Consider the following 144,179-nt stretch of genomic DNA (forward strand, 5'->3'; position numbering starts at 1 on the left):
AAAGGACGGAATCAAACTTTCATTAAAGATATATTCGTGACAACGACTTAAGCTAGCCAAGTAAGTGGCCTTACTATCGGCATGGTTATATTTGATGTTGACACGTGCCTATGGTTCTGCACGTGTCATATATACTGATATGTGTGAATTATCTGTGAATTGGTATGCTTATATTATGTTTATGTTATATTATAATATGTGGATTGTATGATAATAATTATGGTACGGTGTGTTCAAGGATATGTTTCAGATAGGATACGAGAAGGGTGCACAAAACAAAATGTAACGATAGGAGTAAGATACGTTCATGAAACGTTAAGGTTGGGTTACATACCGGAGTGGTATGGATAGGAGAGATTGATGAAAGAATACAGTTAAGTTATGAGTAAAAAGGGATAGGTTTGTGATAGATTGATAGAACGATAGCGTTAGGATACGTTCCTATAATGATATGACTAAGGTACGTTCACATAATGATATGACTGTGATAGGTATAAGAACGTTAAGGCTATGATATGTTAGAAAACGATATGACCACGAAGTGTTTACGATATTCAATATTTATGATATGATATATTGTGATGTGATGTGTCATGTTTAGATTGTTTTGTGTGACCATTGAAGTAATGACTGTATGAATTGCACGTTATGAAATGACATGTTAAAAGCATGGAGTGTTATGTTATGTTTTCTAAATTGTATGTATACAGCATGTTATGAATGTGATATCACGATAAATGAAATGAAATGTAACCCCGTTAGGATTCTGTATGATACGTAGACTTAAAAATGAGAAATGACATGTTAAGCATGAAAGATGATAGCAGGGTTATATTCATTAAGAATAAAATTAGAAATATTGGGGACCTCATGCATCATGTGTGTTCATGCATTTGGGGAATACCCCTATTCCATCATGAGCGTACGGACGCGTACATCCAATGGTAGGACAACGATCGTTATGTTTGCATAGCGCTGCAGTGACGGTGACTAGTTCTAACGGGTGTCTGGCCTAAGGAGCTCCCAGAGTATGCTCGCCCGACAAGGAATGTGGCCCAGCGGTGTGTGAACTGACTGGTGAGCCCATACTCTCATATATGGGCTGTGTGTAGAGTATATGGTACACGTCCAAATTACCCGTTAGGACAGTACCGTAGAAAAATAGACTGAAAGGATAGGTCCCGTCATTGAATTTGCATGTTCTTGCATTTAACCCCCAATAGTAGGGTCACTTACTGAGTATTTCTTTAAATACTCAAGCCATGTGCAACTACATTTTTCAGGGTAAGGTAAGACATTCCTGTACGACTGACGACAGCATCGCAACTCGAAACCATGGCACATGCATAGCATAGTGGTATTTATTTTCATAGATTTAGCCTAGAATAGGATGTTTTTAACTTAAACGCTTATTTATTTTATTTCGGGTCTTTTGTTGTGTCGTTTTAAAGATGTTTTTGAAACACGTAAGTCCATGGATGTGTTTTAAGATAAAGATTATGTTTTATGGAATTTTAATGAAGTCTTCCGCATTCAATGTTTATGGTACGTATACAGTAGCGACCTTAAATTAAGTAGGAAATTTCGGGTCGTTAGAATGGGAATCTCACGGTGCAACCTAGTGGTAGAGACCATAGGATGTGTTGATATACTTCCTTCTCTCACTTACTATAAATACTTTCTCTATTCACCTTATTATTGACTCATGCAAATACCTTCTGAATGGAGATCGCTCCCAGGGCGACACGAGGCCGAGCATGAATCTCACGGTGTGAATTTTTCAAAGAGTGTAAAAAGAAAACGATGTATCTCATATTTCTTTTTCCTCCCACTAAGTATTTTAGACGGTTGTGTATACTCATTACTTAGGTATATTCCGGCTAATTAATTATAACCTAAGTCTAGGTGATTTTTCCAAGTATAACATTTATATTGGATTTTTACCTATGATGTCTAGGTGATTTTTCCTTCTTTTTTTTTAAAAAAAAAAATCCGTACATCATTCACGCATGCTCATAAAACTGGGATAACGAAGCTCAAGTATTGGCCCAATCTCCAAGTAGTAGGTGTTCCGTAAACCGTCAACTTAAGTACCTCCAGCCTTAGACAAGATCATGCTAGGTGAGCTTTCTTGTAACCGCAGTTTTACAAGATATCAACCTATTTTAACTATTAAAATTGATCGCGCTTGGTTGTTAACCTGAAGTGAGCATGCATTATCTTGGTTATTGATTTTAACGTCTATCTCGTTTTATGACGTTGAAAATAACCTATAACATGCATCTAACATGCTTTATATAACTATTATATAATCATCCATTCCATGCAATAATATAACAATATATATCTATCACTCGTGGAACCCTATAACATGCATACTAATAACACTTATAACATACTTGTAATGCATGAAACATGCTTAGCCTATGGTGGGATTTTAAATCTATATGGCATACTTTATGCATATACATTTTCGATTTAATTAAAACATATATTCACAATTCATAATTAATTAAACAAACTAGAGTGGATTGGTTTTGGCATTTTAAAAGCAAACAATTAACTAAATTATTACATTAATAATTAAAAATAACTTGAACTGCTCCCGAGGATCACGAACCGGTCAAATCAACCCTTAAAAATGTTGAATCGAACCCCAACCAACAGAAAAACACCCAAACTGCCTCTTCCATCTTCTTCTTTGGTTCAGCTTGCTTTTGTTTCCATTATCGATCAATTACAACCTAAAATGGATTCTAATGATAACATAAAAATTACAGACCTTTCTTCGCTCATTAAAGCCCATATGCAGTAGACCACTTACAATAATTGTATCAAATGGAAGCATAAAAAAAATGTCAAAACAATAAACATCCACTTTAGTAACCACAATTTTTCATTCATGAAATGGTACCCACCATGCTCAAATTAATGTAAATAAAGTGCCTAAAACTTGCTCTGATACCAATTGATGGTGTTAATATAACACATGCGGAAGCAATTTGGATCTTAGGCACTCCAAGTACATCAATTATAATAAATTAGCTAGCATGTTCAAAAGCATAAAAACTCAATGAGTTTGAATACTAACCTTTTGTAGTTCAAATTTTTTTTCCTCAGGAACCGGTTTCGAACCACCACTAGTGTCTTCCCTACTATTCTCCGACCTTAGAACGGGATTGTGAAAACCGGTGACTGACTAAACTTGATAGGAATTTAGTATATGTATAGAGAGAGTTTTGAGAGATTTTCTCAAAGTTTTTCAAGAAGTCTTCTCATGTGCCTTGATCACTCTATTTATAGAGTGATATTTGCATGTTCATTCAAATTTGAGATTACCAGATCTTGACAATCAAAATTCCACTCAAATTTGTGGGGTTTATTTGGAAAACATGGAGCTTTATGTTATGTTTTCTAAATTGTATGTATACAGCATGTTATGAATGACATAATATCACAAAAAATGAATGAAATGTAACCCCGTTAGGATTATGTATGTTTTCTAAATTGTATGTATACAGCATGTTATGAATGACATAATATCACAAAAAATGAATGAAATGTAACCCCGTTAGGATTATGTATGATACGTAGACTGAAAATGAGAAATGACATGTTAAGCATGAAAGATGATAGCGGGGTTATATTCATTAATGATAAAAGTAGAAATATTGGGGACCTCATGCATTATGTGCGCTCATGCATTTTGGGGATACCCCTATTCCATCACGAGGGTACGGACGCGTACATCTAATGGCAGGACAACGATCGTTATGTTTGCATAATGCTGTCCTGACGGTGACTAGTTATAATGGGTGTCCGGCCTAAGGAGCTCCCAAAGTATGTTGGCCGACAAGGAAAGTGACCCAACGGTGTGTGAACTGACTGGTGAGCCCATACTCGCATGTATGGGCTGTGTGTAGAGTATATGGTACACGTCCAAATTACCCGTTAGAACAGCACCGTAGGAAGACAGATTGAAAGATAGGTCCCATCATCTCTTTTGCATGTGATTGTTGCATTTAACCGCAATAGTAGGATCACTTACTGAGTATTTCTTTAAATACTCAAGCCATGTGCTACTACATTTTTCAGGTTAAGGCAAGGCATTCCTGTACCTGACGACGGCATCGCAACTCGAGACCATGGCACATGCAAAGGATAGTGGTATTTATTTTCTTAAACTTACGCTAGAATAGGATGTTTTTAACTTAAACTCTTATTTATTTTATTCAGTCGTTTGTTGTGTCGTTTTAAAGATGTTATCGAAACACATAAGTCCATGGCTGTGTTTTAAGATAAAGGTTATGTTTTATGAAATTTAAATGAAGTCTTCCACATTCAATGTCTATGCTAGTTTGAATGAGTCAAGATATTCGGAATCAATTAATATTTGAAGAATATATTAGTTATAGAATATATCTTAGATTCAGTTAATATTTTTCTAATTTGATTTGTATTATATTTTATTTTACTCTCAAGATTTAGTTAGTTTATATTTTCCTTATTTGTACTTATTAGTTCGTATCTTGTATCCTATTTAAACATTGTGAATATCAATGAAGATTGAACCTTCGATCCCACTTCTATTTTCTCATTCTTAACTTTCTATTGTTTCGTTGAGTAATAATATTTTTAGATTTATTCACACATGAGTGGTAGATATTGTGTCAGTTGGTTTGAGAGCCAGTTTGGTAACCAAGGGTTTGATATTATTACTCAACGAGATGAATGGTGGAACTGGTTCTATGGGTATAGTCATGGAAAAAGCTTGTTGGCAATAATTATAATTATTGGAAGTTATGTATGGAAGCTTATCTATAGGGACAAGATTTGTGGATTTAATTGAAGGTGATGACACAGAAATTCCAGCAGATACTCCACAGAATCCAGAATTACGCTGACAATGGAAGATCAAATGTGGAAAAGTCTTATTTACCTTGCGAACTTTGATTAGCAAGGATTATATTGATCATGTTCGTGATTTAAAGTCACCAAAGAAAGTATGAAAACACTTAAAACATTGTTCACTAAGATAAATACTGCTCGATTGCAATTTCTAGATAATGAACTAGTTGTGGTAACTTAAGGTAATTTTTCTATTGAAGAATATTTCTTGAAAGTGAAAAATTTGTGTTCTGAAATTTTAGAATTAGATGCTGAGGAGCCAGTGAGTGATGCTCGATTACGGCGTTATCTTATTCGTGGATTACAAAAAGACTTTATGCCCTTTGTTTGCTTAATACAAGGGTGGGCAAATCAGCCTAGAGTTATTGAATTGGAGAATCTTCTTTTCAATCAGGAAGCATTGATTAAGCAAATGACTAGCATTAACTAGTTTTCCCCAAAGTCAGTAGATGTGTGGTATGTCAAAGATCAAAGGAGACAGAATTTTCATTCAAAGCCTACATCAAACAATGGGAATCAATTCAGAAGTGAGGAGTCGTCAAAAAAGTCATTTAAAGCTTGTTACAGGTGTGGAAAACCTGGTCATTTTAAACGAGATTTTCAGGTGAAAGTGGTGTGTCATCGTTGCAGAAAGTCAGGCCATATTAAGCCAAATTGCCGAGTTAAAATGAAGGAATCAGAAGCAAATGTTGTACATAAAAGTAAAAGATCTTCAGATCCAATTTGGGAACACTGCTCAACCACAGAGGTTCTTGACCAACCAACAAATGTGACTTTAGCTGTACACCAAGATGATGTCTCTGCAAATGCTCATGCCTTTATAGACTACAATGAAGAATGAATTGTCGATTCCGGTTGTTCTCATCATGCAACTGGAAACGAAACTCTTCTGTCAAATATTTTTCCACATTGTCAAAAGAAGGTCATTGTGATAGCTGACAATTCAATGCACCCTGTGACGAAAGAAGGAGATTTGAATGATAGGAGTGTTCTACTCAAGGACGTTTATCACGTTCCTGGTTTAGAGAAAAATCTTGCTACTGTATCACAAATAACAGATCAGGAAGGTATGTTCTTTTTGGTCCTAAAGATGTTTAAATACTTTCTAATGTGAAACATGTTGATGCTATATCCAATTCTGTGAGAAAATAAAAGAATCTTTGTATGTTTTATTAGCTAGCGATGAATATATTAAGAAAGTTGGTCATAATGCAAGCTCAACTCTTTGGCATGCTCGTTTGGGTCATGTGGGTTTTCAGTTTATGCAGAAAATATCCACAAAACAACTTCTTGATGGTGTCCCTGTCCTTAAAGATATTCAGCATGATGAGGTTTGTCTAGGCTGCCAATATGGCAAGTCTCATCATCTTCCTTTCACAAGCTCAAAGAGTAGAGCTTCAACAGTATTGGAATTGATTCATTCTTATCATTTGTGACCGACGCGAACAACAAGTTATACCGGCCTTCATTACGTGATGGTGTTTGTGAATGATTTCTCTCGCTTCAGTTGGGTATACTTCTTAGAATACAAAAGTAAAGCTTTTTCAAAGTTTATTTAGTTTAAGCATGTTGTGGAAAAAGAATTTGAATAGAAAATAAAGTGCTTGCGGACTAATAATGGAGGGAAGTTTCTTTCAAATGATTTTATGGAATAATGTAAGGAGCATGGGATTTAGTGTCAACTGACTTGAAAAATCCCGCAACAAAATGGGGTGGCTGAGCGCAAGTTAGCTCATCTTACATCAGTTTGCTTGTCTTGGCTGCATGCGAGGAGTCTTCCAAGAGAGTTATGGGCATCAGTTTTTCAAACAGCTTGCCATGTTGTAAATCGGCTTCCTCCATGGCCAGAGATAGAATCATCACCATTCGAGCTGATTTATGATCGTAAACCCAATGTGGGTTATATTCGTATTTTTGGGTCTATTTGTTATGTTCATGTACTGAAACATAATCGAACTAAACTTGACCCAATAGTCATACTAACTTTGAACGCTTTCTAAAAACTGAAACTAGGAGGAAAGAGTACGAGCGAATCAAACTAAAGCAGGATCAACTATAATTTTGGCCTTGAGCCGTCAGAAAGTGTACTCTCTGACTGGCTCGAACCGTTCATTTAGGATGATAAAATGAAGTGGGGGACCTCCCTTTTACAGTAAAGGCCAACCCACCACTTCTCAGCTTTACCAATGTGGCACAATGTTTCCCTTCTTTTATTTATTTTTTATTTTTTTATTTTTTTATTTTTTGTTCATACATCATACACTTCAAGAAGAAATTTTCGTTCTCCAAAGTGTCTTAATATTGGAATTACTCGCGTACTTCTCCTTGATCTCTTCCCTCTGTTTTCACATAGTTTCTTTAGTTTCATAGTCTTGTAAAGATCATTTTCCCTCTACATTTTTTTTTTCTCTAGGAGGGTAACAAATAATCTTTAATGATATTTTTTACTAAAAAAAAATGTTGTGCACTTGGTTGATTGGTTTCATATTAGAAAGTTGCAATTGACCATCTTCTTTTTTTTTTTTTTTTTTTAGGAAAATTGACATGAGTTCTTTGCATATATTGGTTTTATGATCTTAACCTTCCCATTTCCAATTATTATACATATTTCCTTTTCGTCCTAATTTGTTATTCTTTCAATGTTAAAACGTGAAATATTCCTTAATCCTGAAAGGGTTTTGTGTAGAATGATACCCGAGTAAAAGAGAGTACATGAATGAACCAAGATTATATCCGATAAAGTGATCCAGAGTATATGAATAAGAAATGCTTAAAAAGAACTGAAACTTACTACCTATATCAACGAGATGCATTTTCTTTTTTGTTGGCTTAATCATAAGAACTTAGAGATTAAATGTGCTTTTCTTGGAGCAATTTTATGATGGAAGACCTCTTGAGAATTTTCGTAGCAAACATGTGAGTGAGGAAAAGACATGCCGGAAGGACTCATGTTTGTCTGTGGAGATAGTTTTTACTCTTAGAAGCGAGAAGTAAATAACTTTATAATATTGTTAGGGATTGTTAGGGCCATTAACTGCCAAATCCAGAGTTATTCCTAACGGGTGTCTTACATCAACAACTCCCAGATTATTCTCGCCTGACAAGAAAGGGACCAAAGAGGTGTGCGAACTAATTGGTGAGTCCATACTCATACCTGTAGACAATATGTAGAATAGTAAATATACATCAAATTAACCCGCTTATGATAGCTGCCTAAGAAATATAGACTGATATGATAGGTCCCACTCATGATTGTGTGTGCTTGCATCTAATCTCAAGTCATATGCTACTCTTATTTTTCCACGTAAAGGCAAGGCTCCCCTGTACTACTGATGGTGGCATCGCAACCTAGGAGACCATGACACATGTATAGGAGAGCTTGCAAAATTTGAATTTCGTAGACTATACGTTAGTATAAGTTAGTATGCATTTAATTTTGTAGCATATAGGTTAGTATATGGCAGTTTTACTTTATGTTATTTCACTTTTTGGCATTTTATTTTAAGGACCTTCTAGAAAACATGCATGTCCACAATAACGTTTTATGATAAAGTTTTGAATGAAGTATTTTCAAATAAAATATTAATGATATGTATACAGTAACGACTTTAGGTTAAATAGGAATATAGGGTCGTTACATATTCTAAACACAAAAAAAAAATGAATGCTATGAATTGTCTTTATTTGATTTGTTGTTTACTTTTGCATCAACTTTTAAGGTTTTCACTTGTTTGTCTCTCCAATCTCTATGGTCACCTTGGAAAGTGACGATTCTTAATTAAAAGGAAGGAGAACCTCTAACAATCTATTGCAAGTCGAACGCCAATGATTTAGGTAATAAGGGTGTTGCATGATGCAAAATTATAAACGACCCCATCTTTATATATATATATATACATTCATATAATTGATAGTTTTTTTTTTAAAAAAAAAGTTTAACCATTGAAAGTATAATATACAATGGAAAAAAAGATATTCAACTTCTACACCGATTTATAAAAAAATAATTATAGTTGGAATGTTAAATTAGAAGTTTAATACTTTAAGTTCAAGAGCCAAGAGTTTTTTAATGCTTAATAGTTTATACAACTTCATATGGTATGGGATATTATTTTTAAATTTTTTTAGTTCAAAAAAATGAGTGGAAAGTTCAAATTTTTGACCTCTTATCACAAGACTTTGTAACTTAATTTGTACCCATGTGACATAAATTTCTAATACAAGGAGCATATCCTTCTGTTCAAACAAGAATACGGTAACTATCCTAGATTTCTACTTTCCTAAAGTCTCTACCGTAATCATAATTTAATCATTTTGTGAAGAAATAAGCGTTTAAACTTCATCATAAAATATAGACTTCATCTTAAAACATGGCAATAGAGCTATGTATTCGAAAACATCTTTAAAACGACACAACAAAATATTAAATGAAATAAATTAACATTATAATTAAAAACACTCTATTTTAATCTAACTCTAAGAAAATAAATACAACTAACCTTTGCATGTTTCATGGTCTCGAATGGCTATGTAGTGTTAGTCGTACAGGGGTGCCTTGCCTTTACCTGAAATAGCAGTAGCACGTGACTTGAGTATTATAAAAAATACTCACTAAGTGACCCCACTATTGGGGTTAGATGGAAACACATACAATCAGGTGTAGGACCCATCGTATAAGTCTATATTCCTTAGGTGTTTATGCTAAACGAGTTAATGGGATGTGTATTTACTATTGTACAAATGGTCCACACATGCGAGTATGAACCCACCAGTCGGTTCGCACACCTCATGGGCCCCTTTCATGGTCTGATGAGCATTCTCTAGAGTTGTTGATATCGGACAACTACAAGGCATAACGATCGTTGTAGCATTATGATAAACATAATGTTAATTATTTTGCCTCGTAGTGTACGTGTCCATTTCATAGTAAAAGAGGGGTATTCGTGGATGCATGAACGCACAATGATGCATGAGATTCCGACAGTTTTATTCATTATCATGTAAGACAACCCCTTCCATTTTTCCTTCATATCATATAATCTTTATCATCGTTTCCTTACATAAATTGTGGTTATGCATTATGTCCACACATTTTTGTCGTATATCATTCATATCATGCATCGTGTCATATCATGCATACATCATATCATCAGGATATCATGTACTAAATCGCCAAATGTGTTATACCATAACATTTATCATAACATCAGTACATCATCATATCACGTGTGATCATAACATTCACGCATCATCAAATAGTCACGTTGTATCACTAACATATCATGGACTTATCATCTCGTAAACATATCATAATCATATTGTTTTGTAAACACATCACTATCATATCGTTACATAAACATAACCTAGTCATATTCTTTCATAAACATATCATGGTCATATCATTTCATAAACGTATCATAGTCATGTCATTTCATAAACATATTCTTATCATATCGTTTCATAAATATATCATAGTCATCTCATTTCATAAACATATCTTAGTCACATCATTTCATACACATATCCTTCGTTTCATAAACATATCATAATCATGTCATTTTCTAATTGTATCCTAGTCTTATCATTTCATAAACATATTCTAGTCATATCGTTTCATAAACATATCCTAGTCGTATCGTTTCCTAAACGTATCCTAGTCTAGTCATATCGTTTTATACACACACAATAGTCACATCGTTCCGTAAAGATTTCACACATATCAAGCATATATCATGTATAGAACCACGAGGCACATGTCATCATACAAACATCAACTTTTAACCAAACCGATAGTAAGGTCAGTTACTTGATTTGCATTAGCAGGCGTTCTCCTTACACTCGAGTACAATTGACTACGTGAATTTTAGATCCCGACCTTAAGGCAAGTGCTACATATTAATTTATGTCATATTACTCGTTCAAAACTACAAAATAATCTTTTTTTTTTTTTTTTTTTTTTTTTTTTTTTTTTTTTTTTTTTTTACAATTATTATAGGTTACCACTAAAAGTGAAAAATGTTGTCATTTGTTAATAAAGAGTAAAAATAAAAACTCATACAATTATGCTATAATTTTACTTAGGGACATTCCTTGGAATATCATATTTACACTTAAGTCCTTACTTAATAGTCCGTCAGTAATAAATCCACAATAAAGTGAAACTGGGTTATTATTCTCTCCGAACAAAGAAATTTCATGCGCTATTCTTAAGAGCCTCAGCACTGTCTCCGTTTTCCTCTATTTCATCAAAGTAGTCCTCTCGAGCATTTTCAGCCAACATCAGGGCAACCAACCAGAAGAGGGATGAATCAAGGGATAGAAATGCACCACCACCCAGAAGACCAGTCTTAGCCGTCGGGCATGCTGTCTCAAGATTGTGATGAACATTGCGAGTCATGTGAATTTGCTCAGTGACTGTAGGCCATACGAGCAAAGTTATAGCCAATCCAGTTGTGAACCTGTAAACACAGAGGTAGCTTGATTGTTAACGTTTCTAAACACTTTTTAGATAACAATTAAGAGTAAAGGATGTGATTTGGAAAGAGAAGTTACAGGGCAATGTTGAAGAAAATAGAGAAACTGGTGCTCTTAAACAAGGCACATCGAGGAACAGATTTTCGTTGGTATGGATAGAATAAAGAGAAGTATCCTGCAATTGAAGAAGCAAGAAGAAATGCAACAGAAAGATATCCCAAGGCCACAGTTGGGTCCGCTGGATACTGACAGATAACAATGCCTTTGCCTAGGATGGGAGTTCCAGATGCAGGCTGCCCATAAGCAAACACAACAAGAAAGGATAGTGAACATCAATGAGGGAGCTTGTGATATTGCATGGGTTGGGAGGTTCTCATCTTGTTGTGATTGTTTCAAATTCACAAATATCTACACAATAAGAATCAAACAATTTATGAACAGAAGGTTACCTTCTTGTTCTCAGCTATGACTCCAAATATAAAGGATATCACACCTAAAGTTGCGACAGTAAGAGACATTATCTTGATAGACACGGCCATTGATCCCAAGATAAATAGAACAAAAGAGTTTTTCAAAAAAATGAGCAACAGAATGGAAAGACTATGGAATGAGATTAGTGAATGCTTGATATTTATAGTACTCACTATAGTCCAATGCATATGATGTAATCTACGGCATAATTAAAATATGGAATTAAACCGTTTTTCTTTTGTTGGGTTGTTTTTTTACTATAATTAGAATTATATAGTTTTTTGAAATCCACATGGAAATTGATTCATTCAGAAATAAAAATGGACATTTAAAAAGTCACTTGGGCCAGCTAGCATTGGTTTTATCTCGGGTTAATTTTAACCCTATTAATGATTGGCCGCCCCAAACAAACAAAAAGAAAAAACAAACAATGAACAATTTGACGCAGGTTTGTGTTCAAAATTACGTGTGAATAACTTAATCAATCTAACTTTTATGATTTTAGTTTTTTATTTTTGAGCATAGGTACGAGAAAAACATAAAGCAAACCACTAAATAGAGAGTCGACTTGTCGAGGGTGATTTCAATACCCAATCATCATAGGTCTATGTCTTCAGGCGTAAGTAACAAGCTCATGTTGACTAGATTAATGTGTCTGACCGTAATGATCCCACAAGAAAGGTTCGGGTCGATAAAAAACGAACAACAAAATACACTGATTGATGCATGTGGGAGTGTTCAAAATTACTTGTGAACCACCTGATGAATCCAACCCAATTATTATAATTTGAGTTCTTTTTAGTGTGCATAATAGAAAAAAACATTAAAAAAAACGAAGTAATGCATAGATGGAAGGTGATAAGATGGTCGAATTGTGGAGGGTGATCCTCGAGCCAAGACATCAACTGTGTATGTTTTTAAACGTGTGTAGCAAGCTCACGAGCTACCTAGTTGCACTTATGATTAACAAAAAGATGGTCTTGGTCTCTACTGCAACGATGCTAGTTGCAGATAGAATTAACAAACGTTTAAAGGTTGTTTACTTATCAAAGTATTTTGTGCAAAAGGTTCGAGAGGATAGCCCGATATTCTTTAAGCAGTAAGAAATGAATACACACCTTTAATACTTTAGAAATACCTTCATAAAGAAATACCCTTTTGACGGTTGGGTTTTATGTCCTAAAACTCATAGTTTGTAAACAAAAACATATTTTATTTTCAATAAAGTTATTATTGTTGTTTATTCCGTAAAGATTATTATGGAATAAAGTGAACTTTATGATTATTAATCTAAATCCAATAAACTAAGAATACTCTGACTATAGTATGATTACTTGAACTATATGTAGAGACATAAGAGTAGACCAAGTTCAAGTATATAGTCAAAATGATTTATAGTATGGGGATAAGGCTGAGTACCTTATTTTGGGGACACTAGATGTGGCTCACTTTTGTATATGACATAAACAATGTGATCACTAAATTGTACATGTGGAGACATGTGAGTGGGGGTGTCCTATGCAATGAGTATTGCATAAGATCGAACCATGAAGAAAATCACTCACTTTATAATGTCGTTTACTGTTGAGACTGATTTTCTTTTCATTCGATGACCTAGGTAACTCGATTTTAATCCTGAGCTAACCATGAACTCCTGTTTATTCGAAATTATCCTTAGATTTGCATGGGTGAGAGTGACTCGAGTTTGCCGACTCAATACGCCTCCCATTTCAGGGGTAAGACTGGGTGAATGGCTCAGGACGTGGGGTGTAAGATAGAATTCACTCCTACCAACTTTTAGTGATAGAAGAGAGGTAGTTCCCTTAAGCACTGACTCCAGGTCTTAAACAAGGGGCCTCACCCTCTCATTGGCCTGAGAGGGATTCGGTTTACTGGTTGGACCACAAACCAATTGTTCATTAGAGGATCAGTGAGACATAAGAAACAAGAAGTAACTTCAGGGGTAAAACGGTAAATTGACCCAGCTCTAGTTACGAACAACCTGTGAAGGATCGACTTACTAATCATGGTTATGTCAAATGGACAGGAATATATCTATAGTGAGGGGAGTGCAACTACTAGGCTATAGTGGAGTGTTCTAGTAGTTAACGAATGCTGGTTAACAAGGTTAATGAGTTTAACCAGTTAATCTTGGATCGTTGGAGCCCATGATCTATAGGTCCATTAGGTCCCTCTACTAGCTGGACTAAACCATAGAACAGTGTGACGAGTGAGTTCGAAGTGTTCGAATTCAAATTAGGGAATATGCACTACATATATATGATATATTTAACCGCATTTTTGTTTTATTTACGAATTAAACAAAAAGAGAGAATCTAAAATATTTAAATAAGATTAAAATATCTTAATCAAATATGTGGAATTTATTTGGGATTGACATTTGAATTAATATTAAATATTAATTAAATAGTTTAATTAATCATTAATATTACTCTAATTTAAAATTAATTATTCAAATTAATTGTTGAATGAAGAAAGCCAAGATGTTGACTTCATTTAATGGAAAAAATCCATGTTTGAGTTAGTGGAATTTTGAGGTGTCAAAATTTAGTTTAACCAAACTTGCATGCTTGCCAAATAAACCCCACAAATTTGAGTGGAATTTTGAGTGTCAAAATTTGGTGATCTCAAATTTGCATGAACATGCAAACATGACCATATAAATAGAGTGATCATGATACATTGAAGGTCTTTCTTGGAAAAAAAACGTTGAGAAAAACCTCTCACAAACTCTCTCTTCATATATACTAAATTCCTCCCAAGTTTAGTCACTCACTGGATTCCACAATCCCGTTTAAAGGCCAGAGAATAGTGTAGAAGACATTAGTGGTGGTTCGAAATCGGTTCGCGAGGAAAAAGAAACTTGAGCGACGAAAGGTTAGTATTCAAACTCATTGAGTTTTAATGCTTTTGAACATGCTAGCTAATTTACTATAATTGATGTACTTAGAGTGCCTAAGATTCAAATTGCTTCCGCATGTGTTATATTAACACTATCATTGACAAGCTCGATACAACTAACTAAATATTTAATTTGATCTAATTTCATCGTTCTTTTTTCACTAGGGTCACGAACTGCAACACCAATGACCGCTCCACTCTTTCTTATAACTATATTAAACTTCAATTTGATGGAGAAGGGTTATCGATCAACAACATGAACGACGGAATAGTAACGAACTCCCATTATCAACTTGTGAACTATCAAATGTTTGATGCTCAATCCCACTTTTTGATGTAAGATATAAAATTTTTAGATTTGGATAGTTCGATCATAAATACCCCTACATGTATAATTAAGAAGCAAAAAAAAAAAAACACAAAATATCTAATATTTAAAATATCTCGAAAAAAAATGAAGGGTGAATAACACAAATCCTATCTTCTTTTCTTTTATATATATATATATATATATATATATATATATATATATATATAATAGTTTTAGGTCAAGTAGGTTTAACTATAAACGCGAGGTTGTACATATGAATATAAAGGGGAAAAAACTCTTAAATATGGCATTTATGCGAATTTTACCCTTTCACGGTAAGTATTATAGCTAGCAACATTGTGCCAATTGGATGGAGATAGGCACAGGTTGAGTTGAAAAAATCTTTTAGGTCAATTTAAAATATTAGTCGGTGACTCGAGCAATCAAAACAAAGTTTAAAACTCATGGATTGAACTGGATTGGATTATCGGGTTGTTATTATTTTTGTATAGTTATTTAAAAAAATCATACTTATCCACCCTACTCATTTCATTAATAACTAAAATTTATAAAATTTAAATATCAACCGTTTTAATTATTACTCATTTTTTGTTCACCTTATGTTTGGGTCATTTGATTTTGTTTATATTTTAGCTAAAAATATGTTTTTTTTTTTTTGGTTTAAAATTTTAAAATATTACATTGTTTCCATATATTATAATTGAACTTTTAAAGTACATCTATTTATGCCATATTACTCCCTTCAAAACTACTAAATAATTTTTATTTTTTTACAATTTTAGACGAAAACATTATTATAGGTCACCGCTACTTTGAAAGAGTTGAGTCACGCCAAAGTTGAAAATGAAAAATGTTGGCCAAAAATGAAAACTCATACAATTATGCTGTCCTTAATCACAAGTAAATCAACAGTAAAGTGAAATTGTTAAGAATCAGAAACAGAAGTGGGATCGAAAGTAGGATATTCATTAATGTTCCCAACGTTTAAATAGGATACAAGTTACCAACTAATACCTAAAAATAAGGGGTAAATATACTACTCATCAAATCCTAAGATAAAATATTAACGGATTACGAATATCTAAGATATATTCTAGAACTAATTATTATAATATATACTCTAAATATTATATCTTAATACTCCTCTTCAAGTCGGAGGATGTATGTCAATCACACACAACTTGTCTTTCAAAAAATCAAATTGATGTCTTCCCAAAGCTTTAGTGAAAATATCTGCCAATTGCATTTTAGTCAGCTTGTAACTTTTCTCGAACTATATGACAATCTATTTCAATGTGTTTCGTATGTTCGTGAAAAACTGGATTGAATGCTATGTGTAATGCTGCTTGATTATCACAATACAATAATGTTGGTTCGGACAATGGAACTTTCAAGTCCTGAATCTTAACCAAGTTAAATCTAAACAAGTATTTTCCATAGCTCGATACTCGGCTCCTGCTGATGATCTGGACATATTGGTTTATTTTTTAGACTTCCAATATATAATTGAATTTTCGAGGAAAATGCAAAACCTAGAAATAAACCGTCTGGAAGTTTGATAACCACCCTAGTCTTAATCGCAATATGCTTGTAATCTTACGTTGTTTTCATATGGTAGTAGAAGTCCTTGACCAAGGGTACCTTTGATGTATCTCAAAACTCGAAGAGATGCCTCCCAATGTGGTTTTCTTGGTTCATGCATAAATTGACTAAGAATACGAACTGAATACACTATGTCAGGCCTAGTAACGATTAAATATATTAATCTGTCAATCAACCGTCTGTATTTACGTGGATCATTCAACTTCTCTCCTTCTATTAAAAAAAGTTTCAAATTTTGCTCCATAGGAAATTTTTCTAGACGTGCTCCTGTAAGACCTATGTCTTGAAGAATGTCTAGAGCATACTTCCTTTGAGACATAAAAATTACTTTTCTACATCGAGAAAATTCAATACCTATGAAATATTTCAAATTCTTTAAATCTTTGATAAGGAATTTCTCGAGTAAACTAGTCTTGAGATTGAATTTCTTCGAGATCATTGCCTGTCAATAGAATATCATCAACATAGATAAGAGCTACAATGAAAGAAATGTGGAGAACTAATTGCGAGAAAGCCTGTTTTAAACCATAAAAAAATTTATGGAGCCGACATACTGTATTCTCCCCTATTGGCGAATACCTAATGGTAAAGACATATAGACTTCCTCGTCTATATTACCATGGAGAAAGGCATTTTGAACATCGAACTGATGAGTGAACCATTTTCGACCAGCAGCAATAGTGAGTAAGCAACGAAGCGTAGTTAGTTTCGTTGTAGGAGAAAATGTCTCTTTGTAATCAACACATTCAACTTGAGTGTATCCCTTTGCTACCAGTCGAGCTTTATAACGTTCAATAGAACCATCAGAGTTGTGTTTAATTTTTTATACCCAATGACAACCAATAGATTTATGGCCAGGAGATAAAGCAACGAGAGACCAAGTATGATTACGTTTTAAAGTTGTAACTTCATCATTCATAGCCTGCTGTCATAATGGGACGCCAACTGCCTCATCATAGGTTTTAGGTTCTGTTTGGGCTAGAAAAGCACGTTGAGTAGGAGAAAAACGAGAGAATGAAAGGAAATGATGAAGGGGATACCTAAGTAGCTTTCTAGTCCAAGCAATGTTCGACGTATAGTACTCTCCTACACACGACCCAACCACAAGCACATGGACTCACCGGGGCTCATGTACCCTTTAGGCTTAAAGCGGACTATAGAAGGGTAAAAATTAGTAGGAAAGGATTCGAAACGGATTAAAAATATGTAAACCAAGCGGTTAGAGCCGCTTTTGTTATTTTGATTTGTTACTACCCATAAATTTCTATGGCATTAATCTTATTTTGATGTTTCATTTTTGTATGATATTTGTCCTAATGCTAAAATAGAAAGAATATTTAAAATACTGTGAAAACATGTGAAAAGTTTGATATTAAATTTCAAGAACATTTTCACCCTTTATTTTCTAATTTTAACATGATTAATTTTTACACTATCATTTTCTAATCTTAAAAATAAATTATTCCAAGTCTGATCTAAAAATTGTAAAAAAATTAAGCATATATTGTCCTATTGGCATTTCCCAAATAATTCTAAGTTAGATCAAAGATGGTAAAAAAATAGCGAAAAGTCCATTAGATATTGTCTTTTTTTTGTTTTTCCAAATTATTACATGTCGAAGCTAAAAGTCATTTTTGGTTTACACTTTTGCTCATCCTCTCAAGGTTTTAAAATAAGTATGCTAGGGAGAGGTTTCCACACACTTGTAAGGAATGTTTCATTCTCTTCTCCAATCGACGTGGAACTTCACCATCCACTCCCATTAAAGACTCAACATCCTCACTGGCACACCATTCGATAACTGAGCCTTGGGGGCTCAGGATCCTCGCTGGCACACCGCCCGATATCTTCCTCGGATATTATTTGTAACAACTCAATTCTACTTCTAGTAGATATTGTTCTCTTTGGCTTTCTTTTCTGGGCCTCCACCCAAGGATTTAAGACATGTGTGCTTAGGAGAGGTTTCCACAACTTTATACGAAATTTTGTTCTCTTCTTCAACCGATGTGAGATCTCACACAATTGTGTTTGATTGGGAAATCTCTAGGAAAAAGTGACTCTACAGTAAAGATTGAGAGAGAGAAAGAAGTTAGTTGGCAAGTGTTTTAGGGAATGTTTTAGGGAATGAGCCCATGAGTGGAGAGTAAACTTGGGAAACTGGGTTAAAGAAACCATGTTTTAGGGAATGAGCCTATAAGTGAAGATTTTAATTATGCTAAATAAAGTTTAAGGGTGGGTGGAATTTCAGAACTCCAAGGCCTAGGTTTGATACGATCGAACCCTTTCTTCTTAGTTTCATTTTTTTGAAACCGTTCAAGGTTAATATTACTATCTTTTACCTAGTTAAATTTTTTGAATGAAGTTTAAATTATTTATGCCTAATTAGGCTTAGTTTAAATTATTAAGGGTAAGTTTTTATGTGTAATTAGGCTTTGTATAAATTATGAGTAAGTTTTTATGCGTAAGGCTTAGTTTAAATTGTTTGTCGTAAGTTTTTATGCTAAGGCTTAGTTTATATTGTTTGTTGTAAGTTTTTATGCCTAATTAGACTTAGTTTAAATTATTAGAAGTTTTTCTGCATAATTAGGTTTAAGTTAAATTGTTGGAATCGAGTTTAAATTATTTATGCGTAATTAGGAATAATTAGATTAAATATTATCGGTTTATAGTTGAACATACAGATATTTTGCTCACTTATATGCCACGAACATAGAGTACTTTCACAATTATCTCGATCTCTCTTATCTATGCAGCCATCGAAGTAATGAAACGAGCCAGGCCATTGGAAAGAACAGTAAGACAATGTTGAGCCCCGTCAGTTTGAACGAAAACTGAAGTCGTAGCTGGTCCAAGGTGTCAGCTTGTGGACTCCCAAGTCGTCATCGTCATATTTGTAGTGAAAAGGGAGTTGATTATTAGATTATAGAACATTTGTTATCTTGTCCGTAATATATGCTTATTGGATGAATGATCCTTCCATGGTAGTTAATTGGTTAGCAAATAATAATGAAAGTAAGAGTTATCTTGACGATAATATCTCGTTTTGTTTTTGTAACATATGGTTGTGTGAGAAGGAGTTTGTTGAGTAAGGAAAGGAGTTGTGTGAGAGTTTGACTGAGCTAACCGATTAGTTATTATTTATTAATTTTTCTTTTACTATTTTTATTATTGTTACATTGTTTATAATAAAAATAGATTGATAACGTGTTATCTTTTAAATTAAAAAATATATGCTTGAACTTCATTATGGGTTATTTTATGCTATGGCCCACCGATCTTTCACCTAGTCGAATTTTCATAGTTTCTCATTACCTAGCCCAATGGGGCTTTTATTTGGTCATCATATATAAGGACCGAGTTGAATCAATGACTCCAAAAAGACGAGTTAACTTTCACACACACAAAAAAAAAAAAAAAAAAAAAAAAAAAAAAAAAAAAAAAAACAGTATTTAAAACATAACATTCATTAAAACAAAATAGTGTTCATACATGAGTAATTAAAACACAACACAATAATTAAAACACAAAATAAGGAGCCAAACACAAAGTCAGCTCTCTACCTCGACTAGCTCCTTATTACCTTCAAAAAATGAAAAATTAGGAATGAGTACAAAGCTTAGAGTACAAAGCTTAGCAAGTAGCCTACTTGTATGATCTTGATCCTTTGATTCTGAAACATTGGTCATCCTTTGAGGGCTTTAGTATTATGGTTCTTGGTTATTGGTTCTTGTCCTTAGAACTTGGTTCTTGATCCATGTTCTAGTCCTAGATCTATCTCTTGTTCTTGGTATTTTCAAAATTCTTGTTTGGTTCTTGTTTCTTTCTCCAAGATACTGCCCTAAGATTTACAGTATCAGACATGAACTTGACATTCTGTGTCCAAGGCTTCATGCGTTTCAAGCGACACAGTTTTAAACCGCACCTCAAGGCTTGCCCTTCGATATGCTTTGAAAACCTATGCCCAAGGTTTCATGCATTTCAAGTGGCATAGTCTGAAAACCCACAAACAAGGCTTCTTATGTTCCAAGTGATGTAGTCTAATTATGCAACAAAGGCTTGCCCTATGATACAGTCTGAATACCTATGCCCAAGGCTTCATGCATTCCAAGCAGCATAGTCTGAATACCTAAGCTCAGAGTTTCATGCATTCCAAGAAGAGTAATCTAAAATCCTGCACCCAGTGCTTGCTCTATGGTACAACCTGAATACCTATGCCCAAGGCTTCATGCGTTCCAAGCGGCACAATCTGAATACCTACGCTCAAGGCTTCATACGTTCCAAGCAGCGTAGCCTGAGTCAAAAACATATTCAACCGTGGGAGGTCTTAGGATTTTTTCTTGACTTTCAGTGTTTTAGGACCTTGGTCCCTTATCCTTGAGTGGTATCTAGCATTCTTCTTGCTTTGGTAGTTGTAGAGCTTGTATGGTATTGTTCTTAGCTCTCAATCTTGTAAGTTTCTAAGGTTCATAATTCCTTGAGGCATAAGTTGTAACATGTATTCGTAAACATATGAATCCATCGTAATAACAAGCATGAGATGTTCTAGAAGGTCATAGATTCATAATGAATTCCTTGGAGGGTTATAGAAGGGTCTTGAGTCTTGAGATGTTTCCTTTTGGCGTTTCTTAGGTCATAATCTGCTTTAGATTCCATACTTTCTCTAATCAACTTGAATGTACATTATTGTCCTTAGGAATAGGCCTTATAAAAAGTAGGAAGTCATTTGGAGAAAGTATAAACCTTGAATTTTCATAAGTAGTCTTAGGGGCATTTTGGTCATTTTACCCCTAATTCTTGATTTTGCTACTTAACATGTTCTAATGGCTTTCAAACTTCACCACATAATCAGATATCACAGAGTAAGGTCTACTACATAATTTAATAGCATTTGGAGGTCCTCTAGGTCAGGAACCGTAGGTAGATATCCTTAGGGGCATTATGGTCATTTTGCACCATTTATTGGTTTACGTACTTATCTTTATCCAATGATCACCAAATTTCATATATAACCTCACCATGCTATAATATATTTAGCATTAAAATTTCATAGGCAGCGATGTTCATCTAGTTTGTTATTTTAATGTTGCTTAAATCTAGAGAAATTTGATAGTATAGTATATGTTAAGTAGTATTTGCATTTGACAATAGTATAGATTAGTATATGTTGAGCTGTATTTGCATTTGATAATAGTATAGATCAGTATGAGTTGAGTTGTATTTGCATTTAATAAACTATAGGTTGAGTTGTATTTGTATTTAATAAAGTGTAGGTTGAGTTGTATTTGCATTTAATAAAGTATAGGTTCAGTTGTATTTATAAGGTCATTGGTTAGTATAGGGCATTTAATTCAATAATGTTTTTCATTCTTTCTTTCTTTGTATTTGTTTATTCCAGAAGTAACAAATGAGGCACGGAATTAATGTAGAATTTATAATAAGGGTTCATCAAAGTAATTCCACATTAAATGTCAGATTAAATCTCAAGTAACCGTCTTAGGTTATATAGGAAAATTTAGGGTGAAAATCTCTCCTTAAAGACGTGTGTTAAAACCGTGAAGCAAACGATATTACATAACGTGTCAAAGTGGACAAAATGGACAATATCTACTAGCGATAAATTTGGATGTTTGAACATTCGACCACACCTTTTAAATTTTTATTTTCTTGTGATTCTCTCATTCTTATTAATAACTACCGAGGATATCCAACCTCAAAACATTCCTAGGAATTAATTTTCGTTTTTTAAATTTTTTCACTTTGCTGTATAAGGAATCCAAATCAAAATGATTAAACATCAATAAAAACAAATTTGAGTATTTAAAAAAACATGAAGACTCTAACAAGCCTAAGTATTATCTTATTGTTTGCTTTGGAATCAAGCACATCATTAACACACGGTTTGCAGGGTCAACGGACAAGCTGTAATGGAAAATTGGCATTTACCAGAAGGCAAATGGCAAGTGACTATTTACAATTATCAAACAAACTCAGTTTTAAATGCTCATTGCAAGTCAAAAGACAATGATTTGAACGAACGCGTTTTGGACAAGCGAGCCCAATTCCACTGGAGATTCGAAATGAACTTTTGGCATACAACTTTGTATTGGTGCAATTTTAACCGTTTGAATGGACATGCTTTGTTTCAGGTATTTTAGCCAAAGAACTCGTTAAAAACTGCATTTATGTAGAATTTAATATGTTCGGTATGTGGCCCCCACTATTGCAAACACATACAATCATGTGTAGGACCTATCGTATAATTCTATATTCCTTAGGTGTTCATACTAAACGAGTTACTGGGATGTGTATTTACTGTTGTACAAACGGTCCACACGTGCGAGTATGAACCCACCAGTCGGTTCGCACACCTTCGGGCCCCTTTCATGGTCAGGCGAGCATTCTCTAGAGCGGTTGATGTCGAACACCAGCTAGGCATAGCGACCGTTGTAGCATTATGATAAACATGATGATCATTTTTCTGCCTCGTAGTGTACGTGTCTGTATCATGGTAAAATAGGGGTATTCCTGGATGCATGAATGCACAATGATGCATGAGAAACCAACATTTTTATTCATTATCATGTAAGACAACCTCTTCCATTTTTCCTTCATATCATAATCTTTATCATAGTTTCCTTACATAAATTGCGGTTGTGCATTATGTCCACACATTTTTGTCGTATATCATTCATATCATGCATCATGTCATATCATGTCATATCATACATACATCACATCGTCAGCATATCATGTACTATATCGCCAAATGTGTTATACAATAACATTTATCATATCATCAGTACGTCATGATATCACGTGTCATAACATTCACGTATCATCTCATAGTCACGTTGTATCACGAACATATCATGGACTTATCATCTAGTAAGCATATCATAGTCATATTGTTTTGTAAACACAGCACAGTCATATCGTTACATAAACATAACCTAGTCATATTCTTTCATAAACATATCATGGTCATATCATTTCATAAACGTATCATAGTCATGTCATTTCATAGACATAGTCTTATCATATCATTTCATAAATATATCATCGTCATCTCATTTCATAAACACATCTTAGTCATACCATTTCATACACATATCCTAGTCATATCGTTTCATAAACATATCATAGTCATGTCATTTTCTAAATGTATCCTAGTCTTATCGTTTCATAAACATATTCTAGCCATATTGTTTCATAAACATATCCTAGTCGTGTCGTTTCCTAAACGTATCCTAGTCATATCGTTTCATAAACATATCCCAGTCATATCATTTCATAAAGATATCTTAGTCATATCGTTTCATACAGACACCATAGTCACATTGTTCCGTAAACATTTCACACGTATCAAGCATATATCATGTATAGAACCACGAGGCACATGTCATGGTACGGACATCAACTTTTAACCAAACCGTTAGTAAGGTCACTTACTTGGTTTGCATTAGCAGGTGTTCTCCTTACACTCGAGTACAATTGACTATGTGAATTTTAGGTCCCGACCTTAAGGAAAGTGCTACATATTAATTTATGCCATATTACTCGGTTCAAAACTACCAAATAATCTCTTTTTTTACAACTATTGCAGGTTACAACTACTCTAAAAGAGTTGAGTTTGAGTTATGTCGAGGTTGAAAATGAAAAATGTTGTCATTTGTTAATCAAAAGTGAAAATAAAAACTCGTACAATTATGCTATAATTTTACTTATGAACATTCCTTGGATGTTGACTTAACACTTCATTATTATAATGATCACTCTGATCATCCATTATATTCTCTTGTTCCAATCAAATTAAATGGAACAAATTATCAATCCTGGTGTCAATTAGTTATGCATGATCTTATTGCCAAAAAGAAAATTGGCTTCATTGATGGCACTATTGAAGAACCGTCTCAAGATGCAAATTCAACCGAATTTGAACTCTGGAATCAGTTCAACAGTATGATAATATCTTTGTTATCTCATTCAGTTGAAGCAGATATCGCTGATGGAATTATTCACGCCAAGACAGCTCATCAAGTGTGGGTTGATCTTCATGATCAATTCTCACAAAAGAATGCTCCAGCAATTTTTCAGATACAAATGTCGATAACAATGATTTCATAGGGAACCATGGCACTGTCAGCATATTTCACCAAGCTCAAAGCACTCTGGGATGAATTGGAAGCGTACTGCATGTTGAACATAACACTCTGTGGGAAACACTTGCACTCTTTATTAAGACCAATTGAGAAGAGAATACAAGACACTTTGTAGAATGCTACTACTTTATAATGCTTGGAATTTCTTGGGATGAAAAACTAGGTAGGGTCGAGGGGTATTTATACTATACCCTAGGCAATCTAGACCTAACAAATGTAAATCTTTTTCCTAAAATATCGAGATCTCTCTCCTAAAACATCTAGTATATTTCCTAAAATCTCTACTAAAATAAATAGGCAATGGGCTAGTACAATTATTGGGCTTGACTCTATCGGGCCAGTGATAATATTTTAACACTCCCCCTCAGCACTAGTCCTCAATCGCTGCACCATGTTAAGCGGACAGAGAAAACTCTCGTGTTTGCCCGTATTCGACTCTTTTGTAAACAAGTCTGCCACTTGGTCATCTGTCTTGATCTGCTACATCTCGATTTCTTCCTTTAGAACCTTCTCTCGAATGAAATGGTACAGCACCTCCACATGCTTCGTTCTAGCAATTTTCTGCTAGGCGAATAATGAAGAACGTTGGAAATGACAGTAAGAAAATAAATGAAAGATTTAAAGAAACGGTAAACAATAGCAGAAATTAAAGATAAAATCAATTCTAGAGTCGGCCACAAAGATGCAACCTACACTCGGATACCAAACTGATAAGGCAACCTTAATCCCCAGCCCAACGATCCAAGCTTTTGTTGAAGCAAGAACCTTTGAATCAAAGTAATTAACACCTCCTTATACGAAATTTGGATCAACCAAGAGATAAGGCTAAAATTAGATTACCTCTTACGATCGAAGATCTAGAAGCAAGAGTTGAAAACCATGTTCTAAATTGAGTCACTCCACAATCTAACTTATCAAGACTTGATCGAATGGCTCAGGTGCAATTCTACCACAAGAATTGCTTGAAACTCAGAAATGGCAAATATGATGCTCGGATTTCTAAGGGAAACGTCTCAATTAAGATCTAAATTACATTCATCCACCAATCTGAATTTTACATAACATATTGTGGGTATTTATAGTCTCCCGACAAAAGACATTTGTGGACGGGATTTATTCGAGATGTTGTGGATGGGATTTATTCCCGATCCCCTTTAATCTCCACAAAAAATAAGTCAAATTAACCATTTGACTTTTACATAATTTATGAAATTAAACATAGTTTTTTTTTTAACAAATCTTGATGTGCTTGAGTGGCTAATGCGACAGGTTTGAAATCAATTGAGCTTTTTGCACGTAGGTTCGAATTCTGTTGTTGACATATTTTTTTGAATCTTCTTGGCAATAGGTCCATTTGGAACACCGTGATTCTTATCAACATGGATCATCGAATTTAATTTAATGGGCCATATATCAACATGGGTCATCGAATTTAATTTCATGGGCCATGTGCATGAGTGACACATGTCATGTTGGGTCATCAGATTTAATGGATCGAAGGGATATGGGTCGTGATATGAACCAAGAGACATCAATCATACAATATACTTGAATGAAGATGTGAAGAAAAGGTTGTCAAAATTATCAAAAGATGTTTTCAATTCATGCTACATTGAAGAAGAATGAAGTTTGATTGTTGTAAATTTTGGGTAACATGGGTCATCGAATTTAATTTAATGGGCCATGTGCATGAGTGACACATGTCACGTTGGGTCATCAGATTTAATGGACCGAAGGGATATGGGTCGTGATATGAACCAAGAGACATCAATCATACAATATACTTGAATGAAGATGTGAAGAAAAGGTTGTCAAAATTATCAAAAGATGTTTTCAATTCATGCTACATTGAAGAAGAATGAAGTTTGATTGTTGTAAATTTTGGGTGGGTTACAATTTAGAGTAATTTAGAGTTATTGTATTTTAAGACTTTTTATTTAATTTCGGTTACATTTACATAATGGCTAATTATGGCCATAAAGTATGAATGTTACAACTTTTGGTATGCCTTTAATAGTTTCATTTTGAGGCTATATAAAGCCATGTATGTTGTATTAGTAAGGTAGACTTGGAAAATATAGAAAGAAGCATTTGTGCTTTTCTTTTAGCCAATGGCTAAGTTTCTTTGCAATTCTATGTAGTTTAGGTTGCATGTAGAATCATTCAAGCTCGACATGATCAATCTTGCTTGTGGAGTGGTTCAAATCTCAAACAAGTGTTCTTGCGTTGAGATATTTGATCAACAAGAATCAATCAAGCTAGACATGATCGATCTTGCTTGTGAAGTGATTCAAATCTCAAACAATGTTCTTGTCTTGAGATATTCGATCAACTAGGTAATCGGAATCTTATTCCCCTTGTAGTGATTTCTTATCCTACCATTTGGTATCAGAGCTTCAGGCTCAAGATCGGATATATGCTTCCTTTGCGTTTCTTTTCAATTTGTTTTTATCTTTATAGTTTTTAATCGACCCAAAATAAAAAAAAAAAAATCCAATCTGGGCTCCACTAAAAAATTTGAGAGGTGAGAATGATGTTAAGTTATGGAGTCTGCTCCCTATATTTATAGCTTGGTCAATGGCTATATCCGGTAAAGCTATATTTGGTAAGCCATATATGGTAAAGCTATATCTGGTAAAGCTATATATGGTAAATAGCTATATATAGTAGATGGTTAAATCTGGTAAAGCTATATTTAGTAGACTGAACCATATATATATATATCCCGTCTGTAAAGCTTTGGAAATGTACTTTTCTATTCTCTGTACTCTCTCTTGTTGTACATACCTGAAGTCATCAGTAAAATAAAAAAAATATATATATATATTCTTTTAGCTAGAGTTCTCCTTGCAATTTTCTCTATCACATTCTTTGTGTTCATCTAGATCGAGCGTGTGCGTTGTTGTGTGATCCTAACAACTGGTATCAGAGCAAGGCAAAATTCACCACGATCTGTGAAGATGGAAAGTTCACAGATTGGAATTGAGAAGTTCGATAGATTCGATTTCGGTTTCTGGAAGATGCAGATTGAAGATTACCTGTACCAGAAAGATCTTCACGAACCTTTGTTGGGGGTGAAGCCGGATACCATGACCACGGAACAGTGGAAGCTCAAGAATCGACAAGCCTTAGGGATGATCCGGTTGACGCTATCCAGAAACGTGGCGTTTAACATCATTAAGGAGAAGACAATGTCAGATCTGATGAAGGCGCTGTCAAATATGAATGAAAAACCGTCGGCTATGAACAAGGTGTATTTGATGCGTAGATTGTTCAATCTACAGATGTCTGAAGGTGGACGTGTTGCTGATCATATAAATGAATTCAATATGATCATAAGTCTACTAGGTTCGGTAGAAATTAATTTCGAAGATGAAATTAAAGCGTTGATTTTGATGTCATCCTTACGCGAGTCATGGGATACTGTTGTTGCCGCAATCAGCAGTTTCTGAGGATCTGATAAACTGAAGTTTGATGAAATTCAAGATGTAGTTCTCAGCGAAAGTATTCACAAACGGGAAACTAGAGATTCATCAGACAATGCTCTAAGTGTTGATCAAAGGGGAAGAAGCAAATCAAAGAGCTCAAACAAACATGGGAGTTCAAAATCAAAGAACTGGGAAAAATCTCCAAACAAACCCAACGTAACGTGTTGGAGCTGTGGGGGAAAAGAACACTTTCGGACAGATTGTACAAAACTGAAGAAGAAGTAGAATCATAAATCTGAAGATGATGATGATTCTATATATACATCAGAAGATGCTGATGACGTTTTAATCCTTAGTGTGGATAGCCCAGCTGAAATCTGAATTTTGGATTCATGTGCATCATTCCATTCGTCTCTAAGTAAGGAATTGTTTCGAAATTTCAAATCAGGAAATTTCGGGAAGGTGTATCTTGCCGACAACAAAACCTTGGAGATTGAAGGAAAGGGAGATGTCTCCATACAAACTCCAGCAGGAAATCAATGGACATTACAAGATGTCAGATACATTCCTAGTCTCAAGAAGAACCTGATCTCTATTGGTCAGTTGGATAGCACAGGCTATGCAGCAGAGTTTAGAAAGATTTCCTGGAAGATTGTGAAGGGCGCCATGGTTGTTGCACGTGGCACAAAATCTGGAACCTTATACACTACTGCAGAGTGTTTATGACTGCTGCTGCTGAGAGTGCTTCCAATTCAAGTCTATGACACAATAGACATGGACATCTGAGCGTCAAAGGAATGAAGATGCTGATTGCGAAAGGAGCTTTAAAAGGATTAAAATCTGTTGATATGGGTCTTTGTGAGAGCTGCGTTATAGGCAAACAGAAACGAGTTAGTTTCACAAAGGCTGTCAGAGAACCGAAGAAAGTGCAGTTGAAAATGGTTCATACAGACGTTTGGGGACTATCTCCAGTTTCATCACTTGGTGGATCAAGGTACTACGTCACCTTCATCGATGACTTCAGGAGGAAGGTATGAGTTTACTTTCTGAAACACAAGTTAGATGTGTTTACCACCTTCAAGAAGTGAAAAACTGAAGATGAAAATCAGACCGACTTGAAGATCAAATGCCTGAGGTTTGACAATGGAGGAGAGTACAACAAATCAGAGTTTATAACATTTTGGGCAGCTGAGGGAATTAGATTAATAAGAACAATTCCTGGTAAGGCAAGACAAAATGGTATTGTAGAAAGGATGAACAGAACATTGAATGAGCGAGCAAGAAGCATGAGGATTCATTCTGGACTGCCAAAGACATTCTGGGCTGATGCTGTGAACACAACAGCATATTTGATTAATAGAGGGCCGTCAGTACCCTTGAAGTTCAAATTGCCCGAAGAAGTATGGACAGGAAAAGAACTCAAGTACTCTTACTTGAGAACCTTTGGTTGTACTGCGTATGTTCATGTTGATCAAGAGAAGAGAGATAAGCTTGATGCTAAGGCTGTGAAATGCTACTTCATAGGCTATGGCTCTGACATGTTCGGGTACAGGTTTTGGGATGAGAAAAATATGAAGATTCTAAGGCACTGGGATGTGACCTTTGATGAAAATGTCATGTACAAGGACAGAGAGAAGATAAACTCTAAGACTACGAAGCTAGTGGGAGTTGAACTTGAGTGGCAAGAAAATTCACGCAGTGATGGTACAACAGAAGCTCAAGAAACTTCTGATCCTATTGCTGAAGAACCAGACGTGGTGCAAGTTGCACCTGAGCAGGTGTTGAGAAGATCATCCAGAACTACCGGAGCACCAGATAGATATTCAACCTCATTACATTATCTGTTGCTGACTGACGAAGGAGAACCAGAGTCCTTTGATGAGGCCCTACAAGTGAAAGATTCAACCAAGTGGGAGCAAGCCATGGATGATGAGATGAGCTCACTTGAAAAGAATAATACGTGGGTGCTGACTGGGTTGCCTACAGGAAAGAGAGCTCTGTTGAACAAATGGGTGTTCAAAATCAAGGTTGAACCTGATGGCGGAAGGAGGTTTAAGGCTCGGTTAGTAGTTAAAGGATATTCATAAAGAAAAGGCATTGATTATGCCAAGATCTTCTCTCCAGTGGTGAAATTAACTACTATCTGAATTCTGCTGAGTATTGTTGCATCGGAGAATTTGCACCTTGAGAAAATGGATGTAAAAATGGCATTTTTACATGGAGATCTAGATGAGGAGATCTATATGCAACAACCAGAAGGGTTTGCAGCTCCAGGCAAGGAGCACATGGTGTGTAAGCTCAATAAGAGCTTTTATGAACTGAAACAAGCACCGAGACAATGGTACAAGAAGTTTGACTCTTTCATGAGCAAGAGTGGTTTCCATAGAAGTGAAAAGGATCAGTGTTGCTACCTCAAGAAATACCCTGATTCTTATGTGTTTCTACTTCTATATGTGGATGATATACTAATTGCTGGATCAAGTATGAGGGAGATAAACCATCTGAAGGCAAGCTTGTCTTCAATATTTGAGATGAAAGATTTAGGTGCAGCGAAGCAGATCCTTGGGATGAGGATTTCTTGAGATAGATCTGCTGGCACATTAAATCTATCCCAAGAGCAGTACATTGAGAAGGTGTTGTCCAAATTCAAGATGAATAACGCTAAACCCAGGACTACCCCCTTGAAAAATCATATTAAATTGTCAAAGGGGCAATCTCCCAAGACAGTTGAGGAACGTGAGCACATGGCATTAGTTCCGTATGCTTCTGTAGTTGGGAGTTTGATGTATGCTATGGTCTGCACTAAACCTGACATAACACATGCAGTGGGAGTTGTTAGCAAGTACATGGAAAATCCAAGGAAGGAACATTGGGAAGCTGTGAAGTGGCTTCTGAGATATCTGAGAGGTACATCCAATAATACACTTTGTTATGGCAATGGCAAAGTAGTTCTGCAAGATTTTGTGGATGCTGATTTGAGTGGAGATGTAGACTTCAGCAAGAGCACATCTGGGTATATCTACACTATAGATGGAACAGCAGTGAGTTGGATGTCCAAGCTTCAGAAATGCATTGCTCTTTCATCTACTGAAGCTGAGTACGTGGGCATAGCTGAAGCTGGAATGGAGATGATATGGATGACAGACTATCTAGAAGAATTATGCCGGAAGCAGTGCAAGAAGATCCTTTATACAGATAGTCAAAGTGTCATACAGTTGGTGAAAAACTCAGTTTATCATTCAAGGACAAAACACATTAGAAGACGGTACCATTTCACTCGCAGGTTAGTGGAAGAAGACGATATGTGTTTGGAGAAGATAAAGGGTGCAAAGAATCCAGCAGACATGTTGACAAAATGTGTTGATGTTAGAAAATTAAGGTTATGCAAAGCCCTAATTGGTATGGTGTAGGATTAGTCTCCAAGTGGGAGAATTGTTAAGTTATGGAGTCTGCTCCCTGTATTTATAGCTTGGTCAACGGCTATATCCGGTAAAGCTATATTTGGTAAAGCCATATATGGTAAAATTATATCCGGTAAAGCTATATATGGTAAATAGTTATATATGGTAGATGGTTAAATCTGGTAAAGCTATATTTAGTAGACTGAACCATATATATATATCCCGTCCAGTAAAGCTTTGGAAATGTATTTTTCTATACTCTATACTCTCTCTTGTTGTACATACCTGAAGTCATCAATAAAAAAAAAAAAAAAAAAAATTCTTTTAGCCAGAGTTCTCCTTTCAATTTTCTCTATCCCATTCTTTGTGTTCATCTAGATCGAGCGTGTGCGTTGTTGTGTGATCCTAACAAATGAGAGCTTCATTTGTGTAAATGAGTGCAAACAAAGTGGCCTAAAATTCCTTGAGTGTATACACGTGAGAGAGTGTTGCGAGGTCGTCTGTATTTCCATATCTTTTTTTTTTTTTTTTTTGCAGCAAAGCTTCGCAAATAGATTCGAGGACGAATCCTCTTGAAGAAGTGGAGAATGATATGAACCAAGAGACATCAATCATACAATATACTTCAATGAAGATGTGAAGAAAATGTTGTCAAAATTATCAAGCAATTCATGCCACATTGAAGAGGAATGAAGTTTGATTGTTATAAATCTTGGGTGGGTTACAATTTAGAGTTATTGTATTTCATTATTGTATTTTAAGACTTTTAATTTACTGAAATGAACCAAGAGACATCAAACATACAATATACTTCAATGAAGATGTAAAGAAAATGTTGTCAGAATTATCAAAAGATGTTGCAATTCATGCTAAGAGGAATGAAGTTTGATGGTCATAAATTTTGGGTGGGTTACAATTTAGAGTTATTGTATTTTAAGACTTTTAATTTACTTTAGGTTACAATTACATAATGGTTAATTATGGCCATTAAGTATGAATGTTACAACTCTTGGAATGTCTTTAGTAGTTTCATTTTGAGGCTATATAAAGCCATGTGTGTTGTATTTGTAAGCAGACTTGGAAAATATAGAAAGAAGCATTTGTGCTATTCTTTTAGCCAATGGCTATGTTTCTTTGCAATTCTATGTAGTTTAGGTTGCATGTAGAATCATTCAAGCTCGACATGATCAATTTTGCTTGTGGAGTGATTTGAATCTCAAACAAGTGTTCTTGCGTTGAGATATTTGATCAACAAGAATCATTCAAGCTAGACATGATCGATCTTGCTTGTGGAGTGATTCGAATCTCAAACAATGTTCTTGCCTTGAGATATTCGATCAACAAGGTAATCCGATTCTTATTCCCCTTGTAGTGATTCCTTATCTTACCAGGTCATCTGCATGAGTGACACATATCGTGTTGGGCCATCGGATTTAATGGTTTGCGGGTATCCGGGTTGGGTCCGACGGATCCTTTCTTCTTCGACCGATTTCATATGCGATTTTCAACGATTTTCTCTCTTCTTCCCACGACATTTCCGACATCGTCTCTTTTCCATTTTCTCTCGCTATCCCTCTGTCGACTTCTCCTCCTAAGCGGTGTGTGTTCGTTTGTGATGGACGTATTTAGGCTTGTGGTCACTTTTGCGGCATTGCTTGGTCGCTTTAGGCATCGAGGCTAACGGTTTTGGGGTGCCGAAGTTTGATTTTTCGCCTGCAAAAAAACTTTGGTGTTCCCTCTCTTTCTCTCTCGATTTTCTCCTTCGTTCATCATTTTCTTCTTTGCAGGTGATTTTGAGAGGCTTGAGGAGCGTGGCGGGAGGTTTTCGGTGAATTGTGGGGGTCGAAAAACGTGATTCTGCGACCCCCATGGAATTTTCGGCGACTGAGTTTTTTTTTTTTAAAAAAAAAACATTATGATTCGTCACAGTTATGATATCATATATTTATGTAATTTGAATGATAGATGTGATTGACATGCAAAACGACGAACTAGCATGAAATACGACCCCGACATATGCAAGAAAGATATGATATAAACGGTATGTGAAATGATATGAAAAACGATATGATATGTATGGAACACTAGCGGGGTTGTATTAAATGATAATTAAAATGGAAAAATATTGCGACCTCATGCATTATTGTGTGCTCATGCATTGGGGGATACCCTTTACCCTTCACGATAGTACGGACGCGTATGTTACGAGGCAGGAAAACAATCATTATGATTATCATAATGCTATGATGACCAAGCAGAAAAACGTTCATTATGTTTATCATAATGTTGCGACGGTCAGGCAGGAAAACGAACATTATGTTTGACCTAATGCTGCCGTGACGATTACTAATTCTTACGAGTGTCTGGCCTAAATAGCTCCCAGAGTATTCTCACACAACAAGGAAAGTAACCCAGTGGTGTGCGAACTGACTGGTTAGTCCATATTCGCACATATCAACTGTGTGTGGAGTATATGGTACATATCAAAGTTACCGACTAGGATATTACCGTAGGAAAATAGATTGAAAAGATAGGTCCTATCATTGTATTTGCATGTTCTTGCATTTAAACCACCCATAGTGGGGTCAGTTACTGACTATTTATTTAAATACTCAAGTCACGTGGAACTTCTGTTTCAGGTTAAGGAAAGGCATTATGGTACGGATGACAACGGCATCGCAACTCGAGACAATGACACATGCATTGAGTAGTCATATTTATTTTCTTAGACTTTGGCTAGCTAGAACATGATGTTTTTAAATTATATCAAAATCGAGTTTATACACAAATTTTAGATAAAAACCATTAATTTTTTTTATAAAATTAGAAATAAGAAAATAATTATATCGAAAATACTTTTGATATGTTTCTAAGAACTATATTACAAAAAAGGAAAATATGGTTAATGGAGTGAGAAATGGAATACTCACGTATAAAATCAAAAAACAAAAAGGTAACATGCCCTTTTAGAATTAAAATTAGATGGATGGAAATATTTTTAGTTAGATTCTAAATTATAATATTTTCCTTCCATAATTAAAATTAAAGTTGGATGAAGTTTTTCTAAAATAAGTTAGATTGAAATGGTTAGATATATTTCTTATAGGGCCTAATTAGTTTTCAAAAGTTATTTGTTACCAATAAATTAGGAAACCTCAACCAAAAAAAATATCATTTATTAATAAATTTCTAAATTAGTTGTTCACCAGAGTTTATATAAAGTTGTGATTTCATAGTGTGAAGACAAAATGAACTTGCTTAAAAATGTCAATATGGTTTATGTCTTCTTGTTGAACTCTTTTGTTGCTATTTTGTCCAATCTCAATGCTCTTGAGGCAAAATGGGATGAGAGTGGCCATCTCCTGAAATGCCTCCATTGGGTTTAGGGACCAAGAGGCGTGTCCCAATTGGCCCAAATCCACCAACATCTCCTGAAAGCCCTCCCGTAAATTTTGGCACCAAGAGGCGTGTGCCAATAGGACCAAATCCAGCAACATCTCCCGAAACGCCTCCATTTGGTTTACGGGCTAAGAGGCGTGTCCCAACTGGCCCAAATCCAGCAACATCTCCAGAAAGCCCTCCCTTAAATTTAGGCGCGAAGAGGCGTGTCCTAACTGGACCAAATCAAACAACATCTCCCGAAATGCCTCCATTGGGTCTGGGAACTAAGAGGCATGTCCCAACTGGCCCAAATCCAGCAACATCTCCTCAAAGCACTCCGTCAAGTTTAGGGACCAAGAGGCGTGTCCCAACAGGACCAAATCCAGCAACATCTCCCGGAACGCCTCCATTGGGTCTAGGGGCTAAGAGATGTGTCCCAACTGGCCCAAATCCAGCAACATCTCCTGAAAGCCCTCCCTTAAATTTAGTCACCAAGAGGCGTGTCCCAACTGGACCAAATCCAGCAACACCTCCCGAAACGCCTCCATTAGATTTAGGGACCAAGAGGCGTGTCCCAATTGGCCCAAATCCAGCAACATCTCCTAAAAGCCCTCTCTCAACTTTAGGCACCAAGAGGAGTGTCCCAACTGGACCAAATCCAGTAACATGTCCCGAAACGCCTCCATTGGGTCTAGGCATTAATAGGCGTGTACCAACTGGCCCTAATCCAGCAACATCTCCTGAAAGTCCTCCATTAAATTTATTATGAGGCCTCGTGATAGTAGCAAGCTTAATTAGGGTATCTAGAGATGTATTATAATGAGGTCATTAATTTTCTGTCTACTATCGAATGAGATTATCCACCTTTATGACAACGGACTCTAATAATCGGCGTGAAAGAGAATAATTTAATCTTAGAATCTTTTTAATCTAAAACTTTGATAATAAGATTTCTTTACCTTTTATTCAAAAGCTCTATTACCCATGAATACATAATTTTTATTTCTACATCATTGGTTAACATTATATAATTTAACAATCATGGACATAAATATGAAAGTTTCTATAAAATTTATGCGACTTTGAATATTTTCAAATGATGTAATACATGTTAATTAGTGAGACTTTAGTCATTCGGCAAAAATTTAATGGGTCGACTAATTTGCATAATTTTAAATATGACAGCCTATAAATTACAATTTCTGAGATATTGTGACCTAATTTTTATTTTACATTCATATATAACTAATATATAATTTTTATATTGTATCATTATAGACATTTTAAATTAAATACGAAAAGAATTATCAATGGAACAAAATTAAATATGATAGATTTACTATTTTAAGTCTATTGATAAGATAAAAAGATGATAAACATATCAATTACTTTTAAATTAGAGAAATAATTGTGTACAAATTCGAACTTGAAACTGATGTCATGGGCTCACATAGATTGACTTGGATTTCAATGGAAAGAATCAAATTTTCATTAAGGATAAATTCGTTACATCAGCCTAAGTTAATCAGTTAAGTGGCTTTACTATCAGCATGATTATATTTGATGTTGATACGTGTCATGTGGTTTTGCACGCGTCATATATTTTGATATGTGCAAATTGTTTATGGATCGATATGCTTATGATTTGATATGTATATGTTATAATACGTGAATTGTATGATAATACTTATGGTACGATGTATCCAATGATATGTTTGAGATAGGATACGAGAAGGATGTTTGTAATGATAGAAGTAACGTATGTTCATGAAACATTAAGGTTAGGTAACGTATCGAAGTGTTATGGATATAAGAGATTGATAAAATCGATATTTGATACATAGCCTTTCTCCATGAGCTCCTCCACTTGCCTTTGAACTTCTTTTGTCTCGGTTGGATTGACTCGATAAGCTGGCTTATAAGGAATGACAGTCCTTGGAATAAAGTATATTTTATGTTCGGTACCTTTAATGGGAGGTATTTCTTTATCTTGAAACATGTCTTCAAATTCCTGTAAAAGAGATTGAAAAACATTAGGCAAAGCCTGGTTGTTATAGTTAAAGACCAAAAATCCTCCATGGTACATAAGTACAAAGATTGATTTTTTGTGAAAACCTTCTCACCTCTCGAACTGTAACCAAATAACTATCTCTCTTTCTTTTTTCTTCAATTTCATCTCTTTTATCATTCTTCTTTTTTTTTCTCTTTGATTTTTCTCTACTTTTCCACTCAATTCTTGTTTTTCTTTTAACTCTTTTTCCTCAAACTCTTTCTTTCTTTCCTCCAACTTTAATTTATGAGCAAATACATTTGCAGAACTCAAAGGTACAAGAGTGGTTTTTCTACCATCTTTTACAAAAGAATACCTATTCAAATAGCCATCATACATAACCTTCCTGTCAAATTGCCATGGTCAGCCAAGCAATATGTCTCCAGCATGCATTGGCAACACATCACAAAGAACTTCATATTTATATTTTCCCAAAGTAAAAGATATTAAAGCTTGGGAAATTACCTTCATTGTTCCACTATCATTGAGCCATTGGAGCTTGTAAGGTTTCGGATGATCTTGAGTTGAAATTTGCAACCTTTTGATCAACATAGTACTTACTACATTTGTGCAACTTCCACTATCAATGATAAGACTACAAGTAGTCCCCTTGACTAAACACTGCGTGTGAAATAGGTTGTATCTTTGATCATCCACATCATTCTCCATAACTTGAGTTTTAAGAAGTCTTCTTGTAATAAGTGCCAAATGAATACCATCTTCCAGTTTCTCCTCATTCTTCTGGACTTCTTCAACTAGATCATTGATCTCCCCTCCATTTTCCTCGTCTTGGTTCATGATTGTACAAACAGTAGTGAAATATGTTTAGGACCTCAGACACTCAACTCACTGATTTTACACTCAGGGACACTCGTGTTTATACACACAAAGTGATATGAATCAAGAGACATCAATCATAACATATGCTTCAATGAAGATGTGAAGAAAATATTGTTGATATTATCAAAATATATTTCAATTCATGCCGCATTGAAGAAGAATGAAGTTTCATGTCATAAATTTTGGGTGGATTACAATGTAGAGTTATTGTATTTCATTAATGTATTTTAAGACTATTTATTTACTTTAGGTTACAATTACATAATTGTTAATTATGGCCATTAAGTATGAATGTTACAAGTCTTGGAATCCCTTTAATAGTTTCATTTTGAGGCTATATATAAAGTCATGTATGTTGTATTTTTAAGTAGACTTGGAAAATATAGAAAGAAGCATTTGTGCTTTTCTTTAGCCAATGGCTAAGTTTCTTTGCAATTCTATGTAGTTTAGGTTGCATGTAGAATCATTCAAGCTCGACATGATCAATCTTGCTTGTGGAGTGATTCGAATCTCAAGCAAGTGTTCTTGCGTTGAGGTATTCGATCAACAAGAATCATTCAAGCTAGACATGATCGATCTTGCTTGTGGAGTGATTCGAATCTCAAACAATGTTCTTGCCTTGAGATATTCGATCAACAAGGTAATCCGAATCTTATTCCCCTTGTATTGATTCCTTATTTTATCACAAAGGTAGGTTGTTTGGGAAAGTGACTAAATTATAATCAAGGTATTAATATATGGGTAAAGCAATTCTGATGGTAGCAAGCTATTCAAGGCAATCAAGATAAGTTAATTATGAAGTAACAACAAAATAAAACAAGGAATGAACAAATAAATAAGGGACAAAGAATGTTTGTGAAGATCGAACACAACAATTCCAGATTTATATGCGTTAGGGAAAAATGAGAATTGAAATTTATTTGATCTTCAAATAAACCTGCAAATGATCTAATGATAAGGATTTATTAAGAACAATATGATAAGGATTTTTTTTTCTTTCAAGATCTAAATATGATCTTTAACAGGACACTAAGAACAAAGTAGAAAGATAATGAAGAACGTTGGAAATGCCAGTAAGAAAATAAATGAAAGATTTAAAGAGACGATAAACAATAGCGGAAATTAAAGATAAAATCAATTCTAGAGTCGGCCACAAAGATGCAACCTACGCTCTGATACCAAATTGATAAGGCAACCCTAATTCTCAGCCCAATGATCCAAGCTTTTGTTGAAGCAAGAACCTTTGAATCAAAGTAATTAACACCTCCTTATACAAAATTTGGATAAACCAAGATATAAGGCTAGAATTAGATTACCTCTTACGATCGAAGATCTAGAAGCAAGATTTGGAAACCTTGTTCTAAATTGAGTCACTCCACAATCTAACTTGATCAAGGCTTGATTGAATGGCTTGGGTGCAATTCTACCACAAGAATTGCTTGAAACTTAGAAATGGAAAATATGATGCTCGGATTTCTAAGGGAAATGTCTCAATTTGAGATCTGAATTACATTCATTCACGAATCTGAATTTTACATAACATATTGTGGGTATTTATAGTCTCCCGACAAAAGACGTTTGTGGACGAGATTTAGTCGAGACATTTGTGGACGGGATTTATTCCCGATCCCCTTTAATCTCCACAAAGAATAAGTCAAATTGACCATTTGACTTTTACATAATTTATGAATTTAAACATAGTTTTTTCTAACAAATGTTGATGTGCTTGAGTGGCTAATGCGATAGGTTTAAAATTAATTGAGCTCTCTGCGCGTAGGTTCAAATTTTGTTGTACCCGAAGGACCGATTACAAGAAGCAAGGTTAAGAAGATTCAAGTGGCCTATACATTGCTTCTTCAAAACCTAGCTAGTGTACCGTTTGAAACAAAGACTTGAGCCCAAAAATCTTTATAGCATTAGCATATCAAATCAAGAAAATAATGAAGTGGCTGATATTGGAAAGTAATTAGAAGACTTGCGTGTCTTGCCTTTGGTAGTTGAATTACCAATGAAGTAAATTTATGGAAAGTATTTATGGAAAGTAATTAGAAGACTTGCCTTTGTAGTTGAATTAGCAATTAAGGAAATTTATTAATGTCTTATTTGCTTCAATTTATATTTAGTAACATTTATTAGTAATTTGTGGTTGGTGACTGAACTTTATTATGTTTGCCTTTGGTAGTTGAATTACCAATGGAGGAAATTTATGGAAAGTAATTAGAATACTTGACTTTGTAGTTGAATTACCAATTAAGGAAATTTATTAATGTCATTTATTAGTAATTTGTGGTTGGTGGTTGAACTTTATTATGTTTGCCTTTGGTAGTTGAATTACCAATGAAGGAAAAAATTTATGGAAAGTAATTAGAAGACTTGCCTTTGTAGTTGAATTACCAATTAAGAAAATTTATTAATGCCATTTATTAGTAATTTGTGGTTGGTGGCTGAACTTTATTATGTTTGCCTTTGGTAGTTGAATTACCAATGGAGGAAATTTATGGAAAGTAATTAGAATACTTGCCTTTGTAGTTGAATTACCAATTAAGGAAATTTATTAATGTCATTTATTAGTAATTTGTGGTTGGTGGCTGAACTTTATTATGTTAGGGTTACCTTTTAGACCTATTTAAAGGCATGTAATACTCATGTTTGGGGGATTTTGTTGAATACAGAAAAAAAACCTTTGTGTTTTCTTGATACCCTTTTGGTGTTATTCTTTTTCAAATCTTGCTTTAGGTTTGATGTTTAAACCGATTCATTGAATTAGTTTTGATCAAGCTAATTCTGGAGTGAATTGTCTTGGTATCTAAGAGTGACCATCATAGATTCCAAGTTCGATCTAAGAGTCATTCATCTTCTAACTAGCTCTTGGTTGGAATCAATTCGTTAAGTTAGCTTTCTCTGTGAGCGTTTTGCAAGGATTCTAGAAGGACCTCTAGCTTTGCAAATTCCAGCATTGTAGGCACTTATCACTTATCATAACACTTCATCTATTACGTCTTCCAAGGCTAGGTTGGTTGCTCCTTCAACCCTTTTTTCGGCTCGATAGGCTTTTGCAACGTGCCCCATTCTGCCACAATTGTAACATTTATCAGAGTTACAATCATTCGCATAATGACCATATTTTTTACATTTGTAACACTGGATGATTGATCGGCTGCCTCACCCTCGACTGCGTCCTCTTCCACGCCAATTTGCTTGGCTCGACTATCTCTTCTCCTTATAAATTTCTTCATTTTTGCTGTCCTGACTACCTTGACCATTCCCGCGACTTCCTCGACCTCGAACTTGAATATTTTGAGAGTAGAGTACCTTTTCATCCTTTGTTCATACCTTATTCTGAAGTGCTTGATTGTGTGTCTCCTCCTTCTTTCTTAAGTTACTCGTGTGCCTCGAGAGAACCGACGAGCTCATCGACTGTGAACTTCACTAAGTCCTTTGACTCTTCTATGGCACATACAACATTCTCGAAATTTTCGGTTAATGACCTCAAGATCTTCTCCACAACCCGCTCGGGTAACATTTCTCCATTTCGATTTAGTTGATTTGCAACGATCTGTACGCGCGTAATGTAGTCAGATACATTTTCTGACACCTTCATCTTCATTCTCTCAAACTCGCCACGCAGAGTTTGGAGACGCACTTGCTTGACTCGGTCGGTTCCTTTGAAAACTTTTTCTAAAGTATCTCATGCTTCTTTTGAAGTAGTTGCCCTGGCAATCTTCTCAAAGCCCGACTCGTCAACAGCCCGAAATAGCATATATAATGTTGCCTCATCCTTTGATCATAATTCTTTTAACGTTTTTTTTTTTTGCACTGCCGTATAACCCATGGTATTTTTTGGTTCTTCGAAACCTTCTTCGACCACCTCCCATGCGTCTTGAGAACCTAGAAGAGCTTTCATTTGGATGCTCCAATTCTTGTAGTTCGTCTTCGTTAATCGTGGTAGCGACATTTGTCCCATCATATTCGCCCTGATACCTATTTGTTGAAAAACAAGACTCGCTCTGATACCAAATTGTTGAAAATAACACTCACTAAACTGTGAGGGAGTTGTTGAGAGGGGAGAGACAAGGAGACAAGGAATTCTAGAAAAACTGTTTTTCTATTACACTGTATGTACTTAAATGAGACAACTTTGCTTGCTCTACTTGCTCCTCTTGCTCTGCATTTTACCATGGAAAACAACCTAATTTATAGCTTTTTTAAAAGCTAAAATTAGTCGTCCCATATGATATGATTTTCTAACTCCAAAGTTATTGGCCTCTCATTTTACTTTTGGCCTTTTCCTTCAATGACTCAATTTCAAAACTTACTAAAATTAACAAAAAAAAAAAAAATAATAATAATAAATAAATTAATTAAAACTACCTTTTTCATTTAAGTTTATTCAAAACATATTTATATTAATATCATTTTCATGCTCTTAGGGTTGTGTCCTATGTGGATCTAACAACATGATGCAATATGGCACTCCTCATCATATAGCATGCTCAATATGAAAAACATCATCATGTTAAGGTAAACGTCACACAATCGTCATACTCATCATATTGCCATAAAGTGCATCAAGCATATCAAGTACGTCATTCATCGAAATACACATCATCAAACATCATAACAAACACATCATCTAATATGAATCCAACAACTGATCACTTCCATGTACCCGAACGAGCAATTACAAGAAGCAATACAAAGAAGATTCAAGAATTAAATTAAGAAAATAATGGAGTGATATGGAAATCAACCCAAGGGAAAGTATGGAACGGATTACCTTGATGATCAAGATCAAGAGTAAAGAAAACTCGTTTCTAAACTCGTGATTTGAATCACTTCACAATAGGTTTGATCAATACCACTTGAATGACTCTACATGCAAGTTCTAAACACAAGAATTTGCAAAGAAAGTTTAGCTCTCACCAAAGCTAAAATAGAAATTCTATTCTTAATTTCAAAATCTGATGTCTAATCAAAGAAAAGAAGGCTTTATATAGCCATCGTTTACAAACCTTAACCTATGTGATACATAACTCCAAAATTAAATGGGCTAGTAAATGAGAAATACCCATAACCTCCATATTAAAATGGCTAGTTAATGGTGGAATATAGTAACCTATGTGGGTTACAATATAACCTTAACTCCTATATTTAAAACTAGCTTAAATATGACAACAAATAGTTAAACTATAATTAAATAATGCAAATAATAAAATGTGCTTATTAGTCATCCTTGGACTATTTGATAAATTCAGCGGAGTTCATTAAATGCAACTTAAAGTGCATTTAATTCATCTCTGTCTTGAAGCTCAACTTTGCATAACATATAAGGGAGGTCTCCAACGTCTTCTAGAATTTCCATTGATGAGCTCACCATAGCTTGAATATAACTGTATAAGGTTTGTTGTAGCTTCTTGGCTCTCGTCCTTCTAATTGGACCTTGAGGTATGGAAATTCCTTGGTCGTGGTTCATATCATTCTCCCCCTCTTGAGAAGGATTCGTCCTCGAATCCAAGCCATCACCTACATCAAAAGGACTCAAATCAACAACATTAAAAGTTGCACTAACACCGTACTTACCTTGTAAATCAATTTTATAAGCATTGTCGTTGATGCACTCAAGAACTTGAAAAGGTCCATCTCCTCGTGGTAAAAGTTTAGATTTTCTTTGATTTGGAAATCTTTCTTTTCGGAAATGCACCCAAACCCAATCTCCTGGCTTGAAGATGACAATCTTACGTCCTTTATTAATTCGGGTGGCAACCTTGGAATTTTGTTTCTCAATTTGTTCTTTTACTTGCTTGTGCAGTTTATGAACAAACTCAACCTTGGCATTTGCATCAAAATTCACAAATTCTTTTGACTGTATAGGTAACAAGTCAATGGGGGTTAAAGGATTAAAGCCATAAACAATTTCAAAAGGTGTGCATTTAGTAGTGCTATGAACAACCCTATTATATGCAAATTCTATAAATGGCAAACAATCCTCCCAAGTCTTAAGATTCTTATCAATAATAGCCCTAAGCATAGTAGTCATGGTTCTGTTAACAACTTCAGTTTGTCCATCCGTTTAAGGATGACAAGTAGTTGAATATACGAGCTTAGTTCCTAACTTACCCCATAAAACACGCCAAAAGTGGCTTAAAAATTTGACATCACGATCACTAACGATGCTTTTAGGAATGCCATGCAATCGTACAACTTCCCTAAAGAACAGGTCTGCAATATGTTTTGCATCATTAGTTTTGTGACAAAAAATAAAATGAGCCATTTTACTAAATCGATCAACCACAACAAAGATGCTATCATAACCTTTCCTAGTCCTAGGTAAACCTAAAACAAAATCCATTGATATATCAATCCAAGGACCATTAGGAACTGGTAATGGGGAGTATAAACCATGTGGTTGAAGCCTAGACTTAGCTTGTTTACATGCTATGCAACGAGCACAAACTTTATGAACATCATGTCTCATTTTAGGCCAAAAAAAATGTTCAGAGAGCATATCATAAGTTTTAGAAACTCCATGGTGTGCCATTAAACCACATCCATGAGCTTCCCTCACAAGTAGCTCACATATGGAACAAGATGGTATGCAAAGTTTGCCTTTTCGGAACAAAAATCCATCTAACAACAAGTAATTATCCACAATGAGTCCTTTTTCACAAGATTCAACAAAAGGAGCAAAGAACATGTCATGTTGATACAAATCCTTTATGTGTTCAAAACCCAACAACCTAGCATTCGAAGTATTGAGGAGGACATACCTTCGTGATAAAGCATCTGCAACAATGTTCTCCTTACCTTGTTTATATCTTGTGACATAAGGGAATGTTTCAATAAATTCTAACCACTTAGCATGTCGTCTGTTGAGTTTATTTTGTACTCTTAAATGCTTTAAACTTTCATGATCCGTATGAATAATGAACTCCTTAGGCCAAAGATAATGTTGCCAGGTTTGCAATGCACGAACCAAAGCATAAAGCTCTTTGTCATAAGTTGGATACCTCAAAGATGCACCAGTCAACTTCTCACTAAAGAACATTAAAGGTCTTTGATTTTGCATTAATACAGCACCTATCCCTACTCCACTAGCATCACATTCAATTTCAAAAGTAGACTCAAAATTAGGTAATGCAAGTAAAAGAGCAGAACTCAATTTTTCTTTCAAAGTATTAAAAGCAAGTTCTTGGTCTTTTTCCCATATAAAGGATGCAATTGTACTAAAATTCTTAATGAACCTACGGTAGAAACTTGCAAGACCATGAAAACTTCTTACCTCACTTACATTTTTAGGTGTAGGCCACTCTTTTATAGCCTTCACTTTCTACTCATCAACCTCAACACCATTAGATGAAACTACAAACCCATGAAAGTTAACTTTTTCCATGCAAAAGCTACATTTCTTTAAATTTACATACAAACATTCATTTCTTAAAGTAGTCAAAACATTGCGTACATGGGTAATATGATCATCTAAAGATTTAGAGTAAACAAGGATGTCATCGAAAAACCACAAACTTACCTAAGTATTCTCGTAAGACATGGTTCATTAGTCTCATGAATGTACTAGGTGCATTAGTTAATACAAAAGGAATAACCAACCATTCATAAAGACCATACTTGGTTTTAAAAGTTGTTTTCCACTCATCCCCAATATGCATGCGAATTTGATGATTACCCGATTTTAAATCAATCTTAGTAAAAAGACTACATCCATGCAATTCATCAAGCATATCATCTAATCTAGGAATTGGATGCCTATACTTTATAGTTATCTTGTTTATAGCCCTACAATCAACACACATACGCCAAGAACCATCTTTCTTAGGTACAAGAATAACTGGAACAGAACATGAACTCAAACTTTCACGTACATACCCTTTAGCAAGGAGTTCATTTACTTGCCTTTGTATCTCTTCAGCCTCCTTTGGATTAGTCCTATATGCTGGTCGGTTTGGAATGGGCGCGCCAGGAATGAAGTCAATCTTGTGTTCAATCCCTCTAAGTGGTGGCAAACTACTAGGCATCTCCTCAGAAAATAAATCTTCAAACTCTTGCAAAAGCACAACAAAATCACTAGGCAAAGAAGGGTTAAGCATGTTAGTAAAGTAACAAGACCCCTTGCACATAAGTACAAGAATAGTCTGGTTAGAGAGCAAAACATTCCTAGCCTCACTTGATCTAACATACAAAGCTTACTGATTTGGCTTTTCTCTCTTTTTTTTCTCTAGGCTAAGTGTTACTCTCTTTCTTTTCACTCAAGCTCATTTTTTCACTTGATTCTTTTTCAATCTCTGCTTTTGCATCAGCCTCTTGCCTTTTCTTTTCAACTTTGCAATGATCAATAAATACATCTTTTGGAGACAATGAAACAAGAATAGTTTTTCTACCATTGTGAGTAAAAGAGTATCGATTTGCATACCCATCATACATTACCCAACGATCAAATTGCCATGGCCTCCCCAGTAGTAAATCTCCAACATGCATGGATACAACATCACATAAAACATCATGAACATATTTTCCAATAGTAAATGAAACAATAGTTTGTTGAGTTACCCGTACTTCCCCACAATCATTCAACCATTGAAGCTTGTAGGGTCTTGGATGTGGTTGTGTCTTTAAATTAAGTCTTTTGACCAGAATGGAACTCACAACATTGGTGCAACTACTGCTATCAATGACAACACTACAAGGTACAGATTGAACAAGACAACGAGTTTGAAACAAGTTCTCTCTTTGGTCTAGGCCGTCCTCCTTAATGTGGGTGTTTAGAGCTCGTCGAGTAACCAAAGATATATGTGTAGGGTCCTCTTCGCTAAACTCCTCACTCTCATCAGTTTCCTAATTTATGTCGTCATGTGCCTCGTCATCCGTAACAATTTCTCCCTCCTTGATGGTCATAATTCTTGCATTTGGGCAATCTCTACTATAGTGTCCTACCCCTTGACATCTCCAACGCTTTAAATCCCTATTTCGAACATTAGACTTTTCTACTTTTTCTTTCCCTGTTCTAGAACTCTCCCCTATTCTCAAATTTAGCTTGATGCTTCTCATTAATCTCTGGATTTCTATGCTTATAATCAATGTTCTTACTATCTTTTTTCCATGTAGAAGTCGAATTGGGAAAAGTTTTAGAAGAATACCGTTGAGACCTTCTTTGGATTTGCCTCTCAATCTTAATTGCAATGTGCAACAACTCCTCAATATTAGAATAAGGCTGTAAATTAGTCTTGTCTGCAATCTATGTGTTTAACCCATTAAGAAACCGCGCCATGAGAGCCTCCATGTCCTCATCGAGATCAAGTCGATCCATCAATGTATCCATCTCCTTGTAATAATCTTCCACAGACTTGCGTCCTTGTTTCAATGCTTGAAGCTTTTGCGCCATGTCCCGTTGAAAATATTGTGGAATAAAACGCTTCCTCATGGACTCTTTGAACTCGTACCATGAATCAATTGGTGCTTCAAGGTTTCTTCTTCTACTTGACATCAATTTATCCCACCAAATTTGAGCATATTGTTTGAATTGAGCAATGCATAACAGTACCTTCTTTTTATCACTAAAATTATGACAGTTGAACACCGACTCCACCGTTTTCTCCCACTGAAGGTACTCCTCTGGATCGGTTTTGCCATAAAACTTGGGAAGTTTTAATTTGATGCTCCCCACGTTACGATCAATTCTATCATTATAAGGAACTCGTTGTTGTAAATTATGATACCTTCTTCCATGGTCTCTCCCTCGCATCAAGCCATGACCAACCGCATGTGGATTATCCTCGTGGTGATCAGAATTGTTGCCCTCATATGTATCGGTTGAGGGCATAAGTTGTGGAATCCTCTATCGTGCTTGATTTTGAATCTCCAATCTTTCTATTCGATCAGTCAACTCTTCTATTCCTCAAATTAGTCTTTCCATGGTTCGTTGTTGTGCTTCTCTCAATCGTGCATCAATAATGTTAGTATTTTCGTCTGGATTTTCCATGCTACAAAAGAAAGGTAAAAGAAAAAAAAAAAGGACCTCACAAGCGCTCCCTCACGTGTATTCACTCGTAAATGTAGTTCACTCGTGTTTAGCACTCAACACTCGAATCAATGTGTCACTCCCTTACAAACTCACCCTCACAATTGAGCACACACAAATCACACTAAAAAATAAACAAATTGGGATGTGAGACAAGCTATGTTATAGAGCTAAGTGTAATTCAAAGTGAATAGACAGCACACTCAACACATAAACAAGGGTATTGAAAGAGCAATCCGAATAACGACAAAGAAAAAAATTAAAGAAAGAAAATGATTAAGGACTAATTTAGACGTAGTAACATATGAGAGTTACATATAATAATCAAGAGAAAAAAAGAAAGACATTTAACATCAATATGCTTTCTTTCTTTCAATGGTTTTTTTTTTTTCTTATTGGCAAAATCTAATCAATTTACCAACAAGAAAATTGATTTAGAAGATCTTAAAGAAGAATAAAGTGTTGATAAGATCGAGATCTAACACTTTAAAGAACATAAAAAAATGTATATATATATATTTTGTTATATATTTTTGTGATAGAATATGAACATTCTACACAAACTGAGAAAAAAAAAATTAATAAGAGAATTAAAAGAGATAAGCGCAATGAAACATATATCCGATCTTGAGCCTAAAGCTCTTATACCAAAATGATATGGAAATCAACCCAAGGGAAAGTATAGAACGGATTACCTTGATGATCAAGATCAAGGGTAAAGAAAACTCGTTTCTAAACTCGTGATTCGAATCACTTCACAAGAGGTTTGATCAATAACACTTGAATGACTCTACATGCAAGTTCTAAACACAAGAATTTGCAAAGAAAGTTTAGCTCTCAACAAAGCTAAAATAGAAATTCTATTCTTAATTCCAAAATCTGATGTCTAATCAAAGAAAAGAAGGCTTTATATAGCCATCCTTTACAAACCTTAACCTATCTGATACATAACTCCAAAATTAAATGGGCTAGTAAATGAGAAATACCCATAACCTCCATATTAAAATGGCTGGTTAATGGTGGAATATAGTAACCTATGTGGGTTACAATATAACCTTAACTCCTATATTTAAAACTAGCTTAAATATGACAACAAATAGTTAAACTATAATTAAATAATACAAATAATAAAATGTGCTTATTAGTCATCCTTGGACTATTTGATAAATTCAGTGGAGTTCATTAAATGCAACTTAAAGTGCATTTAATTCATCTCTGTCTTGAAGCTCAACTTTGTATAACATATAAGGGAGGTCTCCAACGTCTTCTAGAATTTCCATTGATGAGCACACCATAGCTTGAATATAACTGTATAAGGTTTGTTGTAGCTTCTTGGCTCTCGTCCTTGTAATTGGACCTTGAGGTATGGAAATTCCTTGGTCGTGGTTCATATCAGTTTATGAAGCTGGTGAAAAAGGAAAATCATCGTCACAAAATTTAATATCACGACTGATAAATTTTTTTTTAGATTTCATGTCACACAACTTGTAACCTTTGTGACCACAAGGATATCCTACGAAAACACAAGGAATTGCCCGAGGTTCAAATTTTTGCTTAGGGTGTATAACAGTTGCATAACACTTACAACCAAAAACTTTAAGATGGTGAAATTTAGATGGTCGTTTGTAGAGTGCTTCAAAGGGTGTCTTGTTAGATAACAATGGTTATGGTGTTCTATTTATAAGATAAACAGTAGTTAAAATGGTGTACTATGTAGAGTGCTTAAAATGCGCTCTACCTAACTTTAACTCGGCCTTATATTTCTTATGCAGTTGGGGTTATGAGTCGGTACATGAAAAGTCCAAAGAAGCCTCATTTAGATGCAACTCGATGGATCTTGAGATATGTCAAAGGTACAATCGACTATAGTCTTTTTGATTGAATATCTCAAGGCAAGAACACTTGTTTGAGATTCGAATCACTCCACAAGCATAATCGATCATGTCTAGCTTGAATGATTCTTGTTGATCAAATATCTCAAACACTTGTTTGAGATTCGAATCACTCCACAAGCAAGATTGATCGTGTCGAGCTTGAATGATTCTACATGCAACCTAAACTACATAGAATTGCAAAGAAACTTAGTCATTGGCTAAAGAAAAGTACAAATGCTTCTTTTACTATATTTTCCAAGTCTACTTACAAATACAACAAACATGGCTTTATATAGCCTCAAAATGAAACTGGAACTATTAAAGGCATTCCAAGAGTTGTAACATTCATACTTAATGGCCATAATTAACCATTATGTAATTGTAACCTAATGAAAATAAAAACCTCTTAAATACATTAATGAAATACAATAACTCTAAATTGTAATCCACCCAAAATTTATAACATGAAACTTCATTCTTTTTCAATGTAGCATGACTTGAAATATCTTTTGATAATTTCAACAATATTTTCTTCACATCTTCATTGAAGCATATTGTATGATTGATGTCTCTTGGTTCATATCAGGTTGTCTCTTTGATCATCAACATCATTCTCCGTAACTTGAGTTTTAAGAAGTCTTCTTGTAATAAGTGCCAAATGAATACCATTGATATGATAAGGAATCAACTACAAGGGAAATAAGATTCAGATTACCTTGTTGATCGAATATCTCAAGGCAAGAACATTGTTTGAGATTCGAATCACTCCATAAGCAAGATCGATCATGTCTAGCTTGAATGATTCTTGTTGATCAAATATCTCAACGCAAGAACACTTGTTTGAGATTCGAATCACTCCACAAGCAAGATTGATCATGTCGAGCTTGAATGATTCTACATGCAACCTAAACTATATAGAATTGCAAAGAAACTTAGCCATTGGCTAAAGAAAAGCACAAATGCTTCTTTTACTATATTTTCCAAGTCTTCTTACCAATACAACATACATGGCTTTATATAGCCTCAAAATGAAACTATTAAAGACATTCCAAGAGTGGTTACATTCATACTTTATGGCTATAATTAGCCATTATGTAAATGTAACCTAAAATTGTCTTAAAATACAATAACTCTAAATTACTCCAAATTGTAACCCACCCAAAATTTACAACAATCAAACTTCATTCTTCTTCAATGTAGTATGAATTGAAACAACTTTTGATAACTTTGACAACCTTTTCTTCACATCTTCATTGAAGCATATTGTATGATTGATGTCTCTTGGTTCATATCAGCCTACCTTTGTGTGTATAAACACGAGTGTCCCTGAGTGTAAAATCAGTGAGTTGAGCGTGTGACGTCCTAAACATATTCCACTACTGTTTGTACAATCATGAACCCAGATGGAGGAAATGAAGGGGAGATCAATGAAGCTAGGTTGAGAGAAGCACAGGTCGGAACAGTTACTCGTTGGAATCAAGTTATTAGTACATTGACAGACCGGATGGAGCAAATTGAAATAGCCTTAGGTAATCTTCAAGGGAGGGAAGTACTCTTGAATGAAAGAGTTGAAAATGAAGAAGATGACAATGTCACCCTTTTAGCGGGACATAGTCCTAGGGGAGGGAGAGATGTCGGTCGAGGGAGAGGAAGAGTCAGAAGAAGGGGTAGAGAAATTTTAGCACAAAAAAGAATTGAGAGGGGTACCAGTATGAGAGAGAAAAAGAAAAAGGAGTCGGGGGAGTAAAGATAAAAATTCCAACTTTCTATGGGAGATTTGATCCAGAGGAGTATTTGCAATATGAGAGCAAAATTGAGCATGTCTTCGATTGCAACAATTTCAGTGAAGAAAGAAATTTGAAGCTTGCTGTGGCTGAATTTTGTGATTACGCCATTATATGGTGGACATCTTTGAAATCAGAGTGGCGGAGAAATTATGAAGAAGCAATTGAAACGTGGGAGGAATTGAATACATTAATGAGAAAAAGGTACATTCCTAAGCATTATTCTCGAGTACTCAAGCAAAAACTCTATACTTTACAACAGGGATCCAAAAGTGTTGAAGAATATTACAAAGAAATGGAGACCCTTATGAATAGAGCATGTATTGATGAAGATGAGGAAGATACAATGGCTAGATTTCTTGGTGGGTTAAACCGACAACTTGCTCATCAAGTGGATAGGCAAGCGTACTTTGATATGCAAGAATTGTTACACCTTGCTGTCAAAATCGAAGGGCAACTAGCTTGGGAGAAGGAGAACTCCAAGAGGTATGGTATTTCAAAGTCTACTACTTTCAACACTTGGAAAAAGAATGCAAATATTGAAAAGATTGATTTCAAAGTTGGTGGCAAGTATGATCTTGACAAAAAGAACAAAGCTGAGACCTCCAAAGGGTAAAGAGAAAGCGGAGGAATATAAAGAGATTCGAGAAAGAAATAGAGACATCAAATGTTGGAAATGTCAAGGAATTGGTCATCTTAGTCGTGATTGTCCTAACAAGAGAGTCATGATCATCAAGAATGGACAAGTTGTCACAGATAATGAGGAAAGTGACCATGATGAGCTAGTTGAAGAGGAAATCCAGGAGAATGAGGAGGAACTAGAAGATGGGAGTCATTTGGTACTTGTAACCAGAAGACTTCTTAAAACTCAAGTTACAGGGAATGATGTTGATGATCAAAGAGACAACCTATTTCACACAAGGTGTTTGGTCAAGGGGACTCCATGTAGTCTTGTAATTGATAGTGGAAGCTGCACCAATATCGTAAGTACAATGCTGATCAAAAGGTTGCTAATTCCAACCCAATACCATCCTAAACCTTACAAGCTTCAATGGCTCAATGACAGTGGAACAATGAAGGTAACTTCTCAAGCTTTAATATCTTTTACTTTAGGAAAATATAAAGATGAAGTTCTTTGTGATGTTTTACCAATGCATGCTGAAGACATATTGCTTGGCCGACCATGGCTATTTGAATCGGTATTCTTTTGTAAAAGATGGTAGAAAAAACACTCTTGTACCTTTGAGTTCTGCAAATGTATTTGCTGATCAATTAAAGTTGGAAGAAAAAATGAAAGAGTTTGAGGAAAAAGAGTTGAGTGAAAAAATAGAGAAAAGTCAACGAGAAAACCATAGTGAAAAAAAGAATGAAATTGGAAAAAAAGGAAAGAATGTGAGTTGTTTGGCTACAGTTGGAGAGGTTAGAAGGGCAATGATCTCACAAAAAACCATTTTGTACTTGTGTACAAGGAAGGATGTTTGGTCTCTAACGATAATAATTTGTCTTTGCCTAGTATGTTTCAATCTCTTTTACAGGAATTTGATGACGTATTCCAAGATGAAGTCCCTAAAGAACTACCTCCCATTAGAGGTATTGAACATAAAATAGACTTCATTCCAGGGGCAGTAATTCCTAATAGGCCAGCTTATAGAGCCAACCCAATTGAGACTAAAGAAATTCGAAGGCAAGTAGAGGAGATTATGGAGAAGGGCTATATAGGAGAGAGTTGGAGTCCATGTTCTGTACCAGTCTTATTGATGCCGAAGAAAGATGGAACGTGGCGCATGTGCGTGGATTGTAGAGCCATCAACAAAATCACGGTAAAGTATCGACATCCTATTCCTAGGCTATACGATATGCTTGATGAATTGCATGGTTCATGTTTATTTACAAAGATTGACTTGAAAACTGGATATCATCAAATTAGAATGCATGTAGGAGGCGAATGGAAAACCGCGTTCAAAACTAAGTTTGGATTGTATGAATGGCTTCTTATGCCTTTTGGGTTAACTAATGCTACTAGTACATTTATGCACTTAATGAATCAGGTTTTGAGAGAATATTTAGGAAAGCATGTTGTTGTGTATTTTGATGATATTTTAATTTATTCAAAGACCTTTCATGAGCATGTGGAGCATGTTAAGTTAGTTTTGATTACACTTAGAAAAGAGAAACTTTATGCTAATTTTAATAAGTGTAGTTTTTGCATGGAAAAAGTTAACTTTCTTGGCTTCATAGTTGGTAAAAATGGAGTAGAAGTAGATGAAGAGAAAGTTAAAGCAATCAGGGATTGGCCAACACCACAAAATGCAAGTGGCGTTCGTAGTTTTCATGGGTTAGCTAGCTTCTACAGGAGATTTATAAAAGATTTTAGCACCATAGCTGCACCATTGAATGACTTAGTGAAAAAGAATGTTGTTTTTAAATGGGAAGATAGGCAAGAGAATGTATTTAATGAGCTTAAGAATAAATTAACCAATGCACCATTACTTGTCTTGCCTAACTTCGATAAAACTTTTGAAATTGAGTGTGATGCAAGTGGTTTGGGCATAGGTGCTGTTTTGATGCAAGATGGCAAACCCGTAATGTATTTTAGTGAAAAACTAAATGGGGCAGCATTGAACTATCCTACCTATGATAAATAATTGTTTGCTTTAGTTCGCACATTGCAGGTGTGGCAACACTACTTATGCCCTAGAGAATTTGTGATCCACTCTGATCATGAAAGATTGAAGTATCTTAAGGGTCAACTCAAACTGAACCGTAGGCATGCAAAGTGGGTGGAGTTTATTGAAACATTTCCGTATGTCATCAAATATAAGCAAGGTAAGGATAATGTGGTAGCTGATGCATTATCTAGAAGGTACAATCTTTTTACTTCTCTCAGTGCAAAAATTCTTGGATTTGAGCATATTAAAGAATTATATCGAGATGACCACGACTTTGGAATTATTTATGCATCTTCTCTTACAAAAATAGCTGTAGATGATTATTATGTGTTTCATGAATTCTTATTTAAGAAAAGTAAGCTTTGTATTCCTAAATGCTCTATCAGATATTTGCTTGTAAAAGAAGCACATGGTGGTGGCTTAATGGGACATTTTGGGATTAATAAAACTTATAACATGTTGCATGAACACTTCTTTTGGCCGAAAATGAAGCATGATGTTCATAAATTTTGTAGTCAATGCTTTAAATGCAAAGAAGCTAAATCTAGATCACAACCAAATGGATTGTACACTCCTTTGAATGTACCTAATGAACTTTGGACTAATATATCTATGAATTTTGTTCTTGGTTTACGGCACACTAAAAAGGGTAAAGATAGTATTTTTGTTGTGGTAGACAGATTTAGTAAGATGGCTCATTTTATTGCATGTAACAAGACGGACGATGCAAAACATGTTGCTGACTTATTTTGTAGGGAAGTAGTTTATGGATTTAATACACTTAATGTGCTTCCTATTCCTACTAATTTCCTTCTAATATTTTTGTGAGTGAAGCATGCAGATTTGATCAAAACATTTCAAAAAGAGGTGACGGAAAGAAGGTGATGATTTTTTCTGATTCGAGGACGAATCCTTCTAAAGAGGGGGAAGATGATAAGAATCACGATATTCCAAATGGACCTATTGCCAAGAAGATTCAAAAAATGTCATGAAGATTCAAAAACATTTCAGAAGGAGGTGACGGAAAGAAGGTGATGATGATAAGAATCACGGTGTTCCAAATGGACCGGGAAGATGATAAGAATCACGATGTTCCAAATGGACCTATTGCCAAGAAGATTCAAAAAATGTCATGAAGATTCAAAAAAATATGTCAACAACAAAATTCAAACCTACGCAAGGAAAGCTAAATTGATTTTAAACCTATTGCATTAGCCACTCAAACACATCAACATTTGTTAGAAAAAATTATGTTTCATTTCATAAATAATGTAAAATTCAAATGGTCAATTTGACTTATTCTTTGTGGAGATTAAAGGGGATCAGGAATAAATCCCGTCCACAAACATCTTGAATAAATCCCGTCCACAAACGTCTTTTGTCAGGAGACTATAAATACCCACAATATGTTATGTAAAATTCAGATTGGTGGATGAATGTAATTCAGATCTCAAATTGATACGTTTTTCTTAGAAATCCGAGAATCATATTTGCCATTTCTAAGTTTCAAGCAATTCTTGTGGTCGAATTGCACCCGAGCCATTCAATCAAGCCTTGATCAAGTTAGATTGAGGAGTGAATCAATTTAGAACAAGGTTTCCAAATCTTGCTTCTAGATCTTCGATCGTAAGAGGTAATCTAATTCTAGCCTTATCTCTTGGTTGATCCAAATTTCGTATAAGGAGGTGTTAATTACTTTGATTCAAGGATTCTTGATTCAACATAAGCTTGGATCATTGGGCTGAGGATTAGGGTTGCCTTATCAATTTGATGCGAAGATTGTTCAATCTACAGATGTCTGAAGGTGGACCTGTTGCTGATCATATAAATGAATTCAATATGATCATAAGTCAACTGAGTTCGGTGAAAATTAATTTCGAAGATGATGTCTGAAGGTGGACCTGTTGCTGATCATATAAATGAATTCAATATGATCATAAGTCAACTGAGTTCGGTGAAAATTAATTTCGAAGATGAAATTAAAGCATTGATTTTGATGTCATTCTTACCCGAGTCATGGGATACTGTTGCTGTCGCAATCAGTAGTTCCTGAGAATCTGATAAACTGAAGTTTGGCGAAATTCGAGATGTAGTTCTAGGAAAAGTATTCGCAAATGGGAAACTAGAGATCCATCAGGCAATGTTCTCAGTGTTGATCGAAGGGGAAGAAGAAAATCAAAGAGCTCAAACAAACATGGGCGATCAAAATCAAAGAACCGAGAAAAATCTCCAAATAGACCAAACGTAACGTGTTGGAATTGTGGAGAAAAAGGTCACTTTCGGACAGGTTGTACAAGACCAAAGAGGAAGCAGAATCAAAAATCTGGAGATGATGATGATTCTATAAATTCAGCAGAAGACATTGGGGATGCTCTAATCCCCAACGTGGACAGTTCGATTGAATCCTGGATTTTGGATTCAGGTGCGTCTTTTCATACGTCTCCAAATAAAGAGTTGTTCCGAAATTTCAAGTCTGAAAATTTCGAGAAGGTGTATCTTGCCGACAACAAAGATTTGGAGATTAAAGGAAAAGGAGATGTCTGCATAAAAACTCCGGCAGGAAATCAGTGGACATTAAGGGATGTCAGATATATTCCTGGTCTTAAAAAGAACCTGATCTCTATTGGTCAGTTGGACAGCACAGGTTATGCAAAAAAGTTAGGGAAGAGTTCGTGGAAGATTATGAAGGGTGCTACGGTGGTAGCACGTGGCTCAAAATCTGAAACCTTATACACCACTGCAGGGTGTATGAACATAGTTGCTGTTACTGAGAGTGCTTCCAATTCAAGTCTACGGCACAACAGACTTGAACATGTGAGCGCGAAAGGAATGAAGAGGCTGGCTGCGAAAGAAGTTTTAGAAGGTCTGAAATCTGTTGATGTGGGTCGTTGTGAGAACTACGTTATGAGCAAACAAAAACAAGTTAGCTTCACAAGAACCGCCAGAGAATTGAAGAAAGTGTGGTTGAAAATGGGAACCATATGTGGAGCAAGGTTCGACGAAGCAAGTGGGAGTTGAGCTTGAGTTGCAGGAAAACTCACTTAGTGATCTGTAACAAATACTCATGAAACTCCTAAGACTACTGCTGAGGAACCAGATGTGAAGCAAGGTTCCAAGACAACAAAGCAAGTGGGAGTTGAGGTTGAGTTGCGGAGAAAATCACCTAGTGATCTTGTAGCAGATACTCAACAAACTCCTGAGGTTGTTGCAGAGGAACCAGTAGTAAAGCAAGTGACACCTGAATCGGTGTTGAAAAGATCATCCTGTACTATCAGAGTACCAGATATGTATGTATCTTCATTACACTATCTGTTGTTGATGAAAGGGAACCAGAGCCCTTTGATGAGGCCCTACAGTTTGAGGATACAACCAAGTAGGAGCAAGCCATGGATGATGGGACGTCTAGACTTCAAAAATGCGTTGTACTGAGGCTGAGTACGTGGCAATAGCTGAAGATGGAAAGAAGACGATATGGATGGACTGACTATCTGGAAGAATGGGCAAGAAGTAGCACGAAGATATTCTTTATAGAGATAGTCAGAGTGTCATACAGTTGGCGAAAGAACCAAGTCTATCATTTAAAGAGAAAACACAAAAGACGATACCATTTCACTTGCAGGTTAGTGAAAGATGGTGATGTGTTTGGAGAAGATAGAGGGTGCAAAGAATCTAGCAAACATGTTGACAAAATGTGTTGATGTTGGAATATTGAGGTTGTGCAAAGCCTCAATTGATATGGTGCCATGAAGATGCTCATGGTCGTTTGAGAATGAAATTCCTGGTTGACTAGATTAATCTCCAAGTGGGAGAATTGTTAGGTTATGGAGCCTGCTGCTTATTTATAGCTTGGTCAACGGTTATATCCGGTAAAGCTATATCCGGTAAAGCTATATATGGTAAATAGCTATATATAGTAGATGGTTACATCTGAGAATGGTCGTGAAGATCAAACACAACAATTCAAGATTTATATGCTTTAGGAAAAAATGAGAATTGAAATTTATTTGATCTTCAAATAAACGTGAGAATGGTCTAATGATAAGGATTTATTAAGAACAATATGATAAGGATGTTTTTTTTCCTTTCAAGATCTATATATGATCTTTCACAGAACACTAGGAACAAAGTAGAAAGATAATGAAGAACGTTGGAAATGACAGTAAGAAAATAAATGACAGATTTAAAGAAACGGTAAACAATAGCAGAAATTAAAGATAAAATCAATTCTAGAGTCGGCCACAAAGATGCAACCTACGCTCTGATACCAGACTGATAAGGCAACTCTAATCCTCAGCCCAACGATCGAAGCTTTTGTTGAAGCAAGAACCTTTGAATCAAAGTAATTAACACCTCCTTATAGGAAATTTGGATCAACCAAGAGAAAAGGCTAGAATTAGATTACCTCTTAGGATCGAAGATCTATAAGCAAGATTTTGAAACCTTGTTCTAAATTGAGTCACTCCACAATCTAACTTGATCAAGACTTGATTGAATGGCTCGGGTGCAATTCTACCACAATAATTGCTTGAAACTCAGAAATGGAAAATATGATGCTCGGATTTCTAAGGGAAACGTCTCAATTTGAGATCTGAATTACATTCAACCACCAATCTGAATTTTACATAACATATTGTGGGTATTTATAGTCTCCTGACAAAAGACGTTTATTGATGGGATTTATTCGAGATGTTTGTGGACGGGATTTATTCCCGATCCCCTTTAATCTCCACGAAGAATAAGTCAAATTAATCATTTGACTTTTACATAATTTATGAAATTAAACATAGTTTTTTTTTAACAAATGTTCATGTGTTTGAGTGGCTAATGCGACAGGTTTGAAATCAATTGAGCTTTTTGCGCGGAGGTTCGATTTTTTGAATCTTCTTGGCAATAGTAGGTCCATTTGGAACACCGTGATTCTTATCAACATGGGTCATCAAATTTAATTTAATGGGCCATGTGCATGAGTGACACATGTCATGTTGGGTCGTTAGATTTAATGGACCAAAGGGCCGACGGATCCTTTCTTCTTCGACCGATTTCATATGCGATTTTCAACAATTTTCTCTCTTCTTCCCACGACATTTCTGACATCTGGTTCCATTGATGTTGATACCGGGTTGCAATTTTCCATCTTGTACTTCTTCAAAATCTCCTTTGCATATTTCTCCTGTGATATAAAACTACATGTTTCTCCTTGTTTAACCTCCAAACCGAGGAAAAACTTCAACAAGCCCAAGTCTGTCATCTCAAATTCTCGTGTCAGCTTTTGAACTCTTCTATCATTTCATCATTGTTGCCTGAGAAGATGAGGTCATCGACATAAAGATCGACAAGTATCACATCACCTCCACTCTTCTTTGTATAAAGTGAATGTTCGTGGGGGCATTGCTTGTACCCATTCTCCTTGGAGTATGTATCGATACCGATATTCCATGCTCACGGTGCTTGTTTCAACCCGTAAAGCGCCTTCTTCAATTTTAGTACCTTCTTCTCTTCTCCAATTTTCATGTTTCGGGGAGGTTGTTCGAGGTATACTTCTTCTTCAAGCACACCATTCAAGAATGGTGACTTGACATCAATTTGAACAATCAACCATTTGAATTGAGCTGCTTGGAAAATTAGCAATCGGATTGTCTCCATTCTAGCGACGGGAGCAAACACTTCGGCATAGTCGATTCCCGCCTTTTGCTTGTATCTCTTCGCAACAAGTCGCGCCTTGTACCGCTCAATCTCCCCCTGAGCATTCATTTTTTTTCTCGAATACCCACTTCACACCTATGGGCTAACTTCCTTCCGGTAATTCTGTCATTTCTCATGTGTTGTTGCGATGAGTCACTTTAATCTCCTCATCCATAGCAGTTTGCCACTTCGTGTCTCGCACCGCCTCTTCGAAGTTGATATTTTTAGCACTTGCCAGAAGACATACAAGGTGTACCTCATTTGTTGAGTCATACAAATCTCGCAAACTTCGCATTTTGGGTTGTCGTAGTTCATCTTCATCATTGGAAATTCTGAGTCTGTTGGTGCACTTGTTGGTGCAGCGACTGATGATTCTCCAACTTCGATATTGACTTCCGTCGAATTGTTCCAGTCCCATTCGCTTGCTTCATTTACTCGCACATCTCGAATCACTATCACCATCCTGCTAATCGAGTCAAGTAGTTTGTATCCTTTTGTCTTCTCATCATATCCAATAAAGATATACCTTTTGCTTTTGTCTTCGAGCTTCATTCTTTGTTGATCCGTACGTTGGCATAAGCCACACTACCGAATACTTTGAGATGAGAGATTGTAGGCTTTTGTCCGCTCCAAGCCTCTTATGGTGTTTGATCATCTAACTTTGCACGTGGACATCGATTCTGTACGTACATGGTGCATTGACTGAGAGAATCGACGAGCTCATCGACTGAGAACTTCGCTAAGTCCTTTGACTCTTCTATGGCACATACAACATTCTCGAAGTTGTTGGTTAACGACCTCAAGATCTTCTCCACAACTCGCATCTCGGGTAACATTTCTCCATTTCGATTTAGTTGATTTTCCACGGTCTTTACGCGCGTAATGTAGTCAGATACATTTTCTAACTCCTTCATCTTCATTCTCTCCAACATGCCATGCAGAGTTTGGAGACGCACTTGCTTAACTCAGTCGGTTCCTTTGAACACTTTTTCTAAAGTGTCCCACGCTTCTTTTGAAGTAGTTGCCTTGACAATCTTCTCAAAGCCTGACTCGTCAACAGCCCGGAACAGTATGTATAATGCTGCCTTATCCTTTGATCGTAATTCTTTTAACGCCTTGTTTTGCTTTGCCGTATAACCCGTGGTATCCTTTGGTTCTTCGAAACCTTCGTCGATCACCTCCCATGCGTCTTGAGAACCGAGAATAGGTTTCATTTGGATGCTCCAATTCTCGTAGTTCATCTTCGTTAATCGTGGTAGCGACATTTGTCCCATCATATTCACCATTGGCTCTGATACCAATATAAAGAAAATAAACACTCTCTCTGATACCAATTTTTTGAAAGTAAGACTCGCTCTGATACCAATTTGTTGAAAATAACACTCACGAAACTGTGAGGGAGATGTCGAGAGGGGAGAGACAAGGAGACAAGGAATTCTGAAAAAACTGTTTTTCTATTACACTGTACTTAAATGAGACAACTCTGTTTTCTCTACTTGCTCTTCTTGCTCTGCATTTTACAATGGGAAAACAACCTAATTTATAGGTTTTCTAAAGGCTAAAATTGGTCATCCCATATGCTATCATTATCTAACCCACTATCTATGAAAGTGATTGGCCTTTCATTTTCCTTTTGGCCTTTTCCTTAAACGACTCAATTGCAGAACTTACTAAATTAACAACAAATAAAAAAAAAAAAAAAAAATTAGAACTACCTTTTTCATTTAAGTTTATTCAAAACATATTTATATTAATATCATTTTCATGCTGTTAGGGTTGTGTCTTATGTAGATCTAACCACATGATGCAATATGAAACTTATCATCATATAGCATGCTCAATATGGAAAACATCATCATGTTAAGGTAAACGTAACACAATCGTCAGATTCATCATATTGCCATAAAGTTCATCAAGCATATAAAGTATGTCATTCATCGAAATATATATATACTGCGCATATCATCAAACATCATAACTCACACATCCTCATAACTCTTACATTATCATAACTCATACATCATCATACACTCATACATCATTATGTACTAGTATTCGACATCATACGATACAACTCATACATCATCTTAACTCATACATCATCATATACTAACATACGGCATCGTACGACACAACTCCTACATCATCATAACTCAAACAAGTTTTAGCCTATCTTATAGTAAGACCACTTACTTGGTTGGCCTTAGCCGAAGTACTCCCTAATTTAATTAACGTAAGCTCCCGTTCCTCGAGAGCTGCTCCAAAGGTTGTTGAGAGTTGACTCCTATTAGAACGTTCATCTTCTTTACGTTAATAAAAAACATATCTATCATAAATTAATATAAATTTAGAGATAGGGTGATATACTTACCTTATTTACCTTCCAAAAGGTCAAAAATTGGTTCAAAATGGTCGAAAACCTAGGAAACGATATATTACATGTCTATACCAAGCTGAAGGACGCATTTGCATGCGCAACGCGTGTCGTTGTAGGGGAGGATGCCGGTGTCAGTTGGCGTTCCGGGTCGAGGCACGGACTCCAGGTCGTGTCCTCGGTGCGGGTCGTGAGGCTGGGCCGCGAGGGAACGCGTGTTGGGCTGTCTGTTTACTAGGCCGAAGGGCCGTTAATTTATTGCGCGACACGTTTCGCCTTCGAGAGGCGATGCGTCGTGGACTACGAAATGGACACGCGTGTTGGGTCGTCGAATTTAATGGGCCGAAGGGGTATATCTATATGTGTGTGGTGTATGCATGAATGACACATGGGTCATCGAATTTAATTTAATGGGCCATGTGCATGAGTGACACATGTCATGTTGGGCCGTCGAATTTAATGTTTTGCGAGTATCCAGTTTTGGTCCGACAGATCCTTTCTTCTTCAACCGATTTCAGATGCGATTTTCAATGATTTTCTCTCTTCTTCCCGCGATGTTTCCGACATCGTTTCTCTTTCTTTTGAAAAAAAAAAACATTATGATATGATATATTTATGTAATTTGAATGATAGATGTGATTGACATGCAAAACGACGAACTAGCATGAAATACAACCTCGACGTATGCAGAAAGATATGATAAATGATATGATAAACGGTATGTGTAATGATATGAAAAACGATATGATTTGTACAGAACACTAGCGGGGTTGTATTAAATGATAATGAAAATGGAAAAATATTGGGACCTCATGCATTATTGTGTGCTCATGCATTGGGGGATACCCTTTACCCTTCACGATAATATGGACGTGTACGTTACGAGGCAGGAAAACAATCATTATGGTTATCATAATGCTATGATGACCAAGCAGAAAAACGTTCATTATGTTTATCATAATGTTGTGACGGTCAGGCAGGAAAACGAATATTATGTTTAACCTAATGCTATCGTGACAGTTACTAATTCTTACGAGTGTCTGGCCTAAATAGCTCTAGAGTATGCTCACACAACAAGGAAAGTGGCCCAGTGGTGTGCGAACTGACTGGTTAGTCCATACTCGCACGTATCAACTGTGTGTAGAGTATATGGTACATATCTAAGTTACCAATTAGGATAGTACCGTACGAAAATAGACTGAATGGATAGGTCCTGTCATTACATTTGCATGTTCTTGCATTTAAACCCCCATAGTGGGGTCAATAACTGAGTATTTATTTAAATACTAAGTCACGTGGAACTTCTGTTTCAGGTTAAGGAAAGGCATTATGGTAGGGCTGACAACGGCGTCGCAACTCGAGACCATGACACATGCATTGGGTAGTCGTATTTATTTTCTTAGACTTTGGCTAGCTAGAACATGATATTTTTAATTTAAACGTTTATTTAGTCTTTTGTTGTGTCGTCTTTTAAAGGTGATTTCAAAACACGTAAGTCCATGGCTGCATTCAATATTCATGATATGTATATAGTTGCGACCTTAAATTAACTAGAAAAATTTCGGTTGGTACAGTTTTAATAGACAACATCTATTTATCATGCATTTTCTAAGAATTCTGTAACGACCCGAAATTTTCTACTTAATTTAACGTTGCTACTGTATACATATCATAAACATTGAATGTGGAAATACTTCATTTAAACTTTCATAAAACATAACCTTCAACTTAAAACACAGCCATGGATGTACGTGTTTTGAAAACACTTTTAAAAACGACACAACAAAAGACAAAATAAAATAAATAAACGTTTAAATTAAAAGCATCCTAATCTAGCTAAGTCTAAGAAAATAATACGACCACCCTATGCATGTGTCATGGTCTCGAGTTGCGATGTTGTCGTCAGCCGTACAGGAATGTCTTGCCTTAACCTGAAATAGAGGTAACACGTTACTTGAGTATTTTTAGAAATACTCAGTAAGTGACCCCACTATCGGGGTTAAATGCATGACTATCTGAATGCAATGGTGAGACTTATCATATCAGTCTCTTTTCCTACGACACTATCCTAATAGGCAACTTGGATGTGTACCATATACTCTACCTACAACCCATACTTGTGAGTATGGGCACACCGACATTTCACACACCGCTGGACCCCTTTTCTTGTCGGCCTGCTTGCTCTAGTAGCTCCCCATGCCGGACATCCATTAGAATTAGTAACCGTCACGGCAGCATTATGTAAAACATAATGTTACTTCACCTGCATAGTGGTGTATGCGTTCGTACCCTGGTGGTGGAATAGGTGTATCCCCCAAGGCACGAGCACACATAATGCATGAGGTACCAATATTTTTCCATTGTCATTATTATTTAATATAACGTCGCTAGCGTTTCTTAAATATCATATCACTTTTCAATTCTCGTATCATACATAACTCTAACAGGGTTATATTTCATGCCATTTATCGTGATTTCATGTCATTCATATCATGTTGTATACATCTCATACCATAACATATCGCATCACAGTATATCATATCATAAACATGTTAATTTATCACACATCTCCTACCATAACATATTTCATATCACTTTCATATCCAATCACAACATATATATATATATATATATATATATATGTATGTATATATCCCTCGTTCACATGTCATATCATAATCATATCATATCGCAAACACTTCATGGTCATATCGTTCCCTAACTTATCATAGCCTTAGCATTCCTTTACATCTTATAGTCATATCGTTACATGAACGTACCTTAGTCATATTGTCATATGAACGTATTCTAACGCTATTGTTTTAACAATCTATCATAATCCTATCACATTCTACCCATAACCTAACTGTATTCTTTTATCAATCGATCGTGACCATATCGTTTTTATCAATCTCTCATATACATAGCACTTCGATACGTAACCTAACCTTAACGTTTCATGAACTTGTCTTACTCCTATCATTACTTTACATTCAGTGCATCCTTCTCGTATCCTATCTCAACAATATCATTGAAAACATCGTACCATAAGTATTATCATACAATTCACATATTATAACATATACATAACATATCATAAGCATATTGATCCACAAACAATTTACACGTATCAATATATATGATACGTGCAGAACCAAAATAATGTGTCAACATCAAATATAACCATGTCGATAGTAAGGCCAGTTACGTGATTAGCTTAAGTAGTGTCACCAATTTATCCTTAGCGAGAGTTCGATTTTTGTTCTTTGTATCCAAGTCAACCTATGTGGACCCGTGACATCAATTTCAAGTTCAATTCTCTATATAAGAGACTTTGTGATAAGATAAGGAATCAACTACAAGGGGAATAAGATTCGGATTACCTTGTTGATCGAATATCTCAAGGCAAGAGTATTGTTTGAGATTCGAATCACTCCACAAGCAAGATCGATCATGTTTAGCTTGAATGATTCTTGTTGATCAAACATCTCAACGCAAGAATATTGTTTGAGATTCGAATTACTCCACAAGCAAGATTGATCATGTCAAGCTTGAATGATTCTACATGCAACCTAAACTACATAGAATTGCAAAGAAACTTAGCCATTGGCTAAAGAAAAGCACAAATGCTTCTTTTACTACATTTTCCAAGTCTTCTTACAAATACAACATACATGGCTTTATATAGCCTCAAAATGAAACTACTAAAGGCATTACAAGAGTTGTAACATTCATACTTAATGACCATAATTAACCATTATGTAAGTGTAACCTAAAGTAAATTAAAAGTCTTAAAATACATTAATGAAATACAATAACTCTAAGTTACTCTAAATTGTAACCCACCCAAAATTTACAACAATCAAACTTCATTCTTCTTTATTTAATGCAGCATAAATTGAAACATCTTTTGATAATTTTGACAACCTTTTCTTCACATCTTCATTGAAGTATATTGTATGATTGATGTCTCTTGGTTCATATCACTTTGTTTTTATAATTTTTTTTTCTTGGTTTATTTGTTTATTTTTTTTGGACTATTACACCTTCAATGTGATATACAAGAATTTTAACCACCATATTCAACATCAAAGCTTATTAAATATTAGTCACCTTTAAATCAATTTCAAAAGTATGGAAAGTGTGTTAATTAACGGGCTCCTACATAATTGGGTATCTAAATGGGAGGATTTTTAAATAAATTTGTCCTGATATGAGAGGATTCTTAAAGCACAAACGGTGACCCAAACAACAAGTTAAAAATTTTGGCAAAGTAAAAAAACATATTTAAAGCATAGGTACCTACATACATTTATTTATATGTATATATGTATGTATATTTAAATTATACCAAAATCGAGTTTATACACAAATTTTAGATAAAAACCGAGGATAATTCCCAATTTTTATTTAAAATTTTAAAGGATTATATTTTTGAAATGTTGTCTTACAAATCAAAGAGTACTATTAATTTTTAAAAACTATACTCATGGGATACCAAGAATATGTTTTATGCTATAATTATTTTTTAATATATTTTAGATCTATTTTATACTTTTTCAATATATTTTTAAGGGAAGAAACTATCAATTTTTTATAATATTAGAAATAAGAAAATAACTATATCGAAAATATTTTTAGCATATGCTTTTGGGGAGATTTAATTTTTAGATATGTTTCTAAGAACTATATTACAAAAAAGAAAAATATGGTTAATGGAGTGAGAAATGTAATACTTACGGATAGAACCAAAAACAAAAAGGTAACATGCACGTTTAGAATTAAAATTAGATGGAAATATTTTTAATTAAATTCTAAATTAGAATATTTTCCTTCGAGAATTAAAATTAAAGTTGGATGAAGTTTTTCTAAAATAAATTAGATTGAAATGGTTAGATATATTTCTCATAGGGCATAATTGGTTTTCAAAAGTCATTTGTTACAAATAAATTAGGAAAACTCAACAAAAAAAATATTATTTATTAATACATTTCTAAATTAGTTGTTCACGAGAGTTTATATAAAGTTGTGATTTCATAGTTAGAATACTTGTGTGAAGACAAAATGAGATTGCTTAAAAATGTCAATATGGTTTATGTCTTCTTGTTGATCTCTTTTGTTGCTATTTTGTCCAATCTCAATGGTCTCGAGGCAAAATGGGATGAGAGTGGCAATGTGCTTTCTTTGGGTCTCAAAAGGCGTGTCCCAACTGGACAAAATCCAGCAACATCTCCCGAAACGCCTCCATTGAGTTTAGGGACCAAGAGGCGTGTCCCAATTGGCCCAAATCTACCCACATCTCCTGAAAGCCCTCCCGTAAATTTTGGCACCAAGAGGCATGTCCCAATAGGACCAAATCCAGCAACATCTCCAAAAATCCCTACCTTAAATTTAGGCGCGAAGAGGCGTGTCCCAACTGGACCAAATCAAGCAACATCTTCCGAAACGCCTCCATTGGGTCTGGGAACTAAGAGGCGTGTCCCAACTAGCCCAAATCTAGCAACATCTCCTCAAAGCCCTCCGTCAAGTTTAGGGACCAAGAGACGTGTCCCAACAGGACCAAATCCAGCGACATCTCCCGAAACGCCTCCATTGGGTCTAGGGGCTAAGAGACGTGTCCCAACTGGCCCAAATCCAGCAACATCTCCTGAAAGCCCTCCCTTAAATTTAGTCACCAAGAGGCGTGTCCCAACTGAACCAAATCCAGCAACACCTCCCGAAACACCTCCATTGGATTGGCAACACATCACAAATAACTTAAATTTAGTCGGCCAAGCAATATGTCTCCAGCATGGATTGGCAACACATCAGAAATAACTTCATATTTATATTTTCCCAAAGTAAAAGATATTAAAGCTTGGGAAATTACCTTCATTGTTGCACTATCATTGAGTCATTGGAGCTTGTAAGGTTTCGGATGATCTTGAGTTGAAATTTGCAACCTTTTGATCAACATAGTACTTACTACATTGGTGCAACTTCCACTATCAATGATAAGACTACAAGCAGTCCCCTTGACTAAACACTGCGTGTGAAATAGGTTGTGTCTTTGATCATCAACATCATTCTCCATAACTTGAGTTTTAAGAAGTCTTCTTGTAATAAGTGCCAAATGAATACCATCTTCCAGTTTCTCCTCATTCTTCTGGACTTCTTCAACTAGATCATTGATCTCCCCTTCATTTTCCTCGTCTTGGTTCATGATTGTACAAACAGTAGTGAAATATGTTTAGGACCTCAGACACTCAACTCACTGATTTTACACTCAGGGACACTCGTGTTTATACACACAAAGTTAGGTTGTTTGGGAAAGTGACTAAATTATGATCAAGGTCTTAATATATGGGTAAAGCAATTCTGATGGTAGCAAGCTATTCAAGGCAATCAAGATAAGTTAATTATGAAATAACAACAAAATAAAACAAGGAATGAACAAATAAATAAGGGACAAAGAATGGTTTTTAAAATCGAACACAACAATTCTAGATTTATATGCTTCAGGGAAAAATGAGAATTGAAATTTATTTGATCTTCAAAGAAACGTGCAAATGATCTAATGATAAGAATTTATTAAGAACAATATGATAAGGATTTTTTTTTTCTTTCAAGATCTAAATATGATCTTTAAGAACGTATCAAAAACATTTACTTATTTCAATATTACAATCAAACTTTGAAATTTCTGGATAGATGAATTTTTTACCTGGCCAGTTGTAGCAAATATCATAATTATCGGTTTTATAGTTGAACATACAGACATTTTTCTCACTCATATGCCACGAACATAGACTACTTTCACAATTATCTCTATCTCTCTTATCTATGTAGACAATGAAGTAATGAAACGAGCCAGGCCATTGGAAGGAACAGTAAAACAATGTCGTGCCCCATAAGTTTGGACGAAAACTGTAGTCGTAGCTAGCCCAAGGGGTCAGCTTGTGGACTCCCAAGTCATCATTGCCAGATTTGCAGCGAACAGTGAGCTGATTTTTAGATTTTAGACCATTTGTTATCTTGACCAAAATTTTTGGGTTTTGGATAAATGATCCTTAGATGGTAGTCAATTGGTTAGCAAAGAACAAAGAAATTAAGAGAGAAAGTGCAAGTGTTGAAAATAAACTCATATTCTTGAAATGGGAGAGAAAAAGAGATGGGTATGAACACGTTTGTGCTTGATTTGTTTCACTTTTTATAGTTGAAAAAGAGTGTAATGGAAGAAAAGAGTTGATTGGTAATAACCCAAAAATATATAAATAAACGAACCTATTTGTTTCTATTTCTAATTCTTTCTTTTCTTTTTGTATATGGTTTTGTGATAAGTAGTTTGTTGAGTATTCTAGGGCTGGAGTTGTGTGAGAATTGGTAAGGGAAGGAATTAGTTATTATTAATTAATTCTTTTTATTTTTTTTTATTAGTGTTACATTGTTTATAATAAAAATAGAAGGGTGGCATTTTTTAAATTAAAAAATATATGATTGGAACTCATTAATTTTGAATTAAAAATGTAAAAGTATAATATGGAAATTAATTTGATAGGAAATAGACATAATTCCTAATTAAAGTAAAAAAAAAAAAAAAACCAACAAAAAAAACTATTTAATTCCAAATTCATGACTCTAAGATATGCATAGGACCATTCTGAGCACAAGTGTCAAAAGTAAACAAGAGAGGGGCTTGTCTTCCATTCCTTCCCATGGCCTTAGGCGCTTGCTTTGCCCGGGCAGGGTGGATGCATGGTACTTTCCCACGCATGGCCAACGTGCGTGACTGTGGGCCCACCAGGCGAGCTCGCATGCGAACTCCCTGGGCCTAGCTTGGTCGGATACGTATGACATACAATATCGGACACCACAGAAACAAGGAGGGCCTGCATGATATCATAGCGAACATAATATAGAATGTACACGTCCGTACCATTATTAGTGTAACGGGAAGAGTCTGAAGATGAACGACTATAATAGTATGAAGATGAACGACAAGAAGAGTCTGAAGATGAACGACAAGATGCTTTGGTTGATGATGCACCTATCAGAGGAGGAGCTTTCGATGATCGAGAAAAACAGAACCAGGGAGTTGGTTGATCGACCTCTAAACAGAAAGATCATCGGAGTAAGATAGGTGGTGTTCAGGAAAAAGCTTGGAGTTCACAACATCTAAACAAGGAGGGTTAAAGATCACGTGATTTGTTTAGATTGCTGTCAATTAGTGTTTTATTAAATCTCCTTATAGCTAGGATTTGATTTAGTTTTTGATTTGTTTACATGTTTGTTACCCGATTTTTAGCCGATTTTTAAGTAGATTTTCTAAATATCTTTTTGTATTCTCTCTGTATATTGAGCATTCTTGCTCTTCATAATAAAATCTTCTTATCAACTCTTCAATTACTCACTTTTTTCACTAACACAAATTGTTTGATTCTTATTGGGTAGATATTTGTGCATTTGAAACAATTACAACAAGATGAGAACCTCCCCGCCAATGCAATATCATATAATTTTCCAAGCTCCCTCATTGATGGTCACTATCCTTTCTTGTTGTGATTGCTTATGGGCAGACTACATTTGGAACTCCCATCCTAGGCAAAGGCACTGTTATCTGTCAGTATCCAGAGGACCCAACTATGGCCTTCGGATATCTTTCCCTTGCGTTTTTTCTTGCTTCTTCAATTGCAGGATACTTCTCTTTGTTCTATCCTTACGAACGAAAATCCATTCCTCGAGGTGCCTTTTTTAAGAGCACAATTTTCTCTAGTTTCTTCAACATTGCCGTGTAACTTCTCTTTCCAAATCAAATCCTTTACTCTTAACTGTTACCTAAAAAGTGATTTGGAAACCTTATCAATCAAATCCTTTACTCTTTCCAAATCAAATCCTTTACTCTTAACTGTGTTTGCAGGATCACTATTGGATTGGCTATAACTTTGCTCGTACGGCCTACGGTCACCGAGCAAATTCACTTGACCGCAACGTCCATCCCAATCTTGAGACAGCATGCCCGACCGCTATGACTGGTCTTCGGGGTGGGGGTGCATTTCTCTCCCTTGATTCATCCTTCTTCTGGTTGGTTGCCCTAATGTTGGCTGGAAATACTCGAGAGGACTACTTTGATGAAATAGAGGAAAACGGAGACAGTGCTGAGGCTCTTAAGAATAGCGCATGAATTTCTTTCTTCGGGGAGAATAATAATAATTGACTATTAAGTAAGGACTCAATTGTGAATATGGTATTCCAAGGAATGTTCATAAGTAAAATTATAGCATAATTGTACGAGTTTTTATTTTCACTTTTGATTAACAAATGACAACATTTTTAATTTTCAACCTCGACATAACTCAAACTCAACTCTTTTAGAGTAGTGGTAACCTACAATAGTTGTAAAAAAAGAGATTATTTGGTAGTTTTGAACCGAGTAATATGGCATAAATTAATATGTAGCACTTTCCTTAAGGTCTGGATCTAAAATTCACATAGTCTATTGTACTCGAGTGTAAGGAGAACACCTGCTAATGCAAACCAAGTAAGTGACCTTACTAACGGTTTGGTTAAAAGTTGATGTCCGTACCATGACATGTGCCTCGTGGTTCTAACGTGATATATGCTTGATACGTGTGAAATGTTTACGGAACAATGTGACTATGGTGTCTGTATGAAACGATATGACTAAGATATCTTTATGAAATGATATGACTGGGATATGTTTATGAAACGATATGACTAGGATACGTTTAGGAAACGACACGACTAGGATATGTTTATGAAACAATATGGCTAGAATATGTTTATGAAACGATAAGACTAGGATACATTTAGAAAATGACATGACTATGATATGTTTATGAAACGATATGACTAGGATCTGTGTATGAAATGGTATGACTAAGATGTGTTTATGAAATGAGATGACGATGATATATTTATGAAATGATATGATAAGACTATGTCTATGAAATGACATGACTATGATACGTTTATGAAATGATATGACCATGATATGTTTATGAAAGAATATGACTAGGTTATGTTTATGTAATGATATGATTGTGCTGTGTTTACAAAACAATATGACTATGATATGCTTACTAGATGATAAGTCCATGATATGTTCGTGATACAACGTGACTATGAGATGATACGTGAATGTTATGACACGTGATATCATGACGTACTGATGATATGATAAATGTTATTGTATAACACGTTTGGCGATATAGTACATGATATGCTGACGATGTGATGTATGTATGATATGACATGATATGAACGCTTTTAACTAGCCAGAAGGTAGTCATACATACTAAATTTGAACGCTTTCTAAAAATTGAAACCAGGAGGAAAGAGTCCGAGCAAATCAACCAAAATTTTGGCCTTGATACGTCAGAAAGTGTACTCTCTGACTGGCTCGAACCGTTAATTTTAGGATGATAAAATGAAGTGGGGGACCTCCCTTTTTTATAGTGGAGGCCAACCTGCCACTTCTCAGCTTTAGCAACGTGGCACAAAGTTTCCCTTCTTTTTTTTATTTTTTTTATTTTTCGTTCATATATCATACACGTCAAGATGAAACTTTCGTCCTCGAAAGTGTCTTAATATTGAAATTACTCGGGTACTTCTCCTTGATCTCTTCCCTCTGTTTCCACATAGTTTCTTTCATTTCATAGTCTTGTAAAGATCATTTTCGTTTTACATGTTTTTTTTTTCTTTCTTTATGAGCATCACAAATAATCTTTAATGATATTTTTTTTACTAAAACCTGTCGTGCGAGCTGGTTGGTTTCATATTAGAAAGTTGCAATTGACATTTTTTTTTTTTTTTTTTTTTTTTTTTAAAAGATAATTGACATGAGTTCTTTCCATATATCCGTTTTATTTTATGATATTAACCTTGGCATGTACAATTATTATACATATTTTCTTTTCGTCCTAATTTGTTACCATTAAAATGTTAAAACCTAAAATATTACTTAATTCTGAAAGGGTTTTGAGTAGAGTGATACCCGAGTAAAAGAGAGTACATGAATGGACCAAGATTATAACCGATAAAGTGACCCAGAGTACAGATGACTAATAAATGCTTAAAAAGAATTGAAACTTACTACCTATATCAACGAGATGCACTTTCCTTTTTGTTGGCTTAATATAAGAACTTCGAGATTAAATGTGCTTTGCTGGAGCAATTTTATGTTGGAAGACCTCTTGAGAATTTTGGTAGCAAACATGTGAGTGAGGAAAAGACATGCGGGAAGGACTCATGTTTGTCTGTGGAGATAGTTTTCACTCTTAGAAGCGAGAAGTAAATAACCTTACAATATTGTTAGGGGAATATTAGGGCCATTGACGGCCAAATCCTGAGTTTGAAAGCTTGCACATGGGTAGATACAAGTAGAAACTTGAAACCCAACCAAATTATCAACATCCAAAGAACTATAAATTCCCAAAAGATTCCTCCCATTTTATTAGACTTAAATATGCAACATATTTAAGCCTATAAAGAAACCCCACGACTCTCTCTGGAATTATTACATGTGAAAGCAAGCAAACATAAAAGGAAAAAAAAAAAAAAAAAGTAGGTTTTGTTGGACCAAAACGAGTGAGGGAGATTTTACTTCATTTTTCCCAAGGGTGTATCAATTCAAACTTCCCCAAATGAAGATTTTTTAAGTAAAATCCATCATCAAATGCTGCCCAAATGCAGTTTTTAACGTTGCATCGTTCAGAAAGCCAATGCGAGTTCTCTGGCCAAAACACCTGAAACGAAGCATGTCCATTCGAACTGTTAAAATTGCACCAATACAAAGTCGTATGCCAAAAGTTCATTTCAAATCTCCAGTGGAATGGGCTCGCTTGTCCAAAACCTGTTCGTTCAAATCGTCGTCTTTTGACTTGCAATGAGCATTTAAAACTGAGATTGTTTGTTAATTGTAAATAGTCACTTGCCATTTGCCTTCTGGTAAATGCCAATCTTCCACAGCTTGTCCATTGGAACCTGCAAAACATGTGTTGATAATAATGCTTGATTCCAAAGCAAACAATAAGGTAATGCGGAAGCTTGTTAGAGTCTTCATTTTATTAAAATGCTCAAATTTGTTTTGTTGATGTTTAATTATTTGGATTTTGGTTCATTATATAGCAAAAGAAAAAGAAAAATAAAAATAAATACCTGTTTTGAACATCCTGTTAAAGCTGTTTGAGAAGCTAATTTAAGGTTGATGTCCACTCTAAAAATGAATTCCTATGAATGTTTTGAGGTTGGATATCCATATTTGTTGCATAGTTATAAATATGGATTCTTTTTCATTTTCTACTTTTGGTGGACATCAAAAAACAAAGTTGCTTAAACACAAACTAGACGGTTGCATTTTCTATATTTTCTCCTTAATTACCCTTGTAAAGGAAAGATTTAAGACAGAGTTATGAATGGGTTTTTTTAAGGATGTTTATCAATTTTTATTCCCTTTGGACCATAAGAAAAATAGATATGATTAATAAGAAGGAGAGAATCACAACAAAATCAAAATTTAAAAGGTGTGGTCCAATGTTCAAACATCCAAATTCATAGCTAGTCAATATTGTCCGTTTTGTCCACTTTGGCACGTTATGTAATATCGTTTGCTTCACGGGTTTAAAACGCATCTTTAAGGAGAGATTTCCACCCTAAATTTTCCTATTTAACCCAAGACCGTTACTTCAGATTTAACCCGATAGTTAATGCGGAATTACTTTAATGAACCCTTATTATAAATTCAACATTAACTTCGTGCCTCATTTATTACCTCGGGAATAAACAAATACAAAGAAAAAATGAAAAACATTATTGAATTAAACGCCCTATACTAACAAATGATCTAATAATTATAAATACAACTGAACCTATACTAACCTATGCTTTATTAAATGCAAATACAACTCAACCTAAACTTTATTAAATACAAATACAAATCAACCTACAGTTTATTAGCTACAAATACAACTCAGACAAGACTGATCTATACTATTGTCAAATGCAAATACAATTGAACCTATACTAATCTATACTATTGTCAAATGAAAATACTACTCAACATATACTAACCTATACTATTAAATTATTATGCGAAACTATCCTATGCACGTGTCACGAACTCGTGGTTGTGAAGCCTCCGTCAGTCTTAGAGGGGCGCCTTGCCTTTATGTGAAAAATATAGTAGCACGAGGCTTGAGTGTTTTAAGAATACTCAGTAAACGACCTCCTATCGAGGTTATGCATAAATTGACTAAGCATACTCAGTAAATAGTCACTTGCCATTTTCCTTTAGCCTCCCAATGTAATTTTCTTGGTTCATGCATAAATTGACTAAGCATAGGAACTGAATACACTATGTCAGGCCTAGTAACAGATAAATATATTAATCTGCCAATCAACCGTGCGTATTTACTTGGATCATTCAATTTCTCTCCTTATCTTAGAGAACGTTTCAGATTTTTTTCCATAGGAAATCTTTTTAGACGTACTCTTGTAAGACATGTGTCTTGAAAAATGTCTACAGCATACTTCCTTTGGGAGATAAAAATTTCTTTTCTAGACCTAGAAAATTCAATGCCTTGAAAATATTTCAAATTCCCTAAATCTTTAATAAGGAATTTCTCAAGTAAACTAGTCTTGAGATGTTGAATTTCTTTGAGATCATTGTCTGTGAACAGAATATCATCAACATAGATAAAAGTTGCAATGAAAAAAGTACCTTTACTCTTAATAAATAAAGAGTAATCTGCTTTGGACTGAGTGTAGCCTACATTTTGTGTATTGGTTAGAGAATATGGAGCACCAATTGCGAGAAGCCATTTTTAAACCATAAAGAGATTTATGGAGCCGACATACTATATTTTCCCCCTGTCGGCGAATACCTGATGGTAAAGACATATAGACTTCCTCGTCTAGATTATAATGGAGAAAGGCATTTTGAACATCCAACTGATGAGTGAAGCATTTTCGAGCAGCAGCAATAGTGAGTAAGCAACGAGGTGTAGTAAGTTTCGTTGTAGGAGAAAACGTCTCTTTGTAATCAACACCTTCAACCTGAGTGTATCCCTTTGCTACCAGTCGAGCTTTATAACGTTCAGTAGAACTATCAAAGTTGTGTTTAATCTTGTACACCCAATGACAGCCAATAGCTTCATGGCCAGGTGGTAGAGGAACGAGAGACCAAGAACGATTACGTTCCAAAGCTGCAATTTCATCATTCATAGCCTGCTGCCGTAATGGGTCGCCAACTGCCTCATCATAGGTTTTAGGTTCTGTCTGGGCTGTAATAAGAGCTAGAAAAGCAGGTTGAGTAGGTGAAAAACGAGAGAATGAAAGGTAATCATGAAGGGGGTACCTGGTGCCAATGTAGGGACTTGAGCTAGAGGTTAAATGATTGGCTCCAGAAGACATCTCATTATCGTTATAACAAGCTAGAGGTTGTTTGGTACGAGTAGAACGTCGGAGAGGAATTGATGTATCAGGTGGGATAAGATTAGAATTATGGGCGAATCTGGAGAAGGAATAGAAGGCGAAGGTTCGACGAAGTAGTAGGTGAAGGAATAGAAAGTGGGGGAGGGCTAGAATGGATGTTTGAGTAGTATGAATCTTGAAGTGGTAAAATGGGAGTAGAAGGAGCTAATGTCAAAGTTTGTGAAGCTGGTGAAAAAGGAAAATCATCGTCACAAAATTTAACATCACGACTGATAATTTTTTTTTTTAGATTGCATGTCACACAACTTGTAACCTTTGTGACCACAAGGATATCCTACGAAAACACAAGGAATCGCCCGAGGTTCAAATTTTTGCTTAGGGTGTATAACAGTTGCATAACACTTACAACCAAAAACTTTAAGATGGTGAAATGTAGGTGGTCGTTTGTAGAGTGCTTCAAAGGGTGTCAATTTAGATAACAATGGTGATGGTGTTCTATTTATAAGATAAACAGCAGTTAAAATGGTGTACTATGTAGAGTGCATAGCACTCTACCTAACTTTAACTCGGCCTGATATTTCTTATGCAGTTGGGGTTATGAGTCGGTACATGCAAAGTCCAAAGAAGCCTCATTTAGATGCAACTTGATGGATCTTGAGATATGTCAAAGGTACAATCGACTATGGTCTTTTGTACAAAAGAAGCAAAGACTGCAAGCTAGTTGGATACTGTGATGCTGACTATGCAGGAGACCACGATACTCGGAGGTCAACCACTAGGTATGTGTTCAAGTTTGGTTTGGGAAAAATTTCTTGGTGTAGCAAGAGACAACCAACAGTATCATTTATCAACTATAGAAGCAAAGTATAGAGCAGCGGTTGGAGCAGCTCAGGAAAGTATATGGTTGAAACTCTTAATGGAAGATTTGCACCAGAAAATTGAGTATCCAATATCTCTTCATTGCGACAACCAATCTGCGATTCGCCTAGCAGAAAATTGCTAGAACAAAGCATGTGGAGGTGCAGTACCATTTAATTCGAGAGAAGGTTCTAAAGGAAGAAATCGAGATGTAGTAGATCAAGACAGATGACCAAGTGGCAGACTTGTTTACAAAAGAGTCGAATACGGGCAAACACGAGAATTTTCTCTGTCAGCTTAACATGGTACGACAATTGAGGACTAGTGCTGAGGGGGAGTGTTAAAATATTATCACTGGCCCGATAGAGTCAAGCCCAATAATTGTACTAGCCCATTGCCTGTTTATTTTAGTAGAGATTTTAGGAAATATACTAGATGTTTTAGGAGAGAGATCTCGATATTTTAGGAAACAGATTTACATTTGTTAGGTCTAGATTGCCTAGGGTATAGTATAAATACCCCTCGACCCTACCTAGTTTTTCATCCCAAGAAATTCCAAGCATTATAAAGTAGTAGCATTCTACCAAGTGTCTTATATTCTCTTCTCGATTGGTCTTAATAAAGAGTGCAAGTGTTTCCCACATAGAGTTATGTTCAACATGCGGTACGCTTCCAATTCATCCTAGAGTGCTTTGACCTTGGTGAAATATGCTGACAGTGCCATGGTTCCCTTTGACATCATTGTTATCGACATTTGTATCTGAATAATTGCTGGAGCATTCTTTTGTGAGAATTGATCATGAAGATCAACCCACACTTGATGAGCTGTCTTGGAGTGAATAATTCCATCAGTGATATCTGCTTCAACTAAATGAGTTAACAAAGATATTATCATACTGTTGAACTGATTCCAGAGTTCAAATTCGGTTGAATTTGCATCTTGAGACGGTTCTTCAATAGTGTCATCAATGAAGCCAATTTTCTTTTTGGCAATAAGATCATGCAGAACTAATTGACACCAGGATTGATAATTTGTTCCATTTAATTTGATTGGAACAAGAGAATATAATGGATGATCAGAGTGAACATTATAATAATGATGTGTTAAGTCAACATCCGAAATTTTGAAGCTCGATTTGGCTGATTCCACCATAAAGAAAGTTTTGATATTTAAGAACACCAAGATCGGTTCTTTGATACAATTTTAAGAATGAGAAATAGAATTGGGATCGAAAGAGCAATCTTCATTAATATTCACAACGTTTAAATAGGATACAAGCTACCAACTAATACCTAGAAAGAAGGAAAAATATAAACTAAATCTTGAGAATAAAATAAAATATACTACTAAGCAAATCATAAACAAAAAAATATTAACGAATTACGAATATCTAAGATATATTCCATAACTAATTGTTATAATATATTCTCCTAATATTATATCTTAATAAGTTCTTATCATGATATTTCCTAACTATCTCGGTCCTTGGATTCTAAAACCGTTGTTATCTTTTAAGGGCTTTAGTACTATGGTTCTTGGTTCTTGGTTCTTGATCCATGTTCTAGTCCATGATCTTTCTCTCGTCCTTGGTACTTTCTAAGTTCTTGTTCGGTTCTTGGTTCTTTCTCTTACACTCTGCCCTGAAGATTTACGGTATTAGACATGAACCTGATATCCTGTCCAAGGCTTCATGCGTTCCAAGCGACACAGTCTTAACCCACGCCTAAGGGCTTGCCCTTCGACAAGCTCTGAAAACCTATCTCCAAAGCTTCATGCATTTCAAGTAACATAGTCTGAAAACCTACATCCAAGGAAGGCTTCTTACGTAACAAACGATGTATTCTAATTCTGCATCAAGGGCTTGCCCTATGATACAGTTTGAATACCTATGTCCAAGGCTTCATGCGTTCCAAGCAGCATAGTTTGAATACCTACGCTCAAGGCTACATGCGTTCCAAGAAGCATAGTCTGAAATCCTGCACCCAGCTATTCTAAGCGGCTTCAGGCATTCCAAGAAGCATAGTCTGAATACCTACGCTCAAGGCTTCATGCGTTCCAAGAAGCATAGTCTGAAATCCTGCACCCAGTGCTTGCCCTATGTTACAACATCAATACCTATGCCAAAGACTTCATGCATTCCAAGCAGCATAATCTGAATACTTACAGCGTATTTTTGAGTCAAGAACATGTTGTACAGTGGGAGGACTTAGGATTTTTTCTTGAGTTTTTTAGTTTTAGGACCTTGGTCCCTTATCCTTCAGTGGTACCTACCATTCTTCTTGCTTTGGTAGTTGTAGAGCTTGTATGGTATTGTTCTTGGTTCTCAATCTTGTAAGTTTCTAATGTTCATAATTTCTTGAGGCATAAGTTGTAGCATGCATTCGTAAACATATGAATCTATCGTAATAACAAGCATGAGTTGTTCTAGAATGTCATAAATTCATAATGAATTTCTTAGAGGGTTGTAGAAGGGTCTTGAGTCTTGAGGTGTTTCCCTTAGGTGTTTCTTTCGTCCTAACTTGCTTTAGGTTCCAAGCTTTACCCTACGTCAAAATCCTTCTAATGCAATATCGCATTATCATATAGTTGTTTTGATTATCAATCATGACCTAAATAAGTTAACAAATTTTCATATTATAATTTATGCCGATAGGTAATTAACATCGTCTATATTTCACTCGTACTAATCATATCAAGCGTTTTTTTTTTTAAATCCCACGGAAACAATATATCAAAAACATTTATTTATTGCAATATTAAAATCAAACTTTGAAATTTATGGATAGATGGATGTTTTACCTGGCCAATTGTAGCAAATATCATAATTATCGGTTTTATAGTTGAACATACAGACATTTTTCTCACTCATATGCCACGTACATATATCTATCTCTCTTATCTATGTAGACATTGAAGTAATGAAACGAGCCAGGCCATTGGAAGGAACAGTAAAACAATGTCGTGCCCTATAAGTTTGGACGAAAACTGAAGACGTAGCTAGCCCAAGGTGTCAGCTTGTGGACTCCCAAGTCATCATTGCCAGATCTACAGTGAACAGTGAGCTGATTTTTAGATTTTAGAGCATTTGTTATCTTGACCATAATTTTTGGGGTTTGGATGAATGATCCTTGATGGTAGTGAATTGGTTAGAAAAGAACAAAGAAATTAAGAGAGAAAGTGCAAGTGTTGAAAATAAACTCATATTCTTGAAATGGGAGAGGAAAAGAGATGGGTATGAACACGTCTCCGTTTGATTTGTTTCACTTTTTATAGTTGAAAAAGAGTGTAACAGAAGAAAAGAGTTGATTGGTAATAACCCAAAAATATATAAATAAACTAACCTATTTGTTTCTATTTCTGATTCTTTCTTTTCTTTTTGTATATGGTTCTGTGATAAGTAGTTTGTTGAATATTCTAGGGCAGGAGTTGTGTGAGAGTTGGTAAGGGAAGGACTTAGTTATTATTAATTAATTTTTTTTATTATTTTTTTTACTAGTGTTACATTGTTTATAATAAAAATAGAAGGGTGTTCTTTTTTAAATTAAAAAATATATGATTGAAACTCATTCATTTTGAATTAAAAATGTAAAAGTATAATATGAAAATTAATTTTAGAGGAAATAGACATAATTCGTAATGAAAGTAAAAAAAAAAAAAAAAAAAACCCAACAAAAGAAAAACTATTTAATTCCATATTTTAATTCCTAATTCATGATTCTAAGATATGCATAGGACCATAGTGAGCATTATACATATCAAGCATTCACTAATCTCATTCCATAGCCTTCCGGTTCTCTTACCCATTTTTCTGAAAAACTCTTTTGTAACATTTATCTTGGGATCAATGGTCGTGTCTGTCAAGATCCTGTCTCTTACTGTCGCAACTTTAGATGTGATATCCTTTATATTAGGAGTCGTAGCTGAGAAAAAGAAGGCAAGCTTATGTTCATAAATTGTTAAAGATCACGTGTTTGTTTATATTGATGTCAGTTAGTGTAACGCCCCTAATTTTCTCTAACCGAATTAGCAACGTTACCTTGTACTTGTATAACGAAAGAACGAGAGTTTATGTAAGATAGTCTCAATAATGACAATACGTTCATTATTATAAGTAGTTCATACTTGGGGGAAAACAACAACGACAACCTAACCTAGAAATAATCAACAGATAACTAGAAGAAATAATTGCAATAACTATCATCCGAGAGAGTCCAAACAAGATGCCTAGACACTACAAACCCTCCTTAAGACTTCCATGGCCTTCGCAGCGTTCACCGTCAGCGGTACATGGGGGCCTTGCCCTTACCTGAAAATATGGGTAGCACGTGGCTTGAGTATTATATAAAATGCCCAATAAGTCGCCCCACTGTTGGGGTTAAGCATATAATCACACATTAGGATACATGGGATCGCATACAATACACATACATAAGCACAAGTGTCAAAAGAAAGAAAACGAGAGAGGGGCCTGTCTTCCATTCCTTCCCATGGCCTTTGGCCGTTGCTTTGCCCGGGCAGGGTGGATGCATGGTACTTTCCCACGCATGGCCAACGTGCGTGACTGTGGGCCCACTAGGCGAGCTCGCAAGCGAACTCCCTTGGCCTAGCTTGGTCGGATACGTATGACATACAATATCGGACACCACGAAAATAAGGAGGGCCTGCATGATATCATAGCGAACATAATATCGAATGTACGCGTCCGTACCATCATTAGTGTAACGGGAAGAGTCTAAAGATGAACGACTATAATAGTATGAAGATGAACGACAAGAAGAGTCTGAAGATGAACGACAAGATGCTTTGGTTGATGATGCACCTATCAGAGGAGGAGCTTTCGATGATCGAGAAAAATAGAACCAGGGAGTTGGTTGATCGACCTCTAAATAGAAAGATCATCGGAGTAAGATAGGTGGTGTTCAGGAAAAAGCTTGGATTCACAACATCTAAACAAGGAGGGTTAAAGATCACGTGGTTTGTTTAGATTGCTGTCAAGTAGTGTTTTATTAAATCTCCTTATAGCTAGGAGTTGATTTAGTTTTTGATTTGTTTACATGTTTGTTACCCGATTTTCAGCAGATTTTTAAGTAGATTTTCTAAATATCTTTTTGTATTCTCTCTGTATATTGAGCATTTTTGCTCTTCATAATACAATCTTCTTATCAACCCTTCAATTACTCACTTTTTTCACTAACACAAATTGTTTGATTCTTGTTGTGTAGATATTTGTGCATTTGAAACAATTACAACAAGATGAGAACCTCCCAGCCAATGCAATATCATATAATTTTCCAAGCTCCCTCATTGATGGTCACTATCCTTTCTTGTTGTGATTGCTTATGGGCAGACTACATTTGGAACTCCCATCCTAGGCAAAGGCACTTTTATCTGTCAGTATCCAGAGGACCCAACTGTGGCGTTCGGATATCTTTCCCTTGCGTTTTTTCTTGCTTCTTCAATTGCAGGATACTTCTCTTTGTTCTATCTTTGCCAACGAAAAAAATCCGTTTCTCAAGGTGCCTTTTTTAAGAGCACAATTTTTTATAGTTTCTTCAACATTGCCCTGTAACTTCTCTTTCCAAATCACATCCTTTACTCTTAACTGTTACCTAAAAAGTGGTTTGGAAACGTTATCAATCAAGCTACCTCTGTGTTTGCAGGTTCACTATTGGATTGACTATAACTTTGCTCGTACGGCCTACGGTCACCGAGCAAATTCACTTGACTCGCAACGTCCATCCCAATCTTGAGACAGCATGCCCGACCGCTATGACTGGTCTTCGGGGTGGGGGTGCATTTCTATCCCTTGATTTATCCCTCTTCTAGTTGGTTGCCCTAATGTTGGCTGGAATGCTCGAGAGGACTACTTTGATGAAATAGAGGAAAACGGAGACAGTGTTGAGGCTCTTAAGAACACCGTATGAATTTCTTTCTTCGGGGAGAATAATAATAATTGACTATTAAGTAAGGACTCAATTGTGAATATGGTATTCCAAGGAATGTTCATAAGTAAAATTATAGCATAATTGTACGAGTTTTTATTTTCACTTTTGATTAACAAATGACAACATTTTTCATTTTCAACCTCGACATAACTCAAACTCAACTCTTTTAGAGTAGTGGTAACCTACAATAGTTGTAAAAAAAGAGATTATTTGGTAGTTTTGAACCGAGTAATATGGCATAAATTAATATGTAGCACTTTCCTTATGATCTGGATCTAAAATTCACATAGTCAATTGTACTCGAGTGTAAGGAGAACACCTGCTAATGCAAACCAAGTAAGTGACCTTACTAACGGTTTGGTTAAAAGTTGATGGCCGTAACATGACATGTGCCTCGTGGTTCTATACGTGATATATGCTTGATACTTGTGAAATGTTTACGGAACAATGTGACTATGGTGTCTGTATGAAACGATATGACTAAGATATCTTTATGAAATGATATGACTAGGATATGTTTATGAAACGATATGACTAGGATACGTTTAGGAAACGACACGACTAGGATATGTTTATGAAACAATATGGCTAGAATATGTTTATGAAACGATAAGACTAGGATACATTTAGAAAATGACATGACTATGATACGTTTATGAAACGATATGACTAGGATATGTGTATGAAATGGTATGACTAAGATGTGTTTATGAAATGAGATGACGATGATATATTTATGAAATGATATGATAAGTCTATTTCTATGAAATGACATGACTATGATACGTTTATGAAATGATATGACCATGATATGTTTATGAAAGAATATGACTAGGATACGTGTAGGAAACGACACGACTAGGATATGTTTATGAAACAATATGGCTAGAATATGTTTATGAAACGATAAGACTAGGATACATTTAGAAAATTACATGACTATGATACGTTTATGAAACGATATGACTAGGATATGTGTATGAAATGGTATGACTAAGATGTGTTTATGAAATGAGATGACGATGATATATTTATGAAATGATATGATAAGACTATGTCTATGAAATGACATGACTATGATACGTTTATGAAATGATATGACCATGATATGTTTATGAAAGAATATGACTAGGTTATGTTTATGTAACGATATGACTGTGCTGTGTTTACAAAACAATATGACTATGATATGCTTACGAGATGATAAGTCCATGATATGTTCATGATACAACGTGACTATGAGATGATACGTGAATGTTATGACACGTGATATGATGACGTACTGATGATATGATAAATGTTATTGTATAACACGTTTGGCGATATAGTACATGATATGCTGACGATATGATGTATGTATGATATGACACGATGCATGATATGAATGATATACGACAAAAATGTGTGGACATAATGCACAACCGCAATTTATGTAAGGAAACTATGATAAAGATTATGATATGAAGGAAAAATGGAAGGGGTTGTCTGACATGATAATGAATAAAAATGTTGGGATCTCATGCAGCATTGTGCACTCATGCATCCAGGAATACCCCTATTTTACGATGATACAGACACGTACACTATGAGGCATTAAAATGATCATCATGTTTATCATAATGCTACGACAGTCGCTATGCCTAGCTGGTGTTCGCCATCAACCGCTCTAGAGAATGCTCGCCTGACCATGAAAGGGGCCCGGAGGTGTGCGAACCGACTGGTGGGTTCATACTCGCACGTGTGGACCGTTTGTACAACAGTAAATACACATCCCAGTAACTCGTTTAGTATGAACACCTAAGGAATATAGAATTATACGATAGGTTCTACACATGATTGTATGTGTTTGCATCTAACCGCAATAGTGGGGGCCACATACCGAGTATTTCTTTTAGTACTCAAGTCATGTGCTACTGCTATTTCAGGTAAAGGCAACACACCTCTATACGACTAACGACTACATAGCCATTCGAGACCATAAAACATGCAAAGGGTAGTTGTATTTACTTTCTTAGAGTTAGATTATAATAGAGTGTTTTTCATTATAGTGTTAAGTTATTTCATTTAATATTTTGTTGTGTCCTTTTAAAGATGTTTTGGAACACGTAACTCTATTGCAGTGTTTTAAGATGAAATCTATATTTTATGACAGTGACTCTAGGTAAGCAGAAATCTAGGGTCGTTACAGTATTCTTGTTTGAACGGAAGGATATGCTCCTTGTATTAGAAATTTATGTCAGATGAGTACAAATTAAGTTACAAAGTCATGGAATAAGAGGTAAAAAAAATTTTTTAACTTTCCACTCAATTTTTTAACTAAAAGAAATTAAAAAATAATAACCCAGACTATATGAGGTTGTATAAACCATTAAGCATTAAATAATTATGGGCTTTTGAACGTATTAAACTTCTAATTTAACATTCAAACTATAATTATATTGTTATAAATCGCCATAGAAGTTGAATATCGATAATGACTTTTTTCGGTTGTATATTATATTTTAAAAGCTATCAATTATATAAATATGTATATATATATATATAAATAAAGGTGGTGCGTTGAAAATTTTGCATCATGCAACAACCTTATTACCTAAATCATTGGCCTTCGACTTGCAATAGATTGTTAGAAGTTCTCCATCCCTTTAATTAAGAATGGTCACTTTCTAAGGCGACTTTGGAAATTCGAGAGATAAACAAATGATGACATTAAAAGTTGATGCAAACAAACAAATAAAGACAATTCATAGCATTCATTTTTTGATGTGTTTACAATGAGTAACGACCCTAGATTCCTATTTAACTCCCATTTTCAATGGATTCTGATTTTAGGCAAGATATCTAATATCTAAATAATTGCAAAAGATAAAAGAAAAAGAGTTATGTTTTACGTGCGAGTATGGACCCACGAGTCGGTTTGCACACCCCTGGCCCCTTACCTTGTCGGGCGAGCATGCTCTGGTAGCTCTCTATGCCGGATACCCGTTAGAAACGGTAGCCGTCACGGCAGCATTACGTAAAACATAGTGAAAGTTATCCTGCCTTGTGGTGTACGCGCCCATACCATCGTGGAGGAATACAGGTATCCCCGAATGCATGAGCGCACATTAATGCATGAGGTCCCAATATTTTTTCATTTTCAACATTATTAAATATAACCCCCGCTATCATTTCATTGATATCATACCATTTCTCATATCAGTTATCACATCGTTCATGCTTATATCGGGATTATATTTCATGTTATTTATCGTTATACATGTGATAACTGTCTAAATGTAGAGTCACAAGTCTTTTTGTAGTTAATATTGCACTCTTATTCACCATTTTCTCATTTATTCCCCATTTATTCTACTTAGTGAGCATGAAATCGTTTATTGCGGTCCAACATGAAAAAAATATGATTTTGCATAAATCGATCTTAATTGTATATTTAATTGAGTTATGTGGTAAAATTTCAGACATTAATGCTAAACCACGTGGGAGTACCAAATTTGGAAACAAATGGGGAAGGACATGGAAATTTTAAATCCACGTCAGCAGTCCAAGTGGGCCTTTGACTACCAATGAGGAACATCTTATGTGGACAACTTATTCCTTTTCAGCCCCAAAGAGGAACTCATGCTCAATATAAAAGGAAAAGAAAGACCAAGAGGAGGAGCCACATTTTTTGGGGAGAAAATCGAATTACACAGCAGCAGTTTCTGCTGCAGTGAACTGTTGTGAAACCAGAGAAAAAGAAGAAAACCCTAATCCAGCAGCTGTTGACAGCAGAAGGAAAAGGAGACCGACAAGGATTGATTAGGGCAAAGAGGTGGATGTGAGAGCTCAAGAGAAGGGAACATCTATTGACGAACGGCAACAAACCGGGATAACTCTCTATTTCCTTATTCTCTTTCCTTATTCCATCAATTTTATATGATGAAGATGCATATTCCTCTGTTTAATTCAGTTTGTATGGAGAGCTAAACTTAATAGGGGAGGCAAGAGAGTTTTATATAGTTTAAGTATGTTGACGGTATGATTTTAGTTTATTAAAGAGTTGTTGTTAATGATTTACACGTATGTTTAATTAGCTACTTTACATACATAGTTGTTCTCTTATTTGGGAGAAGAGAGGGAGCAATGAAATCCTCTTTAATACTCTAGTTCCATAGCAAGGAGACTTGAAGGGTAATAGAAGGGTTATGAATAATTCTTCTCCTAGAGCCTTGTTAATAGAAATTACAACGATTATGGAAATAATCACCATTCATGACCCTCGGAAGTGGGCTTGAGAATCTATTAAAAGAAACTAAAATCTACCACAAACTCAACAACTTATCTATTTAATCTCTCTTAGCCAAACCTTCCTCATTATAGTTGATTTTCTCATCATTTTTTGTTTTCGACAACAGTGGCACTCTGTTTTAGTTTTGTTTAAATAGTTAAAATCTCCAACGCCCATTTGAATGTTACCCAAAAACTCACTTAAATTTCCAGCGATAAAATTAACCAAAAAGATAGGTTCCCTGTGGAATCGATAATGTACTTATTACTTGCTACTTGTGATAGTGTATACTTGCACTTATTCTTGTGAATTTTACGTCATTTTATTATATACATCCACAAGCGATCAAGTTTTTTGCGCCGTTGCCGGGGGACCTAATTTGGTTATTTTACTTGTTGTAGATTTTCGTGAGTTGGAGCCAAAAAGAAGTCATAGGAAGCTGAATTTTCTACTGCTGTATTTACTGCTGAAGAACCGAGTTTACTGCTGCAGAATTCTGTGTATGAACCCACCTACGGGTTTGGAATTTATTTTGGATCCTGAAATAGAGAGAACATTTAGACGAAGGTTGAAGGAGAAAAAGAAAATGACAGAACAGAATATACAGCAAATAGAACTTGGAGCCCAGTTGAATCGGGAGTTTGAAAATCCAACGATGATGGCTAATCAAGAGAGAATTACTGCCAATGCCATTCATTTAGCAGATGACAGAGAAAGAGCGATCCGAGCATATGCACACCCAGCTATGGAAGAGCTAAATCCGTGCATTATTAGACCCGAAATGCAAGCAACCACGTTTGAGCTAAAGCCCGTGATGTTTCAAATGTTGCAAACCATTGGGCAATTTCATGGACTACCGTCGGAAGATCCCCACCTACATCTAAAGTCATTTTTGGGAGTTAGTGACTCATTTCAATTTCAGGGAGTTGATAAAGACGTGATTAGACTGAGCTTATTCCCATATTCATTGAGGGATGGTGCTAAATCATGGTTGAATACCTTAGCACCGGGAACAATTGATTCGTGGAATAGTCTAGCAGAGAAATTTTTGATCAAATATTTCCCACCCACTAGAAATGAACGGTTCAGAAATGAGATTGTTGCTTTTCAACAGTTTGAAGATGAGACACTAAGTGAAGCTTGGGAGAGATTTAAGGAGATGCTTAGAAAGTGTCCTCACCATGGACTACCTCATTGTATACAAATGGAGACTTTCTACAATGGATTAAATATTGTTACTAAACAAGTAGTTGATGCTTCTGTCAATGGAGCCATTTTGTCAAAGACATACAATGAAGCATATGAAATTTTAGAGAGAATAGCATCTAACAATTGTCAATGGGCCGATGTGAGAAGCAACCTAGGGAGGAAGACTCGAGGAGTACTTGAAGTTGATGCTTTGTCTTCTATCAATGCTCAACTAGCTTCGGTGACTAATATTTTACAAAATCTAGCATTGGGGCAAGACTCCATGATCAAAGCACCAGTCCATACAGCTGCTGTAATTAACCAGACAGCACCCGAATCTTGTGTATATTGGGGAGAGGAACACACCTTTGATCAATGTCCAAGCAATCTGGACTCAGTTTTTTATGTCGGGAATCAAGCTAGTCAAGGCAACCCGAAAAATAACCCCTTCTCAAATACTTATAATCCGGGGTGGAGAAATCATCCAAATTTCTCATGGAAGGGACAAGGCTCATACAACCAACAAATGCCACCCAAAGCAAATTACCCTTCGGGTTTTGGATTACAAAATCAATTGGCTTATAGTTCTCAACAAGTCAACACCCAAGGGAAAGGAATTACCCAAGCTCAATACACATCGGGAACATCTATTGAGAGCCTAATAAAGGAATATATGGCTAAAAATGATGCGTGATACAAAGTCAACAAGCCTCATTGTGAAATTTGGAAGTTCAAGTAGGGCAATTAGCAACTGAGTTACGAAATAGGCCTCTTGGAAAGCTGCCAGTAGACACCGAAACACCAAAAAGAGAAGGCAAAGAACAATGTCAAGCAATAGAGTTGAGAAGTGGAAAAAAAATACCAAGCGGGGGAGAAAAAAATGCAGAACAAGGTGACAGCCATTCCCAAGAAACTGCTGATACACAACAGCGAAATGAGGAAGCTGCTGTACAGAAAGAACACAGCAAGGATTATGCAGAAATTAAGGAGCAGCCTAAATTGCAAACAACAGCCAGCAGTGGACAAGAGAGCAGAACATACACACCATCACCTCTTTTTCCACAAAGAATAAAGAGAAAGAAAGAGGAAGCCCATTTTGAGAAGTTTATGGATATTCTGAAGGAAATTCATATAAACATACCACTGGTGGATGCTTTGAAGCAAATGCCAAATTATGTGAAGTTCTTGAAGGATGTACTTACTAATAGAAGGAAGTTTGAAGAATTTAAGGTGGTGTCATTAAATGAAGAGTGCAGTGCAATATTGAAGAACAAGATCCCACTAAAGGAGAAAGATCCTGGATCGTTCACTATTCCTGTATCAATTGGAGGAAAGGAACTAGGACGAGCATTATGCGACTTGGGAGCAAGCATCAACTTAATGCCTCTATCTATTTACAAGAAGTTGGGAATTGGAGAGGCTAGACCGACTACAGTCACCTTACAACTAGCCGATAGGTCCATCACTTATCCCGAAGGAAAGATTGAGGACATCTTAATTCAAGTTGACAAATTCATATTTCCTGCAGATTTTATCATTTTAGATTATGAAGCCGATCATGATGTTCCAATTATTTTGGGGAGACAATTTTTAAAGACTGGAAGAACATTAGTAGATGTCTACAAAGGAACCATCACGCTAAGAATGGGTGACCAAAAAGTTGAATTTAACATCAATGACAGCATGAAATATCCAGCAGTGACAGAAGAATGCTCAGCAGTGTATGAATTAACAGAACAACCAGCGACCGAGGAATGGGATGATGGGGAAAGCGAGCAGGAAGAAGACAGCAGCTTGAATGACAGAATAGAACAGTTAGCAGTTTTAGGTGAATTCAGCAGAACTTTTGAGTCACTAGAATGTGAGGGAAGAAAGAGTTCACCGATGAGACCATCTATTGAGGAAGCGCTACAGCTGGACTTAAAACCACTACCACCTAACCTTAAGTATGCTTATTTAGGTGATAAGAAGACACTACCCATCATCATCTCAGCGACACTATCCTCGATTCAAGAGGATATGCTCCTAGAAACATTGAAGAAGCACAAGAGGGCGATAGGTTGGACATTGGCAGATATAAAAGGAATTAGTTCTTCACTATGCATGCACAAAATACAATTGGAGGAAGGAAAAGTTAAGTCCATTGAGCAACAAAGACGATTAAATCCCATGATGAAGGAGGTTGTTAGAAAGGAGATTCTCAAATGGCTAGATGCTCGAATAATTTATCCAATTGCAAACAGCAGCTGGGTCAGTCCTATTCAATGTGTTCCGAAGAAAGGAGGGATAACAGTAATGGCAAATGAGAACAATGAGTTGATCCCCACTAGAATAGTGAATGGATGGAGAATTTGCATGGATTATAGAAGGCTAAACAAAGCGACACGTAAGGATCATTTTCCCTTACCATTCATTGATCAAATGCTTGATAGGCTTGCTGGAAAGTCACATTATTGCTTCTTGGATGGTTATTCGGGATACAATCAAATTACAATCAGTCCAGAAGATCAAGAGAAAACTACATTCACATGCCCATATGGAATTTTTGCCTTTAGACGAATGTCCTTTGGACTATGTAATGCTCCAGCGACATTTCAACGTTGCATGATGGCCATTTTTACAGATATGGTAGAAACAATTATGGAGATATTCATGGATGATTTTTCGGTTTATGGAGAATCTTTTGAGACTTGTTTGTGCAATTTAGGGAAGGTTCTACAAAGATGTGAAGAGAAGAATCTTGTACTGAATTGGGAAAAATGTCATTTTATGGTCAATGAGGGAATAGTGTTAGGCCACAAGATCTCAAGAAGAGAAATAGAAGTTGATAGACCAAGATAGAAGCTATTGAAAGATTGAATCCACCTACGTCAGTTAAAGGTATAAGAAGCTTTTTGGGCCATGCAGGGTTTTATAGGAGGTTTATTAAAGATTTCTCCAAGATTGCAAAACCATTGTGTAGTTTGTTGGAGTCAAATAGAAAATTCGTTTTTGACAAACAATGCATGACTGCCTTCCAAGCATTAAAGACAGCGCTGACCACAGCTCCTATAATGTCAACACCCGATTGGAATTCACCATTTGAGTTGATGTGTGATGCTAGTGGCCATGCTGTGGGGGCAATGTTAGGACAGAAAAAGGGGAAGGTACTTCATCCTATCTATTATGCCAGCAAAACGTTGAATGAGGCTCCTATACAACCACTGAAAAAGAATTGTTGGCCGTAGTATTCGCTGTTGAAAAGTTCAAAGCTTATTTATTTGGAGCGAAGGTGAAAGTGTACACTGACCATGCAGCAATCAAGCACCTAATGATGAAACCGAATGCCAAGCCAAGATTAATTAGATGGATTCTACTATTACAAGAGTTCAAGATAGAAATCGTGGACACGAAAGGAGCTAATAACCATGTAGCGGATCACTTATCTAGAATGGAGAACATGGAAGAAAAGGTAAATAGCAAAGAAATTGATGATGCATTTCCGGATGAACAGCTGCTTGAGATAAACAGCAGTAGCATCAGCTACAGCAGTAGCAGAATGACAGCAACTCCACGGTATGCAGACATAGCAAATTTTTTGGCTTGTGTCATCATACTCGAAGAGAAAAATTATCAACAAAGGAAGAGGTTTTTCCATGAATCCAAAAGTTACATTTGGGATGAACCTTTTCTCTTTAAACAATGTGGAGACGGCATAATGAGAAGATGCATTCCAGACAGTGAAATACCAACAATTCTTGAATAATGTCATGCATCTCCATATGGAGGTCATTTTGGAGGGCAAAGGATAGCAACCAAGGTATTTCAATCGGGTTTCTATTGGCCAACAATTTTCAAAGATGCAAAAGAATTTTGCAAGGGTTGTGATGAATGTCAAAGAACGGGAAATATCAGTAAAAAGAAACGAGCTACCCCTGAATTCAATTTTAGAAGTGGAACTTTTTGATGTATGGGGCATTGACTTTATGGGACCATTTCCGCCATCTTATGGGAACTTGTATATTCTAGTGGCTGTCGACTATGTGTCCAAGTGGGTGGAAGCAATAGCTTGTCCATCCAACGATGGGAAGACGGTACTCAAGTTTTTAAAAAGAAACATATTCACTAGGTTTGGTGTACCAAGAGCATTAATCAACGATGAGGGAACGCACTTTGTGAACAGATTGATGAATAGTCTTTTAGAGAGATACAATGTAAAACATAGAGTGGCAACACCTTATCACCCACAATCAAATGGGCAAGCAGAGGTCTCCAATAGAGAAATTAAAAGTATTTTGGAAAAGGTGGTACAACCCAACAGGAAAGATTGGTCGGTGAAACTTGATGATGCATTATGGGCATACAGGACAGCCTTCAAAACCCCTTTAGGAATGTCTCCATACAAGCTAGTTTTTGGGAAGGCATGTCATCTACCCCTGGAATTGGAATATAAAGCATTTTGGGCATTAAAGAAGTTAAATTTTGACTATACAACAAATGGAGACTTGAGGCGAATGCAACTAAATGAGCTTGAAAAATTCAGGTACCTAGCCTATGAAAATGCTAAGATGTACAAAGAAAAAACAAAAATGTGGCATGACAACAAAATTAGGCCCAGAGAATTCTACATAGGACAAAGAGTGTTGCTATTCAACTCAAGGCTGAATTTATTCCCTGGAAAATTAAAATCAAGATGGTCTCGTCCGTTTATAGTTGAAGAAGTCACTCCCTATGGGGCAATAACGATAAAACATGGAGACGAAAGGAGACCTTTCACACTGAATGGACAGAGACTGAAGTCATATTTGGGCGGAGAAGTAAAAAGAGGCATTGCCTCTTTAAGCTTAAAAAGCTTAAAAATAAAACATTTTGGAGCAAACGGAAGCTGACAAGAAACGGTAACAGGTAACAAACTCCCGGGAAGCCAAGTTAGTTTTTCTTCTCCTTTTATTTATCCACTTTTAATTATTTTTAAATAGTTATCTTCACTTATCTCAGAATGATAGTTTTTTTTAGATGTTATTTTACATTTTTATCATGAATGACTCGCATGCCCCCAAGAAAGTAGCTAATTAGGTGGATTCTGATGTGGTTAACAAAGCTAATTTCAAAGTAGTAAGGAGGTTAATTATATTTGGTATATACTAAGTCAAAGTTATTCTTTTTCAGTGTATGCTGCCATGAAGTACCGCGTTCTTCCTCATTTGCATGAATTTGATCTAATTTTTGTGCGCTTTCTCACAAAACCTCAAGTCAAAGCACCAACCAAAAAAGATGACATCAAGAGATACCAAACAAGAAAAAGGAAAACTTTGGAACAAAAAAATAATAATAATAATAATAATAAATAATAATAATAATAATAATAAAAAAAATTAGCAGCTTGCTGTCAACTTGACAGCAAACTGCTGTTCTACCTAAACTAGAGCGCCTGCTGTGGAAATGACAGCAGACTGTGTTGTAGCTGCATACAGCAGCCTATCTTCTTTTGTGTATAAAAAAAAAAAAAAAAACACAGCAATCTGCTGTATTCAATGTATACAGCAATCTGCTGTATGCAATGAATACAGCAATCTGCCATGATTATTAAAAAAAAAAAAAATTATTTAAAATTTTTGACAGCAATCTGCTGTATTCAATAAATACAACAGTCTGCATGGTATTAAAAAAAAATAAAAATAAAAATAAAATATTTCCCCAAGAAGTCATCCCTTGTGTTATATACAAACTACTTCCACAAGAAATAACCTTCACCTTCACACTTACAAGCAACCAAGAACAAAAAAAAAAAAAAAAAAATGTTTAGCTTGCAACCGACAATCATGGCACCGAGAACAAGAGGAAAAAAATGGTGCGAGGGAAGAAAGAAGTGCAGCAAGATGAAGTGCAAGAAATAAATCAAGATCTCTTCCTAACGGGCACCGGTTCGAAATGAAAAGAAAAGGGCAAGAACAAAATGGAGAACCTCCCAACACAAAAAGGAATATTCGCAAACGAGGAGGCGGACAACAGGTATGAACTCTTCAAGTCAAGAGTAGTGTTGGTGGAAAGAAGGTTCCCAGCATTTTACCCTACATTCCCGGAGTCCTTTCTTAACGCCATCAACGATCTAGGGTGGGAGATGTTCTGTCACAAAAGGGAACAAGCTATAGTGCCGATAGTGAAGGAGTTTTACGCAAATATTGATCAAGTGGAAGGGTACACAACATTAGTAAGAGGTAAAATAGTTGAGTGGAGCCCTAAAGCCATCAACCAACTGTTTCACCTACAATCTTTTGAGTATGCCACCTTCATCGAAATGGTGCTAGCCCCATCGGATGATCAACTTGAGATGGCCTTGAAGATGGTAGCTATAGAAGGAACACGGTGGCAACTCTCGAAAGGAGGAGCAAGGACGATAATAGCAGCAGACCTTAACCCCGAAGCGAAAGTGTGGGCTGCCTTCATAAAAACCAACTTACTACCCACTACACATGATACTACATTGTTAGCTAACAGAGTTTTACTTGTGTATGCAATCATAATGAATTTGAGCATCGATGTGGGAAAGATTGTAGCGGATGAGATTGTCAAATGTGCAAGTAAGAAAGTGGGGAGGCTGTTTTTTCCACAACTGATAACCATGCTGTGCCTGGAGGCTGCAGTCCCTTTTCATGAGGAAGAAGAAAGACTTGAGGCAAGGAATTTGATGGACTACATAGAAACCCATAGGGATGGCGCCAACAGTGGCAAAAGAAGGGACAGTAGAGCAACAGACGATATGGATCAACTGCTGAAACAACAAGAGGCTTTACTTAGCTGGTGTGAAAACAGTGAAGGGAGTTGTAAGGCGTTTTGGTCTTATGTCAAAAAGAGGGATGAGGAAATACATAAAGCCTTAAGAACTAAGTCAAAAAATGTAGCATTCCCAAGTTTTCCAGACGAAATTTTTAAAGAGTGGAGCCACAAAGAATCATCGCATGCAGTAGAGGAGGAAGAGAACACTTCTTCTAATGATGCCTAAAATCAAGGGAATTCTCTTACCACACCTTTTATAACCTTGCTGATTTCGAAGCATGCATCCTTATGTTGTGTTTGTTTTTGTTGTGTTTGCTTTGTTGTGTTGACTGCATATAATTTTGAATCATGCTCATGCATGCAACCTAGAAGCATGAAGCTTTAGAAAGGGTAATAGATCATGCATATTTTGTTTCATATGTAGTCATGATATTTTGTGCAAGAACTAGGGATGTATTGTCAAATGCCTTATGGATAAATAAAACAGTAAAGGTGAGTGGTGTTAAGGAAATTGAAGCTCACATTGAAGAGTATTCATCAAAGTTAAGGTGAGGATCCAATCTATCATAATCCACCTTAATTAGGAAGAATTCCCATAATTCACCCAACCTTTAAACCATTTTCCCAACACCAACAATAACTAAGAGCTTCTACACCTAAAATTGCTTTCAAGAATGATTCCACACTCACACTAATGCTCATTGAGGACAATGGCTAGTTTAAGTTTTGGGGGTATTAAAGTAAATTCCATCGCCTCCATATATATATTTACATTTAAAAAAAAAAAAAAAAAAAAAAAAAAAAAAAAAAAAAAACCAAGACCACTCCTCTTCAACCTAAAGCTTCAACTCTCAATAAGTCTTAATTGCTCGTTGTCAGGCAATCTGCATCGCCAATGGAGGTGTCTGAATCGAAGGTAATTGGTATGTAAATAATAATAATAAAAAAAAGATATCCTTATTGTTCGGGTGAGTTGCATCACAAATGTGGCCACACAGAAAACTACAGGATGCTAGCAAAAGAGTCAAGCTAAGGGAGAACGAGTGGTAGCCTATATAGTCATCCCTTGAAGACTTAGGTGATTTGCACCACAAGTGGAGGCACCCAGAGAATAGGAGGATGACTTGAAGGATTCTTGAAGAAAAAAAAAAAGAATTTTGTCATGATAAGAAAAAGTTAATATTTCGGTTTCTTCGGATGATATGATGGGTCAATCATTTGCTTCATTGGTTCCAACGGTGGCAGCTGCGGAATCTGCTATTGGGTTAGCCATTTTCGTGATGACTTTCCGAGTCCGAGGGACTATTGCTGTAGAATTTATTAATAGGAAATAAATTATGAAGCCAAGTCACAAAAGCAAAGGTAGAAGGAATGGTAATCATTTTAGTAGTGTTTTGGGGAATACGGTGGAAGAGAGGAATGTGTTATTTTTCTGGTTAGTTTTGGTGATAAGTGTAGGGTGAAAGGTGGGAAATAACTAATTTGAGGAAGGAATATAAAGAATGTGATCTAAATCATGTCTTTGATGAATACTCTACGAACATTTTGTTAATGAGGAAAAAAGAGGAGAGTGGAGAGAATGATTGCTCAAGGATGAGCAATCTTTTAAGTTTGGGGGTGTGATAACTGTCTAAATGTAGAGTCATATCAAGTCTTTTTGTAGTTAATATTGCACTCTTATTCACCATTTTCTCATTTATTCCCCATTTATTCTACTTAGTGAGCATGAAATCGTTTATTGCGGTCCAACATGAAAAAAATATGATTTTGCATAAATCAATCTTAATTGTATATTTAATTGAGCTATGTGGTAAACTTTCAGACATTTATGCTAAACCATGTGGGAGTACCAAATTTGGAAACAAATGGGGAGAGGACATGGAAATTTTAAATCCACGTCAGCAGTCCAAGTGGGCCATTGACTACAAATGAGGAACATCTTATGTGGACAACTTATTTCTTTTCAGCCCTAAAGAGGAACTCATGCTCAATATAAAAGGAAAATGAAGACCAAGAGGAGGAGCCACATTTTTTGGGGAGAAAATTGAATTAAACAGCAGCAGTTTCTGCTGCAGTGAACTGTTGTGAAACCAGAGAAAAAGAAGAAAACCCTAATCCAGCAGCTGTTGACAGCAGAAGGAAAAGGAGATCGACAAGGATTGATTAGGGCAAAGAGGTGGACGTGAGAGCTCAAGAGAAGGGAACTTCCATTGACGAACGGCAACAAACCGGGATAACTCTCTATTTTCTTATTCTCTTTCCTTACTCCATCAATTTTATATGATGAAGATGCATATTCCTCTGTTTAATTCAGTTTGTATGGAGAGCTAAACTTAATAGGGGAGGCAAGAGAGTTTTATATAGTTTAAATATGTTGACGGTATGATTTTAGTTTATTAAAGAGTGGTTGTTAATGATTTACATGTATGTTTAATTAGCTACTTTACATACATAGTTGTTCTCTTATTCGGGAGAAGAGAGGGAGCAATGAAATCCTCTTTAATACTCTAGTTTCATAGCAAGGAGACTTGAAGGGTAATAGAAGGGTTAATAGAAATTACAACGATTATGGAAATAATCACCATTCATGACCCTCGGAAGTGGGCTTGAGAATCTATTAAAAGGAACTAAAATCTACCACATACTCAACAACTTATCTATTTAATCTCTCTTAGCCGAACCTTCCTCATTATAGTTGATTTTCTCATCATTTTCTGTTTTCGACAGCAGTGACACTCTGTTTTAGTTTTGTTTAAATAGTTAAAATCTCCAACGCCCATTTGAATGTTACCCAAAAACTCACTTAAATTTCCAGCGATAAAATTAACCTAAAAGATAGGTTCCCTGTGGAATCGATAATGTACTTATTACTTGCTACTTGTGATAGTGTATACTTGCACTTATTCTTGTGAATTTTACGTCATTTTATTATATACATCCACAAGCGATCAACATGTAATTCAAATAATTCTATACATGCAATTCACAAGACATAACGTAACATTTTCATGCTTTCAACATAACGTTTCATAACGAACAAACTAGCTAAATCTAATTATGCATAAAAATTTACTCCTAATGATTTAAACTATCTATGCCTAACTAGGCATAAATAATTTAAATTAGATTCCAATAATTTAACTTAAGTCTAATTAGGCATAAAAACTTACTCCTCATACTTTAAACTAAGTCTAATTATGCATAAAAGCATACTCCCACACTTTAAACTAAGTCTAATTATGCATAAAAGCATACTCCCACTAATTTAAACTAAGCCCAATACGGCATAGAAACTTAGTCCCAGTAATTTAAACTAAGCCAAATACGGCACAGAAACTGACTCCTAATAATTTAAACTAGGCCTCATCATGCATAAATAATTTAAACTCGATTCAAAAAATTTAACTAGCCAGAAGGTAGTCATACATACTATCTTTGAACGCTTTCTAAAAATTGAAACCAGGAGGAAAGAGTCTGAGCAAATCAACCAAAATTTTGGCCTTGAGCCGTCAGAAAGTGTACTCTCTGACTGGCTCGAACCGTTCATTTTAGGATGATAAAATGAAGTGGGGGACCTCCCTTTTTTATAGTGGAGGCCAACCCGCCACTTCTTAGCTTTAGCAATGTGGCACAAAGTTTCGCTTATTTTTTTTATTTTTTTTATTTTTCATTCATACATCATACACGTCAAGATGAAACTTTCGTCCTCGAAAGTGTCTTAATATTGAAATTACTCGGGTACTTCTCCTTGATCTCTTCCCTCTGTTTCCACATAGTTTCTTTCATTTCATAGTCTTGTAAAGATCATTTTCGTTTTACATGTGTTTTTTTTTTTTTTTCTTTATGAGCATCACAAATAATCTTTAATGATATTTTTTTTTACTAAAACATGTTGTGCCAGCTGGTTGGTTTCATATTAGAAAGTTGCAATTGACATCCTTCTTTTTTTTTTTTTTTAGGATAATTGACATGAGTTCTTTCCATATATCCGTTTTAATGTATGATATTAACCTTGGCATTTCCAATTATTATACATATTTTCTTTTCGTCCTAATTTGTTACCCTTAAAATGTTAAAACCTAAAATATTACTTAATTCTGAAAGGGTTTTGAGTAGAGTGATACCCGAGTAAAAGAGAGTACATGAATGGACCAAGATTATAACCGATAAAGTGACCCAGAGTACAGATGACTAATAAATGCTTAAAAAGAATTGAAACTTACTACCTATATAAACGAGATGCACTTTCCTTTTTGTTGGCTTAATCATAAGAACTTCGAGATTAAATGTGCTTTGTTGGAGCAATTTTATGTTGGAAGACCTCTTGAGAATTTTCGTAGCAAACATGTGAGTGAGGAAAAGACATGCGGGAAGGACTCATGTTTGTCTGTGGAGATAGTTTTCACTCTTAGAAGCGAGAAGTAAATAACCTTACAATATTGTTAGGGGAATATTAGGGCCATTGACAGCCAAATCCTGAGTTTGAAAGCTTGCACATGGGTAGATACAAGTAGAAACTTGAAACCCAACCAAATTATCAACCTCCAAAGAACTATAAATTCCCAAAAGATTTCTCCCATTTTATTAGACTTAAATATGCAACATATTTAAGCCAATAAAGAAACCCCACGACTCTCTCTAGAATTATTACATGTGAGAGCAAGCAAACATAAAAGGAAAAAAAAAGTAGGTTTTGTTGGACCAAAACTAGTGAGGGAGATTTTACTTCATTTTTCCCAAGGGTGTATCAATTCAAACTTCCCCAAATGAAGATTTTTTAAGTAAAATCCATCATCAAATGCTGCCCAAATGCAGTTTTTAACGTTGCATCGTTCAGAAAGCCAATGCGAGTTCTCTGGCCAAAACACCTGAAATGAAGCATGTCCATTCGAACTGTTAAAATTGCACTAATACAAAGTCGTATGCCAAAAGTTCATTTCAAATCTCCAGTGGAATTGGGCTCGCTTGTCCAAAACCTGTTCGTTCAAATCGTCGTCTTTTGACTTGCAATGAGCATTTAAAACTGAGTTTGTTTGATAATTGTAAATAGTCACTTGCCATTTGCCTTCTGGTAAATGCCAATCTTCCACTACAGCTTGTCCGTTGGAACCTGCAAAACATGTGTTGATAATAATGCTTGATTCCAAAGCAAACAATAAGGTAATACCGAAGCTTGTTAGAGTCTTCATTTTATTAAAATGCTCAAATTTATTTTGTTGATGTTTAATCATTTGGATTTTGGTTCATTATATAGCAAAATAAAAATAAAAATAAATACCTGTTTTGAACATCCTGTTAAAGCTGTTTGAGAAGCTGATTTAAGGTTGATATCCACTCTAAAAATTAATTCCTATGAATGTTTTGAGGTTGGATATCCATATTTGTTGCATAGTTATAAATATCGATTCTTTTTCATTTGCTATTTTTGGTGGACATCAAAAAAACAAAGTTGCTTAAACACAAACTAGACGGTTGCATTTTCTATATTTTCTCCTTAATTACCCTTGTAAAGGAGAGATTTAAGCCAGAGTTATGAATGGGTTTTTTTAAGGATGTTTATCAATTTTTTATTCCCTTTGGACCATAAGAAAAATAGATATGATTAATAAGAAGGAGAGAATCACAACAAAATAAAAATTTAAAAGGTGTGGTCGAATGTTCAAACATCCAAATTCATAGCTAGTCAATATTGTCCGTTTTGTCCACTTTGGCACGCTATGTAATATCGTTTGCTTCACGGGTTTAAAACGCATCTTTAAGGAGAGATTTCCACCCTAAATTTTCCTATTTAACCCAAGACCGTTACTTCAAATTTAACCCGATAGTTAATGCGGAATTACTTTAATGAACCCTTATTATAAATTCAACATTAACTTCGTGCCTCATTTATTACCTCGGGAATAAACAAATACAAAGAAAAAATGAAAAACATTATTGAATTAAACGCCCTATACTAACCAATGATCTAATAATTATAAATACAACTGAACCTATACTAACCTATGCTTTATTAAATGCAAATACAACTCAACCTAAACTTTATTAAATACAAATACAAATCAACCTACAGTTTATTAGCTGCAAATACAACTCAGACAAGACTGATCTATACTATTGTCAAATGCAAATACAATTGAACCTATACTAATCTATACTATTGTCAAATGAAAATACTACTCAACGTATACTAACCTATACTATTAAATTATTATGCGAAACTATCCTATGCACGTGTCACGAACTCGTGGTTGTGAAGCCTCCGTCAGTCTTACAGGGGCGCCTTGCCTTTATGTGAAAAATATAGTAGCACGAGGCTTGAGTGTTTTAAGAATACTCAGTAAACGACCTCCTATCGAGGTTATGCATAAATTGACTAAGCATACTCAGTAAATAGTCACTTGCCATTTTCCTTTAGCCTCCCAATGTGATTTTCTTGGTTCATGCATAAATTGACTAAGCATACGAACTGAATACACTATGTCAGGCCTAGTAACGGATAAATATATTAATCTGCCAATCAACCGTGTGTATTTACTTGGATCATTAAATTTCTCTCCTTATCTTAGAGAACGTTTCAGATTTTTCTCCATAGGAAATCTTTTTGGACGTGCTCTTGTAAGACATGTGTCTTGAAAAGTGTCTACAGCATACTTCCTTTGGGAGATAAAAATTTCTTTTCTAGACCTAGAAAATTCAATGCCTTGAAAATATTTCAAATTCCCTAAATATTTGATAAGGAATTTCTCAAGTAAACTAGTCTTGAGATGTTTAATTTCTTTGAGATCATTGCCTGTCAATAGAATATCATCAACATAGATAAGAGTTGCAGTGAAAGAAGTACCTTTACTCTTAATAAATAAAGAGTAATCTGCTTTGGACTGAGTGTAGCCTACATTTTGGGTATTGGTTAGAGAATATGGAGCACCAATTGGAGAAGCCATTTTTAAACCATAAATAGATTTATGGAGCCGACATACTGTATTCTCCCCCTGTCGGCAAATACCTGATGGTAAAGACATATAGACTTCCTCGTCTAGATTATAATGGAGAAAGGCATTTTGAACATCCAACTGATGAGTGAACCATTTTCGAGCAGCAGCAATAGTGAGTAAGCAACGAGGTGTAGTAAGTTTCGTTGTAGGAGAAAGCTTCTCTTTGTAATCAACACCTTCAACCTAAGTGTATCCCTTTGCTACCAGTCGAGCTTTATAACGTTCAGTAGAACTATCAAAGTTGTGTTTAATCTTTTACACCCAATGACAGCCAATAGCTTCATGGCCAAGTGGTAGAGGAACGAGAGAACAAGTACGATTACGTTCCAAAGCTGCAATTTCATCATTCATAGCCTGCTGCCGTAATGGGTCGCCAACTGCCTCATCATAGGTTTTAGGTTATGTCTGGGCTGTAATAAGAGCTAGAAAAGCACGTTGAGTAGGTGAAAAACGAGAGAATGAAAGGTAATCATGAAGGGGGTACCTGGTGCCAGTGTAGGGACTTGAGCTAGAGATTAAATGATTGGCTCCAGAAGACATCTCATTATCATTATAACAAGCTGGAGGCTGTTTGGTACGAGTAGAATGTCGGAGTGGAATTGATGTATCAGATGGGATAAGATTAGAATTAGTAGGCGAATCTAGAGAAGGAATAGAAGGCGAAGGGTCGACGAAGTAGTAGGTGAAGGAATAGAAAGTGGGGGAGGGCTAGAATGGATGTTTGAGTAGTATGAATCTTGAAATGGTAAAATGGGAGTTGAAGGAACTAGTGTCAAAGTTTATGAAGCTGATGAAAAATGAAAATCATCGTCACAAAATTTAACATCAAGACTGATAATTTTCTTTTATTTTTTTTTAGATTGCATGTCACACAACTTGTAACCTTTGTGACCACAAGGATATCCTACGAAAACACAAGGAATCGCCCGAGGTTCAAATTTTTGCTTAGGGTGTATAACAGTTGCATAACACTTACAACCAAAAACTTTAAGATGGTGAAATGTAGGTGGTCGTTTGTAGAGTGCTTCAATTGGTGTCTATTTCGATAACAATGGTGATGGTGTTCTATTTATAAGATAAACAGCAGTTAAAATGGTGTACTATGTAGAGTGCATAGCACTGTACCTAACTTTAACTCGGCCTGATATTTCTTATGCAGTTGGGGTTATGAGTCGGTACATGCAAAGTCCAAAGAAACCTCATTTAGATGCAACTCGATGGATCTTGAGATATGTCAAAGGTACAATCGACTATGGTCTTTTGTACAAAAGAAGCAAAGACTGCAAGCTAGTTGGATACTGTGATGCTGACTATGAGGGAGACCACGATACTCGGAGGTCAACCACTAGGTATGTGTTCAAGTTTGGTTTGGGAACAATTTCTTAGTGTAGCAAGAGACAACCAACAATATCATTTATCAACTATAGAAGCAAAGTATAGAGCATCGGCTGGAGCAGCTCAGGAAAGTACATGGTTGAAACTCTTGATGGAAGATTTGCACCAGAAAATTGAGTATCCAATATCACTTCATTGCGACAACCAATCTGCGATTCGCCCAGCAGAAAATTGCTAGAACAAAGCATGTGGAGGTGCAGTACCATTTCATTCGAGAGAAGGTTCTAGGAAGAAATCGAGATGTAGCAGATCAAGACAGATGACCAAGTGGCAGACTTGTTTACAAAAGAGTCGAATACGGTCAAACACGAGAGTTTTCTCTGTCAGCTTGACATGGTGCGGCGATTGAGAACTAGTGCTGAGGGGGAGTGTTAAAATATTATCACTAGCCCGATAGAGTCAAGCCCAATAATTGTACTAGCCCATTGCCTATTTATTTTTGTAGAGATTTTAGGAAATATACTAGATGTTTTAGGAGAGAGATCTCGATATTTTAGGAAAAAGATATACATTTGTTAGGTCTAGATTGCCTAGGGTATAATATAAATACCCCTCGACCCTACCTAGTTTTTCATCCCAAGAAATTCCAAGCATTATAAAGTAGTAGCATTCTACAACGTGTCTTGTATTCTCTTCTCGATTGGTCTTAATAAAGAGTGCAAGTGTTTCCCACAGAGAGTTATGTTCAACATGCGATACGCTCCCAATTCATCCCAGAGTGCTTTGAGCTTGGTGAAATATGCTGACAGTGCCATGGTTCCCTATGACATCATTGTTATCGACATTTGTATCTGAAAAATTGCTGGAGCTGTCTTGGCGTGAATAATTCCATCAGCGATATCTGCTTCAACTGAATGAGTTAACAAAGATATTATCATACTGTTGAACTGATTCCAGAGTTCAAATTCGGTTGAATTTGCATCTTGAGACGGTTCTTCAATAGTGCCATCAATGAAGCCAATTTTCTTTTTGGCAATAAGATCATGCAGAACTAATTCACACCAGGATTGATAATTTGTTCCATTTAATTTGATTGGAACAAGAGAATATAATGGATGATCTGAGTGATCATTATAATAATGATGTGTTAAGTCAACATCCGAAATTTTGAAGCTCGATTTGGGTGATTCCACCATAAAGAAAGTTATGATATTTTAGAACACCAAGATCGGTTCTTTGATACAATGTTAAGAATGAGAAATAGAATTGGGATCGGAAGAGCAATCTTCATTAATATTCACAACGTTTAAATAAGATACAAGCTACCAACTAATACCTAAAAAGAAGGAAAAATATAAACTAACTAAATCTTGAGAATAAAATAAAATATACTACTAAGCAAATCATAAAGGAAAAAATATTAACGAATTATGAATATCTAAGATATATTCCATAACTAATTGTTATAATATATTCTCCAAATATTATATCTTAATAAGTTCTTATCATGATATTTCCTAACGATCTTGGTCCTTGGATTCTAAAACCGTTGTAATCTTTTAAGGGATTTAGTACTATGGTTCTTGGTTCTTGATCCATGTTCTAGTCCATGATCTTTCTCTCGTCCTTGGTACTTTCTAAGTTCTTGTTCGGTTCTTGGTTCTTTCTCCTACACTCTGCCCTGAAGATTTACGGTATTAGGCATGAACCTGATATCCTGTGTCTAAGGCTTCATGCGTTCCAAGCGACACAGTCTTAACCCACGCCTCAGGGCTTGCCCTTCGACAAGCTCTGAAAACCTATCTCCAAAGCTTCATGCATTTCAAGTAACATAGTCTGAAAACTTACATCCAAGGAAGGCTTCTTACGTAACAAACGATGTACTCTAATTTTTCATCATGGGCTTGCCCTATGATACAGTTTGAATACCTATGCCCAAGGCTTCATGCGTTCCAAGCAGCATAGTCTGAATACCTACGCTCAAGGCTACATGCGTTCCAAGAAGCGTAGTCTGAAATCCTGCACCCAGCGTATTCTAAGCGGCTTCAGGCGTTCCAAGAAGCATAGTCTGAATACCTACGCTCAAGGCTTCATGCGTTCCAAGAAACGTAGTCTGAAATCCTGCACCCAGTGCTTGCCCTATGTTACAACATCAATACCTATGCCAAAGACTTCATGCATTCCAAGCAGCATAATCTGAATACTTACAGCGTATTTTGAGTCAAGAACATAATGTACCGTGGGAGGACTTGGGATTTTTTCTTGAGTTTTTGAGTTTTAGGACCTTGGTCCCTTATCCTTCAGTGGTACCTACCATTCTTCTTGCTTTGGTAGTTGTAGAGCTTGTATGGTATTGTTCTTGGTTCTCAATCTTGTAAGTTTCTAATGTTCATAATTCCTTGAGGCATAAGTTGAAGCATGCATTCGTAAACATATGAATCTATCGTAATAACAAGCATGAGTTGTTCTAGAAGGTCATAAATTCATAATGAATTTCTTAGAGGGTTGTAGAAGGGTCTTGAGTCTTGAGGTGTTTTCCTTAGGTGTTTCTTTCGTCCTAACTTGCTTTAGGTTCCAAGCTTTACCCTACGTCAAAATCCTTCTAATGCAATATCGCATTATCATATAGTTGTTTTGATTATCAATCATGACCTAAATAAGTTAACAAATTTTCATATTATAATTTATGTCGATAGGTAATTAACATCGTCTATATTTCACTCGTACTAATCATATCAAGCTTTTTTTTAAAAAAAAAATCCCACGGAAATAACATATCAAAAACATTTATTTATTTTAATATTAAAATCAAACTTTGAAATTTATGGATAGATGGATGTTTTACCTGGCCAATTATAGCAAATATCATAATTATCGGTTTTAAAGTTGAACATACAGACATTTTTCTCACTCATATGTCACGTACATAGACTACTTTCACAATTATATCTATCTCTCTTATCTATGTAGACATTGAAGTAATGAAACGAGCCAGGCCATTGGAAGGAACAGTAAAACAATGTCGTAACCCATAAGTTTGGACGAAAACTGAAGACGTAGCTAGCCCATGGTGTCAGCTTGTGGACTCCCAAGTCATCATTGCCACATTTGCAGTGAACAGTGAGCTGATTTTTAGATTTTAGAGCATTTGTTATCTTGACCATAATTTTTGGGGTTTCGATGAATGATCCTTCGATGGTAGTGAATTGGTTAGCAAAGAATAAAGAAATTAAGAGAGAAAGTGCAAGTGTTGAAAGTAAACTCATATTCTTGAAATGGGAGAGGAAAAGAGATGGGTATGAACACGTCTGTGTTTGATTTGTTTCACTTTTTATAGTTGAAAAAGAGTGTAACGGAAGAAAAGAGTTGATTGGTAATAACCCAAAAATATATAAATAAACGAACCTATTTGTTTCTATTTCTAATTCTTTCTTTTCTTTTTGTATATGGTTTTGTGATAAGTAGTTTGTTGAGTATTCTAGGGCCGGAGTTGTGTGAGAGTTGGTAAGGGAAGGAATTAGTTATTATTAATTAATTCTTTTTTATTATTTTTTTTACTAGTGTTACATTGTTTATAATAAAAATAGAAGGGTGTTATTTTTTAAATTAAAAAATATATGATTGAAACTCATTCATTTTGAATTAAAAATGTAAAAGTAAAATATGGAAATTAATTTTAAAGGAAATATACATAATTCTTAATTAAAGTAAAAAAAAATAAATAAATAAATAAATAAACAACCCAACAAAAGAAAAACTATTTAATTCCATATTTTAATTCCTAATTCATGATTCTAAGATATGCATAGGACCATAGTGAGCATTATACATATCAAGCATTCACTAATCTCATTCCATAGTCTTCCCGTTCTCTTGCCCATTTTTCTGAAAACTCTTTTGTAACATTTATCTTGGGATCAATGGACGTGTCTGTCAAAATCCTGTCTCTTACTGTCGCAACTTTAGATGTGATATCCTTTATATTAGGAGTCGTAGCTGAGAACAAGAAGGTAAGCTTATGTTCATAAATTGTTAAAGATCACGTGTTTGTTTATATTCATGTCAGTTAATGTAACGCCCCTAATTTTCTCTAACCGAATTAGCAACGTTACCTTGTACTTGTATAACGAAAGAACGAGAGTTTATGTAAGACAGTCTCAATAATGAAAATACGTTCATTATTATAAGTAGTACATACTTGGGGGAAAACAACAACGACAGCCTAACCTAGAAATAATCAACAGATAACTAGAAGAAATAATTGCAATAACTATCATCCGAGAGAGTCCAAACAAGATGCCTACGACACTACAAACCCTTCTTAAGACTTCCATGGCCTTCGCAGCATTCACGGTCAGCCGTACATGGGGGCCTTGCCCTTACCTGAAAATATGGGTAGCACGTGGCTTGAGTATTATATAAAATGCCCAATAAGTCGCCCCACTGTTGGGGTTAAGCATATAATCACACATTAGGATACATGGGATCGCATACAATACACATACATAAGCACAAGTGTCAAAAGAAAGAAAACGAAAGAGGGGCCTGTCTTCCATTCCTTCCCATGGCCTTAGGCCCTTGCTTTGCCAGGGCAGGGTGGATGCATGGTACTTTCCCACGCATGGCCAACGTGCGTGACTGTGGGCCCACCAGGCGAGCTCGCAAGCGAACTCCCTTGGCCTAGCTTGGTCGGATACGTATGACATACAATATCGGACACCACGAAAATAAGGAGGGCCTGCATGATATCATAGCGAACATAATATCGAATGTACGCGTCCGTACCATCATTAGTGTAACGGGAAGAGTCCGAAGATGAACGACTATAATAGTATGAAGATGAACGACAAGAAGAGTCTGAAGATGAACGACAAGATGCTTTGGTTGATGATGCACCTATCAGAGGAGGAGCTTTCGATGATCGAGAAAAATAGAACCAGGGAGTTGGTTGATCGACCTCTAAACAGAAAGATCATCGGAGTAAGATAGGTGGTGTTCAGGAAAAAGCTTGGAGTTCACAACATCTAAACAAGGAGGGTTAAAGATCACGTGGTTTGTTTAGATTGCTATCAATTAGTGTCTTCTTAAATCTCCTTGTAGCTAGGAGTTGATTTAGTTTTTGATTTGTTTACATGTTTGTTACCCGATTTTCAGCAGATTTTTAAGTAGATTTTCTAAATATCTTTTTGTATTCTCTATGTATATTGAGCATTCTTGCTCTTCATAATACAATCTTCTTATCAACCTTTCAATTACTCACTTTTTTCACTAACACAAATTGTTTGATTCTTATTGGGTAGATATTTGTGCATTTGAAACAATTACAACAAGATGAGAACCTCCCAACCAATGCAATATCATATAATTTTCCAAGCTCCCTCATTGATGGTCACTATCCTTTCGTGTTGTGATTGCTTATGGGCAGACTGCATCTGGAACTCCCATCCTAGGCAAAGGCACTGTTATCTGTAAGTATCTAGAGGACCCAACTGTGGCCTTCGGATATCTTTCCATTGCGTTTTTTCTTGCTTCTTCAATTGCAGGATACTTCTCTTTGTTCTATCCTTTCCAACGAAAAAAATCCGTTCCTCGAGGTGCCGTTTTTAAGAGCACAATTTTCTCTAGTTTCTTCAACATTGCCCTGTAACTTCTCTTTCCAAATCACATCCTTTACTCTTAACTGTTACCTAAAAAGTGATTTGGAAACGTTATCAATCAAGCTACCTCTGTGTTTGCAGGTTCACTATTGGATTGGCTATAACTTTGCTCGTATGGCCTACGGTCAACGAGCAAATTCACTTGACTCGCAACGTCCATCCCATCTTGAGACAGCCTGCCCGACCGCTATGACTAGTCTTCGGGGTGGGGGTGCATTTCTATCCCTTGATTCATCCCTCTTCTGGTTGGTTGCCCTAATGTTGGCTGGAAATGCTCGAGAGGACTACTTTGATGGAATAGAGGAAAACGGAGACAGTGCTGAGGCTCTTAAGAACAACGCATGAATTTCTTTCTTCGGGGAGAATAATAATAATTGACTATTAAGTAAGGACTCAATTGTGAATATGGTATTCCAAGGAATGTTCATAAGTAACATTATAGCATAATTGTACGAGTTTTTATTTTCACTTTTGATTAACAAATGACAACATTTTTCATTTTCAACCTCGACATAACTCAAACTCAACTCTTTTAGAGTAGTGGTAACCTACAATAGTTGTAAAAAAAGAGATTATTTGGTAGTTTTGAACCGAGTAATATGGCATAAATTAATATGTAGCACTTTACTTAAGGTCGGGATCTAAAATTCACATAGTCAATTGTACTCGAGTGTAAGGAGAACACCTGCTAATGCAAACCAAGTAAGTGACCTTACTAACGGTTTGTTTAAAAGTTGGTGTTCGTACCATGACATGTGCCTCGTGGTTCTATACGTGATATATGCTTGATACGTGTGAAATGTTTACGGAACAATGTGACTATGGTGTCTGTATGAAACGATATGACTAAGATATCATTATGAAATGATATGACTGGGATATGTTTATGAAACGATATGACTAGGATACGTTTAGGAAACGACACAACTAGGACATGTTTATGAAACAATATGGCTAGAATATGTTTATGAAACGATAAGACTAGGATACATTTAGAAAATGACATGACTATGATATGTTTATGAAACGATATGACTAGGATATGTGTATTAAATGGTATGACTAAGATGTGTTTATGAAATGAGATGACGATGATATATTTATGAAATGATATGATAAGACTGTGTCTATGAAATGACATGACTATGATACGTTTATGAAATGATATGACCATGATATGTTTATGAAAGAATAAGACTAGGTTATGTTTATGTAACGATATGACTGTGCTATGTTTACAAAACAATATGACTATGATATGCTTACGAGATGATAAGTCCACGATATGTTCGTGATACAACGTGACTATGAGATGATACGTAAATGTTATGACACGTGATATGATGACGTACTAGTGATATGATAAATGTTATTGTATAACACGTTTGGCGATATAGTACATGATATGCTGACGATATGATGTATGTATGATATGACATGATATGACACGATGCATGATATGAATGATATAGGACAAACAAATGATGACATTAAAAGTTGATGCAAAAGTAAACAACAAATCAAATAAAGACAATTCATAGCATTCATTTTTTGATGTGTTTACAATGAGTAATGAACCCTAGATTCCTATTTAACTCCCATCTTCAATGGATTCTGATTTTAGGCAAGATATCTAAAATCTAAATAATTGCAAAAGATAAAAGAAAAAGAGTTATGTTTTACGTGCGAGTATGGACCCACGAGTCGGTTTGCACACCCCTGGCCCCTTTCCTTGTCGGGCGAGCATGCTCTGGTAGCTCTCTATGCCGAATACCCGTTAGAAATGGTAGCCGTCACGGCAGCATTACGTAAAAAATAGTGAAAGTTATCCTGCCTTGTGGTGTACGCGCCCATACCATCGTGGAGGAATACGGGTATCCCCGAATGCATGAGCGCACATTAATGCATGAGATCCCAATATTTTTTCATTTTCAACATTATTAAATATAACCCCCGCTATCATTTCATTGATATCATACCATTTCTCATATAAGTTATCACATCGTTCATGCTTATATTGGGATTATATTTCATGTTATTTATCGTTATACATGTAATAAAAATCATTCTATACATGCAATTCACAAGATATAACGTAACATTTTCATGCTTTCAACATAACGTTTCATAACGCACAAACTAGCTAAATCTAATTAGGCATAAAAATTTACTCCTAATGATTTAAACTATCTATGACTAATTACGCATAAATAATTTAAATTGGATTCCAATAATTTAACTTAAGTCTAATTAGGCATAAAAACTTACTCCTCATACTTTAAACTAAGTCTAATTATGCATAAAAGCATACTCCCACTAATTTAAACTAAGCCCAATACGGCATAGAAACTTAGTCCCAGTAATTTAAACTAAGCCAAATACGGCACAGAAACTGACTCGTAATAATTCAAACTAGGTCTCATCATGCATAAATAATTTAAACTCGATTCAAAAAATTTAACTAGTCAGAAGGTAGTCATACAGACTAACTTTGAATGCTTTCTAAAAATTGAAACCAGGAGGAAAGAGTCCGAGCAAATCAACCAAAATTTTGGCCTTGATACGTCAGAAAGTGTACTCTCTGACTGGCTCGAACCGTTCATTTTAGGATGATAAAATGAAGTGGGGGACCTCCCTTTTTTATAGTGGAGGCCAACCCGCCACTTCTCAGCTTTAGCAACGTGGCACAAAGTTTTCCTTCTTTTTTTAATTTTTTTTATTTTTCGTTCATACAACATACACGTCAAGATGAAACTTACGTCCTCGAAAGTGTCTTAATATTGAAATTACTCGGGTACTTCTCCTTGATCTCTTCCCTCTGTTTCCACATAGTTTCTTTGGTTTCGTAGTCTTGTAAAGATCATTTTCGTTTTACATGTGTTTTTTTTTCTTTCTTTATGAGCATCACAAATAATCTTTAATGATATTTTTTTTACTAAAAGATGTTGTGCCAGTTGGTTGGTTTCATAATACAAAGTTGCAATTGACTTCCTTTTTTTTTTTTTTTTTTTTTTTTTTTTTAGGATAATTGACATGAGTTCTTTCCATATATCCGTTTTATTTTTATGATATTAACCTTGGCATTTCCAATTATTATACATATTTTCTTTTCGTCCTAATTTGTTACCCTTAAAATGTTAAAACCTATAAAATATTACTTAATTCTGAAAGGGTTTTGAGTAGAGTGATACCCGAGTAAAAGAGAGTACATGAATGGACCAAGATTATAACCGATAAAGTGACCCAGAGTATAGATGACTAAGAAATGCTTAAAAAGAATTGAAACTTACTTTCTATATCAACGAGATGCACTTTCCTTTTTGTCGGCTTAATCATAAGAACTTCGAGATTAAATGTGCTTTGCTGGAGCAATTTTATGTTGGAAGACCTCTTGAGAATTTTCGTAGCAAACATGTGAGTGAGGAAAAGACATGCGGGAAGGACTCATGTTTGTCTGTGGAGATAGTTTTCACTCTTAGAAGCGAGAAGTAAATAACCTTACAATATTGTTAGGGGAATATTAGGGCCATTGACGGCCAAATCCTGAGTTTGAAAGCTTGCACATGGGTAGATACAAGTAGAAACTTGAAACCCAACCAAATTATCAACATCCAAAGAACTATAAATTCCCAAAAGATTCCTCCCATTTTATTAGACTTAAATATGCAACATATTTAAGCCTATAAAGACACCCCACGACTCTCTCTAGAATTATTACATGTGAAAGCAAGCAAACATAAAAGGAAAAAAAAAAAAAAAAGTACGTTTTGTTGGACCAAAACGAGTGAGGGAAATTTTACTTCATTTTTCCCAAGGGTGTATCAATTCAAACTTCCCCAAATGAAGATTTTTTAAGTAAAATCCATCATCAAATGCTGCCCAAATGCAGTTTTTAACGTTGCATCGTTCAGAAAGCCAATACGAGTTCTCTGGCCAAAACACCTGAAACGAAGCATGTCCATTCGAACTGTTAAAATTGCACCAATACAAAGTCGTATGCCAAAAGTTCATTTCAAATCTCCAGTGGAATTGGGCTCGCTTGTCCAAAACCTGTTCGTTCAAATCGTCGTCTTTTGACTTGCAATGAGCATTTAAAACTGAGTTTGTTTGATAATTGTAAATAGTCACTTGCCATTTGCCTTCTGGTAAATGCCAATCTTCCACTACAGCTTGTCCGTTGGAACCTGCAAAACATGTGTTGATAATAATGCTTGATTCCAAAGCAAACAATAAGGTAATACCGAAGCTTGTTAGAGTCTTCATTTTATTAAAATGCTCAAATTTGTTTTGTTGATGTTTAATCATTTGGATTTTGGTTCATTATATAGCAAAATAAAAATAAAAATAAATACCTGTTTTGAACATCCTGTTAAAGCTGTTTGAGAAGCTGATTTAAGATTGATATCCACTCTAAAAATTAATTCCTATGAATGTTTTGAGGTTGGATATCCATATTTGTTGCATACTTATAAATATCGATTCTTTTTCATTTGCTATTTTTGGTGGACATCAAAAAACAAAGTTGCTTAAACACAAACTACACCGTTGCATTTTCTATATTTTCTCCTTAATTTAAGCCAGAGTTATGAATGGGTTTTTTTAAGGATGTTTATCAATTTTTTATTCCCTTTAGACCATAAGAAAAATAGATATGATTAATAAGAATGAGAGAATCACAACAAAATCAAAATTTAAACGGTGTGGTCGAATGTTCAAACATCCAAATTCATAGCTAGTCAATATTGTCCGTTTTGTCCACTTTGACACGTTATGTAATATCGTTTGCTTCACGGGTTTAAAACGCATCTTTAAGGAGAGATTTCCACCCTAAATTTTCCTATTTAACCCAAGACCGTTACTTCAGATTTAACCCGATAGTTAATGCGGAATTACTTTAATGAACCCTTATTATAAATTCAACATTAACTTCGTGCCTCATTTATTACCTCGGGAATAAACAAATACAAAGAAAAAATGAAAAACATTATTGAATTAAACGCCCTATACTAACAAATGATCTAATAATTATAAATACAACTGAACCTATACTAACCTATGCTTTATTAAATGCAAATACAACTCAACCTAAACTTTATTAAATACAAATACAAATCAACCTACAGTTTATAAGCTGCAAATACAACTCAGACAAGACTGATCTATACTATTGTCAAATGCAAATACAATTGAACCTATACTAATCTATACTATTGTCAAATGAAAATACTACTCAACATATACTAACCTATACTATTAAATTATTATGCGAAACTATCCTATGCACGTGTCACGAACTCGTGGTTGTGAAGCCTCCGTCAGTCTTACAGGGGCGCCTTGCCTTTATGTGAAAAATATAGTAGCACGAGGCTTGAGTGTTTTAAGAATACTCAGTAAACGACCTCCTATCGAGGTTATGCATAAATTGACTAAGCATACTTAGTAAATAGTCACTTGCCATTCTCCTTTAGCCTCCCAATGTGATTTTCTTGGTTCATGCATAAATTGACTAAGCATACGAACTGAATACACTATGTCAGGCCTAGTAACGGATAAATATATTAATCTGCCAATCAACCGTGTGTATTTACTTGGATCATTCAATTTCTCTCCTTATCTTAGAGAACGTTTCAAATTTTTCTCCATAGGAAATCTTTTTGGACGTGCTCTTGTAAGAAATGTGTCTACAGCATACTTCCTTTGGGAGATAAAAATTTCTTTTCTAGACCTAGAAAATTCAATGCCTTGAAAATATTTCAAATTCCCTAAATCTTTGATAAGGAATTTCTCAAGTAAACTAGTCTTGAGATGTTGAATTTCTTTGAGATCATTGCCTGTCAATAGAATATCATCAACATAGATAAGAGTTGCAGTGAAAGAAGTACCTTTACTCTTAATAAATAAAGAGTAATCTGCTTTGGACAGAGTGTAGCCTACATTTTGTGTATTGGTTAGAGAATATGGAGCACCAATTGGAGAAGCCATTTTTAAACAATAAAGAGATTTATGGAGTCGACATACTGTATTCTCCCCCTGTCGGCGAATACCTGATTGTAAAGACATATAGACTTCCTCGTCTAGATTATAATGGAGAAAGACATTTTGAACATCCAACTGATGAGTGAACCATTTTCGAGCAGCAGCAATAGTGAGTAAGCAACGAGGTGTAGTAAGTTTCGTTGTATGAGAAAGCTTCTCTTTGTAATCAACACCTTCAACCTGAGTGTATCCCTTTGCTACCAGTCGAGCTTTATAACGTTCAGTAAAACTATCAAAGTTGTGTTTAATCTTGTACACCCAATGACAGCCAATAGCTTCATGGCCAAGTGGTAGAGGAACGAGAGACCAAGTACGATTACGTTCCAAAGCTGCAATTTCATCATTCATAGCCTGCTGCCGTAATGGGTCGCCAACTGCCTCATCATAGGTTTTAGGTTCTGTCTGGGCTGTAATAAGAGCTAGAAAAGCACGTTAGTAGGTGAAAAACGAGAGAATGAAAGGTAATCATGAAGGGGGTACCTGGTGCCAGTGTAGGAACTTGAGCTAGAGGTTAAATGATTGGCTCCAGAAGACATCTCATTATCATTATAACAAGCTGGAGGCTGTTTGGTACGAGTAGAACGTCGGAGTGGAATTGACGTATCAGGTGGGATAAGATTAGAATTAGTGGGCGAATCTAGAGAAGGAATAGAAGGCGAAGGTTCGACGAAGTAGTAGGTGAAGGAATAGAAAGTGGGGGAGGGCTAGAATGGATGTTTGAGTAGTATGAATCTTGAAGTGGTAAAATGGGAGTTGAAGGAGCTAATGTCAAAGTTTATGAAGCTGATGAAAAAGGAAAATCATCATCACAAAATTTAACATCACGACTGATAATTTTTTTTTTTTTTTTAGATTGCATGTCACACAACTTGTAACCTTTGTGACCATAAGGATATCCTACGAAAACACAAGGAATCGCCTGAGGTTCAAATTTTTGCTTAGGGTGTATAACAGTTGCATAACACTTAAAACCAAAAACTTTAAGATGGTGAAATGTAGGTGGTCGTTTGTAGAGTGCTTCAATTGGTGTCTATTTCGATAACAATGGTGATGGTGTTCTATTTATAAGATAAACAGCAGTTAAAATGGTGTATTATGTAGAGTGCATAGCACTGTACCTAACTTTAACTCGGCCTGATATTTCTTATGCAGTTGGGGTTATGAGTCGGTACATGCAAAGTCCAAAGAAGCCTCATTTAGATGCAACTCGATGGATCTTGAGGTATGTCAAAGGTACAATCGACTATGGTCTTTTGTACAAAAGAAGCAAAGACTGCAAGCTAGTTGGATATTGTGATGCTGACTATGAGGGAGACCACGATACTCGGAGGTCAACCACTAGGTATGTGTTCAAGTTTGGTTTGGGAACAATTTCTTGGTGTAGCAAGAGACAACCAACAGTATCATTTATCTACTATAGAGCAAAGTATAGAGCATCGGCTGGAGCAGCTCAGAAAAGTACATGGTTGAAACTCTTGATGGAAGATTTGCACCAGAAAATTGAGTATCCAATATCACTTCATTGCGACAACCAATCTGCGATTCGCCTAGCAGAAAATTGCTAGAACAAAGCATGTGGAGGTGCAGTACCATTTCATTCGAGAGAAGGTTCTAAAGGAAGAAATCGAGATGTAGCAGATCAAGACAGATGACTAAGTGGCAGACTTGTTTACAAAAGAGTCAAATACGGTCAAACACGAGAGTTTTCTCTGTCAGCTTGACATGGTGCGGCGATTGAGAACTAGTGCTGAGGGGGAGTGTTAAAATATTATCACTGGCCCGATAGAGTCAAGCCCAATAATTGTACTAACCCATTGCCTATTTATTTTTGTAGAGATTTTAGGAAATATACTAGATGTTTTAGGAGAGAGATCTCGATATTTTAGGAAAAAGATTTACATTTGTTAGGTCTAGATTGCCTAGGGTATAGTATAAATACCCCTCGACCCTACCTAGTTTTTCATCCCAAGAAATTCCAAGCATTATAAAGTAGTAGCATTCTACAAAGTGTCTTGTATTCTCTTCTCGATTGGTCTTAATAAAGAGTGCAAGTGTTTCCCACAGAGAGTTATGTTCAACATGCGATACGCTTCCAATTCATCCCAGAGTGCTTTGAGCTTGGTGAAATATGCTGACAGTGCCATGGTTCCCTATGACATCATTGTTATCGACATTTGTATCTGAAAAATTGCTGGAGCATTCTTTTGTGAGAATAATTCCATCAGCGATATCTGCTTCAACTGAATGAGTTAACAAAGATATTATCATACTGTTGAACTGATTCCAGAGTTCAAATTCGGTTGAATTTGCATCTTGAGATGGTTCTTCAATAGTGCCATCAATGAAGCCAATTTTCCTTTTGGCAATAAGATCATGTAGAACTAATTGACACCAGGATTGATAATTTGTTCCATTTAATTTGATTGGAACAAGAGAATATAATGGATGATCTTAGTGATCATTATAATAATGATGTGTTAAGTCAACATCCGAAATTTTGAAGCTCGATTTGGCTGATTCCACCATAAAGAAAGTTATGATATTTAAGAACACCAAGATCGGTTCCTTGATACAATGTTAAGAATGAGAAATAGAATTGGGATCGAAAGAGCAATCTTCATTAATATTCACAACGTTTAAATAGGATACAAGCTACCAACTAATACCTAAAAAGAAGGAAAAATATAAACTAACTAAATCTTGAGAATAAAATAAAATATACTACTAAGCAAATCATAAAGGAAAAAATATTAGCGAATTACGAATATCTAATATATATTCCATAACTAATTGTTATAATATATTCTCCAAATATTATATCTTAATAAGTTCTTATCATGATATTTCCTAACGATCTTGGTCCTTGGATTCTAAAACCGTTGTTATCTTTTAAGGGATTTAGTACTATGGTTCTTGGTTCTTGGTTCTTGGTTCTTGATCCATGTTCTAGTCCATGATCTTTTTCTCGTCCTTGGTACTTTCTAAGTTCTTGTTCGGTTCTTGGTTCTTTCTCCTACACTCTGCCCTGAAGATTTACGGTATTAGACATGAACCTGATATCCTGTGTCCAAGGCTTCATGCGTTCCAACCGACACAGTCTTTACCCACGCCTCAGGGCCTGCCCTTCGACAAGCTCTGAAAACCTATCTCCAGAGCTTCATGCATTTCAAGTAACATAGTCTGAAAACCTACATCCAAGGAAGGCTACTTATGTAACAAACAATGTATTCTAATTCTGCATCAAGGGCTTGCCCTATGATACAGTTTGAATACCTATGCCCAAGGCTTCATGCGTTCCAAGCAGCATAGTCTGAATACCTACGCTCAAGGCTACATGCGTTCCAAGAAGCGTAGTCTGAAATCTTGCACCCAGCATATTCTAAGCGGCTTCAGGCGTTCCAAGAAGCATAGTCTGAATACCTACGCTCAAGGCTTCATGCGTTCCAAGAAGCGTAGTTTGAAATCCAACACCCAGTGCTTGCCCTATGTTACAACATCAATACCTATGCCCAAGACTTCATGCATTCCAAGCAGCATAATCTGAATACTTACAGCGTATTTTGAGTCAAGAACATGTTGTACCATGGGAGGACTTAGGATTTTTTCTTGAGTTTTTGAGTTTTAGGACCTTTGTCCCTTATCCTTCAGTGGTACCTACCATTCTTCTTGCTTTGGTAGTTGTAGAACTTGTATGGTATTGTTCTTGGTTCTCAATCTTGTAAGTTTCTAATGTTCATAATTCCTTGAGGCATAAGTTGTAGCATGCATTCGTAAACATATGAATCTATCGTAATAACAAGCATGAGTTGTTCTAGAAGGTCATAGATTCATAATGAATTTCTTAGAGGGTTGTAGAAGTGTCTTGAGTCTTGAGGTGTTTCCCTTAGGTGTTTCTTTTGTCCTAACTTGCATTAGGTTCCAAGCTTTACCCTACGTCAAAATCCTTCTAATCCAATATCGCATTATCATATAGTTGTTTTGATTATCAATCATGACCTAAATAAGTTAACAAATTTTCATATTATAATTTATGTCGATAGGTAATTAACATCGTCTATATTTCACTCGTACTAATAATATCAAGCTTTTAAAAAAAAAAAAAATCCCACGGAAACAACATATCAAAAACATTTATTTATTTCAATATTAAAATCAAACTTTGAAATTTATGGATAGATGGATGTTTTACCTGGCCAATTGTAGCAAATATCATAATTATCGGTTTTATAGTTGAACATACAAACATTTTTCTCACTAATATTCCACGAACATAGACTACTTTCACAATTATCTCTATCTCTCTTATCTATGTAGACATTGAAGTAATGAAACGAGCCAAGCCATTGGAAGGTACAGTAAAACAATGTTGTGCCCCATAAGTTTGGACGAAAATTGAAGTTGTAGCTAGCCCAAGGTGTCAGCTTGTGGACTCCCAAGTCATCATTGCCAGATTTGCAGTGAACAGTGAGCTGATTTTTAGATTTTAGAGCATTTGTTATCTTGACCATAATTTTTGGGTTTTGGATGAATGATCCTTCCATGGTAGTGAATTGGTTAGCAAAGAACAAAGAAATTAAGAGAGAAAGTGCAAGTGTTGAAAATAAACTCATATTCTTGAAATGGAAGAGGAAAAGAGATGGCTATGAACACGTCTCTGCTTGATTTGTTTCACTTTTTATAGTTGAAAAAGAGTCGGAAGAAAAGAGTTATTGGTAATAACCAAAAAATATAAAAATAAAGGAACCTATTTGTTTCTATTTCTAATTCTTTCTTTTCTTTTTGTATATGGTTTTGTGATAAGTAGTTTGTTGAGTAGGGCGGGAGTTGTGTGAGAGTTGGCAAGGGAAGGAATTAGTTATTAATAATTAATTCTTTTTTTATTATGTTTTACGTGCGAGTATGGACCCACGAGTAGGTTTGCACACCCCTGGCCCCTTTCCTTGTCGGGCGAGCATGCTCTGGTAGCTCTCTATGCCGAATACCTATTAGAAACGGTAGCGGCAGCATTACGTAAAACATAGTGAAAGTTATCCTGCCTTGTGGTGTACGCGCCCATACCATCGTGTTGGAATACGGGTATCCCCGAATGCATGAGCGAACATTAATGCATGAGGTCCCAATATTTTTTCATTTTAAACATTATTAAATATAACCCCCGCTATCATTTCATTGATATCATACCATTTCTCATATCAGTTATCACATCGTTCATGCTTATATCGGGATTATATTTCATGTTATTTATCGTTATACATGTAATTCAAATCATTCTATACATGCAATTCACAAGACATAACGTAACATTTTCATGCTTTCAACATAACGTTTCGTAATGCACAAACTAGCTAAATCTAATTATGCATAAAAATTTACTCCTAATGATTTAAACTATCTATGCCTAATTACGCATAAATAATTTAAATTGGATTCCAATAATTTAACTTAAGCCTAATTAGGCATAAAAACTTACTCCCCATACTTTAAACTAAGTCTAATTATGCATAAAAGCATACTCCCACTAATTTAAACTAAGCCCAATACTGCATAGAAACTTAGTCCCAGTAATTTAAACTAAGGCAAATACGGCACAGAAACTGACTTCTAATAATTTAAACTAGGCCTAATCATGCATAAATAATTTAAACTCGATTCAAAAAATTTAACTAGGCAGAAGGTAGTCATACATAATAACTTTGAACGCTTTCTAAAAATTGAAACCAGGAGGAAAGAATCCGAGCAAATCAACCAAAATTTTGGTCTTGAGCCGTCAGAAAGTGTACTCTCTGACTGGCTCGAACTGTTCATTTTAGGATGATAAAATGAAGTGGGGGGCCTCCCTTTTTTATAGTGGAGGCCAACCCGCCACTTCTCAGCTTTAGCAACGTGGCACAAAGTTTCGCTTCTTTTTTTTTTATTTTTCGTAAATACATCATACACGTCAAGATGAAACTTTCGTCCTCGAAAGTGTCTTAATATTGAAATTACTCGGGTACTTCTCCTTGATCTCTTCCCTCTGTTTCCACATAGTTTATTTGGTTTCATAGTCTTGTAAAGATCATTTTCGTTTTACATATGTTTTTTTTTTCTTTCTTCATGAGCATCACAAATAATCTTTAATGATATTTTTTTTACTAAAACATGTTGTGCCAGCTAGTTGGTTTCATATTAGAAAGTTGCAATTGACATCCTTCTTCTTCTTTTTTTTTTTTAGGATAACTGACATGAGTTCTTTCCATATATCCGTTTTATTTTATGATATTAACCTTGGCATTTCCAATTATTATACATATTTTCTTTTCGTCCTAATTTGTTACCCTTAAAATGTTAAAACCTAAAATATTACTTAATTCTGAAAGGGTTTTGAGTAGAGTGATACCCGAGTAAAAGAGAGTACATGAATGGACCAAGATTATAACCGATAAAGTGACCCAAAGTACAGATGACTAATAAATGCTTAAAAAGAATTGAAACTTACTACCTATATCAACGAGATGCACTTTCCTTTTTGTTGGCTTAATCATAAGAACTTCGAGATTAAATGTGCTTTGCTGGAGCAATTTTATGTTGGAAGACCTCTTGAGAATTTTCGTAGCAAACATGTGAGTGAGGAAAAGACATGCGGGAAGGACTCATGTTTGTCTGTGGAGATAGTTTTCACTCTTAGAAGCGAGAAGTAAATAACCTTACAATATTGTTAGGGGAATATTAGGGCCATTGACGGCCAAATCCTTAGTTTGAAAGCTTGCACATGGGTAGATACAAGTAGAAACTTGAAACCCAACCAAATTATCAACATCCAAAGAACTATAAATTCCCAAAAGATTCCTCCCATTTTATTAGACTTAAATATGCAACATATTTAAGCCTATAAAGAAACCCCACGACTCTCTCTAGAATTATTACATGTGAAAGCAAGCAAACATACAAGGAAAAAAAAAATAGTAGGTTTTGTTGGACCAAAAGGAGTGAGGGAGATTTTACTTCATTTTTCCCAAGGGTGTATCAATTCAAACTTCCCCAAATGAAGATTTTTTAAGTAAAATTCATCATCAAATGCTGCCCAAATGCAGTTTTTAACGTTGCATCGTTCAGACAGCCAATGCGAGTTCTCTGGCCAAAACACCTGAAACGAAGCATGTCCATTCGAACTGTTAAAATTGCACCAATACAAAGTCGTATGCCAAAAGTTCATTTCAAATCTCCAGTGGAATTGGGCTCGCTTGTCCAAAACCTGTTCGTTCAAATCGTCGTCTTTTGACTTGCAATGAGCATTTAAAACTGAGTTTGTTTGATAATTGTAAATAGTCACTTGCCATTTGCCTTCTGGTAAATGCCAATCTTCCACTACAGCTTGTCCGTTGGAACCTGCAAAACATGTGTTGATAATAATGCTTGATTCCAAAGCAAACAATAAGGTAATACCGAAGCTTGTTAGAGTCTTCATTTTATTAAAATGCTCAAATTTGTTTTGTTGATGTTTAATCATTTGGATTTTGGTTCATTATATAGCAAAATAAAAATAAAAATAAAAACCTGTTTTGAACATCCTGTTAAAGCTGTTTGAGAAGCTGATTTAAGGTTGATATCCACTCTAAAAATTAATTCCTATGAATGTTTTGAGGTTGGATATCCATATTTGTTGCATACTTATAAATATCGATTCTTTCTCATTTGCTATTTTTGGTGGACATCAAAAAACAAAGTTGCTTAAACACAAACTACACCGTTGCATTTTCTATATTTTCTCCTTAATTACCCTTGTAAAGGAGAGATTTAAGCCATAGTTATGAATGGGTTTTTTTAAGGATGTTTATCAATTTTTTATTCCCTTTAGACCATAAGAAAAATAGATATGATTAATAAGAAGGAGAGAATCACAACAAAATCAAAATTTAAAAGGTGTGGTCGAATGTTCAAACATCCAAATTCATAGCTAGTCAATATTGTCCGTTTTGTCCACTTTGGCACGGTATGTAATATCGTTTGCTTCACGGGTTTAAAACGCATCTTTAAGGAGAGATTTCCACCCTAAATTTTCCTATTTAACCCAAGACCGTTACTTCAGATTTAACCCGATAGTTAATGCGGAATTACTTTAATGAACCCTTATTATAAATTCAACATTAACTTCGTGCCTCATTTATTACATCGGGAATAAACAAATACAAAGAAAAAATGAAAAACATTATTGAATTAAACGCCCTATACTAACAAATGATCTAACAATTATAAATACAACTGAACCTATACTAACCTATGCTTTATTAAATGCAAATACAACTCAACCTAAACTTTATTAAATACAAATACAAATCAACCTACAGTTTATTAGCTGCAAATACAACTCAGACAAGACTGATCTATACTATTGTCAAATGCAAATACAATTGAACCTATACTAATCTATACTATTGTCAAATGAAAATACTACTCAACATATACTAACCTATACTATTAAATTATTATGCGAAACTATCCTATGCACGTGTCAAGAACTCGTGGTAGTGAAGCCTCCGTCAGTCTTACAGGGGCGCCTTGCCTTTATGTGAAAAATATAGTAGCACGAGGCTCGAGTGTTTTAAGAATACTCAGTAAACGACCTCCTATCGAGGTTATGCATAAATTGACTAAGCATACTCAGTAAATAGTCACTTGCCATTTTCCTTTAGCCTCCCAATGTGATTTTCTTGGTTCATGCATAAATTGACTAAGCATACGAACTGAATACACTATGTCAGGCCTAGTAACGGATAAATATATTAATCTGTCAATCAACCGTGTGTATTTACTTGGATCATTCAATTTCTCTCCTTATCTTAGAGAACGTATCAGATTTTTCTCCATAGGAAATCTTTTTGGACGTGCTCTTGTAAGACATGTGTCTTGGAAAGTGTCTACAGCATACTTCCTTTGGGAGATAAAAATTTATTTTCTAGACCTAGAAAATTCAATGCCTTGAAAATATTTCAAATTCCCTAAATCTTTGATAAGGAATTTCTCAAGTAAACTAGTCTTGAGATGTTGAATTTCTTTGAGATCATTGCCTGTCAATAGAATATCATCAACATAGATAAGAGTTGCAGTGAAAGAAGTACCTTTACTCTTAATAAATAAAGAGTAATTTGCTTTGGACTGAGTGTAGCCTACATTTTGTGTATTGGTTAGAGAAAATGGAGCACAAATTGGAGAAGCCATTTTTAAACAATAAAGAGATTTATGGAGTCGACATACTGTATTCTCCCCCTGTCGGCGAATACCTGATGGTAAAGACATATAGACTTCCTCGTCTAGATTATAATGGAGAAAGGCATTTTGAACATCCAACTGATGAGTGAACCATTTTCGAGCAACAGCAATAGTGAGTAAGCAACGAGGTGTAGTAAGTTTCGTTGTACGAGAAAGCTTCTCTTTGTAATCAACACCTTCAACCTGAGTGTATCCCTTTGCTACCAGTCGAGCTATATAACGTTCAGTAGAACTATCAAAGTTGTGTTTAATCTTGTACACCCAATGACAGCCAATAGCTTCATGGCCAAGTGGTAGAGGAATGAGAGACCAAGTACGATTACGTTTCAAAGCTGCAATTTCATCATTCATAGCCTGCTGCCGTAATGGGTCGCCAACTGCCTCATCATAGGTTTTAGGTTCTGTCTGGGCTGTAATAAGAGCTAGAAAAGCACGTTGAGTAGGTGAAAAACGAGAGAATGAAAGGTAATCATGAAGGGGGTACCTGGTGCCAGTGTAGGGACTTGAGCTAGAGGTTAAATGATTGGCTCCAGAAGACATCTCATTATCATTATAACAAGCTGGAGGCTGTTTGGTACGAGTAGAACGTCGGAGTGGAATTGACGTATCAGGTGGGATAAGATTAGAATTAGTGGGCGAATCTAGAGAAGGAATAGAAGGCGAAGGGTCGACGAAGTAGTAGGTGAAGGAATAGAAAGTGGGGGAGGGCTAGAATGGATGTTTGAGTAGTATGAATCTTGAAGTGGTAAAATGGGAGTTGAAGGAGCTAATGTCAAAGTTTATGAAGCTGATGAAAAAGGAAAATCATCGTCACAAAATTTAACATCACGACTGATAATTTTTTTTTTTTTAGATTGCATGTCACACAACTTGTAACCTTTGTGACCACAAGGATATCCTACGAAAACACAAGGAATCGCCCGAGGTTAAAATTTTTGCTTAGGGTGTATAACAGTTGCATAACACTTACAACCAAAAACTTTAAGATGGTGAAATGTAGGTGGTCGTTTGTAGAGTGCTTCATTTGGTGTCTATTTCGATAACAATGGTGATGGTGTTCTATTTATAAGATAAACAGCAGTTACAATGGTGTACTATGTAGAGTGCATAGCACTGTACCTAACTTTAACTCGGCCTGATATTTCTTATGCAGTTGGGGTTATGAGTCGGTACATGCAAAGTCCAAAGAAGCCTCATTTAGATGCAACTCGATGGATCTTGAGATATGTCAAAGGTACAATCGACTATGGTCTTTTGTACAAAAGAAGCAAAGACTGCAAGCTAGTTGGATACTGTGATGCTGACTATGAGGGAGGCCACGATACTCGGAGGTAAACCACTAGGTATGTGTTCAAGTTTGGTTTGGGAACAATTTCTTGGTGTAGCAAGAGACAACCAACAGTATCATTTATCAACTATAGAAGCAAAGTATAGAGCATCGGCTGGAGCAGCTCAGGAAAGTACATGGTTGAAACTCTTGATGGAAGATTTGCACCAGAAAATTGAGTATCCAATATCACTTCATTGCGACAACCAATCTGCGATTCGCCTAGCAGAAAATTGCTAGAACAAAGCATGTGGAGGTGCAGTACCATTTCATTCGAGAGAAGGTTCTAAAGGAAGAAATCGAGATGTAGCAGATCAAGACAGATGACTAAGTGGCAGACTTGTTTACAAAAGAGTCGAATACGGGCAAACACGAGAGTTTTCTCTGTCAGCTTGACATGGTGCGGCGATTGAGAACTAGTGCTGAGGGGGAGTGTTAAAATATTATCACTGGCCCGATAGAGTCAAGCCCAATAATTGTACTAGCCCATTGCCTATTTATTTTTGTAGAGATTTTAGGAAATATACTAGACGTTTTAGGAGAGAGATCTCGATATTTTAGGAAAAAGATTTACATTTGTTAGGTCTAGATTGCCTAGGGAATAGTATAAATACCCCATCGACCCAACCTAGTTTTTCATCCCAAGAAATTCCAAGCATTATAAAGTAGTAGCATTCTACAAAGTGCCTTGTATTCTCTTCTCGATTGGTCTTAATCAAAGAGTGCAAGTGTTTCCCACAGAGATTTATGTTCAACATGCGGTACGCTTCCAATTCATCCCAGAGTGCTTTGAGCTTGGTGAAATATGCTGACAGTGCCATGGTTCCCTATGACATCATTGTTATCGACATTTGTATCTGAAAAATTGCTGGAGCATTCTTTTGTGAGAATTGATCATGAAGATCAACCCACACTTGATGAGCTGTCTTGGCGTGAATAATTCCATCAGCGATATCTGCTTTAACTGAATGAGTTAACAAAGATGTTATCATACTGTTGAACTGATTCCAGAGTTCAAATTCGGTTGAATTTGCATCTTGAGACGGTTCTTCAATAGTGCCATCAATGAAGCCAATTTTCTTTTTGGCAATAAGATCATGCAGAACTAATTGACACCAAGATTGATAATTTGTTCCATTTAATTTGATTGGAACAAGAGAATATAATGGATGATCAGAGTGATCATTATAATAATGATGTGTTAAGTCAACATCCGAAATTTTGAAGCTCGATTTGGCTGATTCCACCATAAAGAAAGTTATGATATTTAAGAACACCAAGATCGGTTCTTTGATACAATGTTAAGTATGAGAAATAGAATTGGGATCGAAAGAGCAATCTTCATTAATATTCACAACGTTTAAATAGAATACAAGCTACCAACTAATACCTAAAAAGAAGGAAAAATATAAACTAACTAAATTTTGAGAATAAAATAAAATATACTACTAAGCAAATCATAAAGGAAAAAATATTAACGAATTACGAATATCTAAGATATATTCCATAACTAATTGTTATAATATATTCTCCAAATATTATATCTTAATAAGTTCTTATCATGATATTTCCTAACGATCTTGGTCCTTGGATTCTAAAACCGTTGTTATCTTTTAAGGAATTTAGTACTATGGTTCTTGGTTCTTGGTTCTTGGTTCTTGATCCATGTTCTAGTCCATGATCTTTCTCTCGTCCTTGGTACTTTCTAAGTTCTTGTTCGGTTCTTGGTTCTTTCAACTACACTCTGCCCTGAAGATTTACGGTATTAGACATGAACCTGATATCCTGTGTCCAAGGCTTCATGCGTTCCAAGCGACACAGTCTTAACCCACGCCTCAGGGCTTGCCCTTCGACAAGCTCTGAAAACCTATCTCCAAAGCTTCATGCATTTCAAGTAACATAGTCTGAAAACCTACATCCAAGGAAGGCTTCTTACGTAACAAACGATGTATTCTAATTCTGCATCAAGGGCTTGCCCTATGATATAGTTTGAATACCTATGCCCAAGGATTCATGCGTTCCAAACAGCATAGTCTGAATACCTACGCTCAAGGCTACATGCGTTCCAAGAAGCGTAGTCTGAAATCCTGCACCCAGCGTATTCTAAGCGGCTTCAGGCGTTCCAAGAAGCATAGTCTGAATACCTATGCTCAAGGCTTCATGCGTTCCAAGAAGCGTAGTCTGAAATCCTGCACCCAGTGCTTGCCCTATGTTACAACATCAATACCTATGCCCAAGACTTCATGCATTCCAAGCAGCATAATCTGAATACTTACACCGTATTTTGAGTCAAGAACATGTTGTACCGTGGGAGGACTTAGGATTTTTTCTTGAGTTTTTGAGTTTTAGGACCTTGGTCCCTTATCCTTCAGTGGTACCTACCATTCTTCTTCCTTTGGTAGTTGTAGAGCTTGTATGGTATTGTTCTTGGTTCTCAATCTTGTAAGTTTCTAATGTTCATAATTCCTTGAGGCATAAGTGTTGACTTATGGAGTCTGCTCCCTGTATTTATAGCTTGGTCAACGGCTATATCAGGTAAAGCTATATTTGGTAAAGCCATATATGGTAAAGCTATATCTGGTAAAGCTATATATGGTACATAGCTATATATAGTAGATGGTTAAATCTGGTAAAGCTATATTTAGTAGACTGAACCATATATATATCCCGTCCAGTAAAGCTTTGAAATATACTTTCTATTCTCAGTACTCTCTCTTGTTGTACATACCTGAAGTCATCAATAAAAAAAATTCTTTTAGCCAGAGTTCTCCTTGCAATTCTCTCTATCATTTTCTTTGTGATCCTCTTGATCGAGCGTGTGCATTGTTGTATGATCCTAACAACTGGTATCAGAGCAAGGCAAAATTCACCACGATCTGTGAAGATGGAAAGTTCAAAGATTGGAATTGAGAAGTTCGATGGATCCGATTTCGGTTTCTGAAAGATGCAGATTGAAGATTATTTGTACCAGAAAGATCTTCACGAACCTCTGCTGTGGGTGAAGCCTGATACCATGACCATGGAACAGTGGAAGCTCAAGGATCGACAAGCCTTAGGGATGATCCGGTTGACGCTATCCAGAAACGTGGCGTTTAACATCATCAAGGAGAAGACAACGTCAGATCTGATGAAGGCGCTGTCAAATATGTATGAAAAACCGTCGGCTATGAACAAGGTGTATTTGATGCGTAGATTGTTCAATCTACAGATGTCTGAAGGTGGACGTGTTGCGGATCATATAAATGAATTCAATATGATCATAAGTCAACTGGGTTTGGTGGAAATTAATTTCGAAGATGAAATTAAAGCGTTGATTTTGATGTCATCCTTACCCGAGTCATGGGATACTATTGTTGCCGCAATCAGCAGTTCCCGAGGATCTGATAAACTGAAGTTTGATGAAATTCGAGATGTAGTTCTCAGCGAAAGTATTCGCAAACGGGAAACTGGAGATTCATCAGGCAATGCTCTCAGTGTTGATCGAAGGGGAAGAAGCAAATCAAAAAGCTCAAACAAACATGGGCGTTCAAAATCAAAGAACTGGGGAAAATCTCCAAACAAACCCAACGTAACGTGTTGGAGCTGTGGGGGAAAGGACACTTTCGGACAGATTGTACAAAGCTAAAGAAGAAGCAGAATCATAAATCTAAAGATGATGATGATTCTATATACACAACAGAAGATGCTGAGGACGTTTTAATCCTTAGTGTGGATAGCCCATTTGAATCCTGGATTTTGGATTCAGGTGCATCGTTCCATTCGTCTCCAAGTAAGGAATTGTTTTGAAATTTCAAATCAGGAAATTTCGGGAAGGTGTATCTTGCCGACAACAAAACCTTGGAGATTGAAGGAAAGGGAGATGTCTCCATACAAATTCCAGCAGGAAATCAATGGACACTACAAGATGTCAGATACATTCCTGGTCTCAAGAAGAACCTGATCTCTATTGGTCAGTTGGATAGCACAGGCTATGCAGCAGAGTTTGGAAAGAGTTCCTGGAAGATTGTGAAGGGCGCCATAGTTGTTGCGCGTGGCACAAAATTCGGAACCTTATACACTACTGCAGAGTGTATAAACATGACTGCTGCTGCTGAGAGTGCTTCCAATTCAAGTCTATGGCACAATAGACTTGGACATATGAGCGTCAAAGAAATGAAGATGCTGACTGCGAAAGGAGCTTTAGAAGGCTTAAAATCTGTTGATATGGGTCTTTGTGAGAGCTGCGTTATGGGCAAACAGAAATGAGTTAGTTTCACAAAGGCTGCCAGAGAACCGAAGAGAGTGTGATTGGAAATGGTCCATACAGACGTCTGGGGACCATCTCCAGTTTCATCACTTGGTGGATCAAGGTACTACGTCACCTTCATCGATGACTTCAGCAAGAAGGTATGGGTTTACTTTCTGAAACACAAGTTAGATGTGTTTACCACCTTCAAGAAGTGGAAAGTTGAAGTTGAAAATCAGACCGGCTTAAAGATCAAATGCCTGAGATCTGACAATGGAGGAGAGTACAACAAATCAGAGTTTATAACATTTTGTGCAGCTGAGAGAATTAGATTATTAAGAACAATTCTCGGTAAGGAAAGACAAAATGGTATTGCAGAAAGGATGAATAGAACCTTGAATGAGCGAGCAAGAAGCATAAGGATTCATTCTGGATTGCCAAAGACATTCTGGGCTGATGCTATGAACACAGCAGCATATTTGATTAATAGAGAGCCGTCAGTACCCTTGAAGTTCAAATTGCCCGAAGAAGTATGGACAGGAAAAGAACTCAAGTACTCTCACTTGAGAACCTTTGGCTGTACTGCGTATGTTCATGTTGATCCAGAGAAAAGAGATAAGCTTGATGCTAAGGCTGTGAAATGCTACTTCATAGGCTATGGCTCTGACATGTTCGGGTACAGGTTTTGGGATGAGAAAAATATGAAGATCCTAAGACACTGTGATGTGACCTTTGATGAAAATGTCATGTACAAGGACAGAGAGAAGATAAACTCTGAGACTACGAAGCAAGTCGGAGTTGAACTTGAGTGGCAAGAAAATTCACACAGTGATGGTACAACAGAAGCTCAAGAAACTCCTGATCCTATTGCTGAAGAACCAGACGTGGAGGAAGTTGCACCTGAGCAGGTGTTGAGAAGATCATCAAGAACTACCAGAGCACCAGATAGATATTCAACCTCATTACATTATCTGTTGCTGACTGACGAAGGAGAACCAGAGTCCTTTGATGAGGCCCTACAAGTGGAAGATTCAACCAAGTGGGAGCAAGCCATGGATGATGAGATGAGCTCACTTGAAAGGAATAATACGTGGGTGCTGACTGAGTTGCCTACAGGAAAGAGAACTCTGTTGAACAAATGGGTGTTCAAAATCAAGGTTGAACCAGATGGCAGAAGGAGGTTTAAGGCTCGGTTTGTAGTTAAAGGATATTCACAAAGAGAAGGCATTGATTATGCTGAGATCTTTTCTCCAGTTATGAAATTAACTACTATCCGAATTCTACTGAGTATTGTTGCATCGGAGAATTTGCACCTTGAGCAAATGGATGTAAAAATGACATTTTTACATGAAGATCTAGATGAGGAGATCTATATGCAACAACCCGCAGGATTTGCAGCTCCAGGCAAGGAGCACATGGTGTGTAAGCTCAATAAGAGCTTGTATGGACTGAAACAAGCACCGAGACAATGGTACAAGAAGTTTGACTCCTTCATGAGCAAGAGTGGTTTCCACATAAGTGAAAAGGATCAGTGTTGCTACCTCAAGAAATACACTGATTCTTATGTGCTTCTACTCCTGTATGTGGATGATATACTAATTGCTGGATCAAGTATGAGGGAGATAAACCACCTGAAGGCAAGCTTGTCTTCAGTATTTGAGATGAAAGATTTAGGTGCAGCGAAGCAGATCCTTGGGATGAGGATTTCTCGAGATAGATCTGCTGGCACATTAAATCTATCCCAAGAACAGTACATTGAGAAGGTGTTGTCCAAATTCAAGATGAATAACGCTAAACCCAGGACTACCCCCTTGGCAAATCATATTAAATTGTCAAAGGGGCAATCTCTCAAGACAGTTGAGGAACGTGAGCACATGGCATCAGTTCCGTACGCTTCTGCAGTTGGGAGTTTGATGTATGCTATGGTCTGCACTAGACCTGATATAACACATGCAGTGGGAGTTGTTAGCAAGTACATGGCAAATCTAGGGAAGAAACATTGGGAAGCTGTGAAGTGGCTTCTGAGATATCTGAGAGGTACATCCAATACTACACTTTGTTATGGCAATGACAAAGTAGTTCTGCAAGGTTTTGTGGATGCTGATCTGAGTGGAGATGTAGACTCCAGCAAGAGCACATCTGGGTATATCTACACTATAGATGGAACAGCAGTGAGTTGGATGTCCAAGCTTCAGAAATGCGTTGCTCTTTCATCTACTGAAGCTAAGTACGTGGCCATAGCTGAAGCTGGAAAGGAGATGATATGGATGACAGACTATCTAGAAGAATTAGGCCGGAAGCAGTACAAGAAGATCCTTTATACAGATAGTCAAAGTGTCATACAGTTGGTGAAAAACCCAGTCTATCATTCAAGGACAAAACACATTAGAAGACGGTACCATTTCACTCGCAGGTTAGTGGAAGAAGACGATATGTGTTTTGAGAAGATAGAGGGTACAAAGAATCCAGCAGACATGTTGACAAAATGTGTTGATGTTGGAAAATTAAAGCTATGCAAAGCCCTAATTGGTATGGTGTAGGATCAGTCTCCAAGTGGGACAATTGTTGAGTTATGGAGTCTGCTCCCTGTATATTTATAGCTTGGTCAACGGCTATATCCAGTAAAGCTATATTTGGTAAAGTCATATATGGTAAAGCTATATCCGGTAAAGCTATATATGGTACATAGCTATATATAGTAGATGGTTAAATCTGGTAAAGCTATATTTAGTAGACTGAACCATATATATATATATCAGTAAAGCTTTAAAATGTACTTTCTATTCTCAGTACTCTCTCTTGTTGTACATACCTGAAGTCATCAATAAAAAAAATCCTTTTAGCCAGAGTTCTCCTTGCAATTCTCTCTATCCTTTTCTTTGTGATCATCTAGATCGAGCGTGTGCGTTGTTGTGCGATCCTAACAATAAGTTGAAGCATGCATTCGTAAACATATGAATCTATCGTAATAACAAGCATAAGTTGTTCTAGAAGGTCATAGATTCATAATGAATTTCTTAGAGGGTTGTAGAAGGGTCTTGAGTCTTGAGGTGTTTCCCTTAGGTGTTTCTTTCATCCTAACTTGCTTTAGGTTCCAAGCTTTACCCTACGTCAAAATTCTTCTAATGTAATATCGCATTATCATATAGTTGTTTTGATTATCAATCATGACCAAAATAAGTTAACAAATTTTCATATTATAATTTATGCCGATAGGTAATTAACATCGTCTATATTTCACTCGTACTAATCATATCAAGCTTTTTTTTTTAAAAAAAAATCCCACGGAAAAAACATATCAAAAACATTTATTTATTTCAATATTAAAATCAAACTTTGAAATTTATGGATAGATGGATGTCTTACCTGGCCAATTGTAGCAAATATCATAATTATCGGTTTTATAGTTGAACATACAGACATTTTTCTCACTCATATGCCACGTACATAGACTACTTTCACAATTATATCTATCTCTCTTATCTATGTAGACATTGAAGTAATGAAACGAGCCAAGCCATTGGAAGGAACAGTAAAACAATGTCGTGCCCCATAAGTTTGGACGAAAACTGAAGACGTAGCTAGCCCAAGGTGTCAGCTTGTGGAGTCCCAAGTCATCATTGCTAGATTTGCAGTGAACAGTGAGCTGATTTTTAGATTTAAGAGCATTTGTTATCTTGACCATAATTTTTGGGGTTTGGATGACGATCCTTCGATGGTAGTGAATTGGTTAGCAAAGAACAAAGAAATTAAGAGAGAAAGTGCAAGTGTTGAAAATAAACTCATATTCTTGAAATGGGAGAGGAAAAGAGATGGGTATGAACACGTTTGTGTTTGATTTGTTTCACTTTTTATAGTTGAAAAAGAGTGTAACGGAAGAAAAGAGTTGATTGGTAATAACCAAAAAATATATAAATAAACGAACCTATTTGTTTCTATTTATAATTCTTTCTTTTCTTTTTTATATGGTTTTGTGATAAGTAGTTTGTTGAGTATTCTAGGGCTGGAGTTGTGTGAGAGTTGGTAAGGGAAGGAATTAGTTATTATTAATTAATTCTTTTTTATTATTTTTTTTACTAGTGTTACATTGTTTATAATAAAAATAGAAGGGTGTTATTTTTTAAATTAAAAAATATATGATTGAAACTCATTCATTTTGAATTAAAAATGTAAAAGTATAATATGGAAATTAATTTTAGAGGAAACAGACATAATTCCTAAAAAAAAAAAAAAAAAAAAAAGAAAAGAAAAACTATTTAATTCCATATTTTAATTCCTAATTCATGATTCTAAGATATGCATAGGACCATAGTGAGCATTATACATATCAAGCATTCACTAATCCCGTTCTCTTGCCCATTTTTCTGAAAACTCTTTTGTAACATTTATCTTGGGATCAATGGTCGTGTCTGTCAAGATCGTGTCTCTTACTGTCGCAACTTTAGATGTGATATCCTTTATATTAGGAGTCGTAGCTGAGAACAAGAAGGTAAGCTTATGTTCATAAATTGTTAAAGATCACGTGTTTGTTTATATTGATGTCAGTTAGTGTAACGCCCCTAATTTTCTATAACCGAATTAGCAACGTTACCTTGTACTTGTATAACGAAAGAACGAGAGTTTATGTAAGACAGTCTCAATAATGACAATACGTTCATTATTATAAGTAGTTCATACTTGGGGGAAAACAACAACGACAGCCTAACCTAGAAATAATCAACAGATAACTAGAAGAAATAATTGCAATAACTATCATCCGAGAGAGTCCAAACAAGATGCCTACGACACTACAAACCCTCCTTAAGACTTCTATGGCCTTCGCAACGTTCACCGTCAGCCATACATGGGGGCCTTGCCCTTACCTGAAAATATGGGTAGCACGTGGCTTGAGTATTATATAAAATGTCCAATAAGTCGCCCCACTGTTGGGGTTAAGCATATAATCATACATTAGGATGCATGGGATCGCATACAATACACATACATAAGCACAAGTGTCAAAAGAAAGAAAACGAGAGAGGGGCCTGTCTTCCATTCCTTCCCATGGCCTTAGGCCCTTGCTTTGCCCGGGCAGGGTGGATGCATGGTACTTTCCCACGCATGGCCAACGTGCGTGACTGTGGGCCCACCAGGCGAGCTCTCATGCGAACTCCCAGGGCCTAGCTTGGTCGGATACGTATGTCATACAATATCGGACACCACGGAAACAAGGAGGGCCTGCATGATATCATAGCGAACATAATATCGAATGTACGCGTCCGTACCATCATTAGTGTAACGGGAAGAGTCTGAAGATGAACGACTATAATAGTATGAAGATGAACGACAAGAAGAGTCTGAAGATGAACGACAAGATGCTTTGGTTGATGATGCACCTATCAGAGGAGGAGCTTTCGATGATCGAGAAAAACAGAACCAGGGAGTTGGTTGATCGACCTCTAAATAGAAAGATCATCGGAGTAAGATAGGTGGTGTTCAGGAAAAAGCTTGGAGTTCACAACATCTAAACAAGGAGGGTTAAAGATCACGCGGTTTGTTTAGATTGCTGTCAATTAGTGTCTTATTAAATCTCCTTATAGCTAGGAGTTGATTTAGTTTTTTATTTGTTTACATGTTTGTTACCCGATTTTCAGCAGATTTTTAAGTAGATTTTCTAAATATCTTTTTGTATTCTCTCTGTATATTGAGCATTTTTGCTCTTCATAATACAATCTTCTTATCAACCCTTCAATTACTCACTTTTTTCACTAACACAAATTGTTTGATTCTTATTGTGTAGATATTTGTGCATTTAAAACAATTACAACAAGATGAGAACCTCCCAACCAATGCAATATCATATAATTTTCAAAGCTCCCTCATTGATGGTCACTATCCTTTCTTGTTGTGATTGCTTATGGGCAGACTGCATCTGAAACTCCCATCCTAGGCAAAGGCACTGTTATCTGTCAGTATCCAGAGGACCCAACTGTAGCCTTCGGATATCTTTCCCTTGCGTTTTTTCTTGCTTCTTCAATTGCAGAATACTTCTCTTTGTTCTATCCTTACCAACGAAAAAAATCCGTTCCCCGAGGTGCCTTTTTTAAGAGCACAATTTTCTCTAGTTTCTTCAACATTGCCCTGTAACTTCTCTTTCCAAATCACATCCTTTACTCTTAACTGTTACCTAAAAAGTGATTTGGAAACGTTATCAATCAAGCCACCTCTGTGTTTGCAGGTTCACTATTGGATTGGCTATAACTTTGCTCGTATGGCCTATAGTCACCGAGCAAATTCACTTGACTCGCAACGTCCATCACAATCTTGAGACAGCATGCCCGACCGCTATGACTGGTCTTCGGGGTGGGGGTGCATTTCTATCCCTTGATTCATCCCTCTTCTGGTTGGTTGCCCTAATGTTGGCTGGAAATGCTCGAGAGGACTACTTTGATGAAATAGAGGAAAACGGAGACAGTGTTGAGGCTCTTAAGAACAGCGCATGAATTTCTTTCTTCGGGGAGAATAATAATAATTGACTATTAAGTAAGGACTCAATTGTGAATATGGTATTCCAAGGAATGTTCATAAGTAAAATTATAGCATAATTGTACGAGTTTTTATTTTCACTTTTGATTAACAAATGATAACATTTTTCATTTTCAACCACATAACTCAAACTCAACTCTTTTAGAGTAGTGGTAACCTTTAATAGTTGTAAAAAAAGAGATTATTTGGTAGTTTCGAACCGAGTAATATGGCATAAATTAATATGTAGCACTTTCCTTAAGGTCTGGATCTAAAATTCACATAGTCAATTGTACTCGAGTGTAAGGAGAACACCTGCTAATGCAAACCAAGTAAGTGACCTTACTAACGGTTTGGTTAAAAGTTGATGTCCGTACCATGACATGTGCCTCGTGGTTCTATACGTGATATATGCTTGATACGTGTGAAATGTTTACGGAACAATGTGACTATGGTGTCTGTATGAAATGATATGACTAAGATATCTTTATGAAATGATATGACTGGGATATGTTTATGAAACGATATGACTAGGATACATTTAGGAAACGACACGACTAGGACATGTTTATGAAACAATATGGCTAGAATATGTTTATGAAACGATAAGACTAGGATACATTTAGAAAATGACATGAATATGATATGTTTATGAAACGATATGACTAGGATATGTGTATGAAATGGTATGACTAAGATGTGTTTATGAAATGAGATGACGATGATATATTTATGAAATGATGTGATAAGACTATGTCTATGAAATGACATGACTATAATACGTTTATGAAATGATATGACCATGATATGTTTATGAAAGAATATGACTAGGTTATGTTTATGTAACGATATGACTGTGCTGTGTTTACAAAACAATATGACTATGATATGCTTACGAGATGATAAGTCCATGATATGTTCGTGATACAACGTGACTATGAGATGATACGTGAATGTTATGACACGTGATATGATGACGTACTGATGATATGATAAATGTTATTGTATAACACGTTTGGCGATATAGTACATGATATGCTGACGATATGATGTATGTATGATATGACATGATATGACACGATGCATGATATGAATGATATACGACAAAAATGTGTGGACATAATGCACAACCGCAATTTATGTAAGGAAACTATGATAAAGATTATGATATGAAGGAAAAATTGAAGGGGTTGTCTTACATGATAATGAATAAAAATGTTGGGATCTCATGTATCATTGTGCATTTACGCATCCAGGAATACCCCTATTTTACGATGATACAGACACGTATACTACGAGTCAGAAAAATGATCATCATGTTTATCATAATGCTACGACGGTCGCTATGCCTAGCTGGTGTTCGACATCAACCGCTCTAGAGAATGCTCGCCTGACAATGAAAGGGGCCCGGAGGTGTGCGAACCGACTGGTGGGTTCATACTCGCACGTGTGGACCGTTTGTACAACAGTAAATACACATCCCAGTAACTCGTTTAGTATGAACACCTAAGGTAGAATTATACGATTGTATGTGTTTGCATCTAATCGCAATAGAGGGGGTCACATACCGAGTATTTCTTTTAGTACTCAAGTCATGTGCTACTGCTATTTCAGGTAAAGGCAACGCACCTCTGTACGACTAACGACTACATAGCCATTCGAGACCATGAAACATGCAAGGGGTAGTTGTATTTATTTTCTTAGAGTTAGGTTATAATAGAGTGTTTTTAATTATAGTGTTAAGTTATTTCATTTAATATTTTGTTGTGTGGTTTTAAAGATGTTTTCGAACACGTAACTCTATTGCAGTGTTTTAAGATGAAATCTATATTTTATGATAGTGACTCTAGGTAACCAGAAATCTAGGGTTGTTACAGTATTCTTGTTTGAACGGAAGGATATGCTCCCTATGTTAGAAATTCATGTCAGATGAGTACAAATTAAGTTACAAAATCATGGAATAAGAGGTAAAAAAACTTTAAACTTTCCACTAATTTTTTTAACTAAAAGAAATTAAAAAATAATAACGGAGACTATATGAGGTTGTATAAACCATTAAGCATTAAATAATTATGGGCTTTTGAACATATTAAACTTCTAATTTAACATTCAAACTATAATTATATTTTTATAAATCGCCATAGAAGTCTGAATATCGATAATGACTTTTTTCGGTTGTATATTATATTTTAAAAGCTATCAATTATATAAATATGTATGTATATATATATATATATATATATAAAGGTGGTGCCGTTGAAAATTTTGCATCATGCAACAACCTTGTTACCTAAATCATTGGCCTTGGACTTGGAATAGATTGTTAGAAGTTCTCCTTCCCTTTAATTAAGAATGGTCACTTTCTAAGATGACTTTGGAAAATTCGAGAGATAAACAAATGATGACATTAAAAGTTGATGCAAAAGTAAACAACAAATCAAATAAAGACAATTGATAGAATTCATTTTTTGATGTGTTTACAATGAGTAACGACCCTAGATTCCTATTTAACTCCCATTTTCAATGGATTCTGATTTTAGGCAAGATATCTAAAATCTAAATAATTGCAAAAGATAAAAGAAAAAGAGTTATGTTTTACGTGCGAGTATGGACCCACGAGTAGGTTTGCACACCCTTGGCCCCTTTCCTTGTCGGGCGAGCATGCTCTGATACCCGTTAGAAACGGTAGCCGTCACGGCAGCATTACGTAAAACATAGTGAAAGTTATCCTGCCTTGTGGTGTACGCGCCCATACCGTCGTGGAGGAATACGGGTATCCCCGAATGCATGAGCGCACATTAGTGCATGAGGTCCCAATATCGTTATACATGTAATTCAAATCATTCTATACATGCAATTCACAAGACATAGCGTAACATTTTCATGCTTTCAACATAACGTTTCATAACGCACAAACTAGCTAAATCTAATTATGCATAAAAATTTACTCCTAATGATTTAAACTATCTATGCCTAGTTACGCATAAATAATTGAAATTCGATTCCAATAATTTAACTTAAGTCTAATTAGGCATAAAAACTTACTCCCCATACTTTAAACTAAGTCTAATTATGCATAAAAGCATACTCCCACTAATTTAAACTAAGCCCAATACTGCATAGAAACTTAGTCCCAGTAATTTAAACTAAGCCAAATACGGCACAGAAACTGACTCCTAATAATTTAAACTAGGCCTCATCATGCATAAATAATTTAAACTCGATTCAAAAAATTTAACTAGCCAGAAGGTAGTCATACATACTAACTTTGAACGCTTTCTAAAAATTGAAACCAGGAGGAAAGAGTCCGAGCAAATCAACCAAAATTTTAGCCTTGAGCCTTCAGAAAGTGTACTCTCTGACTGGCTCGAACCGTTCATTTTAGGATGATAAAATGAAGTGGGGGACCTCCCTTTTTTTATAGTGGAGGCCAACCCACCACTTCTCAACTTTAGCAACATGGCACAAAGTTTCGCTTTTTTTTTTTTTTTTTTTTTTATTTTTCGTTCAAACATCATACACGTCAAGATGAAACTTTCGTCCTCGAAAGTGTCTTAATATTGAAATTACTCGGGTACTTCTCCTTGATCTCTTCCCTCTGTTTCCACATAGTTTCTTTGGTTTCATAGTCTTGTAAAGATCATTTTCGTTTTACATGTGTTTTTTTTTTCTTTCTTTATGAGCATCACAAATAATCTTTAATGATATTTTTTTTACTAAAACATGTTGTGCCAGCTGGTTGGTTTCATATTAGAAAGTTGCAATTGACATCCTTCTTCTTCTTCTTTTTTTTTTTTTTAGGATAATTGACATGAGTTCTTTCCATATATCGGTTTTATTTTATGATATTAACCTTGGCATTTCCAATTATTATACATATTTTCTTTTCGTCCTAATTTGTTACCCTTAAAATGTTAAAACCTAAAATATTACTTAATTCTGAAAGGGTTTTGAGTAGAGTGATACCCGAGTAAAAGAGAGTACATGAATGGACCAAGATTATAACCGATAAAGTGACTCAGAGTACAGATGACTAATAAATGCTTAAAAAGAATTGAAACTTACTACCTATATCAAGGAGATGCACTTTCCTTTTTGTTGGCTTAATCATAAGAACTTCGAGATTAAATGTGCTTTGCTGGAGTAATTTTATGTTGGAAGACCTCTTGAGAATTTTCGTAGCAAACATGTGAGTGAGGAAAAGACATGCGGGAAGGACTCATGTTTGTCTGTGGAGATAGTTTTCACTCTTAGAAGCGAGAAGTAAATAACCTTACAATATTGTTAGGGGAATATTAGGGCCATTGACGGCCAAATCCTGAGTTTGAAAGCTTGCACATGGGTAGATACAAGTAGAAACTTGAAACCCAACCAAATTATCAACATCCAAAGAACTATAAATTCCCAAAAGATTCCTCCCATTTTATTAGACTTAAATATGCAACATATTTAAGCCTATAAAGACACCCCACGACTCTCTCTAGAATTATTACATGTGAAAGCAAGCAAACATAAAAGGAAAAAAAAAAAAAAGTAGGTTTTGTTGGACCAAAACGAGTGAGGGAGATTTTACTTCATTTTTCCCAAGGGTGTATCAATTCAAACTTCCCCAAATGAAGATTTTTTAAGTAAAATCCATCATCAAATGCTGCCCAAATGCAGTTTTTAAAGTTGCATTGTTTAGAAAGCCAATGCGAGTTCTCTGGCCAAAACACCTGAAACGAAGCATGTCCATTCGAACTGTTAAAATTGCACCAATACAAAGTCGTATGACAAAAGTTCATTTCAAATCTCCAGTGGAATTGGGCTCGCTTGTCCAAAACCTGTTCGTTCAAATCGTCGTCTTTTGACTTGCAATGAGCATTTAAAACTGAGTTTGTTTGATAATTGTAAATAGTCACTTGCCATTTGCCTTCTGGTAAATGCCAATCTTCCACTACAGCTTGTCCGTTGGAACCTGCAAAACATGTGTTGATAATAATGCTTGATTCCAAAGCAAACAATAAGGTAATACCGAAGCTTGTTAGAGTCTTCATTTTATTAAAATGCTCAAATTTATTTTGTTGATGTTTAATCATTTGGATTTTGGTTCATTATATAGCAAAATAAAAATAAAAATAAATACCTGTTTTGAACATCCTGTTAAAGCTGTTTGAGAAGCTGATTTAAGGTTGATATCCACTCTAAAAATTAATTCCTATGAATGTTTTGAGGTTGGATATCCATATTTGTTGCATAGTTATAAATATCAATTCTTTTTCATTTGCTATTTTTGGTGGACATCAAAAAACAAAGTTGCTTAAACACAAACTAGACCGTTGCATTTTCTATATTTTCTCCTTAATTACCCTTGTAAAGGAGAGATTTAAGCCAGAGTTATGAATGGGTTTTTTTAAGGATGTTTATCAATTTTTTATTCCCTTTAGACCATAAGAAAAATAGATATGATTAATAAGAAGGAGAGAATCACAACAAAATCAAAATTTAAAAGGTGTGGTGGAATGTTCAAACATCCAAATTCATAGCTAGTCAATATTGTCCGTTTTGTCCACTTTGGCACGTTATGTAATATCATTTGCTTCACGGGTTTAAAACGCATCTTTAAGGAGAGATTTCCAACCTAAATTTTCCTATTTAACCCAAGACCGTTACTTCAGATTTAACCCGATAGTTAATGCGGAATTACTTTAATGAACCCTTATTATAAATTCAACATTAACTTCGTGCCTCATTTATTACCTCGGGAATAAACAAATACAAAGAAAAAATGAAAAACATTATTGAATTAAACGCCCTATACTAACAAATGATCTAATAATTATAAATACAACTGAACCTATACTAACCTATGCTTTATTAAATGCAAATACAATTCAACCTAAACTTTATTAAATACAAATACAAATCAACCTACAGTTTATTAGCTGCAAATACAACTCAGACAAGACTGATCTATACTATTGTCAAATGCAAATACAATTGAACCTATACTAATCTATACTATTGTCAAATGAAAATACTACTCAACATATACTAACCTATACTATTAAATTATTATGCGAAACTATCCTATGCACGTGTCACGAACTCGTGGTTGTGAAGCCTCCGTCAGTCTTACAGGGGCGCCTTGCCTTTATGTGAAAAATATAGTAGCACGAGGCTTGAGTATTTTAAGAATACTCAGTAAACGACCTCCTATCGAGGTTATGCATAAATTGACTAAGCATACTCAGTAAATAGTCACTTGCCATTTTCCTTTAGCCTCCCAATGTGATTTTCTTGGTTCATGCATAAATTGACTAAGCATACGAACTGAATACACTATGTCAGGCCTAGTAACGGATAAATATATTAATCTGCCAATCAACCGTGTGTATTTACTTGGATCATTCAATTTCTCTCCTTATCTTAGAGAACGTTTCAGATTTTTCTCCATAGGAAATCTTTTTGGACGTGCTCTTGTAAGACATGTGTCTTGAAAAGTGTCTACAGCATACTTCCTTTGGGAGATAAAAATTTCTTTTCTAGACCTAGAAAATTCAATGCCTTGAAAATATTTCAAATTCCCTAAATCTTTGATAAGGAACTTCTCAAGTAAACTAGTCTTGAGATGTTGAATTTCTTTGAGATCATTGCCTGTCAACAAAATATCATCAACATAGATAAGAGTTGCAGTGAAAGAAGTACCTTTATTCTTAATAAATAAAGAATAATCTGCTTTGGACTGAGTGTAGCCTACATTTTGTGTATTGGTTAGAGAATATGGAGCACCAATTGCGAGAAGTCATTTTTAAACCATAAAGAGATTTATGGAGCCGACATACTGTATTCTCCCCCTGTCGGCGAATACCTGATGGTAAAGACATATAGACTTCCTCGTCTAGATTATAATGGAGAAAGGAATTTTGAACATCCAACTGATGAGTGAACCATTTTCGAGCAGCAACAATAGTGAGTAAGCAACGAGGTGTAGTAAGTTTCGTTGTAGGAGAAAGCTTCTCTTTGTAATCAACACCTTCAACCTGAGTG

General features: G+C 35.7%; 4 protein-coding genes, 1 non-coding gene and 4 pseudogenes across 5 annotated transcripts; 6 read left to right on the forward strand and 3 right to left on the reverse strand.

Moving 5' to 3' along the window:
* Positions 1–11,012: 11,012 nt before the first annotated feature.
* On the reverse strand, positions 11,013–11,931 carry LOC111784011 (uncharacterized). Its single transcript, XM_087125009.1, has 3 exons — positions 11,832–11,931; positions 11,461–11,675; positions 11,013–11,366 (listed from the first exon to the last, which is right to left on the reverse strand). The coding sequence occupies exons 1-3, from the start codon at positions 11,919–11,921 to the stop codon at positions 11,102–11,104; spliced, it is 570 nt and encodes a 189-aa protein (XP_086981135.1). The 5' UTR covers positions 11,922–11,931; the 3' UTR covers positions 11,013–11,101.
* A 29,012-nt stretch (positions 11,932–40,943) lies between these two features.
* Positions 40,944–46,069, reverse strand: LOC147792274 (uncharacterized; annotated as a pseudogene).
* A 35,444-nt stretch (positions 46,070–81,513) lies between these two features.
* On the forward strand, positions 81,514–83,593 carry LOC111797461 (uncharacterized). Its single transcript, XM_087124829.1, is given in 4 exon segments — positions 81,514–81,603; positions 83,017–83,234; positions 83,330–83,514; positions 83,517–83,593. Coding segments are annotated over 4 exon segments (570 nt in total).
* A 4,793-nt stretch (positions 83,594–88,386) lies between these two features.
* Positions 88,387–89,766, forward strand: LOC147792275 (uncharacterized). The gene has a single exon (XM_087124830.1). It carries the CDS (start codon positions 88,387–88,389, stop codon positions 89,764–89,766), a length of 1,380 nt encoding a protein of 459 aa, XP_086980956.1.
* On the reverse strand, positions 88,967–89,072 carry LOC111784397 (small nucleolar RNA R71). The gene has a single exon (XR_002813532.2). It is a non-coding gene; the product is annotated as a small nucleolar RNA R71 (small nucleolar RNA).
* A 368-nt stretch (positions 89,767–90,134) lies between the features above and the next one.
* LOC147792276 (uncharacterized) lies at positions 90,135–93,940 on the forward strand (annotated as a pseudogene).
* Positions 93,941–108,075: 14,135 nt separating this feature from the next.
* On the forward strand, positions 108,076–110,157 carry LOC147792277 (uncharacterized; annotated as a pseudogene).
* Positions 110,158–116,933: 6,776 nt separating this feature from the next.
* LOC147792278 (secreted RxLR effector protein 161 pseudogene) lies at positions 116,934–117,413 on the forward strand (annotated as a pseudogene).
* A 17,632-nt stretch (positions 117,414–135,045) lies between these two features.
* Positions 135,046–137,128, forward strand: LOC147792279 (uncharacterized). Its single transcript, XM_087125030.1, has 3 exons — positions 135,046–135,135; positions 136,551–136,768; positions 136,864–137,128. Exons 1-3 carry the CDS (start codon positions 135,046–135,048, stop codon positions 137,126–137,128), a joined length of 573 nt encoding a protein of 190 aa, XP_086981156.1.
* Positions 137,129–144,179: the final 7,051 nt, after the last annotated feature.

This window comes from Cucurbita pepo, chromosome 6, assembly GCF_057944985.1.
Source record: "Cucurbita pepo subsp. pepo isolate OVF chromosome 6, ASM5794498v1, whole genome shotgun sequence".
NCBI classification, from domain to species: domain Eukaryota; kingdom Viridiplantae; phylum Streptophyta; class Magnoliopsida; order Cucurbitales; family Cucurbitaceae; genus Cucurbita; species Cucurbita pepo.

Excerpts from the sequence above, each read along its gene's own strand:
- LOC111784011 (XM_087125009.1), bottom strand. The coding sequence starts at position 11,921 with ATGGCCGTGTCTATCAAGATAATGTCTCTTACTGTCGCAACTTTAGGT. Across the intron at positions 11,676-11,831 it reads TCATAGCTGAGAACAAGAAG|CCTGCATCTGGAACTCCCAT; the intron begins GTAACCTTCTGT and ends GCTTATGGGCAG. Across the intron at positions 11,367-11,460 it reads ATTTTCTTCAACATTGCCCT|GTTCACAACTGGATTGGCTA; the intron begins GTAACTTCTCTT and ends CTGTGTTTACAG.
- LOC147792275 (XM_087124830.1), top strand. The coding sequence starts at position 88,387 with ATGAACCCACCTACGGGTTTGGAATTTATTTTGGATCCTGAAATAGAG.
- LOC147792279 (XM_087125030.1), top strand. The coding sequence starts at position 135,046 with ATGGTCGTGTCTGTCAAGATCGTGTCTCTTACTGTCGCAACTTTAGAT. Across the intron at positions 135,136-136,550 it reads TCGTAGCTGAGAACAAGAAG|ACTGCATCTGAAACTCCCAT; the intron begins GTAAGCTTATGT and ends GCTTATGGGCAG. Across the intron at positions 136,769-136,863 it reads AGTTTCTTCAACATTGCCCT|GTTCACTATTGGATTGGCTA; the intron begins GTAACTTCTCTT and ends CTGTGTTTGCAG.